Source organism: Pantherophis guttatus, chromosome 4, assembly GCF_059756535.1.
Source record: "Pantherophis guttatus breed Tessera chromosome 4, ASM5975653v1, whole genome shotgun sequence".
In the NCBI taxonomy this organism is placed as follows: Eukaryota; Metazoa; Chordata; class Lepidosauria; order Squamata; family Colubridae; genus Pantherophis; species Pantherophis guttatus.
This window is the reverse complement of record NC_142066.1, coordinates 20,314,269-20,458,447: the sequence shown is the minus strand read 5'-3', so window position 1 is coordinate 20,458,447 and position 144,179 is coordinate 20,314,269. Positions and strand designations below refer to the sequence as shown.

At 38.6% G+C, this 144,179-nt stretch overlaps 12 protein-coding genes across 12 annotated transcripts; all 12 read right to left on the bottom strand.

Moving 5' to 3' along the window:
• Positions 1-15,418: 15,418 nt before the first annotated feature.
• LOC132711596 (vomeronasal type-2 receptor 26-like) lies at positions 15,419-16,318 on the bottom strand. Its single transcript, XM_060690968.2, has one exon. It carries the CDS (start codon positions 16,316-16,318, stop codon positions 15,419-15,421), a length of 900 nt encoding a protein of 299 aa, XP_060546951.2.
• Positions 16,319-29,571: 13,253 nt separating this feature from the next.
• Positions 29,572-30,471, bottom strand: LOC132711597 (vomeronasal type-2 receptor 26-like). The gene has a single exon (XM_060690969.2). It carries the CDS (start codon positions 30,469-30,471, stop codon positions 29,572-29,574), a length of 900 nt encoding a protein of 299 aa, XP_060546952.2.
• A 4,663-nt stretch (positions 30,472-35,134) lies between these two features.
• On the bottom strand, positions 35,135-37,856 carry LOC148113867 (vomeronasal type-2 receptor 26-like). The gene is made up of 3 exons (XM_087893488.1): positions 37,650-37,856; positions 35,748-36,593; positions 35,135-35,149 (listed from the first exon to the last, which is right to left on the bottom strand). Exons 1-3 carry the CDS (start codon positions 37,854-37,856, stop codon positions 35,135-35,137), a joined length of 1,068 nt encoding a protein of 355 aa, XP_087749614.1.
• Positions 37,857-46,298: 8,442 nt separating this feature from the next.
• LOC148113866 (vomeronasal type-2 receptor 26-like) lies at positions 46,299-47,198 on the bottom strand. Its single transcript, XM_087894468.1, has one exon. It carries the CDS (start codon positions 47,196-47,198, stop codon positions 46,299-46,301), a length of 900 nt encoding a protein of 299 aa, XP_087750594.1.
• A 15,815-nt stretch (positions 47,199-63,013) lies between these two features.
• LOC148113865 (vomeronasal type-2 receptor 26-like) lies at positions 63,014-63,915 on the bottom strand. Its single transcript, XM_087894467.1, has one exon. The coding sequence runs from the start codon at positions 63,911-63,913 to the stop codon at positions 63,014-63,016; it is 900 nt and encodes a 299-aa protein (XP_087750593.1). The 5' UTR covers positions 63,914-63,915.
• A 4,181-nt stretch (positions 63,916-68,096) lies between these two features.
• On the bottom strand, positions 68,097-70,835 carry LOC148113864 (vomeronasal type-2 receptor 26-like). Its single transcript, XM_087893487.1, has 3 exons — positions 70,629-70,835; positions 68,709-69,554; positions 68,097-68,111 (listed from the first exon to the last, which is right to left on the bottom strand). Exons 1-3 carry the CDS (start codon positions 70,833-70,835, stop codon positions 68,097-68,099), a joined length of 1,068 nt encoding a protein of 355 aa, XP_087749613.1.
• A 7,952-nt stretch (positions 70,836-78,787) lies between these two features.
• On the bottom strand, positions 78,788-79,689 carry LOC148113863 (vomeronasal type-2 receptor 26-like). Its single transcript, XM_087894466.1, has one exon. It carries the CDS (start codon positions 79,685-79,687, stop codon positions 78,788-78,790), a length of 900 nt encoding a protein of 299 aa, XP_087750592.1. The 5' UTR covers positions 79,688-79,689.
• Positions 79,690-82,001: 2,312 nt separating this feature from the next.
• Positions 82,002-87,631, bottom strand: LOC148113862 (vomeronasal type-2 receptor 26-like). The gene is made up of 4 exons (XM_087893486.1): positions 87,425-87,631; positions 86,167-87,012; positions 84,001-84,225; positions 82,002-82,052 (listed from the first exon to the last, which is right to left on the bottom strand). Exons 1-4 carry the CDS (start codon positions 87,629-87,631, stop codon positions 82,002-82,004), a joined length of 1,329 nt encoding a protein of 442 aa, XP_087749612.1.
• Positions 87,632-99,792: 12,161 nt separating this feature from the next.
• On the bottom strand, positions 99,793-102,543 carry LOC117673004 (vomeronasal type-2 receptor 26-like). Its single transcript, XM_087893485.1, has 2 exons — positions 102,435-102,543; positions 99,793-100,691 (listed from the first exon to the last, which is right to left on the bottom strand). The coding sequence occupies exon 2, from the start codon at positions 100,687-100,689 to the stop codon at positions 99,793-99,795; it is 897 nt and encodes a 298-aa protein (XP_087749611.1). The 5' UTR covers positions 100,690-100,691; positions 102,435-102,543.
• A 4,320-nt stretch (positions 102,544-106,863) lies between these two features.
• LOC132711598 (vomeronasal type-2 receptor 26-like) lies at positions 106,864-116,856 on the bottom strand. Its single transcript, XM_087893484.1, has 3 exons — positions 116,759-116,856; positions 110,459-110,750; positions 106,864-107,736 (listed from the first exon to the last, which is right to left on the bottom strand). The coding sequence occupies exons 1-3, from the start codon at positions 116,854-116,856 to the stop codon at positions 106,864-106,866; spliced, it is 1,263 nt and encodes a 420-aa protein (XP_087749610.1).
• Positions 116,857-120,723: 3,867 nt separating this feature from the next.
• On the bottom strand, positions 120,724-128,701 carry LOC117673005 (vomeronasal type-2 receptor 26-like). The gene is made up of 6 exons (XM_034430139.3): positions 128,625-128,701; positions 127,500-127,788; positions 125,686-126,537; positions 124,193-124,420; positions 123,367-123,493; positions 120,724-121,741 (listed from the first exon to the last, which is right to left on the bottom strand). The coding sequence occupies exons 1-6, from the start codon at positions 128,699-128,701 to the stop codon at positions 120,840-120,842; spliced, it is 2,475 nt and encodes an 824-aa protein (XP_034286030.3). The 3' UTR covers positions 120,724-120,839.
• Positions 128,702-133,082: 4,381 nt separating this feature from the next.
• Positions 133,083-141,595, bottom strand: LOC117658757 (vomeronasal type-2 receptor 26-like). The gene is made up of 6 exons (XM_060682771.2): positions 141,378-141,595; positions 139,740-140,031; positions 137,936-138,808; positions 136,662-136,889; positions 135,668-135,794; positions 133,083-133,984 (listed from the first exon to the last, which is right to left on the bottom strand). The coding sequence occupies exons 1-6, from the start codon at positions 141,593-141,595 to the stop codon at positions 133,083-133,085; spliced, it is 2,640 nt and encodes an 879-aa protein (XP_060538754.2).
• Between the last annotated feature and the right edge of the window lie 2,584 nt (positions 141,596-144,179).

Here is a 144,179-nt window from a genome sequence, read left to right as displayed (position 1 = left end):
CTTAATACAGGATATATTCAATATTGCCGTCATCGCTATTTACACATTGACCTGATACTCAATCTTTGTGAACAATTATACATGGTTAGGAAATTGAGGGTGATAAGTGATCGAGGACATCCAGTATCTTTCATAGTTTCTCTTGCCTGTCTGATTTGTGATCTCTCCCTGGGGACATGGGATGCAATCATAGCAGCAAAATTGTTTTTCTTTTACTGAAGTCTTTCTGTAACCTGAAGAGCAATTCTCATTACACAAGGAAAGAGGTGATGCCTGCCCATGAAGGAAATAAAAATTGTTTAATATATTTGGAAATTATATTCACAGATTGTCATTACAGCATTTTGAGATTGTGGTGCTAAATAGCAACTTTCCAACCTTTCTTACTTAAATAGAATAGAATAGAATAGAATTTTTTATTGGCCGTGTGATTGGACATGCAAGGAATTTGTCTTGGTGCATACGCTCTCAGTGTACATAAGGAAAGATACATTCATCAAGAATCATAAGGTATAACACTTAATGATAGTCATACAGTAGGGCACAAATAAATAAAACAGCATTCAGAAACATAAATAATTCCAGGCCAATAACTCATAAAACTAATCCCATCAGGCTAAAAGAAGATGAACTCCTTAGTCTAGATATCAACTAGATGTTTCATCTGTTGCAGACAGTGCTTCTTGTAGTTCCCCTACACTATGAACTTAATGACACATCTTTTATTATTGAAAAGTTAACCTGTGGTTGTCACCAGAGTTGAAATTACCCTCCAAAAGTGTACAGGTTGGGTCCCACTGTACAAATTGTCACCTAGCCTACCAATTGTACCCAGTGGTGAAATCCAGCAGGTTCTGACAGGTTCTGGAGAAACGGTAGCGGAAATTTTGACTAGTTTGGAGAACTGGCAAATACCACTCTGACTGGCCTCAGAGTGGAATGGGAATGGAGATTTTACAGTATCCTTCCCCCAGGAGTGGGGAGGGAATGGGGATTTTGCAGTATCCTTCCCCTGGAGTGGGGTGGGAATGGAGATTTTGCAGCATCCCTCCCCCAGGAATGGGGAGGGAATGGGGATTTTGCAGTATCCTTCCCCTGCCATGCCCACCAAGCCACATTCACCAAGCCACACGACGCCCACCAAGCCACACTACAGAACCTGTAGTAAAAAAATTTGAATCCCACCACTGATTGTACCTCAAATATCATATGGATATTGAACCTATCTATAGAAGGACTCAGATTCATCAACATGAATGAATATTGACTGAAACAAAACAAGGCAAAATAGAATACAGGTAGTCCTCGACATACCCAAAATTTCTGTTCTTAGGCAAGACAGTTAAGTCAAGACACTTTATAAGTATAATCACTTGAATTCAATTTTCTTTAGTTTTATGTGAACCTCCTTGTAATATTGGGCAAAGTAATACATCAAACTGGACATGACAGGGATTTCTACCTGATTGAACCAGGTGGGCCAGTTGAGGTCATCTTCTCTGATGGTCAGCAGGTGATGTGAGAGTGGGTCTGGATCAATGGTTCCCACCTTAACTCTAAGGAAGGACTGGTTTGGGAACGTGACCCAGTTTATGATATCAAATCCACCTCTGAGTTCACCATTATCATCAAAGGAAATCTTTTTTCCGGCACTGTTATTAAATGAAACTCCTCTCAGGAAATGGTGAAGCTAAACAGGAAAGAGGAAAAAGTTAGGGGGGGAAAAGCATGGTGAATTCAAGCAAACAAATACTCCTATTTGCATCATTGTTTTTGGTGGAAGTAGAATTTTAGGCTTCTTATCATTCTAAAAAATGATCATTAATGTTTTGTGAGCTTAATCTATGAGTACGATTCCCACAATTTCTTAAACATATATTTATTTCTAATGGACAAAACATGACATTCTTGTGCAAATCTAAAATGTCTTAATTAATATATAGGAAGTTATCATTTGCCCATGTATTATTGCGGTTGAAGCTGAAGAAGTCATTGACAGGTAGGACGTTGTCGCAGACAATTTTGTGTACTAAACTTAGGTCAGACCATAGGTGGCGTAGTTCCAAACTCGATTGCAGAAAATATGACTTCAGCAACAGAGTGGCCAATGCCTGGAATGCACTACCTGACTCTGTTGTTACATCTTCAAACCAAGGGTGAAATCCAGCAGATTCTGTCAAGCTCTGGAGAACCAGTAGCGGAAATTTTGAATAGTTTGGAGAACCGGTACCGGAAATTTTGAGTAGTTTGGAGAACTGGCAAATACCACCTCTAGCTGGTCCCAGAGTGGGTGGGAATGGAGATTTTGCAATATCCTTACCTCAGGAGTGGGGAGGGAATGGGGATTTTGCAGTATCCTTCCCCTGCCATACCCACCAAGCCATGCCCACCAAGCCACGCCCACAGAACTGGTAGTAAAAAAAAGTTGAATTTCAAAACTGCTTCAAACCCCCATAGCTTTAACCTTAAACTCTCTACCGTGGATCTCACCCCATTCCTAAGAGGTCTGTAAGGGGGCGTGCATAAGCACACCAGTATGCCTACCATCCAGGGGTGGGTTCTACTTACCTTTACTACCGGTTTCCAACGGGGCCTCGTGTGAGTACTCTTGCATGCGCAGAAGCATTCTGATGACATCGGGGTCGGTGGGTAGAGCCTCCCGCTGGTTTTACTACTGGTTCTATAGAACCGGTGCGAACTGGGGGCAACCTACCGTCCCTGTCCTACTGTTCCCATTTATTTGTAATCATTTCTTATGTTTATACTTATACCTGTTTATATATGTTTATATGTTATGTTTATACTTATACTTATTTTCTCATACATGCTTGACAAATAAATAAATAAATAAATAAGAAGGTATCTACATAATGATCTTAACAATTGCTAGATTTATAGTAGTATCTTTTTTAATAGATACAGATTAACAGAGTTGGAAGGGACCAGAGTTGGACTAGATGACCTATATCTAGTCCAACCCCCCACCCAAGCAGACCCTACACCATTTTTGACAGATGGCAGTCCAGTCTCTTCTTGAAAGCTTCCGGTGATGAAACTCCCACAACAAGATATTTTGGAAAATCTTAATTGTAACAGTTGAGGGTCAAAATGCATCTGGTATCACTTCCATTACCTCCCTCTTCCTTTCCAAAGTATATGATAACAATATGAATCTATTTTTTTAATAAAATAAATAAATGAACAAAAATGATTTATGCAAATTAATGTTGATATTGAAAGAGATATATGATTATGTTTGTAGATATAAGCATTTTTCATATGCAGAACTGAATAAAATTTTACAGGGGTTTAAATATGATATCTGAAAGCAGGAACATTGGCTAGTTCTAAAACAAAAAAAAAGAACTTCAAAACTACAATTCAAATATACAGAAATTAGAATCAGGGATCATCCATGATTTTTGCTGCAAAACATTTTTGAACTAAAAAAAAAGATTCTTTCTGATAGGGAATTACTTATTTTCCCAATATATTTAGCAGACATCATACTCAGGAATTCATAGATCTACCAGTAGTTGATGTTATTTTATAATGAGATACTTTTTTTGAAAATGTTTGGATCAGAGGATCAGTATTAACATGATATGATATGCATTCCTCTACACAATCTCTTCTTGGTGAAATATACTGCAAAACCAAAACCAGATCTGAAATGAATATTACACATTCTGGCCAAGATAATGGAGAGAGCCAAACAAGGAGTAGAGATTGAAATGTAAAAAGAAGAAATAATTCACTTCCAGATTGGAACAAGTTTTATGAGACCAGCATTGTAGTGGATGAGAATTGGGATTTAAAACAATTGTAGAAATGAAAGCAAAAAATGTTAACTTTTTTTTAAACAAAAAAAAAATGGAATAGAATAGAATAGAATAGAATAGAATAGAATAGAATAGAATAGAATAGAATAGAATAGAATAGAATAGAATAGAATAGAATAGAATAGAATAGAATTCTTTATTGGCCAAGTGTGATTGGACACACAAGGAATTTGTTTTGGTGCATACTCTCTCAGTACATAAAAGAAAAGATACATTCGTCAAGAATCATAAGGTACAACACTTAATGATAGTCATAGGGATGTGTAGAAGACAAAGCACTGGACACCTCACCTCAACCTCACATCAACTTTTTGCTTTGCAGATAAGCTTTAGCCTCGGATTTTAATATATGCACTCAACAAGAAGAAGCCATTGGCTCTTGATATAATCCCACTGCTGCCAAGAATCTTAAGCCTGACCAGGTGGCTCAGTGGCTAAGACACTGAGCTTGTCGATAAGAAAGGTCGGCAGTTCAGTGGTTCGAATCCCTAGTACAGGTCTCCTGCTTGAGCAGGGGGTTGGACTAGATGACCTCCAAGCTCCCTTCCAACTCTGTTACTGTTATTATTAATGGAAACATGACACTTTCAGGTCGCAAACATCAGGATTCAGTTAAACAAAATGGGTTTATAATTTTGCTTTGCATCAAAAGATACAGCAATGTATCTTACACAATTCTGATGAAGAGATTTACCTTCCATGACTGTTGTTTAAGGAGTTTCCAGGTCACTCCCAATCTTTGCTGGTCTATGGATGAATACAGGGCATGCAAAGCATGTGCAACAGCGTAGACAGCATTGTAGACACAATAACTGTGGGCTGTCATCCTTGCTTCAAAAACAGTCATTGGAAGAGCCTCCAACCTTTCTAATCCAGTGCAGATATGCTGGTCATCTGACTCAGTGGAAAAGTTTGGAATCACACAATCAAATAACTGCTGCCAGATCTCTTTCAAGAAACCATCTCCTTTATGCAAAATAGGATTCCGCATCTGAACAAATCTCTGGAACCCTGACACTTCCTTAGATTGAACTGCCAAGGATATAGAACCATGAAGGAAATCCACGCTCCAGTTTCTTTGAAACAGGGCTGATGTAAAGTCCACATCTGCTGTCATGATCCAGACCTTTGCTTTCTCCGACAAACGATGAAATGCTGAAACCTCAAGTAGAATCCACAAATATATTATCCCTTTATATTCTCCATGAAAGATAATTGTATTCGCTGTGCTTTGCCATGCAAGACTTATATTTGGAATTGCTGACAATGCAACAGCTTGGGCTTCACTTAAACCCTTGTCTCTTAACTCCTTAATAAAATCAAAGCAGACCCCGTGCTGTGAAAATAAGGGTAATATTTTCCAAAGGAATGTTTCAGTTTGACTGCCAATACCAACATAAAACACTCCGATCCATGTCCATTTGAAATGTAGCAATAGTTGGAGAATTCCATGATGCTGGTAATCCACATTTGGGAACATCCAATGGAAGGGAATTGCTTGATTTGGTCCGCTTGTCTCTGGAGCAGAAGTATATGCAAGCTAAGAAAAGGAAAGTGTGAAAGAAGAAGAAGAAGCTAGAGTAAGATTCATTTGAGAAAGAGCCTTGATAGTACAGTGGTCTAAGCACCCTGTTATTAACACAGCTGCCTGCAATTACTGCTGGTTCGAATCTCTCCAAGGCTCAAGGTTGACTCAGCCTTCCATCCTTTCTAAGGTAGATAAATTGAGGACCCAGTTTGTGGGGGCAATAAGCTGACTTTGTATAAATATACAAAAGTATGAAGGCTATTGCTTAATGCATTGTAAGCCGCCCTGAGTTTCCGGAGAAGGGCGGCATATAAATCAAATTAAAAAAAAAAAAGAATAGTAGCTTAGACTTTTTTTTAAAAATGTATGTTTCTAAGACTGTCCTTTGACTGAAATCACATGACCCTGATATTAATTTAATGTATCTATGTTATAAGCAACTAAGATCATGGCTCCCAGCCCTCTCAATTCCTGACAAATAGATGGGAAAGAAATGGAGGTAGTGACAGATTTTATTTTCCTGGGCTTCAAGATCACCACACATGGGGACTACAGCCAAGAAATTAAAAGACGCTTGCTTCTTGCACCTTTCTTGGGGAAGAAAGCTATGGCAAAGTTAGACAGCATACTAAAAAGCAGAGACATCACCCTGCCAACAAAAGTGCATATAGTCAAGGCTATGGTTTTCCCAGTTGCAATGTATGGCTGTGAAAGTTGGACCATAAGGAAGGCTGAGCGCCAAAGAATTGAGGCCTTTGAACTATGGTGCTGAAGAAGACTTCTGTGAGTCCCTTGGACTGCAAGGTGATCAAACCGGTCAGTCCTAGAGGAGATCAACCCTGACTGCTCTTTAGAAGGCCAGATCCTGAAGATGAAATTCAAATACTTTGGCCACCTAATGAGAAGGAAGGACTCACTGGAGAAGAGCCAAATGCTGGGAATGATTGAGGGCAAAAGAAGAAGGGGATGGCAGGATGAGGTAGCTGGATGGAGTCACTGAAGCAGTCAGCGTGAGCTTAAATGGTCTCCAGGGGATGGTAGAGGACAGGAAGGCCTAGAGGAAAGTTGTCCATGAGGTCGTGATGAGTCGGACACAACTTCGCAACTAACAACAATAGAAGCCTAGCCTTATTTTTGTCAGTATGTTTCTAAGACTATCTTTGACTGAAATCACATGATCTTGATATTAATTTAATATATGTATTTTATAAGCAGCTAAACTGAAGCCTGTTAATACTAATAAATATTAAAATATTTAATTCACATAGTTATTATGGTAAAATATAGATCACTGTATTCCATAGTTTGGCTTATTTCACATAGTCTCCCTAATAGAGTTCATTTTTAGCTTTTTTTTTTCTTTTTTTTTTAATTAGTGTTCAAATAAGAGTTCTGCAACCAAAAAAAAATCTTAATCTTTTGCATCAAGGAATTGTGAAGGACTTCTTCAATTTCTCCTCTGTCATGATGTCATGAACTACCTGTGAAATCTTGTATTTACTCAGAATAGTTGCTATATGAAGAAAATCATTTGAGTTAGGTCCTCCAAGGACTGCTACCAGATTGTTCTGGAAATCACATTTATAATTTGGGATGAATCTTCCCGATGTGGAGAGAATTTCCATTGTAGCTGCATATGTAAGCTTTGGATCAAAATAGTTGTTATAGATGTTGAAACCCAAAGTGATATTGGTTAAGAGGGTAGGGTCTGCATTAATCTCCTTTACAGCAAAAACCAGAGCCAAGATATGTTGGTAGCTCTGGATCAGTAATCTGTAATTCAATTGGAAAATAATAGGTAGACTCGGTCAACGACAGTACATGTTAACTCCACTTGAAATAAATATAAGGTTTTCCTAATAATCTTGATATTAATTACAAGACATCATCCATTAATTACAAGACATCATCTATTTCCATGTCCATAGAATACGTATCAGAAATAGCGTAGCTAAGAGAAGTGTCCACAATCAAAGTGACCACACTCAGAGAATGAACAAAGTGTGCAATGTTAGATAGCATCCAGGGTTCACAGGACCAAAGCAGTATTGTATTGCCAACATGCACACATCACCTCTTTCACACATTTGTGCAGATATTTAATTTGCATTACATTGTTGTTTCTCTCCCCACCACAACTCTTCCCAAAACTACCAGCAGTAATTTGGAAGATAACAGCTAAGGCTTAGCAAACCAATTCTATTACTTTTCCTACATGTTCTAAGTTGGGATCTTATTCTGCAGCAGGTTCACAGTAGAACTGACACTAGCAGTTTTTATATTTTATATATTATGTCACTTATGAGACTGAATGGGATGTGGTCTTTGCTCGGTTGTGGGTGAACCTCTTCTTCTACTACTTCTTTTAAAAATGTAATATACCTGATGATTTGCAAATATTCAGCTCTGCTAAATGTATTCCTCAAAATAAAACAATAATCAGAAAGGAAATACGTTTCCCAGAAATTTGGACCTAGGATTTTCCACTGATTAACACATACCCATTGTATATATTATGTTTAATAATATTTCAACCTTTCACAAGAACAATTATAGAGATAGCTAGATGATACATAGAGAGAAATTTCGAGATAATAGAGATAATAGAGAATAGATAGAGGTAGAGATAAAAGATAGAGATAGATAGATAGATGATAGATAGATGATAGATAGATAGATAGATAGATAGATAGATAGATGATAGATGATAGATGATAGATAAATGATAGATAAATAGATGATAGATAGATAGATTGACTGATTGATAGATGATAGATAGATGATAAATGATAGATGATAGATAGATGATAGATGATAGATAGATGATAGATATAGATGATAGATAAATAGATGATAGATAGATAGATTGACTGATTGATAGATGATAGATAGATAGATAGATAGATGATAAATGATAGACAGACAGACAGACAGATAGAAACAGCAGATAGACAGTCAGATGCATGAGTTGATTGCATACAAGTATATAGTAGTTGAAAATATTAATTTAAAAGGACACTTACTCCATAATAAGTGAATTTGATCAAATAAAGAAAAAGATTCACTTTCAGGAGAGATTCCCACCCCGCTGAAGAAATAAGGAAAGAAAAATATCATTTGGCTTCTAACTATTATTAGACAGAGCTACAATACGGTTCTAAATCACCCAACTCCTTACATGAACTCAACAAATATTTCTGGAAAGGGATGTCTTTTGAATGTGATCTCCTCAGAAGCAACAAAGCTCTGGGAAATGATGCCACCAAGAATGATTTCACTTGGTTCATGGTATTTATGAAGAATGGGACTAGGGTCACTCGTAGTACATTTTGCGAAAGGAATCTTGCAAACACTTGCCGGGAGGGAAACCAAGATCAACACTCCAATGGTTAAAAAACATATACATCTTCCTGTAAAAAAGCTACTCATTTCACACACTTTTGGTCAAATATTTTTTAACACTCTATAGCCAGATTTCAGAAGCAAATCAAGAAAGGTTGGAACAATTTGCTTGCTTCTGCACAGGTGGATCACAACTGTTTTGTACTCAAAATTCCAGTGGTTAGAAGAGATCATTGACTCTTGAATACCAATTCTTTAGAAATTGGTAATGTCAGTGAATGTCCAAAGTCAAGGGAGAAAAGAATTAAGATCACAGAAATAAGGCTGATAGATCACATCTTGACTGTGTTTTATTATTTGCAGTATTATGGAAGAAAACATGTTTTTTTTCCTTTTCAGTTTATTCCCCTGATGCAATCACACAGGCAACATTTGTAATGACCACTCCCAAAGGAAGATGCAATAGAAAAGCCAATTTCTTAAAAAAAAGTTATTTTTCTTGAAATAGTTGTAAAATTTGCAGGAAAAAAAAAGGCCAAGTTGTTTTCAACTCCAGGTCTTGATCTTGGTTGTTGATATATTTTACATTATATATCTCTTTCATTTTTGATGTTGTTGTTGTTGTTGTTTTACACTAATGTTAGTTGTGGTAGGACAATAATGTTCTTTTCTTCATGCAGATATGGCCAGTTAGTCCACAGAAGACGTCTGTGGCCATTTGAAGCCAAAAAATATATACAGGCTAGAACTGAAAGAAATGTGTAAGACAAACACATTGACCTGCTTGCACTGGTCAAAGAAGAGAGTCCTTTCCCTCTCTTTCCCAAGGAGTCTTGCAAAAGATTGCAAAAACTGCTGTATTACCTACAGGACAGGGGTGAAATGCTACTGGTTTAGGCCAGTTTGCCCGAACCGGTAGTAAAAAAAATTCTTAAAAAGTTAAAAAAAAAAGTTCCGATGAACAGCTGTGCAACAATCAGCTGTGCTGCGCGAACTGGTAGTAGATTTCAGAGCATTTCACCCCTGCTACAGGATTACCAATAGTTACTTTCTTTTAATTATGTGTAAATCCTTGTTAACAAGCCAGTTTGGTGGCTTGTTTGGTGAAGACACTAGAGCAATGATGGCTAAACTTTTTGGCACTGAGTGCCGAAACTGGAGCACGTGCCGGAACGTCAGAACCCTGAAGAGAGCAGTTGGTCAGTGCGCATGCGGAGCAGCCAGCTGCTCTCTTCTGGGTTCTGTCACACACATGTCCGCCAGCCAGCTGGTCTTCACACGAAGACCAGCTGGCTGGTACGCATGCGTGTGACAGAATCTGGAAGAGCAGCTGGCAATGACAAGTGTGCCCACAGAGAGGGCTCTGCATGCCATCTCTGGCACATATGCCATAGGTTCACCATCACTGCACTAGAGTAAAAACTAGGAGACCATTAGTTCTAGTCCTGGCTTAGACACAAAGTCTTCTGGGTGATCTTGGGGAAGTCCTCTCTCATCTCTAGGAAGGAGCAGTAGTGGCAAAACACTTCAACACCCCCCCCAAAAAAAAACTTTGCCAAAAAACCCTGCAGAGATTTTCCAGGCAGCAAGAGTCAACAAAGACTTGAAGGAAACAACAAACAAAAGTCCTTGTTTCTCTGAAGTCCTACATCAAGCAGATGACAGTGCATTGAACCCTTAACTTCTATAGTGAGCAAGCTTTATTAACACCAGGGCTTAAAGAAGGATTCAGTGGTGTTATTTCTTTTAAGCATTATGGAGCTTTTAAGCTTTTTAAGCATTGTGGAGCTTTTAAGCTTTTAAGCATTATGGAGATGAAATATGTGACCATAGGCATAACAGAGTCAGAAAAAGGAGAGTAGCTTTTCTTCTTCTTATGTTAAACCTCCCATTCCTAGATTAGGACCTTCAATTAGATCTGAGAAAACTAAGAGTTTCTTCAAGGTTTTTTGGTCCCTATTTTGTGCAATCCAGCTGAATGGTTGAATCCAGCAATTATTTTCCTCCATCTATCACTATTGGGATCTTACAGCTTGCTCTCATCCCTCCCACACCTTCCTCTCTTCCCTGTTTATAGCCATACATATCCCAGTTCAATCACTCAGTCAGGGAAATGTGAGAGGAAGAAGCTCCTAGGGCACTTCTGTGTTAGCTCTCAGTATCAGAAAGAACTCTCCCTCATCTCCAACCCAGTTCACTTTCAATCAACCCATGTCTGGTCTAACATATAGTATCCCTGGTTCTCATCTAGAGAGAGGGATGCCACAGGGATCGGTCCTCTCGCCCCTTCTGTTCAACATTTATGTGAAGCCGCTGGGTGAGATTATCCGTGGCTTTGGGGTGAGAGTCCACCAGTACACTGATGACACCCAGCTGTACATCTCCATCCCAAACCACCCCAATGATGCCCTTGATGTGATGTCCCACTGCCTGGAGGCTGTGGGGGTCTGGATGGGGAGAAATAGGCTCAAGCTCAACCCTTCCAAGACTGAGTGGCTGTGGCTTCCAACGTCCCAGTATAGTCAGCTGGTGCCATCGCTGACTATTGGGGGTGAATCTCTGCCCCCCACAGAGAGGGCTCACAATCTGGGCGTCCTCCTGGACTCACGGCTGTCTTTAGAAGAGCACATGACGGCCATAGCCAGGGGGGCTTTTTATCAGGTTTGCCTGATCCTCCAGTTGCATCCCTTTCTGGACCGGGATGCCTTGGGCACAGTCACTCACACCCTTGTCACCTCCCATCTGGACTACTGTAATGCTCTCTACATGGGGCTCCCCTTGAAGAGCACTCGGAGGCTCCAACTGGTCCAGAATGCAGCCGCGTGGGTGGTTATGGGCGCACCTCGTTACGCCCATGTAACACCTCTCCTGTGCGAGCTGCACTGGCTCCCAGTGGTCTTCCTAATGCAATTCAAGGTTGCATTTAAAGCACTCCATGGCATAGGACCAAGATATCTATGGGACTGCCTTCTGCCACCAACAGCCTCCCACCAACCAGTTTGCTCCCACAGAGAGGGACTCCTCAGGGTGCCATCAGCCAAGTTATGCTGGCTGGCGACACCCAGGAGGAGAGCCTTCTCTGTCGGAGCCCCTGCCTTTTGGAATGAATTGCCCCCGGATATTCGTAACATCTCTGATCTCGGGTCTTTCACTGTGCCCTCAAGACCCTACTGTTCCGACAGGCGGGGCTGTCTAATTGAATGATTTTAAATTGGGTTTTAACTTTGGGTTTTAAAATTCATTAAAACTATTTAATGATTTTAATTAATTTTAACTATGATATTGTATATTTATGTTTTTAATTTTGGCTGTACACTGCCCCGAGTCCTTCGGGAGGAGGGCGGTATATAAATAATAATAATAATAATAATGATAATAATAATAATAATAATAATAATAATAATAATAATAATAATAATAATAGTAGTAGTAGTAGTAGTAGTAGTAGTAGTAGTAGTAGTAGTAGTAGTAATTATTATTAAAGGTGCTTTTTCAAAAGGCAGCTGGACTTTCTGTGTTTTTTTGAAGATGTTTCGCTTCTCAACCAAGAAGCTTCTTCAGCTCTGACTGGATGGTGGGAAAGGGAAGGATTTATACTCTTTGCAGACAGCTGGTCATTTGCATTCTTTTTAGAAAGTTGTTAAGGCCACCTGGAGGTTTATCTGTGTTTTCAGGGTCACCAGAGTGGTGTAAATGGATGTGGAGCCTTCTTGGAACTGTTGAAAGGACTGTGTTGTAGACTGGAGATAGACGATGTCATATCCCTCCCCCTCTGTTGAGAGAGGGCTGTTCAATTTTGACATAGATGGCCTCTTTGACCTCAACCATGATCTGGATGACTGAGAATCTCCCTAGACATGTAGTTGCCATTTTAACTTCAGTCACTGCACCAGCTGAAACCATATTTTGCTCAAACTCCTCATAATATGGAAATACTATAATGATAAATGCTCATCAAATGTCCATTAAAACACTGCTCAAAAGTGCTACTTGAGAGGCACAGAACAAACGACCTAATGATGGTTACACCCCTGACCACCACCCTCAAAAAAATGAAAAGAAAATGTTGATGACAAAACAATTGAATTCGATCTTTTAAATGTTCTTTTTAGTTGAGATCAGGCCTCATTGTAATGATGTAGCATTTGGGGGAAAAGCCAGGAAATCAAAATTGGAGGACCAGATAGCTTCACACCTGCCATGTATGTGTCCTTGCCCTCAAATATGCAGGGGCAAAAAACAAACACACAGTGCAAAAACAAAGGTGTTGAAGATAATAGGTTAGGTTTCCTGGAAAGTGTCAGGTAGCTTCCTAGATAAGAAAGCTACAATAAAAACTAATAAGGACCAGGAAACCCATAAAAGCTAAAACAGAATGAAACATTGCAACTTATTCTTCATTACATTCAACAATTATTTCACTGATTACAGTATGGACTGCATGTCAAAACCTGAAATATTGGAAATTGGAGAAAATAGTATATTACCCAGTTATTGTTTGAGAAAAAGTGCTAAATGGAAATCTGCACAGAGATTTAGCTAAAAGAAGGGCTTATTTGGTATTACCTGGACCGATGGGGTTTTGATTTTTAATGTATTTTAATATGCGTTTAATATGTATTTTAACATGTTTCTTACTTGGATTGAGATTGTATATCTTAATTGTTGTAAGCCGCCCTGAGTCCTATGGAGATAGAGCGGCATACAAATCTAATTAAAATAAATAAAAATACAAAATAAATAAAAATAAATTACCGCATTTTTCGCTCCATAAGATGCAGCGGACCATAAGACGCACATAGGGTTAGAGGAGGAAAACAAGAAAAAAAATATTCTGAACCGAAGCCTGAGAAGACCACAGATAGGTGTCCTCTCATGTGCCAGCTCTGCCTAAAAGAGACAGAAGAAGCGGGCAATGACAAAGACAGAAGAGGTGGGGTTCAGCACTGCAAAAGGACCCCGTTGCCGTGGCCTGGCTGCTATTCACCAAAGGACCAGCATCGTGATGCAATATTCACTCCATAAGACGCAAAGGCATTTCCACCCACTTATTGGGGAAAAAATGTGTCTTATGGAGCGAAAAATACAGTATATGCTAGCTGCAGCATTATGCATGCACACAGATTCATGCGTGTGTGTGTGTGTGTGTGTGTGTGTGTGTGTGTGTGTGTTCATTTTCAAAGGCTATTCTGAGGACAAATATATGGCCATGATCACCACTACGAGACTGACATGGCATACTTCACAAGGTTACATAAGAGAAAACAACTACAACGTCAAACAGCTTAGTGCATATATTGCAGACAAGAAGCCACTTCTAAATCAAGATCAGAAAAAAAGCATACCAAATGATCATGGATCAGCTAGGAAAACAACAAGGTGGTATCATTTTACTTAACGCTTCTGGGGGCACAGGGAAAACATTTTTAACTAATTTAATTATCGCCGAAATCAGGGCTCAGGGTGAAGTTGCTCTTCCTGTCTAATACAGGATTGGGATAAATAAATACCCAGGCAACGCCGGGTTATCAGCTAGGAAGTTATATAGAGAAGGAGAATATTATTTTCCCCCCTTCATGTCCTCTTCCATACTATCATCTAAACCTTTGCCAACCATGTAATGAAGCACTAATTGAACTAGGAGATGGAAAATGACTTTTATTGAAAAGAACAGACACAATGCAAATATGAAAAAAACCATGATGTAATTGATTACGAAATATGCTTTCTATGTTGAAGTGCCAGATGTTTTTTTAATATCAATAAAATATGCCAAATCAATAAGCTATTGTAGTAGTAAAATTTAAAAAATTAATTGTAGCCAGAAATTAATTCCTTGGGAAAGAACCGATTTAGAGTGAACTGAGTTGGCACCATGCTGAATTTTTTTTAAAAAAAATGACAACATAAGTAATATTTGAACTCCTGACACAGTAAGTAGGTCACAGAAAATGAAATGAGATTTATCAGTTTGAATGGGAAAATTTAGCTTGAAAGTAGATCTTGACCAGTGGTGGGTTTCAAATTTTTTTACTACCGGTTCTATGGGTGTAGTTTGGTGGGCATGGCAGGGGAAAGATACTGTAAAATCTCCGTTCCCACCACACTCTAGGGGAAGGATACTGTAAAATCTTCATTCCTTCCCCAATCCAGGGGAAGGATACTGCAAAATCCCCATTTCCTCCCGATCAGTTGGGACTTGGGAGGCAGAGAATAGATGGGGGTGGGGCCAGTCAGAATTTTTACTACTGATTCTCCGAACTACTCAAAATTTCCGCTACAGGTTCTCCAGAACTAGTTAGAACCTGCTGAAACCCACCTCTGATCTTGACAATAAGTAACAAAACTGTGACTGTTTTGTAAAGTTAGAGCAACTTTTTTCAACTAAAATAAAGACTAGAATACTTGAACCATGACCAGTAAAGGACACACAGACAAGACCATTTAAATTGTACCATGATAACAAAACTGAATATGGAGTGTGTTGTAGAGTCTTTGATGTCAAGGTCCACTTCAGATATTACAAAAAGAAGAAAGAAAGAAAAAAAAGAAAAAAGTAACACACACAACTTCCTTCTTATTACTACAATAATAATGTCAATATATAGAATGCCATACTTTGACAAGATAGCTATGTTAGGAGCAATTAAAATGTCACGGACTATTGTATTTCTATAACTAGAGAAAAAAATAGTGACAATTTCGTTTAATTCACTCTTTTTGTTAATTGCTCCCGTTTGTTAAGATCTGGTCTAATTATAATGATGTAACATTTGGGGAAAAAGATAAAAGCCAGGAGCCCAGCACTAGAGGCCAAGATGGCAAAGATCTCCACAGCTATTGTGTATTTTCCTTTGGTGCTTATGTAGGCAGGGACAAAAGACAACCAGACACTGCAAAACACCAGCATGCTGAAAGTAATCGACTTGGTTTCCTGGAAAGTGTCTGGTAACTTCCTGGCTAGGAAAGCTGCAATAAAACTAACGAAGGCCAGGAAGCCCATAAAACCTAAAACAGAATAAAACATTGCAACCGAACCTTCATTACATTCTATAATTATTTCACTATTTATGGACCACGTGTCAAAGTCTGGGAAGGGGGGAGAAATTCCAAGCCACGCCATACAAAAAGTACTTTGAATAAGAGAACAGGAGAGAACAATGGAAAGGGCCAGTCTTTGCCCAACCCATGTCCTCATCCTTGATCCTGGTTTGGTGGCCATGAAAGCAAGAACCACAGTGATGGTCTTGGCCAACATGCAAGAAACAGCCACGGAGAAGATGATCCCAAAAGCAGTCTGTCGAAGGAGACATGTCACCTTCATGGGCCGACCGATGAAAAGCAGAGAACAAAGGAAGGAGAGGAGGAGGGCGATAAGGAGGGTGTAGGAGAGGCTGCGGTTGTTGGCTTTGACGATGGGAGTGTTGTGGTACTTCAAGAAGATTCCTAGCACAAAGATTGTGATAAAAGAAAGCACAAGAGCTGATGTGGCTAAGCCTGTCGCTAACAGGTCTCCATAAGATAGATAACTTACATGCTTTGGCATGCATAAATCCTGTTTATTGTTTGGATATTGATCTTCTGGGCATTGGAAGCAATCATCCATATCTGGAAAAAAACAAATGTATATATTTAAGTCAAAACATATTCAATTCTTTCCCTGTCTGATGGTATCCCATCAGGCAAAAAAAAAAAATGATTTTAAAAAACCTGAAGTGTTCTTATGATTTAGCTTCAGTGGAATCAATTTATTTTAATTGAGTTTCCTTACTAAAGAACACACTGTTATTATATGGACAGAAACTTTATTTTGATCATTGACCAATAAAAATAAATGCAATAAAACAAAGCAAAGTTAACCCCTGATGTCAATGAATCTTTTCAACCATTGTGAGGGAATCTTAAAGGTGTAAAAAAAAAATCGTAGTTTTGAGAGAGGTAGAATTGTCTTGATTATCTACAAACTAATGCAAATAAACATTATCAGAACTTGTAAATTTGGATGAAAAGGCTAGAGATGGCAAACATGTTTGTAAACTGACAATACAAAAGAACCAAGTTGTGTTTCCACTGTGTCACAGGATCAGGGTTTCATAAGGTTTTCCTCTACTTCCCTTCTAAAATCACTGTAGGGTACAGCATTAATTTGGGGAAATGTAAAGTAGAAGCACTTAAGTGAAGAACCTATGAGTTTATATAAAAATAAAATAAAACTAGGGCCAATACATATTCCTATCTAACTCCCTTCCTTAGTGACATATGCTTGTTTACCATACCTGATTTTCAATCTTGTGATTTTATGAATTTTATTTAGCAAAGAAGCAGAGGTTTATCTATTTTGGTGTATTTAAATTTATGCCAGAGTTTCGATCTGGTTACTATGTTGAGAGCTGACCTAAAGTCAATAAATGCGGTAGAAAAATGGATAGATTTAGGGCTATACATTTCTACTAGGTATTGCAGCATCATAGCAAGGTCAAACACTAATCTGCTCTAAACCCAGCCTTTTTGTCCATCAGAAGGTTGGTTCAAGCCAGTCAATTAATAGTAAACAAATAGAACAATTTACTAAATAATATATTGTTGTAAAAGATTGGTATGAAAACATGTTTTTTATACTAGTGTACTGTCTTGTTTCATTTAGATAAACTATAGCTACATATCTTCCTTCCTTCCTTCCTTCCTTCCTTCCTTCCTTCCTTCCTTCCTTCCTTCCTTCCTTCCTTTCTTTTTTGTTTGTTCTTTCTTTCTTTCATTCTCTCTCTCTCTTTTTCTTTCTCCTTCCTTCCTTCCTTCCTTTCTTCCTTTCTTTCTTTTTTGTTTGTTCTTTCTTTCTTTCATTCTCTCTCTCTCTTTTTCTTTCTCTTTCCTTCCTTCCTTCCTTCCTTCTTTCCTTCCCAGATTTCAGTCTGAATATCTTTGTGTTTGTGCTCATGTCTTTGGTCATTAAAACCTCCTGTTCAGATAGTTCTTCAAAAGAACTTTCTTTCTTTCTTTCTTTCTTTCTTTCTTTCTTTCTTTCTTTCTTTCTTTCTTTCTTTCTTCCTTCCTTCCTTCCTTCTTTCCTTCCTTCCTTCCTTCCTTCCTCTTTCTTTCTTTTCTCTCTCTCTCTCTCTTTCTTTTTCTTTTGCTCTCATTCCTTCCTTCCTTCTTCCCCTCCCTCCCTCCCTCCCTCCCTCTGTCCCTCCCTTTTACCTATTTTGTTTGAGATCTTGCCCTTTGGACATGGAGTACAATCATAACAGCAAAACAATTTTCCTTCAATTTTGGTCTTTCTGTATCCCAAAAGGCACTTATTATTACAAAGTGAAAGGGGCCGCTCCTGTCCAGCAATGAAGAAAAAAAAAGTTTGTAATACAGAAAAAGAGTTTTCAAGCAGCACATATCTAGGAATGAATGGCATAGATCTCTATTCTCTCTCATTTTCCTGAAACAAGATATACAATATGTTATAAATGAAGGTATGTATATATATTATTATAAATAAGATATAAAAGATGTGGAGACTCTCGACTTCCGGTTGGCACCGCCGGCATCGTGGATGGTCTTTTTAGACCACCAGCCCCGCGATTCCATTGGAGCTGTCCTGACAGCGCTAATCAGCTTCTTCTTCTTCGGGAGAAGAAGGAGAGGAGAGCCGGTGGGCAAGGGTAGAGCTCCCCGTAAGCCCCTGGAACAACTCCAGGGGCTTGGAGGGTGAGAGCTCCCCGGTCAGCCAACTGAAGCTCCGGATCCAGGGTGACTCTGTTTTAAACAGAGCCAGACGTCGTGTCCAACTCTGCTGTCAAAAAGGAGATTAATTGAATTCAGAAGCAGACAGAATGGAAGCAGGAGGATAAGCTTTTGCAAGTACTATGCTTAACTCCGGGGATACATTGTTTCTATTTGAATTTTCTGAGCTGGAGGTGAAGATGGCATCTTTGTTGTGGGCGTAAAAGTGAAAGTCAGAAAGGAAAGTGCTTGTTAACAGACTTGCGCTCAGAGACTGGATTTGCAGGGATTTGAGAGCTGGGAGGAGAAAAGACTATTCTGCTTGATAAATTACAGATAAATTTGTGAAAGCTGTTCAAGAGACTTTATGGCTGTGAAAAGAAATTTTTCTTAAAATAAGATGGCTTCCAAGCAAGGAGTTTCTGAATGTGGTGGAGGCTCTCTAGTGGTGTCAGAAATGACACAGAAAATACAATTTCCGATTGATTTACAGAGCCAGAAGGATTCTATTAGAGAACTTACAGAATTTATAAAAGAAGCCATGAACAACCAAACTGCAGCTATGAACAACCAAATAGCAATCTTGGAAGGGAAATTTACAGAGCTGGTGGAGGATACAAAAGTAACTACAGAGCACAATGACAATGCAGGAGACATTATGATCAAAGCAGAGAAGGTGGAACTGGCTGGTTCTCAAGAACTTTCAAATTTTCTTCCTGCTCTTTTGGAATTAATTGACAGAACTTTTCAAAAATATAATTTGGAGCAGAAAGAAGTAGAAAATGACCAACATTGTGAGGCTTTGGAGAACAAAGAAGACTTGGCAGAGGCTTTCACACAATTAACTGAAAAGCAGCAACTGGACTCTTCTTTGCAAGCTGATGACAATTTTTGGTTTTACAGATGAAGGAATGAACTGAATGATCATATAAGCAAGAAGAGTCGATAAGGGGGCTCTAAATCAGAGGAAATAGTTTTAAGAAAGAGACAAGTTTTAAAGATACATCAACCTCAAATCAAAATTCAAAACCTCCTTAAAATAGAAGTAGGAGGAAGGAAGAAAGACTGGAAAAAATACAGAAAGAAAGGAAGAATGGAAGATCAACTTTTTCTGGTTTAGCTGTTGATGCATTAATGATTAATTAAAATGATTAAGTAAATGAATTAAGAATATTTAGATGTATTAAGAGATTTTTAGGGTTTGAATGATTTATTAGTGTTTGTTAATGTTTTTAAAACCCTTAGGGCTAATGAATTATATGTTTCAAAATTTTTCAAAATGAAAGTAGGAGGGAGGAAGAAAGACTGAGAGAAAAATACAGAAATTAATGATTAATTAAGGTTTACTTATTGTTGTATTAAGATTTTTAAAACATTTGAATCTTGAGAATAAAAGTAGGAGGAAGAGTAAAATGACTAAGTAAATGAATTAAGAATACTTTATAGATATATTAAGAGTTTTTTAGGGTTTGAATGATTTATTAATGTTTGTTAATGTTTTTAAAACCCATAGGGCTGGATTATATGTTATTTGGAGTTTATAAAAAAGGGAGGTTGATGAATTTGTAGAAGGGGAGTTAAGGGGTTTAGGGAGTTTTAAATCTTGCAGTAAACTAGCATTTCTTAGCGTGTATTTGGTAAAATCTATGCCCTGTTTTTGCTCTGGGAAGTCGGGGGTGGGGGGTGGGGAGGGGGGTTTGAAGGTTGGGTTTAGAGATATGTATTTTGATGATATATTGAATGATTGCCTATATTGTATATTTGTTTGATTATAAAATAAAAAAACTTTTTTTCTTAAAAAAAATGTGGAGACTCTTGAAAGAGTGCAGAGAAGAGCAACAAAGATGATTAGGGGGACTGGAGGCTAAAACATATGAAGAACGGTAGCAGGAACTGGGTATGTCTAGTTTAATGAAAAGAAGGACTAGGGGTGACATGACAGCAATGTTCCAATATCTCAAGGGCTGCCACAAACAAGAGGGAGTCAAACTATTCTTCAAATCACCTGAGGGTAGGACAAGAAGCAATGGGTAGAAACTAATCAAGGAGAGAAACAACCTAGAACTAAGGAGAAATTTGCTGACAGTTAGAACAATTATCCAGTGGAACAACTTGCCTCCAGAAGTTGTGAATGCTCCAAAGCTGGAAGTTTTTAAGAAGATGTTGGATAACCATTTGTCTGAAATGGTTTAGGGGCTCCTGCCTAAGCAGGGGGTTGGACTAGAAGACCTCCAAGGTCCCTTCAAACTCTGTTATTCTATTCTAATATATGAAACACATGAGGAAGTTTGACAGAAGCAAATTCCACCTGTTACTCAGGGGGGAGTCACTTTTGTGACATTGGAAAGTAAAACAGTTGAAAGAAAAACTAGTTGCATGAACAAAATAAAATTGTTTAATTGAAAAGAATTAATAATCAGCTCTCATCAAACATAAAAGCAAACTGTTTCCTGAAACACTCAGATCAATCTAGATGAAATGGGACTCAGGACATCATAATACGAAATGTCTTTTTTGGTCAATTGAAACTACTCTAGAATCAAATTCAATTTCTGATCGGTAGAGGAACCTATCTTGTTTTTTGCTGAGTATAATACTCAACCTTCCTCTTTCCACTATGTATTCAAGATGGACAGTGATTAATATTTATATGTTAGGTTGTAGGTATATACATAGGTATGTTAATAGCTCAGTGGCTAAAACGCTGAGCTTGTCGATCGAAAGGTCGGCAGTTCAGCGGTTCGAATCCCTAGTGCCACGTAACTCACCACGGGGTGAGTTCCCGTTACTTGTCCCAGCTTCTGCCAATTTAGCAGTTCGAAAGCACATAAAAAATGCAAAATAGGGACCTCCTTTGGTGGGAAGGTAACAGGATTCTGTGCGCTTTTGGCATTTAGTCATGCCGGCCACATGACCATGGAGACATCTTTAGACAGTGCTGGCTCTTTGGCTTTGAAACAGAGATGAGCATTGCCCCCTAGAGTCGCGAACGACTAGCACATATGTGCGAGGGGAACCTTTATCTTTACCTATACGTATGTTATGTAGGTGTACACTTTTGAGAGCAGGCAACAGAATTTCATTTTTAATGCGTGCCAGTGTGCCCACAAAAAAAAAAAGATACTAAAGCTTTTCTTATCTATCTCATTATCTATATAGTTTTCCATTGCATTAAATGAAAATTAATATCTAAACTGTCCAGAACTCCTTCACAAATCTAAGTATGCAAATTTAACAATAAATTACTGCCACTGAAAATGTTGAATTATAGACTCTCTAAGTATAGTTTGCTTTAATAAGGTGAAAAATTGCTACTATTGTCTAGAGTGTTAGAGAGACTTTGAGAAGTAATATTAAAACTGCTGTTGCTATACAATAGGATATATTCAAGGCATTTTTTTTAAAAAAAATAGAAGTGCAGTTTACTTCAGAAAGTTTGGAAGATAATATATTTACTTTCTATTGATGTATGAACCTGAATATTCATAACTGGCCATAATAAAATTAAACCAATCCATTTTGAAATGAGCTGGATCTCACCTGATTAAACCGGTTGGGCCAAATGATCTTTTCTTCAGAAATAATCAATGGTTTGTCAGAGAGTGTTACTGGATCTATCCTTCCAACTTTGACTCTAAGAAATGTCTGATTTGGAAATGTGATCCAGTTTATAATATCAAAGCCAGAAATTATTTCCCCGTTTTTATCAAAGGAAATCTCTCCAGTACTGCTATTTAAGGATATGCGCCGGAGAAAATGGTGGAGCTTTAGAAACAGGGGATAAAAAAGGTACAAAGATTTCATTAGGTCAACATCCATACTGTAATTAATTGCCCTTCAAAACGTTCAGCAGGCTACTACAATGGAAACCAACCATTCAGCAGATTAAACATTTTATACATTACAGGTAAAATATTTAGAATTTAAATGCATGGCTTGGGACCAGGTTATCTGAGGGACCGTCTCTTGCCAGTCACATTTACCCGACTCATCAGAGGAATGCTGCGGGTCCCATTCCCTAGTGAGATACACTTGGTGGGACCCAGAAGAAGGGCCTGGTGGCTCCCTCTCTCTGGAACATCATTCCCCCAGAGATTAGAATGGCCCCCACTCTAATAGTCTTCCGGAAGGTGCTGAAGACCTTGTTCTGCCAGCAGGCCTGGTGAACCCAGAGCAGGATGGAACCCATTAAATGGTTTGTGCGATGGGGTTGGGGGTGATGTTATTATATATTATATTATATTGCATTGCATTGTATTGCAGATCCCGGTGCACCTTCCACCGCGCCTTAAAGACCTTTTTATTTTACCAGGCGGGCCTGGCCTAATTTTCTCCTTCTTTTATAAAATATTTTTAATTTTTTAATATTTTTTAGTATTTTATATATTCAAATTTTAAAATTGGTTTTAAATTGATTGGGGTTTTAATTTGTTTGGACAAAACTATTTAATTTGATTTTAATTCCACTTTTAAATTTTGTATGTATGTATTTTATTGTTTGGCTGTGCACCGCCCTGAGTCCTTCGGGAGTAGGGCGGTATAGAAATCAAATCAAATAAATAAATAAAATAAATAAATTGCATTGCACTGCATTGCATTGCATTGTATTTATTTTATTTATTTATTATTCGTATTTCTATGCCGCCCACTCTCCGAGGACTCTGGGCAGCTTACACCAAAAACAGTATACTAAATAGCATATTGCCCCCAACAATCTGGGTCCTCATTTTACCCACCTCGGAAGGATGGAAGGCTGAGTCAACCTTGAGTCGGTGAGATTTGATCCGCTGATCTGCTGAACTAGCTATTGTATTGTATTGTATTGTATTGTATTGTATTGTATTGTATTGTATTGTATTGTATTGTTATGATATGATATGATATGATATGATATGATATGATATGATATGATATGATATAATATTATTAATGGATTTGATTCTTTTTTATTAGTTTTATTGTTTTAAATGAGGTTTTATATTCTGTAAGCCGTCTTGAGTCACCATGTGCAAATAGGCGGCAATATAAATTCAATCAATCAATCAATAAAATTCCATTTAAAGCTTCCATATATTACAACAAAGGCCTGTAAATTGGGGAACTATATAGTTATTAGTAATGAATGATGTACAATACAGAAAAGCCAAAAAGATAAGTTATGTTCTTTATAATATAGAAATTGACATGTTTGTCTTTGCTAAGGTAAAATTATGTTTCACATTTTTTTCAGGGGAAAATCAAATTGTAATTTTAATTTAGAATAACAGAGTTGGAAGGGACCTTGGAGGTCTTCCAGTCCATTTCCCTCCTCAAGCAGGAAATTCTAGACCAGTGGTGGGTTGCCCCCGGTTTGGACTGGTTCGCAAGAACTGGTAGGAAAACTGGCGGAAGGCTCCGCCCACTGACCCGGACATCATCATAAGTGATCTACGCATGCAGGCGTGATGCGAACTGGTAGCAAAGGTAAGTAGAACCCACCCCTGCTCTAGACCATTTCAGACAAATAATTGTCTAATCTCTTCATAAAAACCTCCAGTGTTGGAGCACCTACAACTTCTGGAGGCAAGTTGTTCCACTGATTAATTGTTCTAATTATAAGGATTTCCCCCCCTTAATTCTAATTTACTTCTCTCCTTGATTAGTTTCCATCCATTGCTTCTTGTCTTGCATTTAGGTGCTTTGGAAAATAGATTGACCCTCTCTTTTAGAAGACCTCCAAGATCACTTCCAACTCTGTTATTCTGTTCTGTTCTTTGGGGCAGCCTCTTAGATATTGGAACGCTGCTATTATATTACCTAAATGGATAGTTTGATATTGACCTGACAAATAGAATAAATATGTTTATAACTTAATAGCATTGCAACTCCAGGAGAAAATATCTCCAAAATTTTTGACAATAATGAGACATGTAAGCAATGCAGTCAAATTTTCAAAACAGTACAAACTAGAAGTTAAGATTACTCGAAAACTAGAAAGGAAAATAAAGAATTTTCTTATTATGTAGAAAATACATTGTGACTATCACTTGTGAAATATGCAGCTAAATACAAGTAGTATAATATAATAAGAGCAGAAAATATTTATTTACTTTATTTATTTATTTGTCAAACAAGTATAAGATAACAGATATAAGTATAAACATGATTATGAAAACAGGATAAGGATACAAATAAATGGGGACAGTAGGACAGGGATGGTAGGCACATTGGTGCGCTTATGCACGCCCCTTACAGACCTCTTAGGAATGGGGTGAGGTCAACAGTAGACAGTCTAAGATTAAAGTTATAGGGGTTTGGGGAAGTAACCACATAGTCAGGTAGTGCATTCTAGGCATTGACCACTCTGTTGCTGAAGTCATATTTTCTGCCATCGAGTTTGGAGCGGTTTACCTCTATATCTGATATTATATTATGTATGATATTATATATCTGACAGATGTAAGGATAAGACAAGATTGATAGAAAACTTTGCAATTGAATCGATGTACTGTATCTGCTGAGATGTTCTAAGTCATCTGCTTACCTTCCATGACTCTTGACAAAGAAATTTCTGCCTCCTCATTGTCCTTTGCTGGCCTTGGGAAGAGTACAGAATATGCAAAGCATGTGCGATTGCATAGACAGCTGTGTAGACAGTGTAGCTGTGGGCAGTCATGCTGGTTTCAAACACGGTCATGGGGAGACTCTCAAGTTTCTCTTCTCCATTGCAGATAGTGTCATCCTCTTCCTTTACAGAAGAAGTTGGGAGAAAACAATTGAACATTTGTTGCCAGAATTCTTTTAAGAAATTGTCTTCTTTGTCCAAAGCCGGGTTTCTCATCTGAACAAAATTTTGGAATCCTAATACTTCCACTGATTTTACTGACAAAGACAGAGCCCCATGCATGAAATTAATGTCCCAACTCCTTTGAAAGAGAACCGATGAGAAGTCAACATCTGCCGTCATCACCCAGACTTTTGTACCATAAACTACATTACTAAATTCCAACAAATTGAGTAAAAACCTTAAATTTAATATACTCGTGAATTCTCCATGAAACAACACAATATTAGTGGTGCTGTTGAAAACCGTGTTTAAAATTGCACGGGATCTATGAACAGTTTTTTCATCCTCGCTGAGAAAGCCAGATGGTAATTTTTCTATGAACTCAAAGCAGACGCCTCTTTTGGAAAACATGGGAAGAATATTCCTCCACAAAATCTCGGCTATGTTGCTAATATTAAGGTAAAGCACTCCAACCCAGGTCCAGCCAAAATGCAAAAAAAGCTGGAGAAATCCTTTGTACTGGCGGAGAGCATTTGGGAGCATCCAGTAGAAGAAACGAGATGGAGTTTGGGTCTTGGTCTCTAGAGTAGAGGCATATGCAACCTAAATGAAACAAGCAAAATGGGACAGATAAATAGTTAGGACCACTGACAATTTTTTCCCCTTTGGCATTAATAACAGTGCCACATTTTCAGGTGAGATCATTCAGCCATTGTATTTTTGTCTCCAAAATACATAATAAAAGTAAAGAAATATCACAAAATGTAAAAAGTTTAAAAACTCACTCCGGGTTTTTCTTAAAGAACTTACCTGTGGAAACTTGTAATAAGTCAGGATAGTAGCCATATCCAGAAAAGCCATAGAACCTGGTCCCTCAATAACAGCTATCAGATTATTTTGAAGACCACATTTATAGTTAGGGATGAATCCATTTGGAGCAGAGAGAAGTTCCATTGTAGCTTCATATGTATATATTGGATTAAAAAAGTCATTAAAGATGTTGAAGCCCAGGGTGACGTTGGGTAAGATGAGGGGATTTTCATTAATCTCTTTCGCAGCAAAAACCAAAGCTAAGATATGTTGGTAGGTCTGAGTGAGCAATCTGAAAAGAAAGACAGAAAGGAAGGAAGGAAGGAAGGAAGGAAGGAAGGAAGGAAGGAAGGAAGGAAGGAAGGAAGGAAGGAAGGAAAAAGAAAGAAAATTACTGTATTACCTCTCAAATGTTAGAGGTTTTTAAGAGAGAATCTTCTTTTGTAGGTTAATAAGGTGTAATTCTCTAAGTATGTCAATAGTGAAGGATTGAAATATAGGAAACAGAAAAAAGTTGTAAGTTTAAAAGGCTTACATATGATCCAAAAGTATTTCCTGGAGTGGGGGTTTTCTGAACATCATTGCATAATTTACAATGAAAGACTGTGATAAGATACCACCAATGATCCTGTCTCCTGGCTGATAATATTTATGAATGATAGTAATGGGCTGGGTCCTGGGGCATTTTAACACTGGAACCTTGCAGACAATCTTAGGAAGAAGCATGAATGCCAATAAGTTAAACAGTATAACCATGAATGAAAATCTCCCTGTAAAAGAACATTTATCCATTGGGTCCATAAATGCTGAGGCAGCCTCAAATTGGAGATCCTAAGTCAAAGAAGCATAGGGGAAACCATCTCTTACTAGCCTGGTAATGCAGACTCTCTCTGTTAGCATCTTTCATTCTGAAGTGCTAGAGGATATTCAAGTCTTATTTACTTGGATTTGTAATGTCAGGAACAGCCACTTGAATTCTCCACAGACCCAAAGAAGCTGCAGACCAATTCCACGTTCCTAATTATAGAGTAGGTTATCATGCCTGAGTTAATTCCCAAGCCATGATTTTTCTCTAGGCTAGGGGGAAAAAATGCTATTGAAAGCAACACAAGGAGGCAGCAACATTTAAATAAACATTTAAATTTTAAAAAAGCACTCTGGAAGGTTGTTGTTGTTTTTAATTCAAATTTTGGTAGCTTTTAGGAAGCATAACATGGCACTATAAAATTATACTTGAAATCATTTTCTTTTTGAGAAAAGAAAAGTATCCCTCTTATTTTGATTTATTTTAACATAACCTCCATAATGATATTACCTATAATTACAATGAAGATCTGAGAAAATAGATTTACCTACTTCAAAGTTGGCAATCATTAATCTAAGAAACTAAAAAGTTAGAGAAGGGCAGCAGCCATAGCACTGACAAAAAATACAAATAAATAAATAAAATAAAATAAATATAATTAGTGTGTTTTTATGTCAGCTTTATTTTCATGGTTTCCACTCATTCAGGGTTTGGTAGTAGAACCCTAAGGCTTCGATCCAATTATATAAATCCCTCATAAATCCAATTATATAAATCCCTAGCCAAGACTAAATTTCTCTTCCTTATTTATTTTTATGTACTTATTTCTTTAGCTTCTTATGACTACATCTTCATTGCTTTTTATGATTGATGTTGATTGTTTCTATTTAGTATCCTATTATGAATTATGTTGATTGCTATTTAGTATCTATGTCAATCATTGTTGCATCTTATGATTGATGATGGTTGCATTCATGATTATGATCATGCTATATCTCTTGTTCCTTGTACGTGTCCTTGTGTGTCCCATCTCATCATTGGCATCCTTCAGTCTCAAGAGACTATGGTAACGTGCTCTGGAAAGAGGTCCTAAAACAGCATCTAGTGTGACTAAAAAGGCCAATTCGAGAGAGTCAATCCCTTCCACACTGAGGGCAGATATATTCTGTCCCCTGCCCAGCCCCCAGATTTCGCTGATTCCAGGACTGCCTCTTTGCCTCAGCCTGCCAAACAAGTGACTCTTCGAATTGGAGAAGGCCATGCTGAATCCAATCTCACTTGGCCAATAACTCTATTCTATTCTGTTCTGTTCTGTTCTGTTCTGTTCTGTTCTGTTCTGTTCTGTTCTGTCCTGTCCTGTCCTGTCCTGTCCTGTCCTGTCCTGTCCTGTCCTGTCCTGTCCCATCTCATTGATACAGAGACTCTGGGCTGATTCTGTGCATGCATTGATATAAAGGGACAGTAGCTTCTAAAGGTCTTTTTCTTGAGACTCATCATTAACTCTAAGCCTCATCTTTATTTGTTACCAGAGAATGGCTGTGAAGTGGAAAGCTAGAGATTTAAATAAGAAGAGTTTATTTGGTATTGGATGGTTGTTGGGGCCACATGCATGCACACAGATTCATACATATAAGATTTATATATATATAACAAGAATATTATTTTTCTTTCAGTTCTACTTGATATCTGCCATTCTATCATCTGCATCATTGGCATCTAAGAAAGAAGCGCTAATTAAACTAGCAGATCAGGAAAAAAATTACTAAAAGAAAACTGATTGAACTAATTAACAAAAATACTTTGTATGTTGAAATTTCAGATAATGTCAATAAAATGTGACAAATCAATAAAGTATGTAGTAAAATTTAACAGGGAACACTGTTTAATTACAGACAAAAATGAATTCTTGAAAAAGGATCTACTGTACTTAGAGTGAATTGGGTGAGAAAAAGGCCACCAAAGTATTATTTGAACCTTGGTCACACACTAATTAGATCACAGAAAATGAAATGAGGCATATCAGCTTGATTGAGAAAATCTAGCTTGAAAGTAAATCCTGACAATGGGTAACAAAATTATGCCTGTTTTTGTAAAGGTAAAGGAATTTGAAGCAAACTTTTCCGATGGATGCCCTAATTAAAACATGAGCCTCGAGCCAAGCTTCAAAAGAAATCCAGTTATTTATTAGAACCTTCATGTCGGCACGTTCAAAAGTGTAGCCAGCTCTGACCCCATGTAATTTATGCCCCAATCATGACCTTGTTTCCCCCATCTCCCCAGGGTGCCTCAGCAATCACATTTGCAAATGGAGCAATTTCGCGGGTAGTAGAGCTCATTCCCCTCCGGCTGCTATGCGTAACCATGGGATACAGCCTTGAGAGAGATAAGTCTGGAATGTGCATTTGTCTTTGGCTGCAGTGCTATTTTGTCAGTTTCCCATCCTTCTTGCCTATGGCAAATTGAGAGCAGGCCAGGGATGTTTTGCAATTTGACATACAGTAAAGGATGAACAGACATCATTTAAATTGCACTATGAGAACAAAACTCAATATGGACTGTGTGAGAGCCTTTGGCTTTAAGGTCCATCTCAGAGATAGCAAGAAGAGAAAAAACATACACAACCGCCTGTGATGTTGCTACTGTAAGAAGGTTAATGCATAGAATGGCCTGCTTTGGCAAGGTTATTATGTCAAGTACAATTTAAATACCAGGTAGGAACCACTGTGTTTTCACAACTGGAGAAAAAGGAGCAATGTTGAAACATAGTTTAATTCACTCTTTTTATTAATTGTTCCCTTTTATTAAGATCTGGTCTAATTATAATGATGTAACATTTGGGGAAAAAGATAAAAGCCAGGAGCCCAGCACTAGAGGCCAAGATGGCAAAGATCTCCACAGCTATTGTGTATTTTCCTTTGGTGCTTATGTAGGCAGGGACAAAAGACAACCAGACACTGCAAAACACCAGCATGCTGAAAGTAATTGACTTGGTTTCCTGGAAAGTGTCTGGTAACTTCCTGGCTAGGAAAGCTGCAATAAAACTAACAAAGGCCAAGAAGCCCATAAAACCTAAAACAGAATAAAACATTGCCACCGAACCTTCATTACATTCTATAATTATTTCACTATTTATGGACCACACGTCAAAGTCTGGGAAGTGGGGAGAAATTCCAAGCCACGCCATACAAAAAGTACTTTGAATAAGAGAACAGGAGAGAACAATGGAAAGGGCCAGTCTTTGCCCAACCCATGTCCTCATCTTTGATCCTGGTTTGGTGGCCATGAAAGCAAGAACCACAGTGATGGTCTTGGCCAACATGCAAGAAACAGCCACGGAGAAGATGATCCCAAAAGCAGTCTGTCGAAGGAGACACGTCACCTTCATGGGCCGACCGATGAAAAGCAGAGAACAAAGGAAGGAGAGGAGGAGGAAGATAAGGAGGGTGTAGGAGAGGCTGCGGTTGTTGGCTTTGACGATGGGAGTGTTGTGGTATTTCAAGAAGATTCCTAGCACAAAGATTGTGATAAAAGAAAGCACAAGAGCTGATGTGGCTAAGCCTGTCGCCAACAAGTCTCCGTAAGATAGATAACTTACATGCTTTGGCATGCATAAATCCTGTTTATTGTTTGGATATTGATCTTCTGGGCATTGGAAGCAATCATCCATATCTGGAAAAAAACAAATGTATTTATTTAAGTTAAAACACTACCAGAAAGCCCTTAGTATAGTGCATGATATTATGGTGCCTCATTGATACAAATGATGCTACTATTAGATGAGTTCCAGTGGAATCACTCTTTTCTTGATAAAGAGTTTATACTAAAGAACACATATTATTATTATTAGATAGAAAGAAACTTTATTTCTTCCTTGACCACTAAAAAGACATCCAGTAAAAGAAACAAAGCAAAGTTCAACCCTTAGTATCAGTGAATTCTATCAACCTTTTGTGAGTGAAGGTTATGTTTAATATAGTAACATTTTGCTACTTTTAGACAGATAGATTATCCTTGTTATCTAAGAAATAAAGAAATGCAAATTAGCAGAATGCCCTGTAAATTTAGATAAAATGGATAATCAATGTGTGGTAAATGTCCCTGTAGAACTGGCAGTGAATGGACCATGGTTTCTGAGGCACCTACATAGTCTATCACAGGGGCAGTTTCAATTTTCATAATGAATATTTCTGTATTTCTCATCTAAAACAGCTGAGGAGAACAGCATTCACCCTACACCATTTTGGACAAATGGTTATCCAACATCTTCTTAAAAACCTCCAGTGTTGGAGCATTCACAGCTTCTGGAGGCAAGTTATTCCACGGATTATTTGGTGTAGCTGTCATAAAATTTCTCCTTAGTTCTAAGTTGCTTCTCCCTTTGATTAGTTTCTACCCATTGCTTCTTGTCCTACCCTCAGGTGTTTTGGAGAATAGCTTGACTCCCTCTTTTTTATGGCAGCCCCTGAGATATTGGGACACTACTATCATGTCTCCTCTAGTCCTTCTTTTCATTATACTAGACATACCCAGTTCCTGCAACCGTTCTTCATATGTTTTAGCCTCCAGTCCCCTAATCATCTTTGTTGCTCTTCTCTGCAGTCTTTTGAGAGTCTCCCCATTTTTTTTACATCATGGCGACCAAAACTGAATGCAGCATTCCAGTAAGAGTTGGAAGAGACCTTCTAACTCTATTCTCTAACTAAAGGTGATACACTTATGAGGTTATATTTCCCAATTCCCTTATTTCCCAATTCTTTTTCTTGTTGAATTGAGAAAATGGAGAAAACTCCTAGCCTCAACTAGCTCAAGTATCCCTCTATAAAATGTTCCTCCCTCTCTCTTTTTTTTACCTGTCTGATCTGAGATCTTCCCCTTTGGACACAGAGTGCAACCATAGCAGCAAAACAATTTTCCTTCAATTTTGGTCTTCCTGTAACCTGAATGGCACTTCTCATTACAGAGTGAGAGGGGTCTTTCCTGTTCAAAATAATAATAAAAAGATAGTTTGCAATATAGAAAAGTTTTCAAGTGCTATATCTGTAAAAGTAAAAATATCCTTTCTGTCTGATATGGCCGAAACAAAATAATGAAAAATACTGTGAAATTTGAGGAAAGAAAATCCCTCCTATTACTTAGGCTAGAGTCAATTTTGTGACACTTGGAAGCAAAGAGGCAGAAAGAAAAACTAAGGTGTGTTAATTAAAAAAAAAACCACCCTGAAAATTAGATCACCAGCTCTCATCAAACATAGAAGCAAAATTGTTTCCTGAAACATTCAGATAAGGGGTGAAATCCAGCAGGTTCTGACACGTTCTGGAGAACCGGTAGTGGAAATTTTGAGTAGTTTGGAGAACCGGCAAATGCCACCTCTGGCTGGCCCCAGGGTAGGATGGTAATGGAGATTTTGCAATATCTTTCCCCTAGGAGTGGGGAGGGAATGGAGATTTGCAGTATCCTTCCCCTGCCACACCCACTGCCACGCTACACCCACCAAGCCATGGCCACAGACCCGGTAGTAAAAAAATTGGATTTCACCACTGATTCAGATGCATCTAGATGAAACAAGCCTGAGGATATCACGTTATGACATTTCCCCTTTTAGCCAGCAGAATTGCTGACAAATAAATGGACCAATCTCATTCTTTGTTGACTTTAATAGTCGTGTGGTTTCGAATTGCATTTATCTTTTGTTGTTGTTGTTGTTGTTTATTTCTGCTTTTATTCCACTTCCACTCTAGCCTAAAGCTGGGAATTTCCACCAAGAGTAATTATGTGCCGCCAAGTACATGCACTCGAACAGCATTCTTCAAAATGAAAAAAGGTCTTCTGCAGTCATGACAGAAGCCTAAGACTGAAAATCAAGCTTGTCAGATGTTCCATCTTTTCTATCCTGCTCTATGGAGTAGAGAGTTGGTCCCAGACAGAAAACCACTTGAAGACACTAGAAGCATTTCAAATGTGGATTTATAGATGGCTGTTACATATAAGATAGGTTAACAAAATCACAAATCAGGAGGTGATAAGCCACCTGGGAAAGCAAATGTAAATCATCAAAGCCATTAAAAAGCAAAAGTTTGAATATTTTGGACATGTGATGCGAACACCCTGAAAAAGACGGCAACTTTCACTTAATCCTCCAGGGAAAAATTGAAGGCAAACAAGGTGCAGGCAGAAGAAGAACATCATGGCTTCAAAACACGGGTGAAATGTAAGATTTGTTACTACCGGTTCTGTGGGTGTTGCTTGGGGGGGAGGTGTAATGTGACTGGGTGGGCGTGGCCAACTTTTTTTTTTAACTTTTCAAAGCATTTTTTCTAATGCCTTGAAAAGCATCTGCCGAAGAGGCAACTCAGCTGGGATCATCAGAGAGGCTTTTTAAAAAATACCTCTCTGCTGATCAGGCAACTCAGCTGGGATCATAAGAGACTTTTCAAAGCATTTTTTTACCACCTCTTCGGCCAAGAAGTTGTAGAAAAAATGCTTTTAAAAGTAAAAAAAAAAGCCTCTGATGATTGTGCAGCTCAGCTGGGCATGGAGGTGGGGATGCAGGGACTTTTGCTACCGATTTTTGATAGTCCTTAACATTTCTAGAAAGGATGCTCATCATCCAATTGAGACAAAAGGATTCGTACTTGCTCACTTCAGCCGTATGATTATACAATCATTGATTATTAAATTTAGATGCAGAAAAAAATGCAAATAAGGGATCCTTGGTGCTCTCTGAGCTTGCTTGTTTTCTTGCAGATGTTTCATTACCCAAACTAGGTAACATTCCTCCTTCTATGTATGGGATGTAATCACCAAGGACCTGTCATATCAACCCTGAGCTGCAAGTATTCTCTTTTATTGTCTATGGAGATTCTCAGTCAGCCATGTCATGAGTGTCCCAAAGGTGCTTTTTCAAGAGGCAAGTGGCCTTTCTGGTTTTTCTTTGAAGATGTTTTGCTTCTCATCCAAGAAGCTTCTTGAGCTTCATAGGATATTTCTTGTGGTGATGAAATAAATGAAAATTAACATCTAAACTGCCCAGCCTTCTTAAAGCTAAAGGTGTAAAAATCTGATAATAAATTACTGCTACTGGAAATGTTAAATCCTAGCTAATTAAACTCTCCAAGTATTATTTGCTTTAATAAATTAATATTTTTTTAAATATTTATTTTTTCTGGAGTATTGGAGAGAAAGGAATTAGGCAATATTAAAATTGTTGCTATACAGTAGGTTATCTAAAAGCAAATGTTAAAGAAATAGTCAGAAGTGGACATTTCTTCAGAATGAAGGGAAGACAATATAAGCACTTTGTAATGAGGTATGAACCTGAAAATCATGACTCATCGTAATAAAATTGAACCAAGCCATAATGAAATAAGATGAATCTCACCTGATTAAACCGGTTGGGCCAAATGATCTTCTCTTCAGAAATAGTCAATGGTTCATCAGAGAGTGTTCCTGGATCTATCCTTCCAACTTTGACTCTAAGAAATGTCTGATTTGGAAATGTGATCCAGTTTATAATATCAAATCCTGCAACTATTTCCCCATTGCTATCAAAGGAAATCTCTCCAGTACTGCTATTAAATGATATACTCCGCAGAAAATGGTGAAGCTTTAAAAACACAAGATAAAAAAGGTACAAAGGTAAGAATGCATTTTAATAAATCAGCATCCATACTGTAATTAATTGCCCCTCAAAATGCTACTATAATGTAAACAAAGCAATTCAGCAAATAAAACATTTTATACACTGCTAATAACGTATTTAGAAATAACCATTACTACATGATTCCACTGAAAGCTTCCATATATTACTACAAAGGCCTATAAACCAGGAAACTATATATTTTATTACGAATGAATGCTGTATCACAAAGAAAAGTCAAAAAGATAAACCATGTTTTCTATATCATAGAAATTGCCACGTTTGTATTTGCTAGGATAAAATTGCATTTTATTCATTTTTCAGTGCAAAATAAGAATGTAATTTTAATTGTTTTTGATCATTCACCATAAATGGAGGGAGTGGTACGGTGGCCTAGAGGTGGAACTCTCGCCTCCCAATCAGGAGGCTATGAGTTCGATCCTAGGTAGAGGCAGATATTTCTCTCTCTGGGCACAATGAGAATATATCTGCTGAACAAAACTCTACATTGGTGACAAGGAGGGCATCCTGCCACTAAACACTCTGCTAGCTACATTCACTTGCCCAGACTCCACCCCACAAGGGATTATGGGGTCATTAAAAGAAGATGATTCACCATAAATGGATAATTTGATGATGAGCCCAACAAATAGAAAAAGAATATTTATAGTTATATGTTAATAGTATTTCAGCTTCAACAGAACTGATGCTTAAATTTGGAGAACGATGAGACATTTAAGCAATGCAGCAAATGCTCTAAACAGTACAAATTAGAAGTTAGCTGTAAAACTTGAAAGCAAAAAAATACATCTTATTGTGTAGAAAGCAAAGCACAATGTATAAAACATACGGTATGAAGTTGGTGCTCACCAAACACGTTGTGATCATCACTTGAAAAATATACAACTAGATCAATCATAAATATTGGAATTGACTAAAAGCTGAATTTATATGTGATTGGCTCGAGGATGAAAAATCTGACATGAACTGATAGTGGCGACCTGCAGGTGTGCTATGCCCTGGCGCTACGCTGTCCTATTTAGCCACGTTTTCTAAGCCGCGTGCATATGTGCAAGCTGCGCGCACTAGCAAATGGTGGTAAAATTATGTGAAACCCACCTCTGATGGTGACTATCACTTGCAAAACATGCAGCTGGATCAATCACAAATATCAGAATTTAATAAAAGCTGAAAATAGATCTGATAGGCTTAAAGGATGGGGGGAAAAAAAAGGCCGATAGACAACTTTGCAACTGAATCAATGAACTGTATCTGCTGAGGTGTTCTAAGTAGTCTGCAGTACTCACCTTCCATGACTCTTGATTGAGGACTTTCTGCCTCCTTGTTGTCCTTTGCCAGACTTGGGAAGAATACAGACTATGCAAAGCATGTGCAATTGCGTAGACAGCAATGTAGACACTGTAGCTGTGGGCAGTCATGCTGGTTTCAAACACAGTCATGGGGAGGCTCTCAAGTTTCTCCTCCCCAGTGCAGAGAGTCTCATCCTCTTCCTCTATAGGAGTCGTTGGGAACATACAATTAAACATCTGTTGCCAGAATTCTTTTAAAAAGCTGTCTTCTTTATCCAAAGCTGGGTTTCTCATCTGAACAAAGTTTTGGAACCCTGATACCTCCACTGATTGCACTGAAAGGGACAGAGCTCCATGCATGAAATTAATGTCCCAACTCCTTTGAAAGAGAACCGATGAGAAGTCAACATCTGCCATCATCACCCAGATTTTTGTACCATAACTTAGATTGCTAAACTCCAACAGGTTGAGTAAAAACCTTACGTTTAATATACTCTGAAATTCCCCGTGAAGCAACACGACGTTAGTTGTGCTGTTGAAAACTGTGTTTAAAATGGCATGGGATCTATGAACAATTTTCTCATCTTCGTTGAGAAAACCAGCTGGTATTTTTTCTATAAATTCAAAGCAGACCCCTTTTTGGGAAAACATAGGAAGAATATTCCTCCATAAAATATCTGCTATGTTGCCAATGTTAAGGAAAAATACCCCGATCCAGGTCCAGCCAAAATGCAGAAGAATCTGGAGAAGTCCTTGGTACTGACTAATTGCATTTGGGAGCATCCAGTAGAAGAAACGAGATGGAGTTTGGGTCTTGATCTCTAGAGTAGAGCTATATGCAACCTAAAGGAAACAAGGAAACCAGAAAGGTTTAATGTCCGGGACCTGCGACTTTTTTAAATTAATATTCATTATTTTAATTAATATTATTTGTGAATAGAATAGAATATAGAATAGAACAGAACAGAACAGAACAGAACAGAATAGTAAATAGAAGAGAGCAGAGCAGAGCAGAGCAGAACAGAACAGAACAGAACAGAACGGAGTAGAGTGGAATGGAATGGAATGGAATGGAATGGAATGGAATGGAATAGAATAGAATAGAATAGAATAGAATAGAATAGAATAGAATAGAATAGAATAGAATAGAATAGAATAGAATAGAATTCTTTATTTTCCAAGTGCGATTGGACACATAAGGAATTTGTCTTTAATGCGTAAACCCTCAGTGTATATAAAAGATATAAATGATAAATCATGATCATTTAGATCTTTAAATGACATTCATTCATTTTATGAATGTATTTTCAAGCACCTTGAGATTCAAGGTGCTGGTGTTAACCTATAAAGCCCTTCATGGTTTAGGGCCAGGATATCTGTCGGACCACCTGCAACCAGCATCGACTTCCCATCGCCTGCTGTGTTCCCACAGAGAGGGCCTACTCAGGGTGCCGTCAGCTAGACAATGTCGGCTGGCGACCCCCAGGGATAGAGCCTTCTCTGTGTCTGCGCCCACCCTTTGGAATCAACTTCCCATGGCTCTTCGGCTGGCCCCCAACCTTCGTACCTTCCGCTGTGAACTTAAGACCTGGCTGTTGAAATGCCCTAGCCAGGACTTATGGGGTCTACTGTTTTAAATTGGTTTTTAGTCTGTTTTAGTCTGTTTTAATTTGTCTTTATGGGGATTGTTTCATTTGATGTGAGTCGCCCTGAGTCCTTTGGAGACAGGGCGGCATATAAATCCAAAAAATAATAAATAATAATAATAATAGTATTTTATGTCTGCTAAATATATAAGAATAGTAATAAAATATTAGAGAGATAAGATACCTAATGAAATATTTGAAAAGTCATAGGTTTAAAAACTAAGCATGTGTTTTCACCAAAAGAAAAACTCACTTGTACAAACTTGTAAGGTGTCATGATGGTAGCTATATCAAGAAAAGCAACAGGACTTGGTCCTCCAATGACAGCTATCAGATTATTTTGTAGATGACATTTATAGTTAGGGATGAATGCATCTGAAGCAAAGAGGAGCTCCATTGAAGCTTTGTAAGTATGTTTGGGACTAAAATAGTCATTGTAGATGTTGAAACCTAAGGTCATGTTAGCTAAGATGAGAGGACTCTGATTAATCTCTTTCACAGCAAAAACCAAAGCCAAAATGTGTTGATAGCTCTGAGTCAGCAATCTGCAAAACAAATAAATAGAAAATTACTGTATTGCCATTGGCATTTCAGAACTGTTAAGAAGGAGAGATTCTTCTCTAATAAGTTGCTAAGGTACAATACATATATTAATAGAGAAAGATTGAAACATAGCTTTAAAAAAAGAAAACAGAAAACTTGCTCCCAATTTTAAAACACACAACTGCTTACACATGATCCAAAAGCATGTCCTGGAATGGATGTCTTCTGTACTGTAATATGCTCATATAAATGAAAGACTGTGAGAAAATGCCACCAAGAATCTGGCCTCCTGGCTGATGATATTTAGGAAGGTTAGTAATAGGCTGGGTCTGGGAGAATTTTGACACTGGCACTCTGCAGACACTCTTAGGAAGGGGCACTAATACCAATAATCTGAATATTACGATCATGAACGAAAATCTCCCCATAAAAGAACATTTCTCCATTTGGCCCATTAACACTGAGGTAACTTTTTCTTAGATTCTAAGACATGTCTTATTAACCTAGTAATAGAGTCTTTCTCGCTAGCATCTGTAATTTCTGAACTGGGATATTTAACTTCTTTTTTCTTTGGTCTGTAACATCATCAAAAATTACCAGAATTCTCCACAAAGAAAAGTGGAAAGTTTCCCAAAGAAGCTTCAGTCCAAGTCGCTATTTGTAATTATAGGACAATCTTCTGGGTGATTCGCATGCAATTTCTCTCATTGATTCTCTCAAAGATCTCACTACCAGAGATTTTTTCATTTTTTTTTTCATTTTATTTGATTTATATACCACCCTACTCCCGAAGGACTCAGGGCAGTGAACAGGCACAAGATAAAACACATAGAATACAAAAATTTAAGAGCAGCAGTAAAATCAAATTAAATCAATTTAGCCCAAGACAAATTTAAAACCCCAGGTTAAGAACAAATTAAAATTTACATTAAAATTTACATTAAAAAGAGAATGGGAGAGGTTAGGGCAGACCAGCCTGGTTAAATAAAAAGGTCTTGAGAGCGCGGCGGAAGATGCGTAGATCTGGGATCCTCCGTATCTCCAGGGGGAGCTCGTCCAAATAGTACGTACCCCCACAGAAAAGGCTCTCCCCCTGGGGGCTGCCAGCCAACATTGTTTGTCCGATGGCACCCGGAGGAGTCCCTCTCTGTGAGAGCGTACCGGCCGGTGGGAGGCCATTTGCAGCAGCAGGCGGTCCCGTATATAACCAGGCCCTAAGCCATGGAGCGCTCTAAAGGCGGTAACCAAAACCTTGAAGCGCACCCGGAAGATCACCGGGAGCCAGTGCAGCTCACGCAGGAGATCATTAAGAGGGGAAAAACAGAGAGGACAGAGGAGCTGAGAAGTGGGACAAAAGTTACACAGAAAAGAAATCCAAAATCTAGATGTGTCTCTCTATGGGTTTTCATGCTACATCTCTTACATTGGTCCCCTTTTACTCAGGAATTTGGGAACAGAGGAATTAAAACTTAGTTATATAAATCCTTTAACTATGTGTTTTTTTAGGATCTCTACCCAAGGCCATCTAGAGACAGAAAAAAAAATTGCTGTCTGAATCCCACACCTTTCTCCCAGGTGAAGTGAAAGTGGCTGCAGTTAAACAATTCTTTCTTTTCTTTCCTCTTTTCTTTCCACTTTTCTTTCCACTTTTCTTTTCTTTCTCTCTTTCTCACTCTCTTTCAGGGGTGCTATTCAGCAAGTTCTGACAGATTCTGGAGACCCAGTAGCAGAAATTTTGAGTAATTCGGAGAACCGGCAAATACCACCTCTGGCTGGCCCCAGGGTGGGGTGGGAATGGAGATTTTGCAATATCCTTCCCCCAGGAGTGGGGTGGGTATGGGGCAGGGGTGAAATCTACTTATCTTCCCTATCGGTTCGGAAGCAATATTCTAGGCTTCTTTGGATGTTTTGTTGGCTTTGTATATTTTAATAGAATTAAAGATACTCAACTCCTCATAAATCTAGTTTTTAATATTCTTTGGAAACAAAATGGACCCTGACATAATGGAAGAATAATACTAGGAAGAAGATATTGGAAATGTTATCAGAAACCAGGCACATACTATCACCTGTGGTAGACATGCACAAAAGCAAAAGAATTTTGGGCGAAAATGCATACGTAGTTAGAAAAAAAAAATGTTAAAACAGCATATAGATTTTAAACCAGAACTATTTTTGTTAGGCATAATACCAGAAAAATATGATAAAGGGAATGCATATTTGATATTATATGTTTTAACAGCAGCAAGAATTGTATTTGCACAATATTGGAAAAGTGAGGAAACACCTACGAAAGAAGACATAATTTAAAAAATATTGGACTGTGCAGAAATGGACAGATTAACACTGACGATAAAAGAAAAAAGAAAAAGAAGACACAGAATATTTTTGAACTTGAGACTTGTTTTATTAATGATTGGATATCAGGGGTAGAAATCAGGGGCGACTCATAATGATTTGCAATGTATTGTAGCTATGTATTATCTGTCTAAGTATTACAGGGAGTAAATGTGATGGAATTTTGGCCATTACATTGGAAGAAACCTTGTACTTTATTATTGCATTTATTCTCTTTTGTAGAAATTTGAACATAAATAAGCAAATAATGCTTAGGCCACTACTTATTTTCTTGTTTTAGCAAAGTTTTAATGACCATCCATGATTATTTTCCGGTCTTGAATATCACATCTTGAATATCTATTTTGTTTGTTTAAAATCTGTGATCTCTGGCATTTTGACTGGAATGATGGGATTGAAAGTTATTTTTTAAAAAAATTGTTTCCTTTTATCTACCACAAGAAAATAAATTTAAAAAGTTAGTCTTATTAGCAAGCTTCCACTGAATTACCCTCATACAACATGTTATTCAGAATAACAGAATAACAGAGTTGGAAGCGACCTTGGAGGTCTTCTAGTCCAACTCCCTGCTCAGAAAACCTGCTGCCCCACTGCTCAGGAAAACCTATATTATTTCAGACAAATGGTTGACCAATCTCTTCTTAAAAACTTCCAGTGTTGGAACATTCACAACTTCTGGAGGCAAGTTGTTACACTGATTAATTCTTCTAACTGTCAGGAAATTTCTCCTTAGTTCTAGGTTGCTTCTGTCCTTGATCAGTTTCCATCCATTGCTTCTTGTCCTGCCTTCAGGTGGTTTGAACAGTAGGTTGACCCTCTCTTGGAATCCTAATTTTAGAATCCTAATACCTCAATTGATTTTACTGACAAAGACAGAGCCCCATGCATGAAATTAATGTCCCAACTCCTTTGAAAGAGAAACGATGAGAAGTCAACATCTGCTGTCATCACCCAGAGTTTTGCACCATAATCTACATTACTAAACTCCAACAGGTTCAGTAAAAACCTTAAATTTAATATACTCGTGAATTCTCTATGAAACAACAGAATATTAGTGGTGCTGTTGAAAACCGTGTTTAAAATTGCATGGGATCTATGAACAGTTTTTTCATCCTCGCTGAGAAAGCCAGCTGGTAATTTTTCTATGAACTCAAAGCAGACGTCTCTTTTGGAAAACATGGGAAGAATATTCCTCCACGAAGTCTCGGCTATGTTGCTAATATCAAGGTAAAGCACTCCAACCCAGGTCCAGCCAAAATGCAAAAAAAGCTGGAGAAACCCTTTGTACTGATGGAGAACATTTGGGATCAGCCAGTAGAAGAAACAAGATGGAGTTTGGCTCTTGGTCTCTAGAGTAGAGGCACATGCATCCTAAATGAAACAAGCAAAATGGGAGACATAGTTAGGTCCACTGAGAATTCCCCCCCTCTCCTTGGCATTAATAACATTGCTACATTTTCAGGTGAGATCATTCAGCCATTGTATTTTAGGTCTCAAAATATATAATAAAAGTAAAGAAAGGTCACAAAATGTAAAAGGTTTAAAAACTCACTCTGGGTTTTCCTTAAAGAACTTACCCGTGGAAACGTGTAGTAAGTCAGGATAGTAGCCATATCCAGAAAAGCCATAGAACGTGGTCCCCCAATAACTGCTATCAGATTATTCTGAAGACCACATTTATAGTTAGGGATGAATCCATTTGGAGCAGAGAGAAGTTCCATTTTAGCTTCATATGTATATATTGGGCTAAAAAAGTCATTAAAGATGTTGAAGCCCAGGGTGACATTGGGTAAGATGAGGGGATTTTCATTAATCTCTTTCGCAGCAAAAACCAAAGCTAAGACATGTTGGTAGCTCTGAGTGAGCAATCTGAAAAGAAAGACAAGAAGGAAGGAAGGAAGGAAGAGAGGAAGGAAGGAAGGAAGGAAGGAAGGAAGGAAGGAAGGAAGGAAGGAAGGAAGGAAGGAAGGAAGGAAGGAAATAACTGTATTACCTCTGAAATATTAGAGGTTTTTAAGGGAGGTTTTTCTTTTGTAGGTTAATAAGGTGTAATTCTCTAAGCATGTCAATAGTGAAGGATTGAAATATAGGAAACAGAAAAAAACTGTAAGTTTAAAAGGCTTACATATGATCCAAAAGTATTTCCTGGAGTGGGGGTTTTCTGAACATCATTGTATTAATAAGAATGAAAGACTGTGATAAGACACCACCAATGATCCTGTCTCCTGGCTGATAATATTTATGAATGATAGTAATGGGCTGGGTCCTGGGGCATTTTAACACTGGAACCTTGCAGACAATCTTAGGAAGAAGCATGAATGCCAATAAGTTAAACAGTATAACCATGAATGAAAATCTCCCTGTAAAAGAACATTTATCCATTGGGTCCATAAATGCTGAGGCAGCCTCAAATTGGAGATCCTAAGTCAAAGAAGCATAGGGGAAACCATCTCTTACTAGCCTGGTAATGCAGACTCTCTCTGTTAGCATCTTTCATTCTGAAGTGCTAGAGGATATTCAAGTCTTATTTACTTGGATTTGTAATGTCATGAACAACCACTTGAATTCTCCACAGACCCAAAGAAGCTGCAGACCAATTCCACGTTCATAATTATAGAGTAGGTTATCATGCCTGAGTTAATTCCCAAGCCATGATTTTTCTCTAGGCTAAAGGGGAAAAAATGCTATTGAAAGCAACACAAGGAAGCAGCATCATTTAAATAAACATTTAAATTTTAAAAAAGCACTCTGGAAGGTTGTTGTTGTTTTTAATTCAAATTTTGGTAGCTTTTAGGAAGCATAACAGGGGGTGCTCCTCTGTCCTGGTCCTGTTAGATCTCTCAGCGGCTTTTGATACTATCGACCATGGTATCATGCTGCACCGGTTGGAAGAGTTGGGGGTGGGAGGCACTGTGTTGCGGTGGTTCTCCTCCTTTCTCTCTGACGGGTCACAGTCTGTGTTGACAGGGGGACAGAGGTCGACCCTGAGGCCCCTCATATGTGGGGTGCCGCAAGGGTCGGTCCTCTCGCCTCTCCTGTTCAACATTTATGTGAAGCCTCTGAGCGAGATCATCCGTGGTTTCGGGGTGGAGTACCATCAGTACGCTGACGACACCCAGCTGTACATCTCCACCCTGGATCACCCCAACGATGCCCTTGAAGTGATGTCCCGGTGCCTGGAGGCCATACGGATCTGGATGGGGAGGAACAGGCTCAGGCTCAACCCATCCAAGACTGAGTGGCTGTGGTTTCCAACGTCCCGATATAGTCAGTTGACGCCATCACTGACTATTGGGGGCGAATCATTGGCCCCCACAGAGAGGGCTCACAACTTGGGCATCCTCCTGGATTCACGGCTGTCTTTAGAAGAGCACTTGACAGCCGTGACCGGGAGGATTTTTCATCAGGTTCGCCTGATTCGCCAGTTGCGTCCCTTTCTGGATCAGGACTCGTTACGCACGGTCACTCATGCCCTTGTCACCTCCAGCCTGGACTATTGCAACGCTCTCTACATGGGGCTCCCCTTGAGGAGCACCCGGAGGCTCCAACTGGCGCAGAGTGCGGCCGCGCCGGTGGTAATGGGAGCGACATGGCGTTCCCATGTAACACCCCTCCTGCGCGAGCTGCACTGGCTCCCGGTGGTCTTTTGGGTGCGCTTCAAGGTTCTGGTTACCACCTTTAAAGCGCTCCATGGCTTAGGACCCGGGTACTTGCGGGACCGCCTACTACCACCAATAGCCTCCCACCGGCCGGTACGCTCCCATAGAGAGGGGCTCCTCCGGGTGCCGTCAGCCAAACAATGCCGACTGGCGACCCCCAGGGGGAGAGCCTTCTCTGTGGGGGCACCTACTATCTGGAACAAGCTCCCCCCAGAGATACGGAGGATCCTGGATCTGCGCACCTTCCGCCGCACCTTAAAGACCTTACTATTTCACCAGGCTGGCCTGGCCTAATTTTCCCCCTCTTTTATAAAAGATTTTTAAATTTTTAAATATCTTTTAGTATTTTATATATTCAATTTTAAATTGGTTTTAAAAGTTTGGGGTTTTAAATTTGTCAGGGCCAAAATTATTTAATTTGATTTTATTCTATTTTTTAAATTTTGTACTGTATGTGTTTTTATTGTTTGGCTGTGCACCGCCCTGAGTCCTTCGGGAGTAGGGCGGTATAGAAATCTAATAAAATGAAATGAAAAATGAAATAACATGGCACTATAAAATTATACTTGAAATCATTCTCTTTTTGAGAAAAGAAAAGTATCCCTCTTATTTTGATTTATCTTAACATAACCTCCATAATGATATTACCTATAATTACAATGAAGATCTGAGAAAATAGATTTACCTACTTCAAAGTTGGCAATCATTAATCTAAGAAACCAAAAATTAGAGAAGGGCAGCAGCCATAGCACTGACAAAAAATACAAAAAAAAAAGAAAAAAAATAGTGTGTTTTTATGTCAGCTTTATTTTCATAGTTTCCACTCATTCAGGATTTGGTAGTAGAGCCCTAAGACTTCGATCCAATTATATAAATCCCTCATAAATCCAATTATATAAATCCCTAGCCAAAACTAAATTTCTCTTCCTTATTTATTTTTATGTACTTATTTCTTTAGCTTCTTATGACTACATCTTCATTGCTTTTTATGATTGATGTTGATTGTTTCTATTTAGTATCCTATTATGAATTATGTTGATTGCTATTTAGTATCTATGTCAATCATTGTTGCATCTTATGATTGATGATGGTTGCATTCATGATTATGATCATGCTATATCACTTGTTCCTTGTACGTGTCCTTGTGTGTCCCATCTCATCATTGGCATCCTTCAGTCTCAAGAGACTATGGTAACGTGCTCTGGAAAGAGGTCCTAAAACAGCATCTAGTGTGACTAAAAAGGCCAATTCGAGAGAGTCAATCCCTTCCACACTGAGGGCAGATATATTCTGTCCCCTGCCCAGCCCCCAGATTTCGCTGATTCCAGGACTGCCTCTTTGCCTCAGCCTGCCAAACAAGTGACTCTTCGAATTGGAGAAGGCCATGCTGAATCCAATCTCACTTGGCCAATAACTCTATTCTATTCTGTTCTGTTCTGTTCTGTTCTGTCCTGTCCTGTCCTGTCCTGTCCTGTCCTGTCCTGTCCTGTCCTGTCCCATCTCATTGATACAGAGACTCTGGGCTGATTCTGTGCATGCATTGATATAAAGGGACAGTAGCTTCTAAAGGTCTTTTTCTTGAGACTCATCATTAACTCTAAGCCTCATCTTTATTTGTTACCAGATAATGGCTGTGAAGTGGAAAGCTAGAGTTTTAAATAAGAAGAGTTTATTTGGTATTAGATGGTTGTTGGGGACACATACAGGCACACAGATTCATACATATAAGATTTACATATATATAACAAGAATATTATTTTTCTTTCAGTTCTACTTGGCTTCTGCCAAGTGTAGCCAGCTCTGACCCCATGTAATTTTTTCCCCAATCATGACCCTGTTTCCCCCATCTTCCCAGGGTGTCTCAGCAATCACATTTGCAAATGGAGAAATTTCGTGGGTAGTAGAGCTCATTCCCCTCCGGCTGCTATGCGTAACCATGGGATACAGCCTTGAGAGAGATAAGTCTGGAATGTGCAGTTGTCTTTGGCTGCGGTGCTATTTCGTCGGTTCCCCATCCCTCTTGCCTATGGCAAATTGAGAGCACGCCAGGGATGTTTTGCAATTTGACATACAGTAAAGGATGAACAGACATCATTTAAATTGCACTATGAGAACAAAACTCAATATGGACTGTGTGAGAGCCTTTGGCTTTAAGGTCCATTTCAGAGATAGCAAGAAGAGAAAAAACATACACAACCGCCTGTGATGTTGCTACTGTAAGAAGGTTAATGCATAGAATGGCCTGCTTTGGCAAGGTTATTATGTCAAGTACAATTTAAATACCAGGTAGGAACCACTGTGTTTTCACAACTGGAGAAAAAGGAGCAATGTTGAAACATAGTTTAATTCACTCTTTTTATTAATTGTTCCCTTTTATTAAGATCTGGTCTAATTATAATGATGTAACATTTGGGGAAAAAGATAAAAGCCAGGAGCCCAGCACTAGAGGCCAAGATGGCAAAGATCTCCACAGCTATTGTGTATTTTCCTTTGGTGCTTATGTAGGCAGGGACAAAAGACAACCAGACACTGCAAAACACCAGCATGCTGAAAGTAATCGACTTGGTTTCCTGGAAAGTGTCTGGTAACTTCCTGGCTAGGAAAGCTGCAATAAAACTAACAAAGGCCAGGAAGCCCATAAAACCTAAAACAGAATAAAACATTGCCACCGAACCTTCATTACATTCTATAATTATTTCACTATTTATAGACCACACGTCAAAGTCTGGGAAGGGGGGAGAAATTCCAAGCCACGCCATACAAAAAGTACTTTGAATAAGAGAACAGGAGAGAACAATGGAAAGGGCCAGTCTTTGCCCAACCCATGTCCTCATCCTTGATCCTGGTTTGGTGGCCATGAAAGCAAGAACCACAGTGATGGTCTTGGCCAACATGCAAGAAACAGCCACGGAGAAGATGATCCCAAAAGCAGTCTGTCGAAGGAGACACGTCACCTTCATGGGCCGACCGATGAAAAGCAGAGAACAAAGGAAGGAGAGGAGGAGGGAGATAAGGAGGGTGTAGGAGAGGCTGCGGTTGTTGGCTTTGACGATGGGAGTGTTGTGGTACTTCAAGAAGATTCCTAGCACAAAGATTGTGATAAAAGAAAGCACAAGAGCTGATGTGGCTAAGCCTGTCGCCAACAAGTCTCCGTAAGATAGATAACTTACATGCTTTGGCATGCATAAATCCTGTTTATTGTTTGGATATTGATCTTCTGGGCATTGGAAGCAATCATCCATATCTGGAAAAAAACAAATGTATTTATTTAAGTTAAAACACTACCAGAAAGCCCTTAGTATAGTGCATGATATTATGGTGCCTCATTGATACAAATGATGCTACTATTAGATGAGTTCCAGTGGAATCACTTTTTTCTTGATAAAGAGTTTATACTAAAGAACACATATTATTATTATTAGATAGAAAGAAACTTTATTTCTTCCTTGACCACTAAAAAGACATCCAGTAAAAGAAACAAAGCAAAGTCCAACCCTTAGTATCAGTGAATTCTATCAACCTTTTGTGAGTGAAGGTTATGTTTAATATAGTAACATTTTGCTACTTTTAGACAGATAGATTATCCTTGTTATCTAAGAAATAAAGAAATGCAAATTAGCAGAATGCCCTGTAAATTTAGATAAAATGGATAATCAATGTGTGGTAAATGTCCCTGTAGAACTGGCAGTGAATGTACCATGGTTTCTCAGGCACCTACATAGTCTTATCACAGGGGCAGTTTCAATTTTCATAATGAATATTTCTCTATTTCTCATCTAAAACAGCTGAGGAGAACAGCATTCACCCTACACCATTTTAGACAAATGGTTATCCAACATCTTCTTAAAAACTTCCAGTGTTGGAGCATTCACAGCTTCTGGAGGCAAGTTATTCCACGGATTATTTGGTGTAGCTGTCATAAAATTTCTCCTTAGTTCTAAGTTGCTTCTCCCTTTGATTAGTTTCTACCCATTGCTTTTTGTCCTACTCTCAGGTGCTTTGGAGAATAGCTTGACTCCCTCTTCTTTGTGGCAGCCCCTGAGATATTGGGACACTGCTATCATGTCTCCTCTAGTCCTTCTTTTCATTATACTAGACATACCCAGTTCCTGCAACCATTCTTCATATGTTTTAGCCTCCAGTCCCCTAATCATCTTTGTTGCTCTTCTCTGCAGTCTTTGAGAGTCTCCCCATTTTTTTTACATCATGGCAACCAAAACTGAATGCAGCATTCCAGTAAGAGTTGGAAGGGACCTTTTAACTCTATTCTCTAACTAAAGGTGATACACTTATGAGATTATATTTCCCAATTCCCTTATTTCCCAATTCTTTTTCTTGTTGAATTGAGAAAATGGAGAAAACTCCTAGCCTCAACTAGCTCAAGTATCCCTCTATAAAATGTTTCTCCCTCTCTCTTTTTTTTACCTGTCTGATCTGAGATCTTCCCCTTTGGACACAGAGTGCAACCATAGCAGCAAAACAATTTTCCTTCAATTTTGGTCTTCCTGTAACCTGAATGGCACTTCTCATTACAGAGTGAGAGGGGTCTTTCCTGTTCAAAATAATAATAAAAAGATAGTTTGCAATATAGAAAAGTTTTCAAGTGCTATATCTGAAAAAGTAAAAATATCCTTTCTGTCTGATATGGCCGAAACAAAATAATGAAAAATACTGTGAAATTTGAGGAAAGAAAATCCCTCCTATTACTTAGGCTAGAGTCAATTTTGTGACACTTGGAAGCAAAGAGGCAGAAAGAAAAACTAAGGTGTGTTAATAAAAAAAAAACCACCCTGAAAATTAAATCACCAGATGTCATCAAACATAGAAGCAAAATTGTTTCCTGATACATTCAGATAAGGGGTGAAATCCAGCAGGTTCTGACAGGTTCTGGAGAAACGGTAGTGGAAATTTTGAGTAGTTTGGAGAACCGGCAAATGCCACCTCTGGCTGGCCCCAGTGTAGGCTGGTAATGGAGATTTTGCAATATCCTTCCCCTAGGAGTGGGGAGGGAATGGAGATTTGCAGTATCCTTCCCCTGCCACGCCCACCAAGCCACACTACACACACCAACCCATGCCCACAGAACTGGTAGTAAAAAAAAATGGATTTCACCACTGATTCAGATGCGTCTAGATGAAACAAGGCTGAGGATATCATGTTATGACATTTCCCCTTTTAGCCAGCAGAATTGCTGACAAATAAATGGACCAATCTCATTCTTTGTTGACTTTAATAGTCGTGTGGTTTTGAATTGCATTTATCTTTTGTTGTTGTTGTTGTTGTTTATTTCTGCTTTTATTCCACTTCCACTCTAGCCTAAAGCTGGGAATTTCCACCAAGAGTAATTATGTGCCGCCAAGTACATGCACTCGAACAGCATTCTTCAAAATGAAAAAAGGTCTTCTGCAGTCATGACAGAAGCCTAAGACTGAAAATCAAGCTTGTCAGATGTTCCATCTTTTCTATCCTGCTCTATGGAGTAGAGAGTTGGTCCCAGACAGAAAACCACTTGAAGACACTAGAAGCATTTCAAATGTGGATTTATAGACGGCTGTTACGTATAAGCTACGTTAACAAAATCAAAAATCAGGAGGTGATAAGCCACCTGGGAAAGCCAAGGGAAATCATCAAAGCCATTAAAAAGCAAAAGTTTGAATATTTTGGACATGTGATGCCAACACCCTGAAAAAGACGGCAACTTTCACTTAATCCTCCAGGGAAAAATTGAAGGCAAACAAGGTGCAGGCAGAAGAAGAACATCATGGCTTCAAAACAGGGGTGAAATGTAAGATTTGTTACTACCGGTTCTGTGGGTGTTGCTTGGGGGGGGGGGAATGTGACTGGGTGGGCGTGGCCAACTTTTTTTTTTGACTTTTCAAAGCATTTTTTCTAATGCTTTGAAAAGCATCTGCCGATCAGGCAACTCAGCTGGGATCATCAGAGAGGCTTTTTAAAAAATACCTCTCTGCCGATCAGGCAACTCAGCTGGGATCGTAAGAGACTTTTCAAAGCATTTTTTTTACCACCTCTTCAGCCAAGAGGTTGCAGAAAAAAATGCTTTGAAAAGCCCCTGATGATCCCAGCTGAGCCGCGCGATCATCAGAGGCTTTTTTTTTTACTTTTAAAAGCATTTTTTTCCGTCGGAAGAAGTTGTATAAAAAATGCTTTTAAAAGTAAAAAAAAAAAAAAGCCTCTGATGATTGTGCAACTCAGCTGGGCATGGGGGGGGGTGCAGGGATTTTTGCTACCGGTTCTCCGAAGCACCCACTGCCATCACTACCGGATCGGGTGAGCTGGTCCGAACCGGGAGCATTTCACCCCTGCTTCAAAACCTAAGGGAGTGGTTTGGACAAAACTCAGCAGCACTTTTTCGTGGGGCTGTGTTGACAAAAATAGGATTGCAACATGATTGCCAATGTCCGATGATGGATATGGCACAAGAAGAAGAAGTACATGCACCAGGAATTTAGACTCTCAATTGACAAGATTGACAATTAACATCTTTAACTGCCTAAAAAAGCAATGTTGCAGTCTCAATATGCAATTTGGAAAAAGTCAAAACTAATAGAAACCATTCCGGAAAGCATAGGCATGTACTTTCTACAATCATCCAGATAGAGTTAACTTGGATTAGGGAAAAAGAATTGAATCTCTCCAAGATGCCTTTGTGTTCAATAGAAATGTCTCCATAGCTGACAGTGATTTTAAAATCCATAGCAATCATTAAGAAATGAGTCTGGGATTTTTGATAGTCCTTAACATTTCTAGAAAGGATGCTCATCATCCAGTTGAGACAAAAGGATTGGTATTTGCTCACTTCAGCCGTATGATTATACAATCATTGATTATTAAGTTTAGATGCAGAAAAAAATGCAAATAAGGGATCCTTGGTGCTCTCTGAGCTTGCTTGTTTTCTTGCAGATGTTTCATTACCCAAACTAGGTAACATTCCTCCTTCTATGTATGGATGTAATGACCAAGGACCTGTCATATCAACCCTGAGCTGCAAGTATTCTCTTTTATTGTCTATGGAGATTCTCAGTCAGCCATGTCATGAGTGTCCCAAAGGTGCTTTTTCAAGAGGCAAGTGTCCTTTCTGGTTTTTCTTTGAAGATGTTTTGCTTCTCATCCAAGAAGCTTCTTGAGCTTCATAGGATATTTCTTGTGGTGATGAAATAAATGAAAATTAACATCTAAACTGCCCAGCCTTCTTAAAGCTAAAGGTGTAAAAAATCTGATAATAAATTACTGCTACTGGAAATGTTAAATCCTAGCTAATTAAACTCTCCAAGTATTATTTGCTTTAATAAATTAATATTTTTTTAAATATTTATTTTTTCTGGAGTATTGGAGAGAAAGGAATTAGGCAATATTAAAATTGTTGCTATACAGTAGGTTATCTAAAAGCAAATGTTAAAGAAATAGTCAGAAGTGGACATTTCTTCAGAATGAAGGGAAGACAATATAAGCACTTTGTAATGAGGTATGAACCTGAAAATCATGACTCATCGTAATAAAATTGAACCAAGCTATTATGAAATAAGATGACTCTCACCTGATTAAACCGGTTGGGCCAAATGATCTTCTCTTCAGAAATAGTCAATGGTTCATCAGAGAGTGTTCCTGGATCTATCCTTCCAACTTTGACTCTAAGAAATGTCTGATTTGGAAATGTGATCCAGTTTATAATATCAAATCCTGCAACTATTTCCCCATTGCTATCAAAGGAAATCTCTCCAGTACTGCTATTAAATGATATACTCCGCAGAAAATGGTGAAGCTTTAAAAACACAAGATAAAAAAGGTACAAAGGTAAGAATGCATTTTAATAAATCAGCATCCATACTGTAATTAATTGCCCCTCAAAATGCTACTATAATGTAAACAAAGCAATTCAGCAAATAAAACATTTTATACACTGCTAATAACGTATTTAGAAATAACCATTACTACATGGTTCCACTGAAAGCTTCCATATATTACTACAAAAGCCTATAAACCAGGCAACTATATATTTTATTACGAATGAATGCTGTATCAGAAAGAAAAGTCAAAAAGATAAACCATGTTCTCTATATCATAGAAATTGCCACGTTTGTATTTGCTAGGATAAAATTGCATTTTATTCATTTTTCAGTGCAAAATAAGAATGTAATTTTAATTGTTTTTGATCATTCACCATAAATGGAGGGAGTGGTACGGTGGCCTAGAGGTGGAACTCTCGCCTCCCAATCAGGAGGCTATGAGTTCGATCCTAGGTAGAGGCAGATATTTCTCTCTCTGGGCACAATGAGAATATATCTGCTGAACAAAACTCTACATTGGTGACAAGGAGGGCATCCTGCCACTAAACACTCTGCTAGCTACATTCACTTGCCCAGACTCCACCCCACAAGGGATTATGGGGTCATTCAAAGAAGATGATTCACCATAAATGGATAATTTGATGATGAGCCCAACAAATAGAAAAAGAATATTTATAGTTATACGTTAATAGTATTTCAGCTTCAACAGAACTGATGCTTAAATTTGGAGAACGATGAGACATTTAAGCAATGCAGCAAATGCTCTAAACAGTACAAATTAGAAGTTAGCTGTAAAACTTGAAAGCAAAAAAATACATCTTATTGTGTAGAAAGCAAAGCACAATGTATAAAACATACGGTATGAAGTTGGTGCTCACCAAACACGTTGTGATCATCACTTGAAAAATATACAACTAGATCAATCATAAATATTGGAATTGACTAAAAGCTGAATTTATATGTGATTGGCTCGAGGATGAAAAATCTGACATGAACTGATAGTGGCGACCTGCAGGTGTGCTATGCCCTGGCGCTACGCTGTCCTATTTAGCCACGTTTTCTAAGCCGCGTGCATATGTGCAAGCTGCGCGCACTAGCAAATGGTGGTAAAATTATGTGAAATCCACCTCTGATGGTGACTATCACTTGCAAAACATGCAGCTGGATCAATCACAAATATCAGAATTTAATAAAAGGTGAAAATAGATCTGATAGGCTTAAAGGATGGGGGGAAAAAAAAGGCCGATAGACAACTTTGCAACTGAATCAATGAACTGTATCTGCTGAGGTGTTCTAAGTAGTCTGCAGTACTCACCTTCCATGACTCTTGATTGAGGACTTTCTGCCTCCTTGTTGTCCTTTGCCAGACTTGGGAAGAATACAGACTATGCAAAGCATGTGCAATTGCGTAGACAGCAATGTAGACACTGTAGCTGTGGGCAGTCATGCTGGTTTCAAACACAGTCATGGGGAGGCTCTCAAGTTTCTCCTCCCCAGTGCAGAGAGTCTCATCCTCTTCCTCTATAGGAGTCGTTGGGAACATACAATTAAACATCTGTTGCCAGAATTCTTTTAAAAAGCTGTCTTCTTTATCCAAAGCTGGGTTTCTCATCTGAACAAAGTTTTGGAACCCTGATACCTCCACTGATTGCACTGAAAGGGACAGAGCTCCATGCATGAAATTAATGTCCCAACTCCTTTGAAAGAGAACCGATGAGAAGTCAACATCTGCCATCATCACCCAGATTTTTGTACCATAACTTAGATTGCTAAACTCCAACAGGTTGAGTAAAAACCTTACGTTTAATATACTCTGAAATTCCCCGTGAAGCAACACGACGTTAGTTGTGCTGTTGAAAACTGTGTTTAAAATGGCATGGGATCTGTGAACAATTTTCTCATCTTCGTTGAGAAAACCAGCTGGTATTTTTTCTATAAATTCAAAGCAGACCCCTTTTTGGGAAAACATAGGAAGAATATTCCTCCATAAAATATCTGCTATGTTGCCAATGTTAAGGAAAAATACCCCGATCCAGGTCCAGCCAAAATGCAGAAGAATCTGGAGAAGTCCTTGGTACTGACTAATTGCATTTGGGAGCATCCAGTAGAAGAAACGAGATAGAGTTTGGGTCTTGATCTCTAGAGTAGAGCTATATGCAACCTAAAGGAAACAAGGAAACCGGAAAGGTTTAATGTCCGGGACCTGCAACATTTTAAAATTAATATTCATTATTTTAATTAATATTATTTGTGAATAGAATAGAATATAGAATAGAACAGAACAGAATAGAATAGTAAATAGAAGAGAGCAGAGCAGAGCAGAGCAGAGCGGAGCGGAGCGGAGCGGAGCGGAGCAGAGCAGAGCAGAACAGAACAGAACAGAACAGAACAGAACAGAACAGAACAGAACCGAGTAGAGTGGAATGGAATGGAATGGAATGGAATGGAATAGAATAGAATAGAATAGAATAGAATAGAATAGAATAGAATAGAATAGAATAGAATAGAATAGAATTCTTTATTTTCCAAGTGCGATTGGACACATAAGGAATTTGTCTTCAGTGCGTAAACTCTCAGTGTATATAAAAGTTATAAGTGATAAATTATGATCATTTAGATCTTTAAATGACATTCATTCATTTTATGAATGTATTTTCAAGCACCTTGAGATTCAAGGTGCTGGTGTTAACCTATAAAGCCCTTCATGGCTTAGGCCCAGGATATCTGTCGGACCACCTGCAACCAGCATCGACTTCCCATCGCCTGCTGCGTTCCCACAGAGAGGGCCTACTCAGGGTGCCGTCAGCTAGACAATGTCGGCTGGCAACCACCAGGGGTAGAGCCTTCTCTGTGTCCGCGCCCACCCTTTGGAATCAACTTCCCATGGCTCTTCAGCTGGCCCCCAACCTTCGTACCTTCCGCTGTGAACTTAAGACGTGGCTGTTTAAACGCCCAGGCCAGGACTGATGGGGTCTACTGTTTTAAATTGGTTTTTAGTCTGTTTTAGTCTGTTTTAATTTGTCTTTATGGGGATTGTTTCATTTGATGTGAGCTGCCCTGAGTCCTTTGGAGACAGGGCGGCATATAAATCCAAAAAATAATAAATAATAATAATAATAGTATTTTATGTCTGCTAAATATATAAGAATAGTAATAAAATATTAGAGAGATAAGATATCTAATGAAATATTTGAAAAGTCATAGGTTTAAAAACTAGGTATGTGTTTTCACCAAAACAAAACTTACTTGTACAAACTTGTAACGTGTCACGATGGTAGCTATATCAAGAAAAGCAACAGGACTTGGTCCTCCAATGACAGCTATCAGATTATTTTGTAGATGACATTTATAATTAGGGATGAATGCATCTGAAGCAAAGAGGAGCTCCATTGAAGCTTTGTAAGTATGTTTGGGACTAAAATAGTCATTGTAGATGTTGAAGCCTAAGGTCATGTTAGCTAAGATGAGAGGACTCTGATTAATCTCTTTCACAGCAAAAACCAAAGCCAAAATGTGTTGATAGCTCTGAGTCAGCAATCTGCAAAACAAATAAATAGAAAATTACTGTATTGCCATTGGCATTTCAGAACTGTTAAGAAGGAGAGATTCTTCTCTAATAAGTTGCTAAGGTACAATACATATATTAATAGAGAAAGATTGAAACATAGCTTTAAAAAAAGAAAACAGAAAACTTGCTCCCAATTTTAAAACACACAACTGCTTACACATGATCCAAAAGCATGTCCTGGAATGGATGTCTTCTGTACTGTAATATGCTCATATAAATGAAAGACTGTGAGAAAATGCCACCAAGAATCTGGTCTCCTGGCTGATGATATTTAGGAAGGTTAGTAATAGGCTGGGTCTTGGAGCATTTTGACACTGGCACTCTGCAGACACTCTTAGGAAGGGGCCCTAATACCAATAATCTGAATATTACGATCATGAACGAAAATCTCCCCATAAAAGAACATTTCTCCATTTGGCCCATTAACGCTGAGGTAACTTTTTCTTAGATTCTAAGACATGTCTTATTAACCTAATAATAGAGTCTTTCTCGGTAGCATCTGTAATTTCTGAACTGGGATATTTAACTTCTTTTTTCTTTGGTCTGTAACATCATCAAAAATTACCAGAATTCTCCACAAAGAAAAGTGGAAAGTTTCCCAAAGAAGCTTCAGTCCAAGTCGCTATTTGTAATTATAGGACAATCTTCTGGGTGATTCCCATGCAATTTCTCTCATTGATTCTCTCAAAGATCTCACTACCAGAGATTTTTTCATTTTTTTTCCATTTTATTTGATTTATATACCACCCTACTCCCGAAGGACTCAGGGCAGTGAACAGGCACAAGATAAAACACATAGAATACAAAAATTTAAGAGCAGCAGTAAAATTAAATCAATTTAGCCCAAGACAAATTTAAAACCCCAGGTTAAGAACAAATTAAAATTTACATTAAAAAGAGAATGGGAGAGGTTAGGGCAGACCAGCCTGGTTAAATAAAAAGGTCTTGAGAGCGTGGCGGAAGATGCGTAGATCTGGGATCCTCCGTATCTCCAGGGGGAGCTCGTTCCATATAGTAGGTACCCCCACAGAGAAGGCTCTCCCCCTGGGGGCCGCCAGCCGACATTGTTTGTCCGATGGCACCCGGAGGAGTCCCTCTTTGTGAGAGCGTACTGGCCGGTGGGAGGCCGTTTGCGGCAGCAGGCGGTCCTGTATATAACCAGGCCCTAAGCCATGGAGCGCTCTAAAGGCGGTAACCAAAACCTTGAAGCACACCCGGAAGATCACCGGGAGCCAGTGCAGCTCACGCCGGAGATCATTAAGAGGGGAAAAACAGAGAGGACAGAGGAGCTGAGAAGTGGGACAAAAGTTATACAGAAAAGAAATCCAAAATCTAGATGTGTCTCTCTATGGGTTTTCATGCTACATCTCTTACATTGGTCCCCCTTTACTCAGGAATTTGGAAGCAGAGGAATTAAAACTTAGTTATATAAATCCTTTAACTATGTGTTTTTTTAGGATCTCTACCCAAGGCCATCTAGAGACAGAAAAAGAATTGCTGTCTGAATCCCACACCTTTCTCCCAGGTGAAGTGAAAGTGGCTGCAGTTAAACAATTCTTTCTTTTCTTTCCTCTTTTCTTTCCACTTTTCTTTCCACTTTTCTTTTCTTTCTCTCTTTCTCACTCTCTTTCAGGGGTGCTATTCAGCAGGTTCTGACAGATTCTGGAGACCCAGTAGCAGAAATTTTGAGTAATTCAGAGAACCGGCAAATACCACCTCTGGCTGGCCCCAGGGTGGGGTGGGAATGGAGATTTTGCAATATCCTTCCCCCAGGAGTGGGGTGGGTATGGGGCAGGGGTGAAATCTACCTATCTTCCCTACCGGTTCGGAAGCAATATTCTAGGCTTCTTTGGTTGTTTTGTTGGCTTTGTATATTTTAATAGAATTAAAGATACTCAACTCCTCATAAATCTAGTTTTTAATATTCTTTGGAAACAAAATGGACCCTGACATAATGGAAGAATAATACTAGGAAGAAGATATTGGAAATGTTATCAGAAACCAGGCACATACTATCACCTGTGGTAGACATGCACAAAAGCAAAAGAATTTTGGGCAAAAATGCATACGTAGTTAGAAAAAAAAATGTTAAAACAGCATATAGATTTTAAACCAGAACTATTTTTGTTAGGCATAATTCCAGAAAAATATGATAAAGGGAATGCATATTTGATATTACATGTTTTAACAGCAGCAAGAATTGTATTTGCACAATATTGGAAAAGTGAGGAAACACCTACGAAAGAAGACATAATTTAAAAAATATTGGACTGTGCAGAAATGGACAGATTAACACTGACGATAAAAGAAAAAAGAAAAAGAAGACACAGAATATTTTTGAACTTGAGACTTGTTTTATTAATGATTGGATATCAGGGGTAGAAATTAGGAATTTAAGAAGTATTACTCTGTAAACGAATGGACTCAGACAGTACACTGTTCACCCAGCATATATTGTATGTAAAGAGAAAAACAATTAAAAAAAAAAACACTAGGAGGAAGAAGAAGACATTCTTTGGAAGCAAAGAGTGTACAATATTTCCTACTTGACAAACTAGATTTAATCATTGAAGTTATCCGGGGCGACTCATAATGATTTGCAATGTATTGTAGCTATGTATTATCTGTCTAAGTATTACAGGGAGTAAATGTGATGGAATTTTGGCCATTACATTGGAAGAAACCTTGTACTTTATTATTGCATTTATTCTCTTTTGTAGAAATTTGAACATAAATAAGTAAATAATGCTTAGGCCACTACTTATTTTCTTGTTTTAGCAAAGTTTTAATGACCATCCATGATTATTTTCCGGTCTTGAATACCACATCTTGAATATCTATTTTGTTTGTTTAAAATCTGTGATCTCTGGCATTTTGACTGGAATGATGGGACTGAAAGTTATTTTTTAAAAAAATTGTTTCCTTTTATCTACCACAAGAAAATAAATTTAAAAAGTTAGTCTTATTAGCAAGCTTCCACTGAATTACCCTCATACAACATGTTATTCAGAATAACAGAATAACAGAGTTGGAAGCGACCTTGGAGGTCTTCTAGTCCAACTCCCTGCTCAGAAAACCTGCTGCCCCACTGCTCAGGAAACCCTATATTATTTCAGACAAATGGTTGACCAATCTCTTCTTAAAAACTTCCAGTGTTGGAACATTCACAACTTCTGGAGGCAAGTTGTTACATTGATTAATTCTTCTAACTGTCAGGAAATTTCTCCTTAGTTCTAGGTTGCTTCTCTCCTTGATTAGTTTCCATCCATTGCTTCTTGTCCTGCCTTCAGGTGGTTTGAAAAGTAGGTTGACCCTCTCTTGGAATCCTAATTTTAGAATCCTAATACCTCAATTGATTTTACTGACAAAGACAGAGCCCCATGCATGAAATTAATGTCCCAACTCCTTTGAAAGAGAAACGATGAGAAGTCAACATCTGCTGTCATCACCCAGAGTTTTGCACCATAATCTACATTACTAAACTCCAACAGGTTCAGTAAAAACCTTAAATTTAATATACTCGTGAATACTCCATGGAACAACACAATATTAGTGGTGCTGTTGAAAACCGTGTTTAAAATTGCATGGGATCTATGAACAGTTTTTTCATCCTCGCTGAGAAAGCCAGCTGGTAATTTTTCTATGAACTCAAAGCAGACGTCTCTTTTGGAAAACATGGGAAGAATATTCCTCCACGAAGTCTCGGCTATGTTGCTAATATCAAGGTAAAGCACTCCAACCCAGGTCCAGCCAAAATGCAAAAAAAGCTGGAGAAACCCTTTGAACTGATGGAGAACATTTGGGATCAGCCAGTAGAAGAAACAAGATGGAGTTTGGCTCTTGGTCTCTAGAGTAGAGGCACATGCATCCTAAATGAAACAAGCAAAATGGGAGAGATAGTTAGGTCCACTGAGAATTCCCCCCCTCTCCTTGGCATTAATAACATTGCTACATTTTCAGGTGAGATCATATAGCCATTGTATTTTAGGTCTCGAAATATATAATAAAAGTAAAGAAAGGTCACAAAATGTAAAAGGTTTAAAAACTCACTCTGGGTTTTTCTTAAAGAACTTACCTGTGGAAACTTGTAATAAGTCAGGATAGTAGCCATATCCAGAAAAGCCATAGAACCTGGTCCCTCAATAACTGCTATCAGATTATTCTGAAGACCACATTTATAGTTAGGGATGAATCCATTTGGAGCAGAGAGAAGTTCCATTGTAGTTTCATATGTATATATTGGGCTAAAAAAGTCATTAAAGATGTTGAAGCCCAGGGTGACGTTGGGTAAAATGAGGGGATTTTCATTAATCTCTTTCGCAGCAAAAACCAAAGCTAAGACATGTTGGTAGCTCTGAGTGAGCAATCTGAAAAGAAAGACAGGAAGGAAGGAAGGAAGGAAGGAAGGAAGGAAGGAAGGAAGGAAGGAAGGAAGGAAGGAAGGAAGGAAGGAAATAACTGTATTACCTCTGAAATATTAGAGGTTTTTAAGGGAGGTTTTTCTTTTGTAGGTTAATAAGGTGTAATTCTCTAAGCATGTCAATAGTGAAGGATTGAAATATAGGAAACAGAAAAAAACTGTAAGTTTAAAAGGCTTACATATGATCCAAAAGTATTTCCTGGAGTGGGGGTTTTCTGAACATCATTGTATTAATAAGAATGAAAGACTGTGATAAGACACCACCAATAATCCTGTCTCCTGGCTCATAATATTTATGAATGATAGTAATGTCCTCGGTCCTGGGGCATTTTAACACTGGAACCTTGCAGACAATCTTAGGAAGAAGCATGAATGCCAATAAGTTAAACAGTATAACCATGAATGAAAATCTCCCTGTAAAAGAACATTTATCCATTGGATCCATAAATGCTGAGGCAGCCTCAAATTGGAGATCCTAAGTCAAAGAAGCATAGGGGAAACCATCTCTTACTAGCCTGGTAATGCAGACTCTCTCTGTTAGCATCTTTCATTCTGAAGTGCTAGAGGATATTCAAGTCTTATTTACTTGGATTTGTAATGTCATGAACAGCCACTTGAATTCTCCACAGACCCAAAGAAGCTGCAGACCAATTCCACATTCATAATTATAGAGTAGGTTATCATGCATGAGTTAATTCCCAAGCCATGATTTTTCTCTAGGCTAAAGGGGAAAAAATGCTATTGAAAGCAACACAAGGAAGCAGCATCATTTAAATAAACATTTAAATTTTAAAAAAGCACTCTGGAAGGTTGTTGTTGTTTTTAATTCAAATTTTGGTAGCTTTTAGGAAGCATAACATGGCACTATAAAATTATACTTGAAATCATTTTCTTTTTGAGAAAAGAAAAGTATCCCTCTTATTTTGATTTATTTTAACATAACCTCCATAATGATATTACCTATAATTACAATGAAGATCTGAGAAAATAGATTTACCTACTTCAAAGTTGGCAATCATTAATCTAAGAAACTAAAAAGTTAGAGAAGGGCAGCAGCCATAGCACTGACAAAAAATACAAATAAATAAACAAAATAAAATAAATATAATTAGTGTGTTTTTATGTCAGCTTTATTTTCATGGTTTCCACTCATTCAGGGTTTGGTAGTAGAACCCTAAGGCTTCGATCCAATTATATAAATCCCTCATAAATCCAATTATATAAATCCCTAGCCAAGACTAAATTTCTCTTCCTTATTTATTTTTATGTACTTATTTCTTTAGCTTCTTATGACTACATCTTCATTGCTTTTTATGATTGATGTTGATTGTTTCTATTTAGTATCCTATTATGAATTATGTTGATTGCTATTTAGTATCTATGTCAATCATTGTTGCATTTTATGATTGATGATGGTTGCATTCATGATTATGATCATGCTATATCACTTGTTCCTTGTACGTGTCCTTGTGTGTCCCATCTCATCATTGGCATCCTTCAGTCTCAAGAGACTATGGTAACGTGCTCTGGAAAGAGGTCCTAAAACAGCATCTAGTGTGACTAAAAAGGCCAATTCGAGAGAGTCAATCCCTTCCACACTGAGGGCAGATATATTCTGTCCCCTGCCCAGCCCCCAGATTTCGCTGATTCCAGGACTACCTCTTTGCCTCAGCCTGCCAAACAAGTGACTCTTCAAATTGGAGAAGGCCATGCTGAATCCAATCTCACTTGGCCAATAACTCTATTCTGTTCTGTTCTGTTCTGTTCTGTTCTGTTCTGTTCTGTTCTGTTCTGTTCTGTTCTGTCCTGTCCTGTCCTGTCCTGTCCTGTCCTGTCCTGTCCCATCTCATTGATACAGAGACTCTGGGCTGATTCTGTGCATGCATTGATATAAAGGGACAGTAGCTTCTAAAGGTCTTTTTCTTGAGACTCATCATTAACTCTAAGCCTCATCTTTATTTGTTACCAGAGAATGGCTGCGAAGTGGAAAGCTAGAGATTTAAATAAGAAGAGTTTATTTGATATTAGATGGTTGTTGGGGCCACATGCATGCACACAGATTCATACATATAAGATTTATATATATATAACAAGAATATTATTTTTCTTTCAGTTCTACTTGATATCTGCCATTCTATCATCTGCATCATTGGCATCTAAGTAAAGAAGCTCTAATTAAACTAGCAGATCAGGAAAAAAATTACTAAAAGAAAACTGATTGAACTAATTAACAAAAATACTTTGTATGTTGAAATTTCAGATAATGTCAATAAAATGTGACAAATCAATAAAGTATGTAGTAAAATTTAACAGGGAACACTGTTTAATTACAGACAAAAATGAATTCTTGAAAAAGGATCTACTGTACTTAGAGTGAATTGGGTGAGAAAAAGGCCACCAAAGTATTATTTGAACCTTGGTCACACACTAATTAGATCACAGAAAATGAAATGAGGCATATCAGCTTGGTTGAGAAAATCTAGCTTGAAAGTAAATCCTGACAATGGGTAACAAAATTATGCCTGTTTTTGTAAAGGTAAAGGAATTTGAAGCAAACTTTTCCTCAACCAAATAGAGTGTCATCTAGAGATGATTCCTAATCTTACTGAACCATGTCCAGTGTTAGGGTTCCGACGGATGCCCTAATTAAAACATGAGCCTCGAGCCAAGCTTCAAAAGAAATCCAGTTATTTATTAGAACCTTCATGTCGGCACGTTCAAAAGTGTAGCCAGCTCTGACCCCATGTAATTTATGCCCCAATCATGACCTTGTTTCCCCCATCTCCCCAGGGTGCCTCAGCAATCACATTTGCAAACGGAGCAATTTCGCGGGTAGTAGAGCTCATTCCCCTCCGGCTGCTATGCGTAACCATGGGATACAGCCTTGAGAGAGATAAGTCTGGAATGTGCATTTGTCTTTGGCTGCGGTGCTATTTCATCGGTTTCTCATCCCTCTTGCCTATGGCAACTTGAGAGCAGGCCAGGGATGTTTTGCAATTTGACATACAGTAAAGGATGAACAGATATCATTTAAATTGCACTATGAGAACAAAACTCAATATGGACTGTGTGAGAGTCTTTGGCTTTAAGGTCCATCTCAGAGATAGCAAGAACAGAAAGAACATATACAACTGCCTGTGATGTTACTACTGTAAGAAGATTAATGCATAGAATGGCCTGCTTTGGCAAGTACAATTTAAATACCAGGTAGGAACCACTGTGTTTTCACAACTGGAGAAAAAGGAAACAATGTTGAAACATAGTTTAATTCACTCTTTTTATTAATTGTTCCCTTTTATTAAGATCTGGTCTAATTATAATGATGTAACATTTGGGGAAAAAGATAAAAGCCAGGAGCCCAGCACTAGAGGCCAAGATGGCAAAGATCTCCACAGCTATTGTGTATTTTCCTTTGGTGCTTATGTAGGCAGGGACAAAAGACGACCAGACACTGCAAAACACCAGCATGCTGAAAGTAATCGACTTGGTTTCCTGGAAAGTGTCTGGTAACTTCCTGGCTAGGAAAGCTGCAATAAAACTAACAAAGGCCAGGAAGCCCATAAAACCTAAAACAGAATAAAACATTGCCACCGAACCTTCATTACATTCTATAATTATTTCACTATTTATAGACCACACGTCAAAGTCTGGGAAGGGGGGAGAAATTCCAAGCCACGCCATACAAAAAGTACTTTGAATAAGAGAACAGGAGAGAACAATGGAAAGGGCCAGTCTTTGCCCAACCCATGTCCTCATCCTTGATCCTGGTTTGGTGGCCATGAAAGCAAGAACCACAGTGATGGTCTTGGCCAACATGCAAGAAACAGCCACGGAGAAGATGATCCCAAAAGCAGTCTGTTGAAGGAGACACGTCACCTTCATGGGCCGACCGATGAAAAGCAGAGAACAAAGGAAGGAGAGGAGGAGTGAGATAAGGAGGGTGTAGGAGAGGCTGCGGTTGTTGGCTTTGACGATGGGAGTGTTGTGGTACTTCAAGAAGATTCCTAGCACAAAGATTGTGATAAAAGAAAGCACAAGAGCTGATGTGGCTAAGCCTGTCGCCAACAAGTCTCCGTAAGATAGATAACTTACATGCTTTGGCATGCATAAATCCTGTTTATTGTTTGGATATTGATCTTCTGGGCATTGGAAGCAATCATCCATATCTGGAAAAAAACAAATGTATTTATTTAAGTTAAAACACTACCAGAAAGCCCTTAGTATAGTGCATGATATTATGGTGCCTCATTGATACAAATGATGCTACTATTAGATGAGTTCCAGTGGAATCACTTTTTTCTTGATAAAGAGTTTATACTAAAGAACACATATTATTATTATTAGATAGAAAGAAACTTTATTTCTTCCTTGACCACTAAAAAGACATCCAGTAAAAGAAACAAAGCAAAGTCCAACCCTTAGTATCAGTGAATTCTATCAACCTTTTGTGAGTGAAGGTTATGTTTAATATAGTAACATTTTGCTACTTTTAGACAGATAGATTATCCTTGTTATCTAAGAAATAAAGAAATGCAAATTAGCAGAATGCCCTGTAAATTTAGATAAAATGGATAATCAATGTGTGGTAAATGTCCCTGTAGAACTGGCAGTGAATGTACCATGGTTTCTCAGGCACCTACATAGTCTTATCACAGGGGCAGTTTCAATTTTCATAATGAATATTTCTCTATTTCTCATCTAAAACAGCTGAGGAGAACAGCATTCACCCTACACCATTTTAGACAAATGGTTATCCAACATCTTCTTAAAAACTTCCAGTGTTGGAGCATTCACAGCTTCTGGAGGCAAGTTATTCCACGGATTATTTGGTGTAGCTGTCATAAAATTTCTCCTTAGTTCTAAGTTGCTTCTCCCTTTGATTAGTTTCTACCCATTGCTTTTTGTCCTACTCTCAGGTGCTTTGGAGAATAGCTTGACTCCCTCTTCTTTGTGGCAGCCCCTGAGATATTGGGACACTGCTATCATGTCTCCTCTAGTCCTTCTTTTCATTATACTAGACATACCCAGTTCCTGCAACCATTCTTCATATGTTTTAGCCTCCAGTCCCCTAATCATCTTTGTTGCTCTTCTCTGCAGTCTTTGAGAGTCTCCCCATTTTTTTTACATCATGGCAACCAAAACTGAATGCAGCATTCCAGTAAGAGTTGGAAGGGACCTTTTAACTCTATTCTCTAACTAAAGGTGATACACTTATGAGATTATATTTCCCAATTCCCTTATTTCCCAATTCTTTTTCTTGTTGAATTGAGAAAATGGAGAAAACTCCTAGCCTCAACTAGCTCAAGTATCCCTCTATAAAATGTTTCTCCCTCTCTCTTTTTTTTACCTGTCTGATCTGAGATCTTCCCCTTTGGACACAGAGTGCAACCATAGCAGCAAAACAATTTTCCTTCAATTTTGGTCTTCCTGTAACCTGAATGGCACTTCTCATTACAGAGTGAGAGGGGTCTTTCCTGTTCAAAATAATAATAAAAAGATAGTTTGCAATATAGAAAAGTTTTCAAGTGCTATATCTGAAAAAGTAAAAATATCCTTTCTGTCTGATATGGCCGAAACAAAATAATGAAAAATACTGTGAAATTTGAGGAAAGAAAATCCCTCCTATTACTTAGGCTAGAGTCAATTTTGTGACACTTGGAAGCAAAGAGGCAGAAAGAAAAACTAAGGTGTGTTAATAAAAAAAAAACCACCCTGAAAATTAAATCACCAGATGTCATCAAACATAGAAGCAAAATTGTTTCCTGATACATTCAGATAAGGGGTGAAATCCAGCAGGTTCTGACAGGTTCTGGAGAAACGGTAGTGGAAATTTTGAGTAGTTTGGAGAACCGGCAAATGCCACCTCTGGCTGGCCCCAGTGTAGGCTGGTAATGGAGATTTTGCAATATCCTTCCCCTAGGAGTGGGGAGGGAATGGAGATTTGCAGTATCCTTCCCCTGCCACGCCCACCAAGCCACACTACACACACCAACCCATGCCCACAGAACTGGTAGTAAAAAAAATTGGATTTCACCACTGATTCAGATGCGTCTAGATGAAACAAGGCTGAGGATATCATGTTATGACATTTCCCCTTTTAGCCAGCAGAATTGCTGACAAATAAATGGACCAATCTCATTCTTTGTTGACTTTAATAGTCGTGTGGTTTTGAATTGCATTTATCTTTTTTTGTTGTTGTTGTTTATTTCTGCTTTTATTCCACTTCCACTCTAGCCTAAAGCTGGGAATTTCCACCAAGAGTAATTATGTGCCGCCAAGTACATGGCACAAGAAGAAGAAGAAGTACATGCACCAGGAATTTAGACTCTCAATTGACAAGATTGACAATTAACATCTTTAACTGCCTAAAAAAGCAATGTTGCAGTCTCAATATGCAATTTGGAAAAAGTCAAAACTAATAGAAACCATTCCGGAAAGCATAGGCATGTACTTTCTACAATCATCCAGATAGAGTTAACTTGGATTAGAGAAAAAGAATTGAATCTCTCCAAGATGCCTTTGTGTTCAATAGAAATGTCAGTGACAGTGATTTTAAAATCCACAGCAATCATTAAGAAATGAGTCTGGGATTTTTGATAGTCCTTAACATTTCTAGAAAGGATGCTCATCATCCAGTTGAGACAAAAGGATTGGTATTTGCTCACTTCAGCCGTATGATTATACAATCATTGATTATTAAGTTTAGATGCAGAAAAAAATGCAAATAAGGGATCCTTGGTGCTCTCTGAGCTTGCTTGTTTTCTTGCAGATGTTTCATTACCCAAACTAGGTAACATTCCTCCCTCTATCTATGGGATGTAATCAGCAAGGACCTCTCATATCAACCCTGAGCTACAAGTATTCTCTTTTATTGTCTATGGAGATTCTCAGTCAGCCATGTCATGAGTGTCCCAAAGGTGCTTTTTCAAGAGGCAAGTGTCCTTTCTGGTTTTTCTTTGAAGATGTTTTGCTTCTCATCCAAGAAGCTTCTTGAGCTTCATAGGATATTTCTTGTGGTGATGAAATAAATGAAAATTAACATCTAAACTGCCCAGCCTTCTTAAAGCTAAAGGTGTAAAAATCTGATAATAAATTACTGCTACTGGAAATGTTAAATCCTAGCTAATTAAACTCTCCAAGTATTATTTGCTTTAATAAATTAATATTTTTTTAAATATTTATTTTTTCTGGAGTATTGGAGAGAAAGGAATTAGGCAATATTAAAATTGTTGCTATACAGTAGGTTATCTAAAAGCAAATGTTAAAGAAATAGTCAGAAGTGGACATTTCTTCAGAATGAAGGGAAGACAATATAAGCACTTTGTAATGAGGTATGAACCTGAAAATCATGACTCATCGTAATAAAATTGAACCAAGCTATTATGAAATAAGATGACTCTCACCTGATTAAACCGGTTGGGCCAAATGATCTTCTCTTCAGAAATAGTCAATGGTTCATCAGAGAGTGTTCCTGGATCTATCCTTCCAACTTTGACTCTAAGAAATGTCTGATTTGGAAATGTGATCCAGTTTATAATATCAAATCCTGCAACTATTTCCCCATTGCTATCAAAGGAAATCTCTCCAGTACTGCTATTAAATGATATACTCCGCAGAAAATGGTGAAGCTTTAAAAACACAAGATAAAAAAGATACAAAGGTAAGAATGCATTTTAATAAATCAGCATCCATACTGTAATTAATTGCCCCTCAAAATGCTACTATAATGTAAACAAAGCAATTCAGCAAATAAAACATTTTATACACTGCTAGTAAAGTATTTAGAAATAACCATTACTACATGATTCCACTGAAAGCTTCCATATATTACTACAAAGGCCTATAAACTATATATTTTATTACGAATGAATGCCATATCACAAAGAAAAGTCAAAAAGATAAACCATGTTTTCTATATCATAGAAATTGCCAAGTTTGTATTTGCTAGGATAAAATTGCATTTTATTCATTTTTCAGTGCAAAATAAGAATGTAATTTTAATTGTTTCTGATCATTCACCATAAATGGAGGGAGTGGTACGGTGGCCTAGAGGTGGAACTCTCGCCTCCCAATCAGGAGGCTATGAATTCGATCCTAGGTAGAGGCAGATATTTCTCTCTCTGGGCACAATGAGAATATATCTGCTGAGCAAAACTCTACATTGGTGACAAGAAGGGCATCCTGCCACTAAACACTCTGCTAGCTCCATTCACTTGCCCAGACTCCACCCCACAAGGGATTATGGGGTCATTCAAAGAAGATGATTCACCATAAATGGATAATTTGATGATGAGCCCAACAAATAGAAAAAGAATATTTATAGTTATACGTTAATAGTATTTCAGCTTCAACAGAACTGATGCTTAAATTTGGAGAACGTTGAGACATTTAAGCAATGCAGCAAATGCTCTAAACAGTACAAATTAGAAGTTAGATGTAAAAGTTGAAAGGAAAAAAATACATCTTATTGTGTAGAAAGCAAAGCACAATGTATAAAACATACGGCATGATGTTGGTGCTCACCAAACACATTGTGATCATCACATTGTGATATACAACTAGATCAATCATAAATATTGGAATTGACTAAAAGCTGAATTTATATGTGATTGGCTCGAGGATGAAAAATCTGACATGAACTGATAGTGGCGACCTGCAGGTGTGCTATGCCCTGGCGCTACGCTGTCCTATTTAGCCACGTTTTCTAAGCCGCGTGCATATGTGCAAGCTGCGCGCACTAGCAAATGGTGGTAAAATTATGTGAAATCCACCTCTGATGGTGACTATCACTTGCAAAACATGCAGCTGGATCAATCACAAATATCAGAATTTAATAAAAGGTGAAAATAGATCTGATAGGCTTAAAGGATGGGGGGGGAAAAAAGGCCGATAGACAACTTTGCAACTGAATCAATGAACTGTATCTGCTGAGGTGTTCTAAGTAGTCTGCAGTACTCACCTTCCATGACTCTTGATTGAGGACTTTCTGCCTCCTTGTTGTCCTTTGCCAGACTTGGGAAGAATACAGACTATGCAAAGCATGTGCAATTGCGTAGACAGCAATGTAGACACTGTAGCTGTGGGCAGTCATGCTGGTTTCAAACACAGTCATGGGGAGGCTCTCAAGTTTCTCCTCCCCAGTGCAGAGAGTCTCATCCTCTTCCTCTATAGGAGTCGTTGGGAACATACAATTAAACATCTGTTGCCAGAATTCTTTTAAAAAGCTGTCTTCTTTATCCAAAGCTGGGTTTCTCATCTGAACAAAGTTTTGGAACCCTGATGCCTCCACTGATTGCACTGAAAGGGACAGAGCTCCATGCATGAAATTAATGTCCCAACTCCTTTGAAAGAGAACCGATGAGAAGTCAACATCTGCCATCATCACCCAGATTTTTGTACCATAACTTAGATTGCTAAACTCCAACAGGTTGAGTAAAAACCTTACATTTAATATACTCTGAAATTCCCCGTGAAGCAACACGACGTTAGTTGTGCTGTTGAAAACTGTGTTTAAAATGGCATGGGATCTATGAACAATTTTCTCATCTTCGTTGAGAAAACCAGCTGGTATTTTTTCTATAAATTCAAAGCAGACCCCTTTTTGGGAAAACATAGGAAGAATATTCCTCCATAAAATATCTGCTATGTTGCCAATGTTAAGGAAAAATACCCCGATCCAGGTCCAGCCAAAATGCAGAAGAATCTGGAGAAGTCCTTGGTACTGACTAATTGCATTTGGGAGCATCCAGTAGAAGAAACGAGATGGAGTTTGGGTCTTGATCTCTAGAGTAGAGCTATATGCAACCTAAAGGAAACAAGGAAACCAGAAAGATTTAATGTCCGGGACCTGCGACTTTTTTAAATTAATATTCATTATTTTAATTAATATTATTTGTGAATAGAATAGAATATAGAATAGAATAGAATAGAACAGAACAGAACAGAATAGAATAGTAAATAGAAGAGAGCAGAGCAGAGCAGAGCAGAACAGAACAGAACAGAACAGAACAGAACAGAACAGAACGGAGTAGAGTGGAATGGAATGGAATGGAATGGAATGGAATGGAATAGAATAGAATAGAATAGAATAGAATAGAATAGAATAGAATAGAATAGAATAGAATAGAATAGAATAGAATAGAATTCTTTATTTTCCAAGTGCGATTGGACACATAAGGAATTTGTCTTTAATGCGTAAACCCTCAGTGTATATAAAAGATATAAGTGATAAATCATGATCATTTAGATCTTTAAATGACATTCATTCATTTTATGAATGTATTTTCAAGCACCTTGAGATTCAAGGTGCTGGTGTTAACCTATAAAGCCTTTCATGGTTTAGGCCCAGGATATCTGTCGGACCACCTGCAACCAGCATCGACTTCCCATCGCCTGCTGTGTTCCCACAGAGAGGGCCTACTCAGGGTGCCGTCAGCTAGACAATGTCGGCTGGCGACCCCCAGGGGTAGAGCCTTCTCTGTGTATGCACCCACCCTTTGGAATCAACTTCCCATGGCTCTTCGGCTGGCCCCCAACCTTCGTACCTTCCGCTGTGAACTTAAGACCTGGCTGTTGAAATGCCCTAGCCAGGACTTATGGGGTCTACTGTTTTAAATTGGTTTTTAGTCTGTTTTAGTCTGTTTTAATTTGTCTTTATGGGGATTGTTTCATTTGATGTGAGTCGCCCTGAGTCCTTTGGAGACAGGGCGGCATATAAATCCAAAAAATAATAAATAATAATAATAATAATAGTATTTTATGTCTGCTAAATATATAAGAATAGTAATAAAATATTAGAGAGATAAGATACCTAATGAAATATTTGAAAAGTCATAGGTTTAAAAACTAAGCATGTGTTTTCACCAAAAGAAAAACTCACTTGTACAAACTTGTAAGGTGTCATGATGGTAGCTATATCAAGAAAAGCAACAGGACTTGGTCCTCCAATGACAGCTATCAGATTATTTTGTAGATGACATTTATAATTAGGGATGAATGCATCTGAAGCAAAGAGGAGCTCCATTGAAGCTTTGTAAGTATGTTTGGGACTAAAATAGTCATTGTAGATGTTGAAACCTAAGGTCATGTTAGCTAAGATGAGAGGACTCTGATTAATCTCTTTCACAGCAAAAACCAAAGCCAAAATGTGTTGATAGCTCTGAGTCAGCAATCTGCAAAACAAATAAATAGAAAATTACTGTATTGCCATTGGCATTTCAGAACTGTTAAGAAGGAGAGATTCTTCTCTAACAAGTTGCTAAGGTACAATACATATATTAATAGAGAAAGATTGAAACATAGCTTTAAAAAAAGAAAACAGAAAACTTGCTCCCAATTTTAAAACACACAACTGCTTACACATGATTCAAAAGCATGTCCTGGAATGGATGTCTTCTGTTATATGCTCATATAAATGAAAGACTGTGAGAAAATGCCACCAAGAATCTGGTCTCTTGGCTGATGATATTTAGGAAGGTTAGTAATAGGCTGGGTCTTGGAGCATTTTGACACTGGCACTCTGCAGACACTCTTAGGAAGGGGCACTAATACCAATAATCTGAATATTACGATCATGAACGAAAATCTCCCCATAAAAGAACATTTCTCCATTTGGCCCATTAACACTGAGGTAACTTTTTCTTAGATTCTAAGACATGTCTTATTAACCTAGTAATAGAGTCTTTCTCGCTAGCATCTGTAATTTCTGAACTGGGATATTTAACTTCTTTTTTCTTTGGTCTGTAACATCATCAAAAATTACCAGAATTCTCCACAAAGAAAAGTGGAAAGTTTCCCAAAGAAGCTTCAGTCCAAGTCGCTATTTGTAATTATAGGACAATCTTCTGGGTGATTCGCATGCAATTTCTCTCATTGATTCTCTCAAAGATCTCACTACCAGAGATTTTTTCATTTTTTTTTCATTTTATTTGATTTATATACCACCCTACTCCCGAAGGACTCAGGGCAGTGAACAGGCACAAGATAAAACACATAGAATACAAAAATTTAAGAGCAGCAGTAAAATCAAATTAAATCAATTTAGCCCAAGACAAATTTAAAACCCCAGGTTAAGAACAAATTAAAATTTACATTAAAATTTACATTAAAAAGAGAATGGGAGAGGTTAGGGCAGACCAGCCTGGTTAAATAAAAAGGTCTTGAGAACGCGGCGGAAGATGCGTAGATCTGGGATCCTCCGTATCTCCAGGGGGAGCTCGTTCCAAATAGTAGGTACCCCCACAGAGAAGGCTCTCCCCCTGGGGGCTGCCAGCCAACATTGTTTGTCCGATGGCACCCGGAGGAGTCCCTCTCTGTGAGAGCGTACCGGCCGGTGGGAGGCCGTTTGCAGCAGCAGGCGGTCCCGTATATAACCAGGCCCTAAGCCATGGAGCGCTCTAAAGGCGGTAACCAAAACCTTGAAGCGCACCCGGAAGATCACCGGGAGCCAGTGCAGCTCACGCAGGAGATCATTAAGACGGGAAAAAAAGAGAGGACAGAGGAGCTGAGAAGTGGGACAAAAGTTACACAGAAAAGAAATCCAAAATCTAGATGTGTCTCTCTATGGGTTTTCATGCTACATCTCTTACATTGGTCCCCTTTTACTCAGGAATTTGGGAACAGAGGAATTAAAACTTAGTTATATAAATCCTTTAACTATGTGTTTTTTTAGGATCTCTACCCAAGGCCATCTAGAGACAGAAAGAAAAATTGCTGTCTGAATCCCACACCTTTCTCCCAGGTGAAGGAAAAGTGGCTGCAGTTAAACAATTCTTTCTTTTCTTTCCTCTTTTCTTTCCACTTTTCTTTCCACTTTTCTTTTCTTTCTCTCTTTCTCACTCTCTTTCAGGGGTGCTCTTCAGCAGGTTCTGACAGATTCTGGAGAACCAGTAGCAAAAATTTTGAGTAATTCAGAGAACCGGCAAATACCACCTCTGGCTGGCCCCAGAGTGGGGTGGGAATGGAGATTTTGCAATATCCTCCCCCAGGAGTGGGGTGGGTATGGGGCAGGGGTGAAATCTACTTATCTTCCCTACTGGTTCGGAAGCAATATTCTAGGCTTCTTTGGTTGTTTTGTTGGCTTTGTATATTTTAATAGAATTAAAGATACTCAACTCCTCATAAATCTAGTTTTTAATATTCTTTGGAAACAAAATGGACCCTGACATAATGGAAGAATAATACTAGGAAGATGTTAGAAAAAAAAATGTTAAAACAGCATATAGATTTTAAACCAGAACTATTTTTGTTAGGCATAATACCAGAAAAATATGATAAAGGGAATGCATATTTGATATTACATGTTTTAACAGCAGCAAGAATTGTATTTGCACAAAGAAGACATAATTTAAAAAATATTGGACTGTGCAGAAATGGACAGATTAACACTGACGATAAAAGAAAAAAGAAAAAGAAGACACAGAATATTTTTGAACTTGAGACTTGTTTTATTAATGATTGGATATCAGGGGTAGAAATTAGGAATTTAAGAAGTATTACTCTGTAAACGAATGGACTCAGACAGTACACTGTTCACCAAGCGTATATTGTATGTAAAGAGAAAAACAATTAAAAAAAAAACACTAGGAGGAAGAAGAAGACATTCTTTGGAAGCAAAGAGTGTACAATATTTCCTACTTGACAAACTAGATTTAATCATTGAAGTTATCCGGGGCGACTCATAATTTTTTATTTTTTTTTTTTAATTAGATTTATATGCCGCCCTTCTCCGGAGACTCAGGGCGGCTTACAGTGCGTTAAGCAATAGCCTTCATCCTTTGGTATATTTATACAAAGTCAGCTTATTGCCCCCACAAACTGGGTCCTCATTTAACCTACCTTAGAAAGGATGGAAGGCTGAGTCAACCTTGAGCCTTGGAGAGATTCGAACCAGCAGTAAATTGCAGGCAGCTGTGTTAATAACAGGGTGCTTTAAACCACTGTAGTACCAAGGCTCTTGGTACTACAATGATTTGCAATGTATTGTAGCTATGTATTATCTGTCTAAGTATTACAGGGAGTAAATGTGATGGAATTTTGGCCATTACATTGGAAGAAACCTTGTACTTTATTATTGCATTTATTCTCTTTTGTAGAAATTTGAACATAAATAAGTAAATAATGCTTAGGCCACTACTTATTTTCTTGTTTTAGCAAAGTTTTAATGACCATCCATGATTATTTTCCGGTCTTGAATACCACATCTTGAATATCTATTTTGTTTGTTTAAAATCTGTGATCTCTGGCATTTTGACTGGAATGATGGGATTGAAAGTTATTTTTTTAAAAATTTGTTTCCTTTTATCTACCACAAGAAAATAAATTTAAAAAGTTAGTCTTATTAGCAAGCTTCCACTGAATTACCCTCATACAACATGTTATTCAGAATAACAGAATAACAGAGTTGGAAGCGACCTTGGAGGTCTTCTAGTCCAACTCCCTGCTCAGAAAACCTGCTGCCCCACTGCTCAGGAAACCCTATATTATTTCAGACAAATGGTTGACCAATCTCTTCTTAAAAACTTCCAGTGTTGGAACATTCACAACTTCTGGAGGTAAGTTGTTACACTGATTAATTCTTCTAACTGTCAGGAAATTTCTCCTTAGTTCTAGGTTGCTTCTGTCCTTGATCAGTTTCCATCCATTGCTTCTTGTCCTGCCTTCAGGTGGTTTGAACAGTAGGTTGACCCTCTCTTGGAATCCTAATTTTAGAATCCTAATACCTCAATTGATTTTACTGACAAAGACAGAGCCCCATGCATGAAATTAATGTCCCAACTCCTTTGAAAGAGAAACGATGAGAAGTCAACATCGGCTGTCATCACTCAGAGTTTTGCACCATAATCTACATTACTAAACTCCAACAGGTTGAGTAAAAATCTTAAATTTAATATACTCATGAATTCTCTATGAAACAACAGAATATTAGTGGTGCTGTTGAAAACCGTGTTTAAAATTGCACGGGATCTATGAACAGTTTTTTCATCCTCGCTGAGAAAGCCAGCTGGTAATTTTTCTATGAACTCAAAGCAGACGTCTCTTTTGGAAAACATGGGAAGAATATTCCTCCACGAAGTCTCGGCTATGTTGCTAATATCAAGGTAAAGCACTCCAACCCAGGTCCAGCCAAAATGCAAAAAAAGCTGGAGAAACCCTTTGTACTGATGGAAAACATTTGGGATCAGCCAATAGAAGAAACAAGATGGAGTTTGGATCTTGGTCTCTAGAGTAGAGGCACATGTATCCTAAATGAAACAAGCAAAATGGGAGAGATAGTTAGGTCCACTGAGAATTCCCCCCCTCTCCTTGGCATTAATAACATTGCTACATTTGCAGGTAAGATCATTCAGCCATTGTATTTTATGCCTCCAAAATATATAATAAAAGTAAAGAAATATCACTAAATGTAAAAGGTTTAAAAACTCACTCTGGGTTTTCCTTAAAGAACTTACCTGTGGAAACGTGTAGTAAGTCAGGATAGTAGCCATATCCAGAAAAGCCATAGAACGTGGACCCCCAATAACTGCTATCAGATTATTCTGAAGACCACATTTATAGTTAGGGATGAATCCATTTGGAGCAGAGAGAAGTTCCATTGTAGCTTCATATGTATATATTGGGCTAAAAAAGTCATTAAAGATGTTGAAGCCCAGGGTGATATTGGGTAAAATGAGGGGACTTTCATTAATCTCTTTCGCAGCAAAAACCAAAGCTAAGACATGTTGGTAGCTCTGAGTGAGCAATCTGAAAAGAAAGACAGGAAGGAAGGAAGGAAGGAAGGAAGGAAGGAAGGAAGGAAGGAAGGAAGGAAGGAAGGAAGGAAGGAAATAACTGTATTACCTCTGAAATGTTAGAGGTTTTTAAGGGAGGTTTTTCTTTTGTAGGTTAATAAGGTGTAATTCTCTAAGCATGTCAATAGTGAAGGATTGAAATATAGGAAACAGAAAAAAACTGTAAGTTTAAAAGGCTTACATATGATCCAAAAGTATTTCCTGGAGTGGGGGTCTTCTGAACATCATTGTATTAATAAGAATGAAAGACTGTGATAAGATACCACCAATGATCCTGTCTCCTGGCTGATAATATTTATGAATGATAGTAACGTCCTCGGTCCTGGGGCATTTTAACACTGGAACCTTGCAGACAATCTTAGGAAGAAGCATGAATGCCAATAAGTTAAACAGTATAACCATGAATGAAAATCTCCCTGTAAAAGAACATTTATCCATTGGGTCCATAAATGCTGAGGCAGCCTCAAGTTGGAGATCCTAAGTCAAAGAAGCATAGGGGAAATCATCTCTTACTAGCCTGTTAATGCAGACTCTCTCTGTTAGCATCTTTCATTCTGAAGTGCTAGAGGATATTCAAGTCTTATTTACTTGGATTTGTAATGTCAAGAACAGCCACTTGAATTCTCCACAGACCCAAAGAAGCTGCAGACCAATTCCACGTTCCTAACTATAGAGTAGGTTATCATGCCTGAGTTAATTCCCAAGCCATGATTTTTCTCTAGGCTAGGGGGAAAAATGCTATTGAAAGTAACACAAGGAGGCAGCAACATTTAAATAAACATTTAAATTTTAAAAAAGCACTCTGGAAGGTTGTTGTTGTTTTTAATTCAAATTTTGGTAGCTTTTAGGAAGCATAACATGGCACTATAAAATTATACTTGAAATCATTTTCTTTTTGAGAAAAGTATCCCTCTTATTTTGATTTATCTTAACATAACCTCCATGATGATATTACCTATAATTACAATGAAGATCTGAAAAAATAGATTTACCTACTTCAAAGTTGGCAATCATTAATCTAAGAAACCAAAAAGTTAGAGAAGAGCGGCAGCCATAGCACTGACAAAAAATACAAAATAATAATAATAATAAAATAGTGTGTTTTTATGTCAGCTTTATTTTCATGGTTTCCACTCATTCAGGGTTTGGTAGTAGAGCCCTAAGGCTTCAATCCAATTAGATAAATCCCTCATAAATCCAATTATATAAATCCCTAGCCAAAACTAAATTTCTCTTCCTTATTTATTTTTATGTACTTATTTCTTTAGCTTCTTATGACTACATCTTCATTGCTTTTTATGATTGATGTTGATTGTTTCTATTTAGTATCCTATTATGAATTATGTTGATTGCTATTTAGTATCTATGTCAATCATTGTTGCATCTTATGATTGATGATGGTTGCATTCATGATTATGATCATGCTATATCTCTTGTTCCTTGTACGGGTCCTTGTGTGTCCCATCTCATCATTGGCATCCTTCAGTCTCAAGAGACTATGGTAACGTGCTCTGGAAAGAGGTCCTAAAACAGCATCTAGTGTGACTAAAAAGGCCAATTCGAGAGAGTCAATCCCTTCCACACTGAGGGCAGATATATTCTGTCCCCTGCCCAGCCCCCAGATTTCGCTGATTCCAGGACTGCCTCTTTGCCTCAGCCTGCCAAACAAGTGACTCTTCGAATTGGATGCTGAATCCAATCTCACTTGGCCAATAACTCTATTCTGTTCTGTTCTGTTCTGTTCTGTTCTGTCCTGTCCTGTCCTGTCCTGTCCTGTCCTGTCCTGTCCTGTCCTGTCCTGTCCTGTCCTGTCCTGTCCCATCTCATTGATACAGAGACTCTGGGCTGATTCTGTGCATGCATTGATATAAAGGGACAGTAGCTTCTAAAGGTCTTTTTCTTGAGACTCATCATTAACTCTAAGCCTCATCTTTATTTGTTACCAGAGAATGGCTGCGAAGTGGAAAGCTAGAGATTTAAATAAGAAGAGTTTATTTGGTATTGGATGGTTGTTGGGGCCACATGCATGCACACAGATTCATACATATCAGATTTATATATATAACAAGAATATTATTTTTCTTTCAGTTCTACTTGACTTCTGCCATTCTATCATCTGCATCATCGGCATCTAAGTAAGGAAGCGCTAATTAAACTAGCAGATTGGGGGGAGGGAATTACTGAAAGAAACCTGATCGAACTAATCACCAAAAATACTTTGTATGTTGAAATTTCAGATAATGTCAATAAAATGTAACAAATTAAAAAAGTATGTAGTAAAATTTAGCAGGGAATCCTGTTTAATTACAGATAAAAATGAATTCTTGGGAAAGGATCTACTGTACTTAGAATGAATTGGATGAGAAAAAGGCCATCAAAGTATTATTTGAACCTTGGTCACAGTAATTAGATGACAGAAAATGAAATGAGGCATATCAGCTTGATTGGGAAAATCTAGCTTGAAAGTAAATCCTGACAAAATAACAAAATTATACCTGTTTTGTAAAGGTAAAGGAAGTCGGAGCAAACTTTTCCTCAACCAAATAGAGTGTAATCTAGAGATGATTCCTAATCTTACTGAACCATGTCCAGTGTTAGGGTTCCGATGGATGCCCTAATTAAAACATGAGCTTCAAGCCTAGCTTCAAAAGAAATCCAGTTATTTATTAGAACCTTCATGTCGGCACATTCAAAAGCGTAGCCAGCTCTGACCCCATGTAATTTATGTCCCAATCATGACCTTGTTTCCCCCATCTCCCCAGGGTGTCTCAGCAATCACATTTGCAAATGGAGCAATTTCGCAGGTAGTAGAGCTCATTCCCCTCCGGCTGCTATGCGTAACCATGGGATACAGCCTTGAGAGAGATAAGTCTGGAATGTGCATTTGTCTTTGGCTGCGGTGCTATTTCGTCGGTTCCCCATCCCTCTTGCCTATGGCAAATTGAGAGCACGCCAGGGATGTTTTGCAATTTGACATACAGTAAAGGATGAACAGACATCATTTAAATTGCACTATGAGAACAAAACTCAATATGGACTGTGTGAGAGTCTTTGGCTTTAAGGTCCATCTCAGAGATAGCAAGAAGAGAAAAAACATACACAACCACCTGTGATGTTGCTACTGTAAGAAGGTTAATGCATAGAATGGCCTGCTTTGGCAAGGTTAATATGTCAAGTACAATTTAAATACCAGGTAGGAACCACTGTGTTTTCACAACTGGAGAAAAAGGAAACAATGTTGAAACATAGTTTAATTCACTCTTTTAATTAATTGTTCCCTTTTATTAAGATCTGGTCTAATTATAATGATGTAACATTTGGGGAAAAAGATAAAAGCCAGGAGCCCAGCACTAGAGGCCAAGATGGCAAAGATCTCCACAGCTATTGTATATTTTCCTTTGGTGCTTATGTAGGCAGGGACAAAAGACAACCAGACACTGCAAAACACCAGCATGCTGAAAGTAATCGACTTGGTTTCCTGGAAAGTGTCTGGTAACTTCCTGGCTAGGAAAGCTGCAATAAAACTAACAAAGGCCAGGAAGCCCATAAAACCTAAAACACAATAAAACATTGCCACCGAACCTTCATTACATTCTATAATTATTTCACTATTTATGGACCACACGTCAAAGTCTGGGAAGGGGGGAGAAATTCCAAGCCACGCCATACAAAAAGTACTTTGAATAAGAGAACAGGAGAGAACAATGGAAAGGGCCAGTCTTTGCCCAACCCATGTCCTCATCCTTGATCCTGGTTTGGTGGCCATGAAAGCAAGAACCACAGTGATGGTCTTGGCCAACATGCAAGAAACAGCCACGGAGAAGATGATCCCAAAAGCAGTCTGTCGAAGGAGACACGTCACCTTCATGGGCCGACCGATGAAAAGCAGAGAACAAAGGAAGGAGAGGAGGAGTGAGATAAGGAGGGTGTAGGAGAGGCTGCGGTTGTTGGCTTTGACGATGGGAGTGTTGTGGTACTTCAAGAAGATTCCTAGCACAAAGATTGTGATAAAAGAAAGCACAAGAGCTGATGTGGCTAAGCCTGTCGCCAACAAGTCTCCGTAAGATAGATAACTTACATGCTTTGGCATGCATAAATCCTGTTTATTGTTTGGATATTGATCTTCTGGGCATTGGAAGCAATCATCCATATCTGGAAAAAAACAAATGTATTTATTTAAGTTAAAACACTACCAGAAAGCCCTTAGTATAGTGCATGATATTATCAATGCATCATTGATACAAATGATGCTACTATTAGATGAGTTCCAGTGGAATCACTCTTTTCTTGATAAAGAGTTTATACTAAAGAACACATATTATTATTATTAGATAGAAAGAAACTTTATTTCTTCCTTGACCACTAAAAAGACATCCAGTAAAAGAAACAAAGCAAAGTCCAACCCTTAGTATCAGTGAATTCTATCAACCTTTTGTGAGTGAAGGTTATGTTTAATATAGTAACATTTTGCTACTTTTAGACAGATAGATTATCCTTGTTATCTAAGAAATAAAGAAATGCAAATTAGCAGAATGCCCTGTAAATTTAGATAAAATGGATAATCAATGTGTGGTAAATGTCCCTGTAGAACTGGCAGTGAATGGACCATGGTTTCTGAGGCACCTACATAGTCTATCACAGGGGCAGTTTCAATTTTCATAATGAATATTTCTGTATTTCTCATCTAAAACAGCTGAGGAGAACAGCATTCACCCTACACCATTTTAGACAAATGGTTATCCAACATCTTCTTAAAAACTTCCAGTGTTGGAGCATTCACAGCTTCTGGAGGCAAGTTATTCCACGGATTATTTGGTGTAGCTGTCATAACATTTCTCCTTAGTTCTAAGTTGCTTCTCCCTTTGATTAGTTTCTACCCATTGCTTCTTGTCCTACCCTCAGGTGCTTTGGAGAATAGCTTGACTCCCTCTTCTTTGTGGCAGCCCCTGAGATATTGGGACACTGCTATCATGTCTCCTCTAGTCCTTCTTTTCATTATACTAGACATACCCAGTTCCTGCAACTGTTCTTCATATGTTTTAGCCTCCAGTCCCCTAATCATCTTTGTTGCTCTTCTCTGCAGTCTTTCGAGAGTCTCCCCATTTTTTTTACATCATGGCGACCAAAAGTGAATGCAGCATTCCAGTAAGAGTTGGAAGGGACCTTCTAACTCTATTCTCTAACTAAAGGTGATACACTTATGAGGTTATATTTCCCAATTCCCTTATTTCCCAATTCTTTTTCTTGTTGAATTGAGAAAATGGAGAAAACTCCTAGCCTCAACTAGCTCAAGTGTCCCTCTATTAAATGTTCCTTCCTCTCTCCCTGTCTTTTTTTTACCTGTCTGATCTGAGATCTTCCCCTTTGGACACGGAGTGCAACCATAGCAGCAAAACAATTTCCCTTCAATTTTGGTCTTCCTGTAACCTGAATGGCACTTCTCATTACAGAGTGAGAGGGGTCTTTCCTGTTCAAAATAATAATAAAAAGATAGTTTGCAATATAGAAAAGTTTTCAAGTGCTATATCTGAAAAAGTAAAAATATCCTTTCTGTCTGATATGGCTGAAACAAAATAATGAAAAATACTGTGAAATTTGAGGAAAGAAAATCCCTCCTATTACTTAGGCTAGAGTCAATTTTTTGACACTTGGAAGCAAAGAGGCAGAAAGAAAAACTAAGGTGTGTTAATAAAAAAAAACACCCTGAAAATTAGATCACCAGATGTCATCAAACATAGAAGCAAAATTGTTTCCTGAAACATTCAGATAAGGGGTGAAATCCAGCAGGTTCTGACAGGTTCTGGAGAACCGGTAGTGGAAATTTTGAGTAGTTAGGAAACCGGCAAATACCACCTCTGGCTGGCCCCAGGGTAGGTGGTAATGGAGATTTTGCAATATCTTTCCCCTAGGAGTGGGGAGGGAATGGAGATTTGCAGTATCCTTCCCCTGCCACGCCCACCAAGCCACACTACACCCACCAACCCATGCCCACAGAAGTGGTAGTAAAAAAATTGGATTTCACCACTGATTCAGATGCGTCTAGATGAAACAAGGCTGAGGATATCATGTTATGACATTTCCCCTTTTAGCCAGCAGAATTGCTGACAAATAAATGGACCAATCTCATTCTTTGTTGACTTTAATAGTCGTGTGGTTTTGAATTGCATTTATCTTTTGTTGTTGTTGTTGTTGTTTATTTCTGGTTTTATTCCACTTCCACTCTAGCCTAAAGCTGGGAATTTCCACCAAGAGTAATTATGTGCCGCCAAGTACATGCACTCGAACAGCATTCTTCAAAATGAAAAAAGGTCTTCTGCAGTCATGACAGAAGCCTAAGACTGAAAATCAAGCTTGTCAGATGTTCCATCTTTTCTATCCTGCTCTATGGAGTAGAGAGTTGGTCCCAGACAGAAAACCACTTGAAGACACTAGAAGCATTTCAAATGTGGATTTATAGACGGCTGTTACGTATAAGCTACGTTAACAAAATCAAAAATCAGGAGGTGATAAGCCACCTGGGAAAGCCAAGGGAAATCATCAAAGCCATTAAAAAGCAAAAGTTTGAATATTTTGGACATGTGATGCCAACACCCTGAAAAAGACGGCAACTTTCACTTAATCCTCCAGGGAAAAATTGAAGGCAAACAAGGTGCAGGCAGAAGAAGAACATCATGGCTTCAAAACAGGGGTGAAATGTAAGATTTGTTACTACCGGTTCTGTGGGTGTTGCTTGGGGGGGGGAATGTGACTGGGTGGGCGTGGCCAACTTTTTTTTTTTGACTTTTCAAAGCATTTTTTCTAATGCTTTGAAAAGCATCTGCCGATCAGGCAACTCAGCTGGGATCATCAGAGAGGCTTTTTAAAAAATACCTCTCTGCCGATCAGGCAACTCAGCTGGGATCGTAAGAGACTTTTCAAAGCATTTTTTTTACCACCTCTTCGGCCAAGAGGTTGCAGAAAAAAATGCTTTGAAAAGCCCCTGATGATCCCAGCTGAGTCGCGCAATCATCAGAGGCTTTTTTTTTACTTTTAAAAGCATTTTTTTCCGTCGGAAGAAGTTGTATAAAAAATGCTTTTAAAAGTAAAAAAAAAAAAAAGCCTCTGATGATTGTGCAACTCAGCTGGGCATGGGGGGGGGTGCAGGTATTTTTGCTACCGGTTCTCCGAAGCACCCACTGCCATCACTACCGGATCGGGTGAGCTGGTCTGAACCGGGAGCATTTCACCCCTGCTTCAAAACCTAAGGGAGTGCTTTGGACAAAACTCAGCAGCACTTTTTCGTGGGGCTGTGTTGACAAAAATAGGATTGCAACATGATTGCCAATGTCCGATGATGGATATGGCACAAGAAGAAGAAGTACATGCACCAGGAATTTAGACTCTCAATTGACAAGATTGACAATTAACATCTTTAACTGCCTAAAAAAGCAATGTTGCAGTCTCAATATGCAATTTGGAAAAAGTCAAAACTAATAGAAACCATTCCGGAAAGCATAGGTATGTACTTGCTACAATCATCCAGATAGAGTTAACTTGGACTAGGGAAAAAGAATTGAATCTCTCCAAGATGCCTTTGTGTTCAATAGAAATGTCTCCATAGCTGACAGTGATTTTAAAATCCATAGCAATCATTAAGAAATGAGTCTGGGATTTTTGATAGTCCTTAACATTTCTAGAAAGGATGCTCATCATCCAGTTGAGACAAAAGGATTGGTATTTGCTCACTTCAGCCGTATGATTATACAATCATTGATTATTAAGTTTAGATGCAGAAAAAAATGCAAATAAGGGATCCTTGGTGCTCTCTGAGCTTGCTTGTTTTCTTGCAGATGTTTCATTACCCAAACTAGGTAACATTCCTCCCTCTATGTATGGGATGTAATCAGCAAGGACCTGTCATATCAACCCTGAGCTGCAAGTATTCTCTTTTATTGTCTATGGAGATTCTCAGTCAGCCATGTCATGAGTGTCCCAAAGGTGCTTTTTCAAGAGGCAAGTGTCCTTTCTGGTTTTTCTTTGAAGATGTTTTGCTTCTCATCCAAGAAGCTTCTTGAGCTTCATAGGATATTTCTTGTGGTGATGAAATAAATGAAAATTAACATCTAAACTGCCCAGCCTTCTTAAAGCTAAAGGTGTAAAAATCTGATAATAAATTACTGCTACTGGAAATGTTAAATCCTAGCTAATTAAACTCTCCAAGTATTATTTGCTTTAATAAATTAATATTTTTTTAAATATTTATTTTTTCTGGAGTATTGGAGAGAAAGGAATTAGGCAATATTAAAATTGTTGCTATACAGTAGGTTATCTAAAAGCAAATGTTAAAGAAATAGTCAGAAGTGGACATTTCTTCAGAATGAAGGGAAGACAATATAAGCACTCTGTAATGAGGTATGAACCTGAAAATCATGACTCATCGTAATAAAATTGAACCAAGCTATTATGAAATAAGATGACTCTCACCTGATTAAACCGGTTGGGCCAAATGATCTTCTCTTCAGAAATAGTCAATGGTTCATCAGAGAGTGTTCCTGGATCTATCCTTCCAACTTTGACTCTAAGAAATGTCTGATTTGGAAATGTGATCCAGTTTATAATATCAAATCCTGCAATTATTTCCCCATTGCTATCAAAGGAAATCTCTCCAGTACTGCTATTAAATGATATACTCCGCAGAAAATGGTGAAGCTTTAAAAACACAAGATAAAAAAGATACAAAGGTAAGAATGCATTTTAATAAATCAGCATCCATACTGTAATTAATTGCCCCTCAAAATGCTACTATAATGTAAACAAAGCAGTTCAGCAAATAAAACATTTTATACACTGCTAATAACGTATTTAGAAATAACCATTACTATATGATTCCACTGAAAGCTTCCATATATTACTACAAAGGCCTATAAACTAGGCAACTATATATTTTATTATGAATGAATGCCGTATCACAAAGAAAAGTCAAAAAGTCATGTTCTCTATATCATAGAAATTGCCACGTTTGTATTTGCTAGGATAAAATTGCATTTTATTTATTTTTCAGTGCAAAATAAGGATGTAATTTTAATTAATCCATGAGCCTGGATAGCTCAACAGACTAAGCACTGTAATTTAACACCAGCTGTCTGCAATTAAAGTAAGATCGAATCTCGCCAGGCTCAAGGTTGACTCAGCCTTCCATCCTTTTTAAGGTAGGTAAATTGAGGACCCAGTTTGTGGGGGCAATAAGGTGACTTTGTATGAAAATATACAAAAGTATGAAGGCTTAAAGCACTGTAAGCCGCCCTGAGTCTCCAGAGAAGGGCAGCATATAAATCAAATTAAAAGAAAAAATTATTTCTGATCATTCACCATAAATGGAGGGAGTGGTACAGTGGCCTAGAGGTGGAGCTCTCGCCTCAAAATCAAGAGGCTGTGAGTTCAATCCTAGGTAGAGGAAGATATTTCTCTCTCTGGGCACAATGAGAATATATCTGCTGAACAAAACTCTGCATTGGTGACAAGAAGGGCATCCGGCCAGTAAATACTCTGCTCACTCCATTCAGTTGCCCAGACTCCACCCCACAAGGGGCCATTAAAAGAAGATAATTCACCATAAATGGATAATTTGATGATGAGCCCAACAAATAGAATAACAATATTTATAGTTATAAGTTAGAGCAGTCAAATGCTCTAACTTAAAAGCAAAAAAACTTTTAGCTAAAGCAAAAAAATATAAATCTTATTGTGTAGAAAGCAAAGCACAATGTATAAAACATATGGTATGAAACTGATGCTCACCAAACACATTGTGATCATCACTTGAAAAATATACACGTAGACAGTCATAAGTATTGGAATTGACTAAAAGCTGAATTTATATGTGATTGGCTCGAGGATGAAAAATCTGACATTGAAGCAATGCAGTCAAATTTTCTAAACAGTACATACTACAAGTTAAGATAACTGAAGATAAAGCAAAATAAAAATTACATTATCACATAGAAAGCAAAGTGCACACACAGCTGGTGATCATCCAATACATTGTGACCAGTGCTGGTATTCAGCCAGTTCAGACTGGTTCAGGCTAAACCGGTACTGGCGACCTGAGGGTTTGCTATGCCCTGGCGCTATGCCACCCTATTTAACCCGTTTTCTAAGCCACGTGCATGTGTGCAAGCGAGCAAACCAGTGGTGGGTTCCTCCTGGTTCTGCCCGGTTCCACCGAACCAGTAGCGGTGACGATATGACATCACCAAACCTGTTCTGCCCCCACGCCCCTCCGCCCCCCCACTCTGCAAGCAGTTAAAAGCCTGATAGACCAGTACCTCTGCTAAATCCTAAATAATTCTCACATGACCATCAAGCCACACCCAGAAAATAAGCCAAGCCCACAGAACCGGTAGTAAAAACTTTTAGAACCCACCCCTGGGGCAAACCAGTGGTAAAATCATGTGAAACCCATCCCTGATGGTGACTATCACTTGCAAAACATGCAGCTGGATCAATCACAAATATCAGAATTTAATAAAAGCTGAAAATAGAACTGATAGGCTTAAAGGATGAAAAAAAAAAAAAGGCCGATAGACGACTTTGCAACTGAATCAATGAACTGTATCTGCTGAGGTGTCCTAAGTAGTCTGCAGTACTCACCTTCCATGACTCTTGATTGAGGACTTTCTGCCTCCTCATTGTCCTTTGCCAGACTTGGGAAGAATACAGACTATGCAAAGCATGTGCAATTGCGTAGACAGCAATGTAGACACTGTAGCTGTGGGCAGTCATGCTGGTTTCAAACACAGTCATGGGGAGGCTCTCAAGTTTCTCCTCCCCAGTGCAGAGAGTCTCATCCTCTTCCTCTATAGGAGTCGTTGGGAACATACAATTAAACATCTGTTGCCAGAATTCTTTTAAAAAGCTGTCTTCTTTATCCAAAACTGGGTTTCTCATCTGAACAAAGTTTTGGAACCCTGATACCTCCACTGATTGCACTGAAAGGGACAGAGCTCCATGCATAAAATGAATGTCCCAACTCCTTTGAAAGAGAACCGATGAGAAGTCAACATCTGCCATCATCACCCAGAATTTTGTACCATAACTTAGATTGCTAAACTCCAACAGGTTGAGTAAAATCCTTACATTTAATATACTCTGAAATTCCCCGTGAAGCAACACAACATTAGTTGTGCTGTTGAAAACTGTGTTTAAAATGGCATGGGATCTGTGAACAGTTGTTTCATCTTCGCTGAGAAAGCCAGCTGGTATTTTTTCTATAAATTCAAAGCAGACCCCTTTTTGGGAAAACATAGGAAGAATATTCCTCCATAAAATATCTGCTATGTTGCCTATGTTAAGGAAAAATACCCCGATCCAGGTCCAGCCGAAATGCAGAAGGATCTGGAGAAGTCCTTGGTACTGATTAATTGCATTTGGGAGCATCCAGTAGAAGAAACGAGATGGAGTTTGGGTATTGATCTCTAGAGTAGAGCTATATGCAACCTAAAGGAAACAAGGAAACCGGAAAGGTTTAATGTCTGGGACCTGCGACTTTTTAAAATTAATATTCATTATTTTAATTAATATTGTTTGTGAATAGAATAGAATAGAATAGAATAGAATAGAATAGAATAGAATAGAATAGAATAGAATAGAATAGAATAGAATTCTTTATTTGCCAAGTGCGATTGGACACACAAGGAATTTGTCTTCAGTGTACATAAAAGATATAAGTGATAAATCATGATCATTTAGATCTTTAAATGACATTCATTCATTTTATGAATGTATTTTATGTCTGCTAAATATATAAGAATAGTAATAAAATATTAGAGAGACAAGATATCTAATGAAATATTTGAAAAGTCATAGGTTTAAAAACTAAGCATGTGTTTTCACCAAAAGAAAAACTCACTTGTACAAACTTGTAATGTGTCACAATGGTAGCTATATCAAGAAAAGCAACAGGACTTGGTCCTCCAATGACAGCTATCAGATTATTTTGGAGATGACATTTATAGTTAGGGATGAATGCATCTGAAGCAAAGAGGAGCTCCATTGAAGCTTTGTAAGTATGTTTGGGACTAAAATAGTCATTGTAGATGTTGAAGCCTAAGGTCATGTTAGCTAAGATGAGAGGACTCTGATTAATCTCTTTCACAGCAAAAACCAAAGCCAAAATGTGTTGATAGCTCTGAGTCAGCAATCTGCAAAACAAATAAATAGAAAATTACTGTATTGCCATTGGCATTTCAGAACTGTTAAGAAGGAGAGATTCTTCTCTAATAAGTTGCTAAGATACAATACATATATTAATAAAGATTGAAACATAGCTTTAAAAAAAGAAAATGGAAAACTTGCTCCCAATTTTAAAACACACAACTGCTTACACATGATCCAAAAGCATGTCCTGGAATGGATGTCTTCTGTACTGTAATATGCTCATATAAATGAAAGACTGTGAGAAAATGCCACCAAGAATCTGGTCTCCTGGCTGATGATATTTAGGAAGGTTAGTAATAGGCTGGGTCTTGGAGCATTTTGACACTGGTACTCTGCAGACACTCTTAGGAAGGGGCACTAATACCAATAATCTGAATATTATGATCATGAAGGAAAATCTCCCAATAAAAGAACATTTCTCCATCTGGCCCATTAACGCTGAGGTAACTTTTTCTTAGATTCTAAACCATGTCTTATTAGTCTGGTAATACAGTCTTTCTCGGTAGCATCTGTAATTTCTGAACTGGGATATTTAACTTCTTTTTCCTTTGGTCTGTAACATCATCAACAATTATCTGAATTCTCCACATAGGAAAGTAGAAAGCTTCCCAAAAAAGCTGCAGTCCAAGTCGCTATTCATAATTATAGGGTAAGCTTCTGGGTGATTCCCATGCAATTTCTCAAATTGATTCTCTCAACGATCTCACTACCAGAGATCATTAAGAGAAAATAAAAGTGTATATAATTAGAGGACAGAGGAGCTGAGAAGTGGAACAAAAGTTACACAGAAAAGAAATCCAAAATCTACGTGTGTCTCTATGGTTTTTCATGCAAAATTCCTCACATTTCTTTCACTCAGGAATTTTGAAGCAGAGGAATTAAAACTTAGGCCTAATTATATAAATCTTTTAGGTTGTTTTTTTTTTTTTTTTAGGATCTCTATCCAAGGATATCTAGAGTCAGGAAAAAAAATTGCTGTCTGAATCCCACACCTTTCTCCCAGGTGAAGGGAAAGTAACTGTAGTTAAAGAATTCTTTCCTTTCCTTTCCTTTCCTTTCCTTTCCTTTCCTTTCCTTTCCTTTCCTTTCCTTTCCTTTCCTTTCCTTTCTCTCTCTCTCTCTCTCTCTCTCTCTCTCTCTCTCTCTCTCTCTCTCTCTCTCTTTCTTTCTTTCTTCTCCTCCTCCTCTTCCCTTTAAAATGGGAGCACAAGTATTTCTTTTTCAGTCGCTGGCGTTCAGGATCAAACCAATGGGGTCTATCCCAGTGATGGCTAACCATTTTCACTTTGGATGCCAAAAGTGTGTGTGCACGTGCGTAATATCGCGCAGATGTGCTGGCACCCATAATGCAATGCAGGGGGGGCTGTGCATGCATACAGGACCCCCCCATGCCCCCATGCCTCTGCCCCGCACATGCACATGCAACCCCTCCCGCACAAGCGTTTGTGACCCCCACCCCCATTTTGGGCAGCCTCCTGGGCCAAAAATGGGCCAAGGGGGGATGCGCCACTCCCCCCACCTCCCATTTTGGGCCTAGGAGGCCTCCCTGCAGCCTCCTGGGCCCAAAAATGGCCCATGGGGGGGCATGCCTCATCCCCACCCACTCTTTTGGACCTAGGAGGCTTCTGTGTGTGACCCCCCCACCCCCCGCATGCATGTGCAAAACCCCCCCACGCATCCCAAAAATCAGCTGGCCAGTGGGAGGCGCATATGCATGCACGGTGGAGCTGAGCTAGTCTTTCTTTTAATTAAACTAAAAGTTAAAGGTAAAGGTTCCCCTCGCACATATGTGCTAGTCGTTCCCGACTCTAGGGGGCGGTGCTCATCTCCGTTTCTAAGCTGAAGAGCCAATACTGATGACAATTCCATGGTCATATGGCCAGCATGACTAAATGCTGAAGGCACACAGAACTTTGTTACCTTCCCATCAAGGTATCCCCTATTTTTCTACTTCCACTTTTACATGCTTTCGAACTGCTAGGTTGACAAAAGCTGGGGCAAGTAATGGGAGCTCACTACGTTATGTGACACTAGGGATTTGAAATGCCAAACTGCCAACCTTTCTGATTGACAAGCTCAGCATCTTAGCCACTGTGCCACCACATTCCCTTAATTAAACTAGAGATACCCAATTCCAGCAACAGTTCTTTATATTTTAGCCCCCAGTCCCCTAATCATCTTTGTTGCTCTTCTACGCACTTTCTCTAGAATCTCAACATCTTTTTTTACATCATTGCAACCAAAACTGGATGCAGTATTCCAAGTATGGTCTTACCAAGGCATCATAAAGTGGTATTAACACTTTACATAATCTTGATTCTATCTAATGCAGCCTAAAACTGTGTTGGCTTTTTTTGGCAGCTGCAGCACACTGCTGGCTCATATTTAAGTGATTATCCACTAGGACTCCAAGATCCCTCTCACAGTTACTACTATTGAGCAAGGTACCACATATACTGTACCTGTGCATTTTGTTTTTCTTGCCTAAATGTAGAACCTTACTTTTTTCACCATTGAATTTCATTTTTGTTAGATAGTGCCCAATGTTCACGGCTGTCAAGATCCTTCTCTATCTTAAGCCTATCTTCTGTGTCTGTGCTATATGTAATGTTCAAACAACTCTTGCACAAATATGGTGAAATGGACTTTTTTGCATAGTAGTCATTTTGGCATGAAATAGTAGGACATATACAGGTATTAGCAATGCATTATAGAGTTCCATTCCATTTAGGTTTACAGCACCCAGCTGTCTGTGGTTGCTCCAATGTATGGGGAGGTCATACTAAATATTTGCCACTTTAGCCTATGGAAGGGTTTCCTGTTTTTGAATACTGCGTGTTGAGGGTAAAACTGCCCTCTGCAAAGTGGTGCAATGGACCAGACAGCGAATAGATACGTTGCTTATCAAAACATACAGATACTCACAGACTCTGAACATTGTAAGAAAATAAACAGTCTTTACTTGTAGTAAAACAAACAAACTTGGCTTCTTAAAACAAAGATAACACTTCTTCAAATAATCACAGTTCAATACAAAAACATTGTTTGCTTACAATTCCAGTTCTCTTCAGTAACACAGACACAATTCCTTTCAGCAGTTCAACCTTCTAATAGCAGGAGGAGAAGTGAATGAACTTCCTGCCTTCTTTTATGTCTGCTTAGCCAATTAATCAATTAGTCATCTTGTAGCAGTTAAAGTTACAGAACATAGTTTTCTATATATTACCTACCCAACCGTAGGATAAGGATCCAACATTCTCCCCTTTGGGTAGACTAATATATTTACTATCTTAAACCATGCTGTTCACATGTATCTATATGTTTCCTACTTCCCTGTGCTTTTGTGAAATGATCAGCCACATTGTTTTCTGATGCACAATATACAAGTTCTATCATCTTGTTCATTATACATTCTCTTACATTGAGATACTGAAGATCTGTATGTTTTGTTCTAGTCTTTACAGTTATATTTGTCGCCATTTTTATCGCTGCCTGATTATCTTCGTATACTATTATAGGATCTTGTATATCTATTCCTAAATCTAGCATCAGCTGCTTAATACTGATCAAATCCGTACATAACAAAGACAAACAAGAAAACTCTGTCTCCATTGTAGACATACTTAAATGCTTCTGTCTTATTGAACGCCACCATATCAAAGATTTTCCCAGAAATACATCGATTCCTGAGGTTGATTTTCTTGTATTCACATCTGTTGCGAAACTAGAATCTGCATAAGCGGTTACATGCAAGTTTTCTGATGGTTGTAGATATAATGCATGATGCATGATATATTTCAGATATCTAAGAATACATTTTGCTCCTTGCCAGTGTCTTTCTGTAGGTTCCGTGATGAATCTAGCTAATTGGTTCACGCTATAAGAAATATCGGGTCTAGACCAATTGCTAATGTATGATAAATTGCCACTGGACTTTGCACATCAGTGTTGCAATAATCTTGAGCCATAGGTGTTTTTGATGGTTTACACAATTCCATTCTGAATTGTTTTAATAGATTATTAATTTTATCAGTTTGGGATAATTTAAATCCTCCCCTAATTTTTTCGATCCTTACACCTAGGTATTGTTGTATCTCCCCTAGATTTTTAATCCTGACATGAGCTTTTAATTCATCAACAATCCTGTTGGCCTCTTGCTCATTCTTTGTAATCAGAGCTGTATCGTCCGTAAAAAGAAGTAATAATGATACTATACCATCCCTTTCCATTTTAAATAAACATTGATCTGCTAATCCTGCTTTAAATCCGATATTCTTCAATGTTTTTACAATGAACTGGTTCCATTCATAACCTGAATTAAATAAACAACAAATTCCATTCAGATGGGACGCTCCAGTTGGCATAATATTGAGGTATCAAGGAGAGAGATATCGATTAAATACTGTTGAAAAAGCGGAAGAATTTTACTTCAATGTTTTTAAAACTGGCCCAACATCTCCACGTACATCCTCAGTGTCAGGCATAGAGGAGGGTGATAAAGAGAAGCAATTTGAACAAGAGTCTGAAGAGCAGCGGAAACAGATGGAGGTGGAGGCAATGGAAACTCAAGGAGCTACAGGTTTTTTTTTTGGATGAACCGTTGTTGGATCTTCCTTTAGAGGCTATAGGTGGACCACCCAAAAATACAAGAGAAGTGGCAGTGGATCTTGACTTGATGTCGTATAAAGCTAAAGATCAGCGTATAACTCGATCAGCTTACAAACAAATTCTAGAGAAACAACAACAGCAGAGGTCTAAGCCACCACAAGATAAGAAGGGAGCCAAGGGTAAAATACAAAAACTTGAAGCTATGGGAGGAGCCAAGTCAAAGACTACCAGTTTGGAACAGAAACTTCAGCAAATGCTCTTAACGCTTCAGGAGACTACAAATGACAATTAAGTTTCTATCCTGGAATGTGAATGGATTGAATTCACCACAGAAAAGGAGGAAAATATTTCATTATCTGAGACAATTTAATAATGATGTTATTTGTTTGCAAGAAACTCATATTAGAACACAAGATCAAAAATATCTGATAAACTCTAGATTAGGAGCACAATTTATAGCCTCAAATCCAGAGAAAAAGAATGGTGTGGTGATTTATATAAATAAAAGACTGTCAGCTAAAATTATAGAAGCAGATGATTGTGGAAGATATATAGCAATTGAACTTTATACATATAATGGTCCAATTTTGGTGATTGGAATTTACGCTCCTAACCAACAAGAGAATTTTTACAAAATATTGTATTCTAAAATATTACAATGGGACTATAGATCCATTTTACTTATGGGAGATTGGAATGGAGTAATAGATCTTTAAAAAGATAAAAAGAGTTTGGCAAAGTCATGTGTTAAATTACCACAGATCTTTTTCGATATGAAAGAAGATTTGGAATTGAAAGACATATGGAGAGTGCACAACCTAAAAGAACTGGACTTTACTTTTTTCTCAGACAGGCATAGATCCTTCTCTAGGATTGATTTTATCCTACTTACGGCTGATTTACTTCTAAAAACAAAGAAAACAAAGATATTTCCGAGGACTTTAACTGACCATAGCCCGGTATGGATAGAAATAGAAATGGGAAAGAATGAGAGAAGATCATGGAGAGTAAATGAAAATTTGTTTAGATATGAAAAGAATGTAAATGAACTCAAAAAACAAATGAAGGAATTTTTTGAAATGAATTTGAATAAAGGTACCCCTATTGAAATTGTTTGGGATGCGAGCAAGGCGTATATGCGGGGGGTACTGATCTACATGAATTCTAAACATAAGTTTAATCGACAAAGAAAAAGATTAGAACTGGAAGGAGAGATAAAGAAAAAAGAACAGTTACTTATAAAAAACCCAACAGATGAAAAACTACAAGGAGTTATAAAACTTTTGAAAGATCAATTTCAAATGCTCATAGCAGAACAAACAGCAACTAATTTACAATTTGCGAAACATAATACATTTTGTAACACTAATAAACCGGGCAGGTGGCTGGCTTACACATTGAGGAAGCAGCAGAGTACTCGGACTATTGGTAGTATTGAGTATGGAGGGAAGGAAGTTTTTCAACAAAGATTAATCAAAGAAGCCTTCTTAGATTACTACGCCAAATTATATGCTAAAGATGATATACAGAATGAACTTATAAATAAATATCTAGAAGAAAGGAGAGTTATGAAAATTTCTAGCGATCAAAAGGAAAGAACGAGTCAACCAATAACAGCTGAGGAGATTATCGTTGCTATTAAACAACTGAAAACAGCTAAAGCTCCAGGGAAGGATGGTTTAAGTAGAAATGATTGAACATCTTAAAGACTTATTTTGTAGCATACAACAAGGGGGTAAAATACCCCCTTCATGGAAAGCAGCTTTTGTCTCATTGATACCAAAAGAGGAAGCAGGTTCTACAAAACCGGAAAATTTTAGACCAATATCTCTCTTGAATACGGATTACAAAATTTTTGCAAAAGTATTAGCCAACAGACTAATGCCAGTTATCCAAGAGGTGATTCATCATGATCAAGCAGGATTTATAGAAGGCAGATATATGAAGGATAATGTGAGGCAAATTATAGACTTATTGGAATATCTTGAGAAGAATAAACAGATCCCTGCAGTGCTGGTGTTTTTGGATGTGGAGAAGGCCTTTGATCGAATGAATTGGAACTTTCTATTAAAGACTTTAAGAAAGATGGATTTTGGGGATCAGTTTGTGCAGGCGGTTTCAGCAATTTATCAAGAGCAAACAGCACAAATTATCATTAATGGAAGCTTGACGACAAACTTCAGTATAGAAAAAGGCACAAGACAAGGGTGTCCGTTATCCCCATTGTTGTTTATCTTAACTCTAGAAGTCTTGTTGAACACAATACGGGACTCGAGTACCTTGAATGGAATAGTTATAATGCAAGAGGATTACAGAACAAGGGCATTTGCAGACAATCTGGTTGTTACCCTAACACGGCTGATGGAATCAATAATCCAGATGAAAGACATTATAGAAGAATATGGTATGGTATCAGGATTTAGACTGAATCAGAAAAAAACCAAGATGATAGTTAAAAATATGACAGAAGATCAAAAGAAGGAACTTGAAAGGAAGGCAGGTTTTGAAATAGTACCAAAGGTGAGATATCTAGGAGTTCAAGTTGCAGATTCAAATATAAAATTGTTTCAAAATAATTATGAGGTGTTGTAGCGAAAGGTACAAAAGGATATGGAAACCTGGAAAAAACTACAGCTGTCTTTACTTGGAAGAATAGCAGCAGTTAAGATGAACGTTCTACCTAGATTTTTATTTTTGTTTCAAATGATTCCGGTGCTTAAAAGTGATAAACAGTTGATGGGATGGCAAAAAGGAGTGAATAAGTTTGTTTGGAATGAGAAAAAGCCGAGAGTTAAACTGAAAATTATGCAAGATGTTCGTGAAAGGGGTGGCCTTAAACTTCCAAACCTATGACTGTACTATGAAGCAGCAGCATTGACACAAGCAAGTGATTAGTTTGGAAGGATAAAGACTAGAATATTGAATATAGAAAGTTATGATCTTGAATTTGGTTGGCATGCATATTTATTTTACGAAAATAAAGTGGATAAAGTATTCAACAGCCATATACTCAGAAACTTCTTGATGAGAGTATGGAAGAAGCACCGTCTTAAATGGGATTATAAAATACCGTTGGGGTTGAATCTTGGACATATCATACGGAATATAAAGTCACTTGGGGGGGCGTTATACAAAGAAATACTTTTTAAGGATGGGGGCAGATGGCAACTAAAGACATTAAATACACTGTTGGAAGAAGGGATTAATTTAACTTGGTTACAGTATAGTCAACTTCAATTGAGATGGAAAGAAGATAAAAAAACTGGTTTAATGTTGCATGAAGAAGAATTGGTAAGACAGATAAAAGAGAAAGGCCCAATGCATATTAAGAGGGTCTATAACGTTTTGCTAGAAAGAGATTCAGAAAATGAATTGGTTAAAGATTGCATGATAAAATGGGCGCAAAACTTTGCAGAACCAGTTATGATGGAAACGTGGGAAAAAATATGGGTCCAGAATGTTAAATTTACGCAGTCACAGAATTTGAGGGAAAATTTTTACAAAATGTTTTATAGGTGGCATCTAGATCCTAAGAAATTGTCGTGCATGTATCCTAATGTTCAACCAAAATGTTGGAGATGTGATTGTTTAGATGCTACATATTATCATTGCAAGAAAGTGAAGGCTTTTTGGATAAAAATTTGGTGGGTTATGCAAAATGTTCTGAAGAAAAAACTCCAATTTTCTCCTCAATTGTTTTTATTGGGTATAGTTAAGGACTTTTCACTGGGTGAAACAAAATTGATACTGTATATGGTGACAGCAGCTAGGTTACTGATTGGTCAATATTGGAAAAAGGATGTTATGCCTACTATTGAAGAATGGACTTTGAAGGTGGCCAGTTTTGCAGAAATGGCGAAGATATCAGCATACTTAAAAGACCGGACTCAAGAGACCTATGTATGGGAGTGGAAGAAATGGATAGATTATGTGCAGAATAAATATCAAACTAGGAAGTACCAGATAGCTTTTAGCTGAATGTTGTGTAGAAATGTATAGTATACAGGGGGAAGAATAGTTGAATGTCATGTAGAAATGTATAGTACACAGAGGGTAGAATAGATGGGTGGTAAAGTATTATACAATATGATTTGGATTTGGATTTCATCTTGGGGAAGTCATGGGGGGACAGGAGGGTTAGGGAGGGTTAGGGAGGGAAAGGGGGGGGGAAATGGGAAAATTTGTATTTGTAAAACTTTTTCAATAAAAAAAAACAAAGTTGTTAGGTGTGTTTTGCCCCATTTACGTCCTTTCAGTTGTTAAGTGTATCACTGAAGTTGTTAAGTTAGTAACACTGTTGTTAAGTGAATCTGTCTTCCCCATTGTCTTTGCTTTTCAGAAGGTTGCAAAAGACGATCACCTGACCTCTAAACACTGTAAACCAGGGGTGTCAAACAGACTCAGATGCATCACGTGCTGGCCATGCCCACCCCCGTTTTAGCGAAGGGGGGAAAGTTGTGATACATCACGTGACGACATGTCATAGTGAGTTTGACACCATTGCTGTAAACCATCATAAATATGCCAAACATCTGAATTTTGATCACATGTCCATAGGGATGCAATGGTTGTAAGTGTGAAATATGGTCATAAGTCTCTTTTTTCAGTGCTGTTATGACAACAGTAAATAAACTGTTGTTAAGTGAAGTACTACCTGTACAAATTTCCTTCGTTTTTTGGTTGCATTTTAATAAAGAGACTGAGACATTTATTTATTTTATTTATTTATTTATTTTTGAATTTGTATACCGCCCTTCTCCCTGAGGACTCAGGGCGGTGAACAGCCAAATAAAAACATCAAATACAAATATTAAAATACAGTTAAAAATATATATATAAATTTGGCATAATTATATATGGTTATTATCAGTGGTAGGATCCTGCCGGTTTAACAACTGGTTTGGTGATCGGGCTTTGTGCATGCACAGTTTTACAAAAACGTACCTTGTGCGTTACTGCTGGGGAGTAACACAGCTGAGGCGCGGTTCGCTCCCAGCTACCAGTTCACTCGAACTGGTCTGAACCAGTAGAATCCCAGCCCTGGTTATTATACCATTGCTACAACAATAAATCTAAGCCTTTTGCACAGCGCTGTATGTGCCCTTCCTCAAGAAGTCATTGTTCACTCTAGTTGTTTTTGATAATTATAAAACAGTCCCCAACTTTCTCTTTCTGGGGGAAGTTGTGGATCCGCAGTTATGAAAGGCCCTGGAACACATAGATTATCAGAATTAGTTTGATAAGGTACATTGGTAAGGTAAAGGTAAAGGTTCCCCTTGCACATATGTGCTAGTCATTCCCAACTCTAGGGGGTGGTGCTCATCTCCATTTCAAGGCCAAAGAGCCAGCGCTGTCCGAAGATCTCTTCATGGTTATGTGACCGGCATGACTAAATGCCAAAGGTGCATGGAACGTTGTTACCTTTCCACCAAAGGTGGTCCCTATTTTTCTACTTGCCTTTTTTATGTGCTTTTGAACTGCTAGGTTGGCAGAAGCTGGGACAAGTAACGGGAGCTCACCCCATTATGTGGTACTAGGGATTCGAACTGCTAAACTGCCGACCTTTCGATCGACAAGCTGAGCATTTTAGCCACTGAGCCATTGCGTCCCTTTGTCTCTTTGTCCATCTGGCTGTACTAAAACCAGATTAAGGTCATGCAGACCTTCTTAGTGATCTCTCAGCTGTCTTTTGGACCACTTGCAGGAGTTAAGTATGGGTGAACTGTTTGCCTGCAGTTGTCATCATTCTTCGGGGGCAAGTTTCAGAAAAGCTTTCTCTTTGGGAACAGGTTTCCATTATACCCATTGTTCCATCATATTCAGAGTGAACTCTGCTGGCACTTAGGAAAGCCAGTAACCTCTGGCTATTTCAGGAAGCCTTTGGGGGCTGATAAAATAATGGAAAATGTGTTGTTATTGAGCATGTCTTTCCTCAGAATGTTGCTGAAGATGATGCCACCACAACTGTCTGTTTTATGGTTTAATTTTTTTTATTGTATTGGAGTAGCTGTCACTTAAAGGATTCAGTGGCTCAGTGACTAAGATGCTGAGCTTGTCAATCGAAAGGTCGGCAGTTCAGTGGTTCAAATCCCTAGTGCTGTGTAATGGGGTGAGCTCCCGTTACTTGTCCCAGCTTCTGCCAACCTAGCAGTTCAAAAGCATGTAAAAAAAAAGCAAGTAGAAAAATAGGGACCACATTTGGTGGGAAGGTAACAGCATTCTGTGCGCCTTTGGCATTTAGTCATGCCAGCCACATAACCACGGAGACGTCTTCGGACAGTGCTGGCTCTTTGGCTTTGAAACAGAGATGAGCACCGCCCCCAAGAGTCAGGAATGACTAGCACATATGTGCGAGTGACCTAGCTGTCACTTAGAACCAACTGGTATTGAAACACTATTAGTCTAAATCAGGGGTCTGCAAACTTACACACTCAAAGAGCCGTTTGGACTCGTTTCCCACAGAAAAGAAAACACCAGGAGCCACAAAACCCTTCCCGTGCCTGACTATTTCTTGAGCGGCCACAAAACTAGCATATGTAGTTGAATTAAATGTTCCGTTTTCTTCTGAAACTTTTCTTTTCTTGGATTTATCCATGTTTGGCCTACCCGGGGTTGAAAAGCTCAATAAATTGCGTGCCAGCAGGTATCACACATTGGCGGTTGTGACGCACATTTTTAGTGACAGGGAGCCACAGCAGAGGGGTGAAAGAGCCACATGCGGCTCCAGAGCCGCAGTTTGCTGACTCCTGGTCAAAATAAATAAACTTAGGATTGTTAATTGAGTATCACATTTTAATCAGGCAAAATAAATCATTTACTGAGTGGGATGGATGGATGGATGGATGGATGGATGGATGGATGGATGGATGGATGAAGTCAGCCAATCATCAACCACAATAGGAAAAAAAATGGACACTGGAAACGGATATTGAAGCTGCAATCTTATCAAAAGTTTCCTGGAGTACAGCCCATTGGCTTCCTAAAATTTGATCTGTGTGACTATTTAAATCCTCATAGATAATAGGACCAAGCACATACATCTTTTCTTCCTGTTCTCCGTGTATTTAGCTGGTAAATCTACAAAATCAAGATAAGCACCATCACTTGACTCAACATAAAACTGTTCATATGATCTGGGAATTTAAATCCAGACTTGCATAGGAAATTTACCTATGTACAATTACATCCTCCCACCATTGCATGCCTGATCTCTAAATACTCTAAGGCTGGGAACTGAAAAGAGGTGAATCTAGTTCAGAAATCTCATTTTGTATTAATTTAAAATGTTCTTTTATAGAGCTAACTGCTGGAAATGGCATTTAGGCTAGATAAATTAACACCAATAGCTTCTTGAAGCTAAAGGAAAAGCTGAAAATGGTTCATTCCATTCATTGTTTAGAATTTATATGGTTTTTAAATTTGTTAGCTGAATGCCATAAATATCAAAAATCTTTAGTGCTTTATTCTGAGCAGTTCCCTATTATTTAATTCAGGTTTCACTAGAATGATATAAATTTTTGGAAAAAAAATACAACTCAGTAAGCCAGCACTGGCAGCCAGGATGGAGAAGATCTCTACAGCCACCATATATTTTCCCTTAGTACTTAAATAAGCTGGGAAAAAAGACAACCAAACAACACAGAATATTAGCATGCTGAAGGTGATAAACTTGGCTTCATTAAAAGTATCAGGCAGTGTCCTGGCTAGAAAAGCTGCTATGAAGCTCACGATAGCCAAGAAACCCATAAAGCTGAGGACACAGTAAAACATGACATTTGAGCCTTCGTTACATTCTAATAAAATTTCTGCAGGCAAAGAATGCACGTCAAGATCTGGGAACGGAGGAGCGACAGCCAACCATGTTATACAAATAATTATTTGAAGAAAAGAGCAGGAAAAAACAATGGAGTTGGCCAGGGGTTTTCCAACCCACTTCCTCATTTTGGAATTTGGCTTGGTGGCTTTAAAAGCGAGAATCACAATTACAGTTTTAGCCAAGACACATGACACAGCTATCGTAAAGATGATGCCAAAAGCACTTTGTCGAATAAGACACAACACCTTCTCAGGCTGGCCAATGAACAGTAAAGCACAAAGGAATGAGAGCAGGAGAGAAACAAGGAGAGTATAAGTAAGATTCCTGTTGTTGGCTTTGACAATGGGAGTATCTTGGTACTTTATGAAAATTCCAAGCACCAATGCTGTGATAAAAAAAAATGAAAGTGCAAGAACGGTTAAACTAATCCCTAAAGATTCTCTGTGTGACAAATATATAATTTCTTTCAGAAGACATCCATCCTGTCCATGATTTGGAAATTGTCCTTCTGGGCACTGAATGCAATCATCCATGTCTGAAAGAGAATTCATGTCTAGTATCAATATGTAATATTGCCAAAGCCCTAAAAAAAATCAATTAAGATACATCTAAAAGAGACAACTTTAGTCTTTTCCATCACTGAATTATGTGGCGGGGAAGTATTGCTTTACAAATTGGAATGTTTAGTAACCCCATTGTATAAGTCACTACCATATATCTGAAAGGCCTAGAGAAGGGAGAAATTATGATTTTTTAAAAGCACATTCTTGGTATTTTGCTCTGTCTATTTTATATGTAATGCATTTGACTCATGTTATATGTGTAATCTGGTTTCTTATAGTTTTAACAATATACACAAAACAATGCATATCAGAGATTATCTAAGGGACCGTCTCTTGCTGATCACATCTACCTGACCAGTGGTGAAATTCATTTTTTTTCACTATCGGTTTTGTGGGCATGACTTGGTGGGTGTGGCTTGGTGGGCATGGCAGGATTTTGCAAGGATACTGCAAAATCCCCATTCCGTCCCCACTCCTGGGGGAAGGATATTGCAAAATCTCCATTCCCACCCCTCTCTGAGGCCAGCTAGAGGTGGTATTTGTCAATTCTCCAAACTACTCAAAATTACTGCTACTGGTTCTCTGAAGTACTCAAAATTTCCTCTACTGGTTTTCCAGAACCTGTCAGAACCTGCTGAATTTCACCCCTGTACTTGACCCATTAGAGGCAGGGAATGCTGTGGTTCCCATCCCCAAAGGAGATACACCAGGTGGGACACAGAAGAAGGGCCTTCTCCATGGTGGCTCCCTCTCTCTGGAACATCATTCCCCCAGAGATTAGAATGCCCCCCACTCTAATACTCTTCCAGAAGGTACTGAAGACCTGGTTCTGCCAGCGGGCCTGGAGAACCCAGAGTGGGATGGAGCCCATTAAATGGGTCATGTGACCTGCTGCCACTAGGGCAGGAAGTGGGGGGTGATTTTATTATATTAATTTATTTGATTCTTTTTTATTAGTTTTATTGTTTTAAATGAGGTTTTATATTCTGTAAGCTGCCTCGAGTCGCCATGGTGAATAACCACCAATAATAAATAAATAAATAAACAAACAAACAAACAACAAACAAACAAACAAACAAACAAACAAATAAATAAATAAATAATACAGGACTATATCTTCATCTGCAGATGCTACCATCATGATTTAACTGAACAACTCTTAAAATATAAGGTCAGCTTTGCACCTTATATATATCTATCAATATGTGTGTGTGTGTGTGTGTGTGTTTGTGTGTGTGTGTGTGTGTGTGTGTTTGTGTGTGTGTGTGTGAGAGAGAGAGAGAGAGAGAGAGAGAGAGAGAGACAGAGACAGAGACAGAGACAGAGACAGAGACAAAGACAAAGACAAAGAGACAGAGAGAGGGGGGAGAGAGAGGGGGGGAGAGGGGGGGAAGGGACAGAGACAGAGACACACACAGAGAGAGAATATTTGTGGTCAATAACCAGAAAACAAAACTTAGTTTTCAAGACAGTGTTGACTTTTGGTGGAGTAGTAAAGACTGGTTTGTCATTGCCTTCTTCCCAAGACCAGAGAGTCAATGTCACATAGCTGATTTCATATCATAGGGTGGGACTAAAACTCATGGTCTCCTAGATTTTAGCCTGGTGCCTTATCCACTATAACAAATTGGTTCTCATATTTGTATTTGTATCTGTATCTATCTCAGTCCTACACAACAAATATTTTTGACCCATCAATGCATTAGGTATCTTACCCTCCTGATTTGAAATCTTCCCTTTTGGACAAGGAAAGCAATCATAGCAGCAAAATGGCAGCCCTTCTTTTTTTCTCTTACTAAATCCTTTAAAGCAGTTATCATTGCATATTGAAACAGGGCACGTCTAAAGATCAAATAAAACAAAAACAATGATAGACATATCTCAATTCATGTTGCAGGGGAAAAGTGACTAGTTAAATATAAGGTGTGACAAGATGCAAAAGAAAGATGAAGGATGGACTGACCTGATTTGAATGTGTATGTGCTGTTTGGTCTGGATGAAAGGAAGGCTATTACAGAGAAATTTGTAGTTAGAAGGGCATAATTTAAGATTTGGGTGGCACAGGGTTAATGTGAATATTATGGGACATGGTGGCTCAGTGGCTAAGATGCTGAGTGTGTCAATCAAAAGGTCAGCAGTTCAAATCCCTAGTGCCGCATAACGGGGTGAGCTCCCATTACTTGTCCCAGCTTCTGCCAACCTAGTAGTTTGAAAGCATGTAAAAATGCAAGTAGAAAAATATGGACCACCTTTGGTGGGAAGGTAACAGCATTCCGTGTGCCTTTGGCATTTAGTCATGCTGGCCACATGACCCCGGAGACATCTTTGGACAGTGCTAGCTCTTTAGCTTTGAAATGGAGATGAGCACAGCCCCCTAGTGTCAGGAACAACTAGCACATATGTGTGAGGGGAACCTTTACCTTAATGTGAATATTAAAAATAAGTTTGTTAGATTTACTGAAAATACAGAAGGAATATAAACTCTAGGCTGTGGTTTAAAATACCTTTGTAGCTCTCAGCACAGGAAGCATTTGATAGAAGAGAAATGCATACTAAGTGGTTGACTTACTTTGATATATGAGAATTTTGTCAAAGAAAATGTAGAGTAACAGCAGAAGAAAAACTGATGGTAGAATGATGTTCATGTCAATGGGTTTTATACATACAGTTAGTATAAATATTTAAAGTAGAGAAAAGAACTTTTTGGTCTGAACAATATAAGACTTAATTTGAGATGAAATTTCTGTCACAACATCATCCACACCATAACTCACTCTCCTTCATTTTAGGATTGGCTGTGAGCAAACCAGTTTTTTTTTTCTTTGATGAAAAGACCTGGAAACCCAAAACAAATTCATTGACCCATACCTGATTGAACCTGCTAGGCCACACAATATTATTCTCATCAATGATGAATGAAGTATTTGATGAAATATGCGGGTCTATCTTTCCAACTTTGACTCTAAGAAAAGATTGGTTTGGGAATGTCTTCCAGTTGATAATATCAAATGCAGCTATTTTTTCACCATTTTGGTCAAAAGAAATCTTTTCTCCAGCACTGTTGTTAAATGAAACTTTTCTTAGAAAGTGATGTAGCTAAGATACAAAGGGAGAAAATTCATAAGGATAACTATTTAATAAGTGAGAGGCAAATGCTATTTTTAAGAAGGAAGGAAGGAAGGAAAGAAGGAAGGAAGGAAGGAAGGAAGGGAAGGAGGGAGGGAGGGAGGGAGGGGATTGGATTGGAGGGAGGTGTGCAGGAGGTACAAACAGAGATATACAAGGTACAAACAGGGATGATAAACTATTCTATTAACAATGTATGAGGTATCAATAGTATAACAGCTTTACTGAATCTTTCATTACTGAATTTGCTATTCCTTTTGTTAGGTAAAGGTAAAGGTTCCCTTCACACATACATGCTAGTCATTCCTGACTCTAGGGGGTGATGCTCATCTCTGTTTCAAAGCCGAAGAGCCAGTGCTGTCCAAAGACGTCTCCGTGGTCATGTGGCCAGCATGACTAAACACCAAAGGCGCACGGAACTCTGTTACCTTCCCACCAAAAGTGGTCCCTATTTTTCTACATGCATTTTTTATGTGCTTTTGAACTGCTAGGTTGGCAGAAGCTGGGACAAGTAATGGGAGCTCACCCCGTTACGTGGCACTAGGGATTCAAATAGTTGATCTGCCGACCTTTCGATCGACAAGCTCAGCATCTTAGTCACTGAGCCACCGCATCCCTTATTCCTTTTGTTAAGGCTGTGCAAAATATTGAAGAGGTCCTTTCTTTTGTTTATGCTTTGGGTAAAAAGCCTTTTTTGAAACCACAGGGCCTCTCATTTCTAAAGAGTATACCAAACCTTCCCTATTGATCTGTTTTGTGTCATTCTGACAGATTTTCCAGTTGAGGAGCTTTCAGAATGTGGTTTTCAAGAGTTAATCTAGGTTTTAATTGATCTTGTCACGGTATAGTCTACTACAGCTATCATGATATTGTTGAACTCCATGACTGTAAAGATATCTAAGTTGGTACAGATACCGAATCCATGCAATGAGATACAACTTGTAACTTTTCTGAATCCTAAAAAAAATCTCAAGTATCCTCATTCCCATCCTAGGAAGATCTGGGAGACAAGCCTTGCTGAGGAGTTGAATCTATTGGGATCTTGTAGCAAATCCTTCTCAGTGGCATCACCTGTCCCATGGAACAACTTGCTTTCATATATAAAAGACTACTTCTTCCTAAAGAGCATCCATAAAGAAGTAAAATTTTAGCTTGGATAAATTATGTAGTTATTTTGGGTCCACATATCCTTAGATACATAAGAATTTGAAAGGTATACAAGAAAGATTTGAAACCTTGTTTATTCAACAAACCACACCATTTGGCGGAAGGGTGATAAACATATGCCAAGAATGGTGATAGGGCTGTTTCAGTATAAATTGTTTAGTAAAGCTATATGGTAGATAGGTTGAAGTTTGTATACTTGTAAAAGATTATTTTAGCTGTTGTGAATATATTGTGGTACAAATTAATTTTAGAACAGAACAGAACAGAACAGAACAGAACAGAACAGAATAGAATAGAATATCAGAGTTGGAAGGGATCTTGGAGTCTTCTAGTCCAAACCCCTGCTTAGGCAGGAAACCGTACACCACTTCAGACAAATGTTTATTCAACATCTTCTTAAAAACTTCCAGTGTTGGAGCATTCACAACTTCTGGAGGCAAGTTGTTCCACTTATTAATTGTTTTAACTGTCAGGAAATTTCTTCTTAGTTCTAGGTTACTTCTCTCCTTGATTAGTTTCCACCCATTGCTTCTTGTCCTGCCCTCAGGTGCTTTGGAGAATAGCTTGACTCCCTCTTCTTTGTAGCAGCCCCTCAGATATTGGAACATTGCAATGTTCCAATCATGTCTCCCCTAGTCCTTATTTTCATTAAACTAGACATACCCAGTTCCTGCAACCGTTCTTCATATGTTTTAGCCTCCAGTCCCCTAATCATCTTTGTTGCTCTTCTCTGCACTCTTTCTAGAGTCTCAACATCTTTTTTACATCGGGGTGACCAAAACTGAATGCAGTATTCCGAGTCTGGCCTTACCAAGGCATTATAATATAATATATTTTATTTGGGTTGTTTTCATTTCATGTCCCATTTCTTGTAATATTCATTGCTGTTCATATCTTATTTGTTAATTATTTAATTGTAGTTGGATGCCTGAGGCAAAATATCAAAAATTAAAAATTCCTTCCTTATTGCTTTAGGATCTACTCTGCTGGTTAGAATCTATCCCTGTGACGATAATGTATATTTCTTTTTACTATTTTCTTGTTTTTAATCTGTTTATTTGCTGTGAACAGCTCCTATTATTTTTATTAATAATAACAGGAAAAGGCTAATACTTCTTTGTACAGGCAAAAAATAGAAGACTCTTCTCTTTGATTTGTTTAAGATTGCAATTCAGCTCTAGCCTTCCTTCAATAACATCAAGTCCAAAGAAACAGGTCATCTGTCTTGATCCTAACAGTTCATGAAGGAAACCAAGCCACCATGGCATCCCTTAGGGCTGCAATTGTTTAATGTTTGCTAAATGGTTAAAGTAGACATCATAATAAGCATTCTAATAATCAGTTAATGTAAGAAGAATCTGAGAGCTGGAATGAATGGTTCTTTGTACTGAGTTGTTTCCAGTGGTGGGATTCATTTATTTTTTACTACTGGTTCTGTGGATATGGCTTGGTGGGTGTGGCTTGGTGGGCATGGCAGAGGAGGGATACTATAAAATCTCCATTCCCACCCCACTCCAGGGGAAGGATACTATAAAATCTCCATTCCCTCCCCACTCCAAGAGAAGGTTACTGCAAAATTCCCATTTCCTCCTGATCAGCTGGGGCACAGGAGGCAGAGAATAGATGGGGGCAGGGCCAGTCAGAGGTGGTATTTACCGATTCTCCAAACTACTCAAAATTTCCGCTACTGGTTCTCCAGAACTGATCAGAACCTGATGAATACCACCTCTGATTGTATCTCATCCATTTGACATAAGAAATGAAAGGCTGTGGGGCAAATAGAAAGGAAAAAAGACCTTCATCCAATCTAATACCTTATTTCCTAAATAATTTCAAACTTGTTACATGTACCTATTTTCCCTTGGGTTTTACCTGCCGTGAATGTTGATTGAGAAGCTTCTGCTCTTTTGACAATGTGTGTTGTTTGGAATTCATCCCATGTATTAAGTGCAGGGCGTGTGCCACAGTATGGACGGCATTGTAGATACTATAGCTGTGAGCAGTCATCCTCGTTTCAAAAATAGACTCAGAGAGAGTGTTCAGTTTCTCCTCTCCAGTGCAGGTCCTCTCAGGTCTGTCCCTTGAGTTTCGGTTAGACAAGGAGCATCCAAACACGCTTTCCCAAAATAGCTGGAAAAAGCCATCCTCTTTTTCTGAGCTAGGTTTCCTGGTCTGAAGAAATGTTTGGAATCCTGATATCTCCTCAGAGTGAACTGCCAAAGCGAGAGCACCGTGAAGGAAGTCTATGCCCGTATTCCTCTGAAAAGGGAGGGAGGCGAAGTCCATCTGGGCTGTCATGATCCAAACTTTACTCTCAGCCTTAGTTGATCGGTCATATTCTGAAAGTGCGATGAGCACTCTGAAAACGAGCATCGTCTGCAGTTCTCCATGTGTGAATAAGACGTTGTAACTGCTCCGCTCAGTGATCTTATAGGTTTCCACCCCCTTTTCTACAAGATTAAAGGTGTTACTAGAAAAGCTGTGCTTGGGTAACTTTTGAATGAAATCAAAGCAAATGCCGCTCTGAGAAAAAAAAGGAAGGACTTTCTGCACAAGCCTTTCTCCGTTCTCGTCTTCGATATAAAGCACCCCTATCCACGTCCACCTGAAATATAGAAGTAAGTGAAGAATTCCATTGTATTGATGGGTCCAGTTTGGAAACATCTGTTGAACAAAAGCTTCCTCGCGTTTGTTATCCATCACTGGAGAAGAACCATACATGAGCTAAAGGAGATTTGAAAAGGAGATCAGGTTTGCAAAATACATTAATATGCATGTGTGTGTATGTGTGTTTGTGCATGTGTGTATCAGTGGTAGGTTTCAAAATTTTTACTACTGGTTCTGTGGGCGTGGCTTGGTGGGTGTGGCTTGGTGGGCACATCAGGGGAAGGATACTGTAAAATCTCCATTCCCTCCCCACTCCAGGGGAAGGCTACTGCAAAATCCCCATTTCCTCCCAATCAGCTGGGACTCAGGAGGCAGAGAATAGATGGGGGTGAGGCCAGTCAGAATTTTTACTACCAGTTCTCCAAACTACTCAAAATTTCTGCTACCGGTTCTCCAGAACTGGTCAGAACTTGCTGAAACCCACCTCTGGTGTGTATATAGATACACACACAAACACATGCACACAAATTAACACAAATCCAAGATGCATAGAGAAATAAAACAGAAAATATACTTATATGCAAATAAAAAGCAAATTTACCACATATGCACTATAAACTATTATAATATTATTGCTTATTGAAACGGAGGAAACCCATAAAATCCATCCAAATTTGATTTTTTTTAAAAAAATGTGGTGCCTGCCTCTGATGTCTCGTTACTTTAATTTTATCTGCAAATTTTTTTTTCCTAATGTGGCAATTAGTTACAATTTCCTAATGTGGTCGTGTTAATCCACATTTCAACTGTTCTTGAGTTTTTCCGGTGTTCGGTAACTATTATAGTCACCATTACCTGTTCAGGCTTCAAAGGTAATGTATAAATGCACACCTCTCAAAACATGACTGAAATTTTATGTATACCTTTGTTGCGATCACATTTATATATGAAGCAATAACTTAGATACACTAAACATATTTGCTTTTGGTTTTTCAGCAAATGCAAGAAATACTTAATTAAAACTACCTCAAAAAAAAAACCTGCCATTCCCAGGAGGCAACCAATATAGTGTGATTAGCGCTCACTGGAATATACCTATTTGCTTATCTGGCAACACTTGTTCTATGGAACAAAGTAATAAACTAATATAGCTACAGAACCCTAGAATACCTTACATAAAAGCAATATGCGCAGAGAGACAGCAGACTGCAAAATAGAATGAAATATTTTAAATATTACTTTGCTGCTGTTATGTGAACAGTAGGGAGAAAATTAATGTTCAGTCTCTGGATTGTTTATCAAATGGGGAAAAAAAAGGCCAAACTACTATCTGAATTAAGAGATTTCAGGAACTTGAAAATATTTTTGTCTAGGAGTTAAACGCAAGGATCAGTGAAAGCACAGCATTTGATTTAGGATTAAGAAATCCAATTGCCGTCATTTATTCTCTCTCAAAAAAGTTTCTCTCCACACCACCATAAAATAAAACTATGATTTTAGCTACTGAAATTAAATAGGTAATATATTCATTATTTTTAAGCTTGAAATTTGCTCTTATAAATCAACGCAGTAAGACTAATTTTGGGAACACTCCATTTTTATTTATTGATGGTACATATTTCACCAAAAATCTTATACAGAGAAGGGGATGGCTTTATTGCAGGAACACCATAAAAAACCCCACCAACCAACATTTGGATGGATAAATTGGATTTATATGTGCTAATCTGACAGGAGTCAATGGTCAATGATGTATAAACTTCTAGTAAAGTTCTAGTATAGAAAACCAAGAATTTAAGAGCCTGATTACAATACTGGAAAGAGTACTGAACTACAGTTTATAAAATGTGATTATCAGAAATTTACACTCTGAGAGAGCAGAAATTAGTAATTATTTGGAAAACTATTTGGAAAAAATCAAGTGCAATTCCATCTCTCTCTCTCTCTCTCTCTCTCTCTCTCTCTCTCTCTCTCTCCCTCCCTCCCTCCCTCCCTCCCTCCCTCCCTCCCTCCTTCCCTCTTCCTCTCCCTCTTCCTCTCCCTCTCTCACACACACACATCTATCTCTCATATGTCAATTCTATCATCTATCTATCTATCTATCTATCTATCTATCTATCTATCTTCTATCTATCATCTACCTACCTACCCACACATCCACCTATCCACCCAACCCACCATCCATCTACCTACCTACCTACCAACCCACTCACCCTCCTGTCCACCCACCCACCCACCCACCCACCCATCCATCCATCCATCCATCCATCCATCTATCTATCACCTACCCACCCACCCACCCACTCATCCATCCATCCATCCATCAATCCATCCATCCATTCATCTTCCTACTTGCAAAACACTGCTTTACTAGATGAAGGTAGAACTGTACTCTGCCTTCACGACTATCCTGTTCTTTGAGATCAGTCCTTGCATTCAAAACATCAAATCAAGTTAAATGTCCACTTCATATTTAAATTTCAGATGGCAAGATTGTGTCAAAACAAAGTGTATTTAATCATGTTTTTAATGAATTCCAGAAATGTATATCCTACTTCTTCAACTAATGTACTCAAATAAATTTACTTAGAAAATGAACATAGTAACTTTTTTTTAAAAAAAAAATAGCAATAAAAAATTACAGCAAAACAAAAAACCACAATGGAACTGCCAAAATGTCATCATTAACATGTATACATAACAGTGCATAATCAACAAGACACAAAAAAGAAAGATAATCATGAACATAGAACAATTGAAATTTAGTAGTGAAATACTATTAGTGAGGAAAGAAAGTTGGACACCGAGAAAGCCCAGGAGAATCTAGAAAGTACTTTACCTGTGGAACCTTGTAGATACCTAGAATGGTGGACATATGGCGGCAGACATTGGAATCAGGTCCTCCAATGACTGCAGCTGCATTGCTTCTACTATCACACTTGTAGTTTGGAATGAACTTCTTCCAGGTAGAGAGAAGTTCCATTGAGGCAAGATAAGTTGAGCTTGCACTCAAGTGACTGTTATAGATCAGGAACCCCAGAGTGATGTTTGGCAAGATGTGAGGGTTTTCATTGATTTCTTTTACCGCAAACGCCAGAGCCAGAATATGTTGGTAATTCTGAGCCAAAATCCTATAAAAGCGGATGTATTATTGGGAAAAAACACTGTGATAAAAACAAAGGCATCATCTAGAATGATAGTTTTTTTTGTTTGTTTGTTTCGAACAGTATCTATTTTGATAGCCAACACATCATTTTAAGTAAAGGCAAAAAAAGATATATTTAGGTTCATATGGCAAGGACAAGAATCAAGGACAGATTTTAACCCCCCCCCCAAGATGCAAAGAAATGAGGAGACTTGGCATTGCCTGTTTTGAAAATGCATTTTTCAACTTGCTCTTTGATTTGGATGGAAGAATTCATGTTGCTGGAAAGTAAAATAAGTTTAGCACTAGAAGAGCACAATACATACAGTAGTGGCCAAAATTGTGGAAACTTTTTGGGAAAAGTGTATTTTCTAAAACTAGCTAATAACACCACTTTTTTTTTTTATTAGTACCATAAAATTATATATCAATGGAAAGATAATTTAATCAAGGATGTAATGCAATAACTTTTATGAAGGATTAAGAAGAAAAGTGAAACACGTAGAAAAAACAAGATGTACAAAAATTATCACCATGTCAGTTAATACTTAGCTGGGTAACTTTTTGCATGAATTACGGCCTTACAACATCTTCTCATGGAGTGAACTAAGTCTTTTAGTTCTGCAGCTGTTATAATGTGAGACCAAGATTGAATGATTGCTTCTATTAACTGGGTTTTATTGCTGGGTCACTTCTGACTAACAAGTTTCTTTAGTTGGCTCCATATATTTTCAATTGGGTTAAGGTCTAGGCTATTCCCAGGCCATTCCAGCAGTGGAATATGATTATCTTTAAACTCCAAAAAAAAAAAAAAGTGGTGTTATTAGCCATCAAACCTCAAAAATACACTTTCCTCAAAAGATTTCCATGATTTTGGCCACTACTGTAGTTAGATCAACTAGTTAGATTTTCCATCCATGTTCAACCCCCCCTTACCTATTGTGAGACTAGCCAAAGTTGATTAAGTGTGTTCCCTGAAACTACATGTATTCAAATAAAGGAAATAATACAGATGGTGTGCCAAGAGGACAAGGCAATATCCATGACTGTTGGGTGCCTTCATACATGAGAAGGCTTGTTCTGTACATGACATGGCTGAAATGTTTGAACTTGTTCCAGAAGATAATATTTAAAAAAAACAAACAAACCATAATGTTTAAATTATGAGAAAGCAGATTTTGGTTGCACACCAGAAATAATTTCCTAATGATAAGAACTATTCAATTATAGAAGAGACTGCATCAGGAAATATTTTCATAGGGGGAAAAAAATCTTTCCAGATTGACCATAAGGCAAACAAAACAAAAAAATGTTTAGCAGGTGGCAAGATAAAATAGCTTTATCTTTCTGGCATAATACTTATTTAAACTTGTTTTAGCTTTGTTTTTACCTGGTTTCTTTTACCGATATATTGCACTATATAGGTTTTATATGCTTTTATGCTTTCAACTGTATATCATCCAGAGTCACTCTCAGAGTAAGATGGGTAGTACCTAACTTTGACAAAAATAAATACATAAAAGTGATACGGATCAGATTAAACATTATTAACCTAATCTAGGGGGGAAAAGATGCCATATTATAAACTATGCATGATTACATCCTCAGAACAAAATTCTATTAATGAAATACCTCTTAAGTTCCTTTTTTTTTGAGAACTTGCTTACATGATATCATCTAAGAGATCCAGCGAAGGGGCTGTTTTAAAGGTGATTGGCTGTAAAAAGACATAACTCTGAGACATAATACCAGCAATGTTGAGTTCCCCTGGATGATAATATTTATGAAGAATAGGAAGAAGAATCTGGATTCCTAGAAACATCAGTCCTGATATAAACACCACTATCATGCTCTGTTACACTCTACTTTCTGGGAAGTCTTTCAGCCAGCTTTGTTGAGGTAGTCAAAGAGATGTCAGTTATCATAAAAAGCTGGATAATTACTCTCTTACTAAAAAGGTTGATGCAAATGTTGGGTGTGCCAAATGTCAAGAACGTGTTTATCTTGCTTGCTGTTCCATCTCTAAGTGGCAGAGGCTGGATTATTAGAACAATTTAGTCTTAATAGTTTTGCTGCAGCCCAAGGACACTCTTGAATGAAAGGATGAAAAGATCATGATAATCTTGATAATTGCAGGATAGATGGAATTGACAATTATTTAGAACTGCCAGTGTTTTGTTGACTTTAGATGAAATTAGTTGAACTTGCTTCCTGTTTGAATTGAGGGGAAGAAGAAATGGCCTAATGCATTCAATATGAGGGCAGCTAATTGCAATGAATCCAGTACATTATAACATATTGGGATCCATACTTGTTCAATACATGTTCAATATCAGAATCAGAATAGAGCTGGAAGGGACCTTGGAGGAGATCCTATACACGGGTGGGTTGTACTTACCTTTACTACTGGTTCGCAACGGGGTCATGCACCACTCCCTCATGACGTCGGGGTCGGCGGGCGGAGCCTCCTGCCAGTTTTACTACCGGTTCTTGCAAACCTGTCCGAACCAGGGGCAACCCACCACTTATCTTATATAATTTCAGACAAGTGACTGTCCAATCTCATCTTAAAAACCTCCAGTGATGAAGCATCCACAACATCTGAAGTCAAGCTGTTCCTCTGGTTAATTGTTCTCACTGTTAAGAAGTTTCTCCTTAAACTCCAGGTTACTTCTCTCCTAGATTAGTTTCACATTCAGTGTTTGTTGTCTTGCTTTCTGGTGCTTTGGAAAATAAATTTACCCCTCCTCTTTGTGGCAGCCTCTTAAATACTGGAATACTGGTATCATGATCTCAATAGGGGCCTGGTGGCTCAGCAGACTGAAAGCATTGTGATTAACACCAGCTGTCTGCAATTACTGTAAGTTCGAATCTCACCAGGCTCAAGGTTGACTCAGCCTTCCATCCTTTCTAAGGTAGGTAAATTGAGGACCCAGTTTGTGGGAGCAATAAGCTGACTTTGTATAAATATACAAAAAGTATGAAGGCTATTGCTTAACTCATTGTAAGCCGCCCTGAGTCTCCGGAGAAGGGCGGCATATAAATCAATTTTTTTAAAAAAAATAGTCCTTTTTTTCTCTAGACTAGCCAAACCCAATCCTCCAACCATACTTCATATGTTTTAGCCTCCAGGCCTTTATATTATATATTGATTAGATTAAAATTTTATTAGATTAGATTATTACATTAGATACCATATTTTCAGAATATAAAATGCACCTTTTTCCCCCAAAAAAGAGGGTGAAAATCTGGGTGCGTCTTATATTCTGAATGTAGCCCTGCCTAGCCTCGCAAACAGAGATTTCACAGGCTGAAAGAAGCCTCCGAAAGAAGCTTCAGAAAAAAAGCCTCAGAAACGAAGCTTCAGAAAAAAGCCTCTGAAAGGCTTTTATCTAAAATAATATGGCAAGCAACAAAAGAAGAATCAGTAAAGGTTCTAACCAAACTATGTTAACAAATCTGGAAAATGACACAGCAGATTGGAAGAGGTTAATCTACATGCCAATACCAAAGAAAGGAGATTGAACAGAGTACAGATAATCTTTCAGAAAAAAAGCCTCTGAAAGAAGGTTCAGGAAAAAAGCCTTTTTTTCTGAAGCTCTCTTTCAGAGGCTTTCAGAGGCAGAAAAAAAAAAGCAAGGCAAAGAACTCACAACCAACAAACCTGTTGCTAAAATTTACCTCTGGGAACAGCTGATTGAGAGTATTCCGAGAGGCCAATCCACCCACCAATCAGCTTTTTTCTTATTTTCCTCCCCAAAAACTAAGCTGCTTCTTATACTCTGAAAAATACGGTATGATGTTACGTTACGTTATGTTATGTTACGTTACGTTATGTTACATTACGTTATGTTGTTATGTTATGTTATGTTATGTCATGTCATGTCATGTCATGTCATGTCATGTCATGTCTTGCCTTGTCTTGTCTTGCCTTGTCTTGTCTTCTATTATTATTATATTTTATATCTTTATAATATCTTTTATTGCTTTTCATTCATTTTGAAAGGATATGCCCAAACAACTTATTGAAAGTGGTTTTGGGTTGCTGAGCAAAAAGATGGTATCTATGAAATAATTATTTTGCAGAATCCCAGAAGTAAGCAATCACATTATGAGAATAATTATTTCCTTGATTACTTAAGTGAAAAAAGAATCAAGTCTGTGAGCATGTAAGGCAACAAATACAACTTATTATCTATGGACAGAGTGTCCAGGATAAATCAGAAGACTAATTAGGAAAGAATAAGCAAGATGGGTGGCATAAAGTTTAATAAATAAGTAATTAACAATAACATAATAATACAACTTAATGATGAATCATAGCTGTAATATGAAGAACCTCATTGTCATCTCCATATTTCTACAAAGATAATATAATTTTGCTCTACTCTAATTCTTTTACTGACATATTGTCATAATATATAAAAATTATTTTGAGATTGCTTTGTTCTACTCTAATTCTTATTCTGATTCTAATTTAATTAGAATAGAATTAATGCTGATTAAAGAAAGAATGGATGGAAACTCATTCAAGAGGAGAAGCACACTGGAATTAAGAAGAAATTTTCTAACAATGCGGACAATTAACCAGTGGAATTGCTTGTTTTCAGAAATTGTGGGTGCTTCATCACTGGAGGTCTTTAAGACAGCCACTGTCTGAAATAGTGTAAGTGTCAGCGTTCCAAGTAACGCACCCACAGAGAGCAGAACTCCGAGGCAGATAGATTCCTCAAAGAACAATTTGGTTGGATACATCATATTGGCACAACTGATGAAAACCAACTCTGAAAATTCCCACGGTTTTCACATGGTTAAAAGTGAAAGTTCCCCCTTTCCCACAAGTCCCATCAAGTGCTGGCTGGTTGCTTGGTTACTTTCTCCTCCTCCTCCTCCTTCCAGCCACCCGTTGAAATGACCTTGATTCCCACAGGATACTTTTTTTGTTTTGGCTACAAACTCCCAGCTATCTTTTTTCCTCCCCCCTCCCATCCAGTGGCAACCTTGAAGCCTTAAAGATAGCCACAGCCAGGTTTGCTTCAGGGTTGACAATAAGGTCGCCTGCTTGAGCAAGGGGTTGTAGTAGAAAACTTCAAAGATCCCTTCCACCTGTATTCTGTTTTATTGATTGATTGATTGAATGATTGATTGATTATTCTGCCATATTGGCATGATAAATGTAGATTGTTGTAGTATGTATGTATGTATGTATATATATATATATATATAATTATACATAATGATAAATTAAAAATATGTTTGGGAAATAGCTTATCCAGGATCCCAGACAGCCTGTAACAGTCTTGGAATTTCCATACCACCCGTATTTCTATAGTTAAAATTTGCAACTGCTTTGTGAGTTTTTCCTCAGATTCCTCAGCTTCCAAGGACAGTAACTTTTCCATGCCAGAACAATCTGAAGCAGTTCCACAGCAAAACAGTAATTGGGAATACTTTGTGCCACACTAAGCTGGTGAAATTTTAGGACTGAATGATGGAGTTCGGTACCAGACTTACATAGAAAAATATTTCACAAGGAAGTAGATGGGGTTCCGGATATGAATAATAAGTCCTCTTCTTTTTGTACCATTCATTATGCCCTCCCCTCCATTAATTCTATCACCATTGGCGAATATTCAAGAATTTACTGCTGCCTTTCTACCTATTTTATCTACTTGCATTTGCATGCTTTTGAACTGCTAGGTTGGCAGGAGCTGGAGCAAGTAACAGGAACTCTACTGTGCCATGCAGGACGTGGGCCTTGAATCCAGCTGTCAGCTTTTCAGCTGACAAGCTCAATGTCTTTAACTACTGAACCATTGTGTACTACTTTGGTGGGAAGAGAGCAACATTCTGTGCACATCGGCTTATAGTCATGCTGGCCTCATGACCACAGAAGTGTTTTTGGACAACATTGGTTCTCTTAGCAAAGAAATGAAGTTGAGCACCATGCACTAGAATTGGACATGACTCGGCAGGGAAAATCTTTACCTTTACCTTTCTGTATCCCAACGGGGAGGATAGAACACTGTTCCTGCTAACTTCTTGTAACGGGACCGGCCGTCGTGAGAGGATGGCTGGCTATTAGCCTCCATTGGCGAAAAAGAACATTGGACCTTCTCCCTGTCGTGAGAGGACAGTGGAGTCCTGCTCTATAAATGGACATTGTGTGACCTTTATGCTCAGTTATCCCTTTGGACTATGATAGACTCCCAGACCGGCCTTTCTTTCTCATCTTTGGTTCGGTTGATGCTCCAAAAAGCCGACCTTCTTGCGCTGCGAGACTCCCCCCTCTCGCAGGCCTGGCCCTCCACATTATCAAGGGCCTATCTTGATGACGGGCTTTGGAACCCCGAGAGATGGCATGTAGCGAAGAGGGGGTTGAGGGGTTTTTTAGCTAAATTTTTAAAGAAAATTTTAAGGGGACCCGGGAGGGAGGGAGGGGGTTGTAAAAGCGGACCTGGGGGGGTCCAGATAGCGACTGAGCGAGATGATGGGTTGATTACTTGTGGCAGGAAGGTCGTGAAAGGAAATTTAACCGGGGAGCAGGGGGATGACAGGAACGGCTGTGAAATTGAAATAATGAGTGGGAGGGGCAGGTATGGTGGACACAGGGGGTCATATCAAGTCTCGGGGGTGCGCATATGCTGTTTACGAGCGATTGCGCACTCCGGCCCCCAATGCGTGACTCGTGTCCTGGGTTGTGTAGAGTCTCAGGCCCAGGGTCTGCGACTGATGTTGTGTAATGCCAGGTCGGTGGTTAATAAAGCCCCTCTCATTTGTGATCTTATTTTGGAGGGGGGTGCGGACCTGGCAGGTATTACGGAGACCTGGTTGGGCCAGGAGGGGGGCCCCCCTTGTTGAGATGTGCCCACCAGGTTTCCGTGCATTTCATCAGCCAAGAGCCCAGGGGAGGGGTGGGGGAGTGGCGGTGATTATTAGGGAAAGTCTTTGTCTGAGGGAGACCACTGTTCCTCAGATAGCCGGATGTGAGTCCCTTTGTGTGAAGTGGGGCCGTGGGGTGCAGATGGGTTTGCTGACTATGTACCTGGCTCCCTGCCATGTGGCAGCGACCCTGCCCGAGCTACTCGACGTCATTGCCGGGGTGGCGGTTGATACCCCCAGACTTATCGTCATGGGGGATTTCAACCTTCCATCCGCGGATGAGACGTCAGAGGCGGCTCGGGAGTTCATGGCTTCCATGACGGCCATGGACCTGACCCAGTTAGTTCAAGGCCCAACTCACATAGGGGGACACACTCTGGACTTGATTTTTGTCTCTGGTCAGTGGTTGAATGATCTTGGTAGAGGGGACCTAGATATTAAACCCTTGTCATGGACAGATCATTCGCTCCTCCAACTAGACTTTCCTACCGCCTTCCCCCGCCGCAGGGAGACGGAACCAACTAGATGGTTCCGTCCCAGGCGCCTGATGGACCCCGAAAGGTTCCTGACGGAGCTTGGGCCGTTCCCTGAGACCCTAACACACTACTCGACTGAGGAGTTGGTGGCCGCCTGGGAAAGGGCGGCCGCTGGAGCTTTGGACCGCATCGTGCCTTTGCGGCCTCTGACCCGATGCCATTCTCAATTGGCTCCTTGGTTCTCTGAGGAGCTGAGAGAGATGAAGCGTCGGAAAAGACGCCTAGAGAGCATTTGGAGGACTAGTCAATCCAATTCCGACCGGACACAGGTGAGGTCTTATATCAAGACCTACCTAGTGGCAATAAAAGTGGCAAAATCTAACCATTTTTCCGCTCTTATCGCATCTGCAGAGAACCGCCCAGCCGCCTTGTTTAGGGTGACCCACTCCCTTCTTCGGGGGGGGGAGTGCGGGAAGATCCCTTGCAGGGTCGTGCTGAGGATTTTGTGCAATTCCTGCACGATAAAGTCGCTCGGATTCGGGATGGCTTGGACTCCGACTGGATGAGTCCATGGGAGGAGACGAGGGCAGGTCTTGAGAATGTTATCTGGGAGGAGTTTGATCCTGTGACTCCTGAGGATGTGGACAGGGTTCTGGGTAAGATTAGTGCCGCCACGTGTTTATTGGACCCGTGTCCCTCCTGGTTGGTGCTGGCCTCCCGGGAGGTTACACGAGGCTGGCTCCAGGGGATTATAAGTGCTTCTCTGAGTGAGGGTGCCTTTCCTGCCGCCTTGAAAGAGGCGGTAGTGAGGCCCCTCCTCAAGAAGCCTTCCCTGGACCCGGCTGAATTAGCCAACTATCGTCCAGTCTCCAACCTCCGTTTTGTGGCGAAGGTTGTTGAGAGCATGACAACTTCCCCCGCACCTGGATGAAGCTATCTATCTGGACCCGTACCAGTCGGGCTTCAGGCAGGGGTACAGCACAGAAACGGCATTGGTCGCATTGGTGGATGATCTCTGGAGGGCTCGGGACAGGGGTTGCTCCTCTGTCCTAGTCCTATTAGAACTCTCAGCGGCTTTTGATACCATCGACCATGGTATCATGCTGCAGCAGTTGAGGGGGTTAGGAATAGGGGGCACCGTTCTGTGGTGGTTCTCCTCCTTCCTCTCTGACCGCTCGCAGTTTGTGTTGTCAGGGGGACAGAGGTCGACCTCGAGGCATCTCGCATGGGGAGTGCCGCAAGGGTCGGTCCTCTCGCCCCTCCTGTTCAACATTTATGTGAAGCCGCTGGGTGAGATCATCCGTGGTTTTGGGGTGAAGTGTCATCTGTACGCTGATGATACTCAGCTGTACATCTCCACCCCAGACCACCCCAATGATGCCCTTGATGTGATGTCCCGCTGCCTGGAGGCCATGCGGGCCTGGATGGGGAGGAACAGGCTCAGACTCAACCCCTCCAAGACCGAGTGGCTGTGGCTTCCGGCACCCCGATATAGTCAGCAGGTGCCATCGCTGACTATTGGGGGTGAATCTTTCCCCCCCACAGAGAGGGCTCGCAATCTGGGTGTCCTCCTGGATGCACGGCTGTCTTTAGAAGAGCATATGACGGCCGTGGCCAGGGGGGCTTTTTATCAGGTTCGCCTGATTCGCCAGTTGCAGCCCTTTCTGGATCGGGACGCCTTGTGCACGGTCACTCACGCCCTTGTCACCTCCCGGCTGGACTATTGTAATGCTCTCTACATGGGGCTCCCCTTGAAGAGCACTCAGAGGCTCCAACTGGTCCAGAATGCAGCCACACGGGTGGTTATGGGTGCAACTCGTTGCGCCCACGTGACACCCCTCCTGCGCGAGCTGCACTGGCTCCCAGTGGTCTTCTGGGTGCGATTCAAGGTGTTGGTCACCACCTTTAAAGCACTCCATGGCATAGGACCCGGGTACCTTCGAGACCGACTTCTGCCACCAATAGCCTTCCACCGACCAGTCCGCTCCCACAGAGAGGGTCTCCTCAGGGTGCCATCGGCCAAGTTATGTTGGCTGGCGACACGCAGGGGGAGGGCCTTCTCTGTGGGAGCCCCAGCCCTGTGGAATGAACTGCCCCCGGAAATACGTAAGATCTCCAACCTCCGGGTGTTTCGCTGCACACTAAAGACCCTGTTGTTCTGCCAGGCCGGGCTATTAACATAACGATCTTAAATTGGGGTATTTTAAATTTCTGGGATTTTAATTGGAGCCTAATTATTTAATGATTTTAAAATTTAATTGTTGTTTTGCTTTGTGTTTTTAATAGGCTGTACACCGCCCTGAGTCCTTCGGGAGAAGGGCGGTATAGAAATAAAATTATTATTTATTATTTATTTTATTTATCTTTCTAGCTAATGCCTTCAATTGATGGCAGTACATATTCCTCTTGAATGAACAACTTTTCAAAATCTGAAAGCAATGTAGTGTTGTGGACAAGGCCCCTGAACAGTCTCATTCCCTGTTGCCAACCTCCCCCATCCCACTCCAATTTTAGAATATCATCCTTATAATGGTTGGGCAAGGTTAAACCCAGATGTCTACCGCCTTCTGTCAATAACAAAAACAAAGCATGTCGCTGAATTTTAGCCTTTATCCAACAATTTCAACAGTAGAGAGAACTTTTCCATGCTTTTTCCATGCTCCAGGTCTTGTATAATTTTATCCTTTAAATTCAAGTTCCTCGTATACTTTTCTTTTTTACTTCTTTCCTCTTCTTAGAATACTTTTGTTATTTATTTCAGGCCTAATCAAAATAATATAACATTTGGGAAAAAAGATACAGCTCAGTAACCCAAAACTGGATGCTACAATGGAAAAGATCTCCACAGCCACCATATATTTTCCCTTTGTACTCAGATAAGTGGGAATAAAGGACAACCAAACACTGCAAAATATTAACATGCTAAAAGTGATAAATTTGGCTTCATTAAAACTGTCAGGCAGCTTTCTTGCTAGGAAAGCCACTGTAAAGCTCATAATGGCCAAGAAGCCCATAAAACCCAAGACACAGTAGAACATAAAGACAGATCCTTCATTGCATTCCAGAACAATTTCTGTAGTCATTGCTTGCATGTCCAAATTTGGGAAAGGGGGAGATATAGATAGCCATATAATACAAATGGTAACTTGAATGAATGAGCAACAAAGAATAATGGAGGTGACCATCCACTTCCCCATCCATTTCCTCATCCCCGATCCTGGCTTTGTCACCATAAAGGCCAGAACCACAAGGATGGTTTTAGCTAACACTGAAGAAACTGCCACAGAGAAAATGATGCCGAAGGCAGTTTGTCGTAGAAGGCAGGTTATCTTTTTTGGGTGGCCAATGAATAGGAAAACACAAAGGAATGAAAGCAAGAGGGCAATAAGGAGAACGTAGCTGAGGTACTGGTTGTTGGCCTTAACAATGGGGGTGTCCTGGTACTTGAGGAAAGTCCAGAGCACTAGTACCGTTATGAGAGAAAAGGAAGAAGCAAGAATGACCAAACCACTCCCTAAAGGTTCTTCATAAGATAAAAAGCTCATTGTTTTTGGAATGCATGAACTGTGTTCTGGATCCGGATACTGGTCTTGTGGACACTGGAAACAGATATCCATATCTGAAAAAGCAAGCAGAAATATAATTGTTTTCACTAACATTTCTGCAAACAATGCTCAAATTTGTATGAATGTTCTAAGAAAACATCCATAAGAGCCGTGGTGGTGCAGTGATTAGAATGCAGTACTGCAGGCTACTTGTACTGCCTGCCGACAATTGCTGCCTGCAATTTGGCAGATCAAATCTCACCAGGCTCAAGGTTGACTCAGCCTTCCATCCTTCTGAGGTGGGTAAAATGAGGACCCAGATTGTTGGAGGAAATATGCCGACTCTGTAAACCACTTAGAGAGGGCTGTAAAAGTACTGTGAAGCGATATATAAATCTAAAGTGCTATTGCTATAACCTTTGTCATATTATTAGATTTATAAAATTTCAAACCAATGCATGATTTACAACATTTGATTATATAGGTAGCCTTTAACTTATGAACATAATTGAACCGGGCAATTATGGTTGTAAGTTGTGATAGTTGTAAAGCAGATTCACCATGTGACTGGACCTGATTTTACTATGTTTTTGCAGTTGCCATTAAATTAACACTGCATTTATAATCTGCACCCATCCTTTTGGTCTTTGGAAAAGGCTTGAAGACCTGGCTTTGCCAATTATAATTCTGGAGGTAATTAGTCCTCCCCGTCTTTGTTTTATTGGTGCATTGGAGTATCTCAAGAGTTCTCCAATGCATAAATAAAACAGTCCAACCTCCTAAACGATTATGGAGAATCAATATGTAAAGAGACTTCATAAAACAGAGAGGAAGGACAAATGTTTTAAGCAGCTAAAAGAAGAAACATCAAAGTACAAAGTATATGAAAGTGGGAAATTCTATAGATATTCTATATGTTATTCAGCCGCCTCTACAGAGCTTTTGACACAAATCTTATATTGAATTACAGTGGTGGCCAAAATTGTGGAAACCTTTTGGGAAAAGTTTATTTTTAAGGTTTGATGGCTAATAACACCACTTTTTTGGGGGGAGTTTCAAGATAATCATATTCCACTGCTGGAATGGCCTGGGAATAGCCCAGATCTTACCCCAAATGAAAATCTATAGAGCCGACGAAAGAAACTTGTTAGTCAGAAGCGACCCAGCAATAAAACCCAGTTAATAGAAGCAATCATTCAATCTTGGTTTCACATTATAACAGCTGCAGAATTAAAAGACTTGGTTCAGTCAATGGGAAGACATTGTAAGGCTGTAATTCATGCTAAAGGTTACCCAACTAAGTATTAACTGACGTGGTGATAATTTTTGTATATCTCATTTTTTCTATGGTGATAATTTTTATGTATCTCATTTTTTCTACGTGTTTCACTTTTCTTCTTTATACTGTAACTGCTATTCTAACTTTCATAAAATTTATTGCATTACATTCTTGATTAAATTATCTTTCCATTGATGTATAATTTTATGGTACTAATAAAAAAAAGTGGTGCTATTAGCTAGTTTTAGAAAATACACTTTTCCCAAAAGGTTTCCACAGTTTTGGCCACTACAGTATTTAGCCATGGTCTTTACATTAACTACTCCATTAAATCCACCCATACTGAAAGTTAATGTTAAATTTATGATAAGAAACTCAGGGTTATAAAGATCAAATTGTTATATTCTCTTACATTCTTACCTTTTTGAGTTGAAATCTGGCCTTCAGGACATGGGAAGCAATCATAGCAGCAAAATGGTTTGCCTTCCTTCTTTCTCTTGACTGAACCTGGATAGCAATTCTCATTACACACCGAACGGGGAAGTACCTATTCATAAATGAGCAAAATAGTAGAATAGAATAGAATAGAATAGAATAGAATAGAATAGAACAGAACAGAACAGAACAGAACAGAACAGAACAGAACAGAATAGAATAGAATAGAATAGAATAGAATAGAATAGAATAGAATAGAATAACAGAGTTCCTTTTATCAACCAGAAGAAAATAAACATAAAAAGTTAGTCTTATTAGCAAGCTTCCACTGAATTACACTCATACAACATGTTCTTCAGAATAACAGAATAACAGAGTTGGAAGGGATCTTGGAGGTCTTCTAGTCCAACTCCCTGCTCAGGAAACCCTATACCATTTCAGACAAATGCACTAGAATTGGACATGACTCTGGAGCCTGGGGAGGCCATTTTTGCCCTCCTGGAGGCTCGAGGAAAGCCTCCAGAGCCCAGAGAGGGCAAAAGCCCCCCCCCCATCATGGTGCAGGCAGCCGACTAGGCCATGCCCACCATGGCCATGGCCACCCAGCAACTGGGTGAGAACTCATTGCTAAAATTTTTGAAGCCCACCCCTGCCATTTTCCGATCCATTTCTCATCCCAGATCCTGGCTTGGTCATCATGATGGCCAGAACCACAAGGTTTTAGCTAACACTGAAGAAACTTCCACAGAGAAAATAATGCTGAAGGCAGTTTGTCGTAGGAAGCAGGTTACCTTTTTGGGGTGGATTTTACCTGGTTAAACTCATTGGGCCATATAAGAGCATCATCATAAATAGAGAAAAATTTCTCTGATTGAGCCTTAGGATCTATTTTTCCAACTTTGATTCTTTGGAAGGACAGATTTGGTAATGTGATCCAATTGATAATATCAAATCCAGCCAGGATTTCACCATTTTGGTCAAAAGAAACTTCTTCTCCAGCACTGTTGTTAAATGAGACTCCTCTCAGAAAGTGGTGGAGCTAAATCAGTGAAGAAAATAAAATTAAATTAAAAGATTAAAAGATGTTTAGATTTTTTAAAAGAAAAAAAACTGTTTAATTAAGCAGAATTATTGAAACACATAAGACTTAAATGCTGTTTTAAGGTTATTAGATTCAAGAAGTGTGCCTTATTTATTATCACAATCTACTAAAAATGTGAACTTTTTTGAAGAACTACCTTTCTTCACATTGCTTGTATCAGTCAGTTGCTTCAAAAATGGGGCCACCATACACAGGGGATTCATGGTTGTTGGTAGTCACAACAATCAAATAGCTAAGGTACAATTCTAACAAAATGATAAGTAACATGTGATTCCCCAAAATTAAATCACACACACACACACAAATCAGAAAACACCAATATAAAAAGTAATTAAAAATAGCAAGGTATGTAGCCCAAATGACAAACATCTAGTTCTGCAGAATTAATTTGAAATTTTAAATGCCCATTCCAATCATTCGAAACACCAAAGACTAAATAGATACCTGCCAAATATGCTGATGGAAAAACTATCTCACTTTTTTCATTGTTGATAGAAAGCATACGCCATAATATATCAAAATTATATAGGTATACTATATGGGTATATAACAGTATAAGTATACTTTGTAGTGTACTTATAAAGATATATCAACTGTGCTGCTTCTCCTCATGGATGACAATGACTTTGGTATCTTTGAAAGACAATGAAATGAATTTAGATACCAAAACACTCATTTTTTAAGATTGTTTGATTGATTGATCGATTGATCGATCGATTCATTTATTCATTCATTCATTTTCATTAATTTATTCAACTTGAATGGGCACCCAACTCATCTTGACTGTCGGCAGCATAAAATGTAATTATTAAAAATGCATGTTTAAACAACAAAATAAGTTGGCAGTCAAAGACTCTAGTCAATACACTATTGTACATTCCTCAGTGTAGATTTAATAATTATTCTGGCCCAATACTTGATGGAAAAGCCTGTGGAGAGCCTTTTATTAGTTTAGTCGCTTTGCATCTATGCTGCAAAGATATTGTAAGCAAATTTTTCCCCTCCCTCCCTCTCCCTCTCCCTCTCCCTCTCCCTCCCTCTCCCTCTCCTTCCCTCCCTCCCTCCCTCTCCCTCTCTCCCTCCCTCCCTCTCTCCCTCCCTCCCTCCCTCTCTCCCTCTCCCTCTCCCTTTCCCTCTCTATTTAGAAACTACCCATATCCTGCCCAAACTTTGATTTTACATTATTATAACAAAGTAATTACTTGATATGGATATTGACTGAAATTCCTCCTCCCTTCAATCGTCATTGTTCTCTCTTGCAATGTGGATGAAAGCATGCCATGCAAAGCATGTGCCACGGTATAGACAGCATTGTAGATGCTGTAGCTGTGGCCAGTCATGCTCATTTCATAAACAGATTCAGGAAGAGATCCCAGCTTTTCTTTTCCAGTGCATCTCTTCTCATTCTGTGGGTCTTTTTCAGAGAATGAACAAAGAAATGCCTGTTCCCAAAAAGCCCTAATAAATCCATCTTCAATTTCTGAAACGGGGTTTCTGATCTGAACAAATTGCTGGAAACCTAGAACTTCCTTTGATTGAACTGCAAATGACATAGCGCCATGGAGAAAAGATATCCCTGAATTTCTTTGAAGGGGTAAAGAGGTGAAGTCCATCTGGGCTGTCATAATCAAGACTTTATTCTTAATCACTATTGGCCTATCTCCAAACGTTGAGAGATGGAGCAGCAGTCTCAAAATCATCATGGTATGAATTTCTCCATGGATGAACCAAATCTTAGCAGTTTTCTCCATGAGAATGTTTAAAGTTGCAAAGCCTTCTTCAAACATCTGCTCAAAGCCAGTAAGATAAGTTAATTGAGGCAACTTTTCTATAAAGTCAAAGCATATGCCTTTTTGGGAATAGGAGGGAAGCACAATTTGCACAAAAGTTTCTGCATTATCATCATCCAGAGTAATCACACCAATCCAGATCCAATGAAAATGAAGCAGCAATTGTAGAATCCCTTTGTATTGATAATCCCCCTTTGGGAACATCTGGTAAAAGACACCATCTTGCATTTTCTTATTCACCAGTGCAGCAGATCCGTATGCCATCTCAAAAGAAACAAAAGAAAAGAGTAGTTAAATCTCAAAAATTGTATCTCTTTTTTTTTGGTGACCTATGTGCTTTCAATAGCAATAGCAATAGCATTTAGAGTTATATACTGCTTCATAGTGCATTACAGCCCTCTCTAAGTGGTTTACAGAGTCAGCATACTGCCCAGGGGTGGGATTCTACCAGTTTGGACTGGTTTGGGTGAACCAGTAGCTCCAACGATCAGCTGGGAGTGAACCAGTTTGCCCCAATGATCAAATGGGCCCACCCACCCATGTGTGCTATTTTCCTACCTTTATCTTCTCAGCTGATTCACACGGCAGAGCAGATTGCTGTGCCTCAGCTGTGTTTCTCCTCCGAAGAAATGTGGATGTGAAGAAACTACACACACGCACGAAGCACACAATCACCGAACTGGTTGTTAAACCGGGAGGTTCCCACCACTGATACTGCCCCCCCCCAACAATTTGGATCCTCATTTTACTCACCTCAGAAAGATGGACAGCTGAGTCGACCTTGAACCAGTCAGGATCGAACTCCTGGCAGTGGGCACAGTTAGCCTGCAATACTGCAGTCTAACCACTGCATCACCACAGCTCTTCAAGTGTACAATCTGTAGGTTAAACTATCTGCATCTATTGAGCCATGGTGGCACACTGATTAGAGTGCAGTACTGCAAGCTACTTCTGCTGATCACCGGCTGCCAGGAGTTTGGCAGATTGAATCTCACCAGGCTCAAGATTGACTCAGCCTTCTGTCCTTCCGAGGTCAGTCAAATGAGGACCCAGATTGTTGGGGGCAATATGCTGATTCTGTAAACTGCTTAGAGAGGGCTGTAAAAGCACTATGAAGTGTTATATAAGTCTAAGTTATTGCTATTGCTATCTCTTTCGGGCTAATTTCTATGTCTAAGCAGAGCAAGAGATCTAAATTCATTCTCACCTTCTTAACATCATCTTACCTGTGGAATCTTGTACAAGCAGAGAATGAGTGCCATGTGTAAAAAAATGTTAGCACTTGGGCCCCCAATGACTGCTACCAAATTCTTCTGGCTGTCACAGTTATAATTAGGTATGAATCCTTGTAAGGAAAGAGCTTCCAGTGAGGCATGGATGGTCCAGCTTGCACTGAAATGGCTGTTATAAATATGGAATCCAAGGGTATTGTTCAATAAAATGGAAGGGTGTTCATTGATCTCCTTTATTGCAAAAGCCAATGCCAGGATGTGCTGGTAATTATGTGTTAGTAACCTATGAGGAGAATTCTGAATTATCTAGAAATATATCTGCTAGTATGAAAATAATACTTTTATATTTACTTTGCACTGAAAACGGGATAAGGATAGGGATAAGAATAAGGATAAGGGATAAGGATAAGGATAAGGATAAGGATAAGGGATAGGGGAAGGGGAAGGGGAAGGGGAAAGAAAAGGAGAAGGAGAAGGAGAAGGAGAAGGAGAAGGAGAAGGAAGAAGACTCATTCACTTTACAATACCAAATTTTAAAACCAAGTACACATCATTAGAATGTTGAGATAAAAGTTTTATGCAGAGCATTGACTGAAATAAATATGTAGTTAATTGTGGAGATAAAATGCCCACAGTACACTATATTAAAATGTATGACATATCATTAATAGGTTTTAATCAAAGGTAAAACTCCATTTGACAGATCACACAGTTATCTGATAAAACAAAAATAAGTATGTTCCATATTAGCTTGCTGCAATTCAGACTGCTGATATTCAGGATTCCAGCTGCTCTATTTTCTTCTTCTCCTTCTCCTTCTCCTTCTCCTTCTCCTTCTCCTTCTCCTTCTCCTTCTCCTTCTCCCTCTCCCTCTCCCTCTCCCTCTCCTTCTCCTTCTCCTTCTCCTCCTTCTTCTGCAATCCCCCCCCCACAATGATTTAGTTCCATTCCACTTTCCATTCCCATTTAAAAGCTTCTTGCCTTTAAAGGACACTAACTTGGGACATGGTGAGAAGGAAAGAGATCTCATTGAGAATTTCTGCCCCTAGACCTCTTTGATACCCAGGTCTCAAAAAGTTCCTGAACATTTGGTGTCATTAAGTAACAGCAATTCCTTACATAGCTTCAGCATTCAGATCTTCAGAAGGATGCCTGGTAAACGTGATTTGCTCAGAAGGGATGTAAATCTGAGACATAATGCCACTAAAGATGAAATTTCCTGGTTTAATATACTTGTGAAGGATAGGAAGTGGTTCACCAATGTAACATTTCCCATTAGAGAGCGAGCATACTGTTTGTGGCAGTAGCAGAAAAAGTATAAATATCATCATTTTGGTGATAATATGAAAGTATTACATCAATCCACACATTCTTAGAATATCCAAGTGTCCTTCAGCATCATGGGTTTACTTGGTTGAGCTATGCACAAAGATGAAATTTTATCATGTAAAAGATTTGATCTCGGATGGAGAACTGGCTTGGAGGTTATTAATGAACATTTTAATAGTTGCATCAGAATCTCTAGGCACTTGAAAATAGGAATGAACAGGATTAATTTGATAAGTGGATGGCAGATGTTCCTGACTCCACAATTATAGATTCTTTACAGTATCACAAAGAAAACAGTATTTATGCACTCTCGATGGGATATATTTCTCATTTCAGAGAAGTTATAGTTCAAATATAGTTCAGGTAATAGATCAAGTTATAATTCAAAGTTATAGATTTTTGGATGGGCAAAAAAACTGCTCTTGAAAGGAGATAAAAAGAAAATAAGAAGTGAATTTCTGGGACATTACTTGAGGAGATAAAAGATCAACTTTTAAAAATAAAAATAAAGTGAAAGTAGCAAAGTGAATTTCTTGGGATTAAAATATATATGCTGGGGCTTCTGGTAGTTATTGATGGGATTCTTTTAAACCAAGACTGAATGACAAGGCTTTAAGGATATAAGAGGGAAGATGTTCTTTTTTGCTTTAAAGAGTAGAGTAGAGGGGAGGGGAGGGGAGGGGAGGGGAGGGGGGAGGGGAGGGGAGGGGAGGAGTGGAGTGGAGTGGAGTGGAGTGGAATGGAATGGAATGGAATGGAATGGAATAGAATAGAATAGAATAGAATAGAATAGAATAGAATAGAATAGAATAGAATAGAATAATAGCATACTTTATTTTATTTATTTATTTTTTAAAATTTTGATTTATATGCCGCCCTTCTCTGGAGACTCAGGGTGGTTTACAATGCGTTAAGCAATAGCCTTCATACTTTTGTATATTTATGCAAAGTCAGCATTGCCCCCACAAACTGGATCCTCAATTTACCTACCTTAGAAAGGATGGAAAGCTGAGTCAACTTTGAGCCTGGGGAGATTCGAACTTGCAGTAATTGCAGGCAGCTGAATGTTAATAACAGGCTATTAGTCTGCTGCACCACCAGGCTCATTTTTGGCCAAGTGTGGTTAGACACCCAAAGAATTTGTCTCCAGTATGGAATATAGTTACAAAACAACAGAGAAAATAATAAAATAATAATAATACTAAAAGTGTGCAAACACTAGAAGAGGAATATAAGAGCAATAAGCGGATAAATAATACTACAGCCACACTCTAGTCACCATGTTTTGTCAACTGTGAGAATTAAATATTCAGCACAAAGAAAAAAAAATGTCCTTGTGTCTAGTTCTCTTGGCATACACTACCCTATAATGCTGTCCCATGGGGAGGAGTTGAAACAGTTTGTATCCAGGATGTTAGGGGTATGGAGATATCTTCGCAGCCCTCCCTGTGACCACTAGATCATCAATTTTTTTTCTGTGATTCCATTATAAACTTGGATTTGCTTAATATTTTGATGGCAGACCTTCAGTCAATCTCAATGTATATTAAATTAAGCAAAACAAAAGTTGAAAGAAAGCAATGGTGAAATAGTTCTGAATTCCTGATGAAACAGCTATTGGAAGTCAAGCTGGATGGAACATTCTTCAAATACAATACCTTTATTTTTATGGCAGAATACAAGGTGATGTCCCTATTTTTTGCCTTCTGTGGCAGAATTGAGAAAGGCAGCTCATTTTAACTGGGTCTGACTAATCAATTAAATTAAGAATTGCTGGTCCCAGGGTCCAGACTGTGGGCTCCACACTGGCGTTGGCCCAGGGCATCGCCCAAAGACCTGGGTGTAGTTGGCCTCTCCTCAACACACCCGGCCCTGCCTCTCCCCTCCCCACCCCTCCTTGTCATGCCTGGCTGGTGAAGAGTGGCTGGGAGGGGAGGGGAGGTGCCGGGCATGCCAAGGCTATTTAGCCATTTTGCCGAACTGCCCAAAAAGTTAGCTACCAGTTCTACCGAACTGGTACAATCCGGCTGAATCCCACCATTGCTCCTTTCTAAAGTCACAATTATATCCTTGAATTTTGCCTTCTTTGCCAGCTCATTTTAACCAGGTCTGACTAATCAATTAAATTATGAGCTGTTGTTTTATATTTTACTGAGATAATGTGAGCAACAACTATAGATAGGAATTTGTGTAATTATTCCATCTGGACTAGTTACAGGAAAATGTTTCCAAACATTTCAAATGAGAAGAAATCAGAGACTTCAATCTTATCTGTTTTATTTATTTATTCATTAAAGTTCTTTGCCACCTATCTCTCTTCTCAAGCAGCTCTGGGTGGTTTATAGATTATAAAATGACAAATAGAAAAGCACTTAAAAATTAAAACAATCCAAATTACAATTTTAGAAGTAGACAAAAAATCAAGACTAAGAGACATGCAACACAAGGATGAAGCCTTCTTATCCCATCAACCACCTCCAGGCCAGTAGTGGGTGTCAATTTTCTTCACTACCGTTTCGTTATTGGGAGCGCATTGGTGCAGAGTGTTTTTGATGACATCCAGGTGGGTGGGCAGAGCCTCCCACCACCACTACTGGTTCAAACCAGTAGCAACCCACCACTGCTCCAGGCCAACCATCAAATCCAAGGTTTTTTTTTAAAATAATATTAAATAATTATTAAACAAAATTTAATAATTATTATTTAATAATAACTTTTATTAAACAGTTTTTTTTTAATTGACAGTTTTCTTCTTTACAAATTTTCACCGATGTGTTTTAATACCCTTCCAGAAGGTCAAAATGATGGGAGAAGTCCTCGACTCCCATGGTGGAGTGATCACAGGGATAGGTCCACAGCAGAAAAGATTCTTTCTTTGACCCTGCCCACCAGAATTTCTTAGCAGATGGGATCTATAGGAGGCCTCTACTACTGATGTGATTAGACCAGGATTTGAGATAGTCCCACTGGGGTGAGGAAGCTACTGAGATACAAATTTAATAAGACAAATCTCCATCTCAGAATACTATATACAGTATATCGCCAATATAGTAACCTATAAAGGACTTTATAGTAACCTATAAAGGACACCATAGGCAACAAATACATTATACAAAATAAAATAAAGAACTGTTTGCTTATGTGATGGGCATAGGTACCTATGGATAATTTACTGCTGAGAATTTAGCAGACAAGACTCAGATGATCAGTGCTCAATACATATAGTGGTGTGCAGAGGTAGGCAAATATAGTAATATGTGTCCTGCCTTAGAACTAGATTAGTTAGAACATAGAATAAGAGAGTTGGAATGACCTTGGAGGTCTTCAACTCAAATCCCCTACTTGAGCAAGAGAACTTATACCATTAGAGATAAATGATTGTCCAATCTCCTTTTGAAAGCTCCAGTGATGGAGCACCCACAACTTCTGAATGGAAGTTGTTCCATTGGTTCATTGCTCTCATCATTAGGAAATTTGTCCTTAGTTCTAGGTTGCTTCTCTCCTTGGTTAGTTTCCATTCATTGTTTCTGGTCTTGCCTTTTGGTGCATTGGAAAATAGTTTGACACTCTCATCTTTATAGGAACCCTTCAAATATTAGAACACTGCTATCATATCTCCCTTAGTCCTTCTTTTCATATCCAATTCCTGTAACTGTTCTTTCTATATTTTAGTCTCTGCCCCACTAATCTTGTTACTCTTCTCTGCACTCTTTAAAGAGTCTCAATATCATATATATATATATATATATATATATATATATATATATATATATATATATATATATATATATATATATAACAGTGCTTCACAGCTGTTTCTTCATATATATATATGTTTTCTGAGGTTTTCGCGGGTGTTTGTATGTAGGTCTTTGGTTATTCAGGTTTTCTCCCGCGTAAAATTGGAGGTGTCTTGGCAACGTTTGGCAACGCCAAACCCCCAACCAATCAGAACACACCTCCCACCCAATCAGTTCACACTCCCACTGGCAGTTAAAAGGAAGAAACAGCTGCGATCACACACATTGCTCCTAGAAGCACGAAGCCGAGAACACCAGCCTGAAGATGACGAATGAGACTTCGTTGAAACGTTGCCAAGACACCTCCAATTTTACACAGGAGAAAACCCGAATAACCAAAGACCTACATATATATATATTGGTAATCACTAGAACAATTAGTTCTAGTTTTAGTACCACTTTACAAAGAAGGAAACTTGTAATGTTGTTAATACATATGGTATATTCTTTAGTTCTTTATTCTTATCAGCTGATCTCTATTATTCAGTTCTGGTTTTATCAATATAATATAGCTTTTGGGAAGAAACATACAAATTAGTAACCCGGCACTGGAAGCCAAAATGGAGAAGATTTCCACAGCCAATATGTATTTTCCCTTTGCACTCAAGTATGTGGGGACAAAGGTTAGCCAAACAGAGCAAAACATCAGCATACTGAAGGTGATAAACTTGGCTTCGTTAAATGTATCTGGCAAATTTCTGGCAAAGAAAGCTACAGTGAAGCTCAGGAGTGCCAAGAAACTCATAAAGCTGAGGACACAGTAAAACATGACCATTGAGCCTTCATTACATTCTAGTAGAATTTCTTCAGCTAAAGAATGCATATCAAAATCTGGGAATGGGGGAGTGATTATCAACCATATGGTACAAAGAATGAGTTGGACAAAGGAGCATAAAAAAACAATGGAAGTAGCCAGGGGTTTTTTCATATACTTCCTCATTTGGGAATCAGGCTTAGTGGCCTTAAAAGCTAGAACTACTATGATGGTTTTGGCCAAGACACAAGATACAGCAAAAGTAAAGATGATGCCAAAGGCACTTTGTCGGAAAAGACATGTCAACTTTCTGGGCTGGCCAATGAACAGTAAAGCACAAAGGAACGAGAGCATGAGAGAAATAAGGAGAGCATAAGTGAGATTCCTGTTATTGGCTTTGACAATAGGAGTGCCTTGATGTTTAATGAATATCACAAGCATCAATGTTGTAATTAAAAAAAGACAGAGTGCAAGAATGGTCAAACCAAACCCTAAAGGTTCTCTGTAAGAGAGATAAGTGATTTTTTTCAGAAGACATCCATCTTTAGCATGGTTTGGAAATTGTCCTTCTGGGCACTGAACACAGTCATCCATGTCTGGAAGATAAAATATAAATCAATAATGTAATTCATTTCACACATTCTGTCAACTCTGAAGCTGGGATGACTGAGGCCATCTTGTTGCCACAATGGTGCTGAGGGATAGGGAGAGGAGACTAGAGATAGCTGGGGTTTGTAGCCAAAACAGAATAGTTTCCCCTGAGAACCAAGGACATTCCCACAGGTGGCTGAAAAGAAAAGGAGTGAAATTTCCTAGCAACTGGACAGCACCTTGATTGGACTATATAACTGATTGTATCGGAAAGGTGGAAAAACTTTACTTTTAATTAGGTGACAACCATAGACGCCTTTAGAGTCTATTTTCATCAGTCTGTGCCAATATCAAAAATTCAATAAACCTGTTCTTTGAGGAACATGCTTGCCTGGGAGTTCTGTTTGCTATGGGTGTATTACTTGGAGCCCTGACCCATCATTCTGTAATGACACAACTATGAAGAGGGTTAATTGATTAAAATTTTAAAGGAACACTTCCACTTCACAACGTGTTCTTTAGTCCATTTTAGTACAAACATTATCTAATAATCCAGATCTTACACTATCCATGAAAAATGGTGAATAAATTTATATTGAATGTTATACCTTCTTCAACAGTACAGGCTGGGATTATCTAGACTCTGTATGTGTTTCCATCTTGTGAAGGACCAACTACTGTCTCCATTAATTGAAAGGAGACAATATTTGCAAGCTCTTTGCAAGTCAGGTTCTGAGCAGAAATTTTGAGTAGTTTGGAGAACTGGCAAGTACCACCTCTGGCTGGCCCCAGAGTGGGGTGGGAATGGAGATTTTGAAATATCCTTCCCCCAGGAGTGGAGAGGTAATGGAGATTTTGCAGTATCCTTCCCCTGCCATGCCCAACAAGCCACCCCCAACAAGACACACCACATCCAACAAGCTCCGCCCACAGGACCGGTAGTAAAAAAAAATTGGATTTCATCACTGTTTTAAATCCATTGATAGCAACAGTTACTTCCACCCAGTATAGTCCAGTAAGCTTTCTTTGGCTCCGGTTCAATTCTTTATTTCTCTGGCAATAAAAATATTGTTCTGTACATTGCTGAAAGGGGACCTCAGTCCCTTTCATCCCACAGAATAAAGGGAGTAGTGGAATGTACATACTGGGTGGGCCAAATGGTTTGGTTCTGGGTGGAAAAAATGGTTTTGCACAATCAGGCCTTCAGAAAAGATATAAATATTCCAAACATAATGTTTAAGGATTCAATACTTAGTGTTTTGTTCTCCTCTTTCTGTTCTTGCTCTTTCACAAACCTGAAATAATCTCAAAAGTCATACTACAAAACACAAAACTGAGCTGTTAATATGATGCTAATGGATTACATACATCATTGTAAATGCAAAGGAAGAGTGGTGCGGTGGCCTAGAGGTTTAGCTCTTGCCTCACAATCAGGAGGCTGTGAGTTCGATCCTAGGTAGAGGCAGATATTTCTCTCTCTCTGGGCACAATGAGACTATATCTGTTGAAAAAACACTGCATTGGCAACAGGAAGGACATCCGGCCAGTAAACACTCAGCTCCATTCAGTCCAGACTCCACCCCGTAAGGGATTATGGGGTCATTAAAAGAAGATGATTGTAAATGCAAAGGAACTGTCTAGGTCAAATATCAAAACATCTGAAAAATCTAGGTTTGTTTTTTCCTCACCCTTCTGAGTTGAAATCTTTCCTTCTGGACATGGAAGGCAATCATAACAGCAAAAGGGCTTCCCCTCCTTCTTCCTCTTATAGAATCCTTGATGGCAGTTATCGTTACAAACTGAAATAGGTTGAGTCTTAATGTAAAAGAAAGAATATCAAGTTATCATATCAATAAATATGTCTAGGGAGTTTGAAACAAAATTGGTTAAGAATGACTTGATCTTCTTAGGAAAAATGTTAAGTTATGCTCTTTATACATTTTTTTTAGAGTTGCTACAATAATATTTAATTGAGATAACTGTAAAAAATTGTCTATCTATTTCAGAGATTTTCTTGATGTTTCTATGATTACCCTAAAGTCCAAAAGCACTTCTGTACTTTCTTAATGTCGCCTGTATAGATAGTTTATGGGTAATAGACATATCTCCTCTTTAATTGTCTTGAAGTCTTTACATTTAGCTTTTGTTATTGATCTTGGATGTCAGTTATTTTTTTTAATTAGTTGGCATACATTTTATTGGGCTGAACTAATTAACCAAAGAAAGAAATAGACATGCATAGAACAGAATCAATGAATTAATATAATTTAAAATGTAGAAATCATAATGCACCTAATATCTATATCTATATCTATATCTATATCTATATCTATATCTATATCTATATCTATATCTATATCTATATCTATCTATCTATCTATCTATCTATCTATCTATCTATCTATCTATCTAGGACTGGGGAATTGTTTCAAACACAACAATTCCATTATTTTCCAATATTGTTCAAAAGCCATCAACCTTTTCTCTTTATAAGAGTCAAAACTAAATTAAATGTTAACAGATAAATAGCAATACTCCTTTACTGCAAAACTGGTGTATATTTTTCTTTCAGCGGTTGTATGATTATTGTTTTAGTCAGAAGGGATAATTCTAGTGAATTAGGCAATTGCTTAACTTCTCTATAAATTGATATAATGCTTCAGGAAATGGAAACATCCTTACATGATTGAACGTGTTTGGCCATACAATGCTATTGTCATTAATGGATAATATACTCTTTGAAGAAGCATATGGGTCAATCTTTCCAACTTTTGCTTTCAAGAAAGATTGATTTGGGAATGTTATCCAGTTGATAATATCAAATCCCACTATTCTTTCTCCATTTTGGTCAAAGGAAATTTGCTCTCCAGCACTGTTGTTGAATGATACTTTTCGTAGAAGGTGATGAAGCTAAGATCAAATTGGGGAAAACATTTTTAAACAACACAGTCCATGGAAAAACCTCTCTCTACAGACCTGATCCCTGGCACCCAAAAGTTTGGGGGCCACTGTTCTAAGTTATTTGTAACTCTGATAATTTATATTTTTGCATATAAAACTATGATAAGACATTTTCCATTTGTGATGTAGAATAGAAAAAACAGAATAACAGAGTTGAAAGGGTCTTTGCAGATCTTATAGTTCAACCCCCTGGTCAAGCAGGAGAGACCCTCTACCATTTCAGACAAACAATTGTCCAGTCTCTTCTTAAAAGCCTCACGTGATGGAGCATCCACAACTTCTGAAGGCAAGCCTGCTCACAAGTTGTTTCTTTGATCGTTCCACTGGTTAATGGTTTTCACTGTTAGGATTTTTCTACTTAGATTTAGGCAGTGATGAAATCCTATAAGGTCTACTACCGGTTCACTACACACGCGCAGGCGCACTTCAGGCGCTATCACGCACCGCTGAAAAAGAAGGCTTAAGAAGCCTTTTCTAAGGTAAGTAGAACAATGGGGAGGGAAACAGCTGTGCCACATGATTTAGATTCGCTAGAAAGCCAGATTTCCTGCTTTCTAGTGAATATAAATGGCATGACACATCTGATCGTCATAAATACTGGTTCGTCTGAACTGGTAGTATTTTTTTACTATTGGTTCGCCTGAACCCGTAGCTTTTATTACTACCAGTTTGCCTCAACTGGTCCGAACCGGTAGCATTTCACCTCTGGATTTAGGTGCTTCTCTCTCCTTGATTACTTTCCATACATTGCTTCTTGTCTTGCCTTCTGGGGCTTTGAAATATAGCCAGATTTCCTGCTTTCTAGCAAATATAAATTGCGTGGCACAGCTGATTGTCAGAGATAATGGTTTGTCTGAACCAGTAGCATTTTGTCTTGCCTTCTGGGGCTTTGAAAAATAGTTTGACTCCCTCTTCTTCATGGCAGCCCCTCAAATATAGAAACATTACTATCATCCTGTTCTGTATATACAGTACATATAAGGTATATACTGTACCTGCCAAGAGTATTGATTGAGAAGTTTCTTTCTCTGCCCCTTTACCATTATTTTTTGCTTGAATTTCAAGAAATGTTTTTGCTTGAATTTCAAGGAATGTATGTGATGCAGAGCATGTGCTATAGCGTAGACTGCATTGTACATGCTATAGCTGTGAGCAGTCATCTTCACTTCGAAGAGGGAACCAGGAAGAGCCTCCAGTTTTTCAAACCCAGTGCAGGTTTTCTCTGACAGGTTTTCTGAGAAAAAACATTCAAACACACTTTCCCAGAAGCTCTGGATAAAACCATCTTCTTTTTCTGAGATAGGGTTTCTGGTCTGAAGAAACTCTCGGAATCCTGACACTTTCTTTGAGTGGACTGCCAAGGATATAGCACCTTGAAGGAAGTCTATGCTCCAGCTACTTTGGAAAGCAAAGGAAGTGAAATCCATTTGGGCCATCATAATCCAGACTTTATCACCTGGCTTTAAAGACATATCCAAATATACTGAACCTGCTATCAGAAATCTTAAAATCGGCATTGTCTGTATTTCTCCATGTATGAGCAAAACTTTGGAAGTATTTCTCATAATGATCTTGTAAGTTGCAAGACCTTCTTCTATAAGTTTCTGCATTTCCCCAGTAAATCCTTGTTTGGGGAGTCTTTGTATGAAATCAAAACAAATGCTCCTCTCTGAGAAAAAGGGAAGGACATTCTGCACAAATCTTTCCCCATTGTCATCATCAAGATAAAGCACCCCAATCCATGTCCACCTGAAATGCAGAAGTAAGTGAAGAATCCCATTATATTGATGAGTGCTTTTTGGGAACATCTGTTGGACAAAGCCAGCTTGGCTTCTGTAATGCAGTACTGGAGCAGATCCATATGTAACCTTTTTTTTAAAAAAATAAATAAAGAATATTTTTTTTAGCAAAATATGTCATAATATTTATGGGTGAATATATTTGATCACCACAATATAAAAAAAGATATAGGGATTCTAGAAAGTGTGCGAGAAGAGCAACAAGGATGATAAGGGGCTGTAAATTAAAATATTTGAAGAATGGTTGCAGGAATTGGGTATGTCTAGTTTAACGAAAAAAAGGATTAGGGGTCATATGATAGCAGTGTCCCAATATTTAAAGGGTTGCCAGAAAGAATTGGGGTCAACCTATTCTCCAAAGCATCTGAAGGCAGGACAAGAAGAAATGGGTGGAAACTGGTCAAGGATAGAAGCAATCTAGAACTAAGGAGAAATTAATCAGCTTATCTTCAGAAGTTGTGTGTGCTCTATCACTGGAAGTGTTTAAGAAGAGATTAGACAACCATTTGTCTGAAATGGTATAGGGTTTCCTACTTGAGTAGGAGGTTGATTAGAAGATCTCCAAGGTCCCTTCCAACTTTGTTATTCTCTTCTGTTTGTTAGAAACCCAACCAAACTTGTCTTCAGTTATGAAGGATAATCCTTACGATGATGTATGACAACATAAAATCTAAAGACACTATTATCCCATATTAGCTTCTAGTAACTAAGAGTCTTCTAAATCAAATTATGAAAAGTCAAGGATAAAAATCTATTATTCTCAATTTTGGAATATTTTGGACCTACCTTCTGCAAAAAAATAAAAATAAAAATGGTGGACACGATGCAAATTTTGATCATAGGAAAAAATATTTTAGTCTCTATAATCAGAAATTCTGATGTTCAAATATGAAGGATGAAAGTCAACATGTAGTCTCAACTCTACAGAATAGGCACACAGTTTTCCCCTTATTTTAATCATGCCAATAAGGGGAGCATCAGAGGCACAGATGTTCCTTACCTGTGGGATCTTGTAGAGACCAAGGATGGTGGCCATATGGAGGCAGACATTTGAATTAGGTCCCCCAATGACTGCAACTGCATTGTTTCTACTATCACACTTGTAGTTTGGAAGGAACCTCTTCGAAGACGAGAGAAGTTCCATTGAGGCAAGATAAGTCCAGCTTGCACTGAAATGGCTGTTATATATCTGGAATCCCAGAGTGATGTTTGGCAAAATATATGGGATTTCATTGATTTCTTTTACAGCAAATACCAGTGCCAGGATATGCTGGTAATGCTGAGTCAATACCCTACAAAAAGTACATATGACATAACCATATGCTTCAAAATGTTATATTTGCTCAATATAGCAATACATGTATTAAATATATATCAAACAAATGATTCTGCATCTGAGATAGATTATGTAGCTCTTACATAAGGGCGGTATAGAAATTTATTTATTTATGTATTTATTTATTTACTTACTTATTTACTTATTTATTTATTTATTTATTTATTTATTTATTTATTTATTTATTTATTTATTTATTTTACGATGGGAAGGGAAAATACACCCCTGTAAAGTATGAGATTTGGAACTTCTAGTCAACATGCACACAATAATTTCATTATATGTTTTGGGAAATCAGCATCTGCCTGCTTTCGGTAAAGGCAACCCATTCATACATTTGTGTTAAGATTAGAAATGATACTCCTTCGTTCATTCACAGGGTTGATTAGAGAGTTGTGCATGATTTATGATGCTAAAACCCAGCCTTCTAGTTCATTCACTTGTAGAATATCTTAACCTGAGCTCCAGAGCACTGTTATAGTTAGATTCATACGATCTATTCCATTTAAAAAGACTAACATAGCATCTTCATGGCCATCAGGTTTATGAGGGCACATATTCCCAGGAGCTCAGAATGTTGGATTCAGTATGTGTTATCGCATGGATATAATACCCATCCACTTACCCACCCACACATAGACATGCAGACACACAGACACATGAATGTGCTAAGAAGATATTTTGAGAAGAAGGAGAAGCAGGAAGAAGAAAAAGATGCTTTTTAAAAAAATCAAGGATTGGGAATAATTAACTTCTGTTTATGACCCAAGACACAAACAAGTTCCCAGAATTGTTCACCTCCAGTTCAGAATTCTGTTCCCATCAATTTGCCCACTACTAAAAAATATAGTTCGCCAGTTCCGAAAAGTTTGTCATTTCCCCTAATGTGGGGAAAAATCTAGTACATCAGCTGTACATTCAATTCAGCAGATGTGATTTTGGGAGCTAAAGCAAATGATTGCAAAATAATCTTGCTGTTGAAAAGAGTGTAACGTAAAAAATAAATCAGTTAACATATATCTTCAAAAGGGCTGCAGTTCTTGTTTGCAAATACACCCTGAATAAATATAACCAGAAAATATTTGCAGCTTTTGTTGGAGAACACAAATATTAGGAAGAACAGAATTTATGGCTTCTATTAATAAAGGAATATGTTACTATTATGCTTTTCTGCTAAAAGTAGAATGAAGTCATATTTTAAATGATATGAATCAGAATAAAAGTTCATCTATAAAGCAACTTGCTCCGATAAAGAGTCAGGAGAGATACAAATTGTGATTCGATTATATCTCAGGTCCTTACGGAATATCATCAAAGTACTCTGGAGATGGTATTTTTTCATAGGATAAGGCACGTGAAAACACATTACTCTGAGAAGTTATGCTTGCAATGTTAAGTTCTCCAAAATGGTAATATTTGTGAAGAATTGGAAGAAGCACCCGACTGGCACGTTTATCAACAGGGCATTTGCTAGCCATATGAGGTAACAAAGCTAATGCCAACATTGTTATCACCACCATCTTGTTCGTTGAATTAAAAAAATAATAATGGAGAAGATCTTAGTGTCACATCTTGATTTAACTGACTACTATTGCAGAAAGCTGTCCTGAAAAACCGAGCCCTGGCCGTATAGATCAATTGTTGGAATGGAAAAGTCATTAAATGTGATATATAGTTTTGCTACTGCTGATAGACAGAAAGCTGTCAATTTAATTATGGTTATTTTGATAATAATTATTTACTCAAAGCTGCTGTTGCTTTGCAGTCTTTGGTCCACAGCAAGTTCAGTTAACCATTTTGTGGGTGCTTAAGTCCATGGATAAGTTGTCATCAGTGTCTCCACAAATGTTATCTGGGGACACATAACAGTGAGCTTCTAAATGATAGAAAATTATCACTCATTTGGTGTTCTTACTTAATGAAAATCAAAACAGATTGATAAGATCTTAATTCTTGTTTGATGGTATTTGCCATGGGAGGAAAACAACAATTAAAATCAATTTAGGAATCATCCTATGAAGAGTTGACAAAGGGACACATGAAAATAACTTGATTAAAAATTGTACTATTGATGCTGAATTGAATCCTAACCTAAACTAACTCATTGGTATCTTTCCAGACTGATAAATGAATACAGAAAAGTAGGAAAGTCATCCATGTCTCTTTTATGTGCTCTTTCCATTGGAAATTTTTAGATTGTTTCAAACGGACAGTGTAAAAATTGCCCCAGCTCTACAATACTGGTGATCTTTTTAATAATCTTTTACTTTTTATCTAGAGAAGTGCTGACAGCTATTGCTATTTAAAAAGCAAATTCAACCATGCCCTTTTTTCCATTTAATCAATTTTGCCAAACATCTCCTCAACTCACAATAAAATACCACTCACAACGCATAATAAAATAGCACTGTTCCAATATTCGGGGGGCTCCTACAAGAATGAGGGGGTCAATCTATTTTCCAAAGCCCCAAAAGGCACGATAAGAAACAATGGATGGAAACTAACCAAAGAGAGAAGCAACCTAGGACTAAGGAGAAATTTCCTAAGGGTGAGAGCAATCAACCAATGGAATAGTTGCCTTCAGACGTTGTGGATGCTGCATCACTAGAAGCTTTCAAAAAGAGATGGGGCAACTTTTTGTCTGTAATGCTCGAGCAGGGTGTTGGACTAGAAGACCTCTGAGGTCCCTTCCAACTCTATTATTCTATGTTCTCTATGTTCTAAATTGGGTGCTTCACAGCAGAATCAATACAGCTGGCTGGACCACACATGCATTAAATTCAGGGCTTGTATGATGAAGCTGAATCATTGTCCCATCCTATATCTTTTTCCCCCCCAGGAAGAAACAAGAAGTAGCCAAAACTGCAGCAGCTATAAAAGGTCTTGGGGAACTTCTGAGCTTATCAGCTGATCACAGTTACTTAATACCCTTTATAATTTAAAAAAAGCAGGTAATAATCTTGGTTAACCAGCTGGATGCATTGTCACTGAAATTCATTTCTTTCTATTTTGGAAAAGGGCATCCTTTTTCTTAAAGAAATGGATATTTATCTGCATGATGGTTATGGTATGGTGACCTTGGTTAGAAGAACTCCCTAGATGTGCTTTGCCTTTCTTCCCTGGACAGAATTCAAGGTAGTGAATTCTCACCAGTCCTATTATAAGCCTCAAAGCAGGATCCTTGGGAACAGTATCTACCTGCTCTCTCCTTCATCCTCGTAAGTGTTCAGGATTAGTCCAGCCCCGGCTGAATCTTCCTCTGAAAAGTGAACCGCAACTTGTGGAGGCTGTCTGTTCTCAGGTTCACCAACAGTTCGAGCACCAGGTACTGCTTCAGAGGAGCTGCCCACACCGACCAGTGGGATGCTGTGGGTGGAGTTGGTGGGCACCTCTTTCAGTGGGCCCCACACTTAAGTGCCCTGATAAGTCAGCTCAGTTCTATGCAGGAGCACCATGACAGTAGATTCGTGGCACCGCATCATGAAGTTCACCTATCGTGAATGGTGCAGGGCTCAGGGAGGCCAGTCGCTAGGTGAGGCAAAAGCAGGAGGGTGCTGGTCCCAAGCAGCAGGCGCTGCTGGTTCCAGGATCCACGCCAATGACACTGCGCTGACATTGGCCCAGGGCGTCATCTGAAGACCTGGGTGCAGCTGACCTCTCCTCAAAAAACCCGGCCCTGCCTCGCCCCTCCCCACCCCTCCTTGTCATGCCTGGCTGGTGAAGAGTGGCTGGGATGGGAGGGGAGGTGCCAAGGCTATTCAGCCATTTTGCCAAACTGCCCAAAAAGTTAGCTACCAGTTCTACCAAACTGGTGCAATCCGGCTGAATCCCACCACTGCTCCTTTCTAAAGTCACAATTATATCCTTGAATTTTGCCTTCTTTGCCAGCTCATTTTAACCAGGTCTGACTAATCAATTAAATTATGAGCTGTTGTTTTATATTTTACTGAGATAATGTGAGCAACAACTATAGATAGGAATTTGTGTAATTATTCCATCTGGACTAGTTACAGGAGAATTTTTTGATACTCTACTTTTCCAAACATTTCAGATGAGAAGAGAAGAAATCAGAGACTTCAATCTTATCTATTCTATTTATTTATT

Bases quoted from the DNA above. Each gene is read 5' to 3' on its own strand.
- LOC132711596 (XM_060690968.2), bottom strand. From the start codon at position 16,318: ATGGATGATTGCTTCCAATGCCCAGAAGATCAATATCCAAACAATAAA.
- LOC132711597 (XM_060690969.2), bottom strand. From the start codon at position 30,471: ATGGATGATTGCTTCCAATGCCCAGAAGATCAATATCCAAACAATAAA.
- LOC148113867 (XM_087893488.1), bottom strand. From the start codon at position 37,856: ATGACCTTAGGTTTCAACATCTACAATGACTATTTTAGTCCCAAACAT. The intron at 36,594-37,649 runs GTGAGTTTTTCT...TGTTTCCTTTAG, and splicing joins CACCTTACAAGTTTGTACAA to GTTGCATATAGCTCTACTCT.
- LOC148113866 (XM_087894468.1), bottom strand. From the start codon at position 47,198: ATGGATGATTGCTTCCAATGCCCAGAAGATCAATATCCAAACAATAAA.
- LOC148113865 (XM_087894467.1), bottom strand. From the start codon at position 63,913: ATGGATGATTGCTTCCAATGCCCAGAAGATCAATATCCAAACAATAAA.
- LOC148113864 (XM_087893487.1), bottom strand. From the start codon at position 70,835: ATGACCTTAGGTTTCAACATCTACAATGACTATTTTAGTCCCAAACAT. The intron at 69,555-70,628 runs GTGAGTTTTTCT...TGTTTCCTTTAG, and splicing joins CACCTTACAAGTTTGTACAA to GTTGCATATAGCTCTACTCT.
- LOC148113863 (XM_087894466.1), bottom strand. From the start codon at position 79,687: ATGGATGATTGCTTCCAATGCCCAGAAGATCAATATCCAAACAATAAA.
- LOC148113862 (XM_087893486.1), bottom strand. From the start codon at position 87,631: ATGACCTTAGGCTTCAACATCTACAATGACTATTTTAGTCCCAAACAT. The intron at 84,226-86,166 runs GTGAGTACTGCA...GTGTTTTTAAAG, and splicing joins TCAATCAAGAGTCATGGAAG to CTTCACCATTTTCTGCGGAG. The intron at 82,053-84,000 runs GTGAGAGTCATC...TGGCTTTCCCAG, and splicing joins GGCCCAACCGGTTTAATCAG to GTGGCTTATCACCTCCTGAT.
- LOC117673004 (XM_087893485.1), bottom strand. From the start codon at position 100,689: ATGGATGATTGCATTCAGTGCCCAGAAGGACAATTTCCAAATCATGGA.
- LOC132711598 (XM_087893484.1), bottom strand. From the start codon at position 116,856: ATGGAGGCTAATAGCCAGCCATCCTCTCACGACGGCCGGTCCCGTTAC. The intron at 110,751-116,758 runs GTAAAGGTAAAG...CCGCTTTTATAG, and splicing joins CCCCGTTGGGATACAGAAAG to GATTTTGGCTCAGAATTACC. The intron at 107,737-110,458 runs GTAAAGTACTTT...AATCTCCTTTAG, and splicing joins GTATCTACAAGGTTCCACAG to CTCATGTATGGTTCTTCTCC.
- LOC117673005 (XM_034430139.3), bottom strand. From the start codon at position 128,701: ATGTCTCAGATTTACATCCCTTCTGAGCAAATCACGTTTACCAGGCAT. The intron at 126,538-127,499 runs GTAAGATGATGT...GTTTCTTTTGAG, and splicing joins GCTTGTACAAGATTCCACAG to ATGGCATACGGATCTGCTGC. The intron at 123,494-124,192 runs GTAAAATCCACC...ATTTATGAATAG, and splicing joins GGCCCAATGAGTTTAACCAG to GTACTTCCCCGTTCGGTGTG.
- LOC117658757 (XM_060682771.2), bottom strand. From the start codon at position 141,595: ATGGTGGTGATAACAATGTTGGCATTAGCTTTGTTACCTCATATGGCT. The intron at 135,795-136,661 runs GTAAGGATGTTT...TTTTACATTAAG, and splicing joins GGCCAAACACGTTCAATCAT to ACTCAACCTATTTCAGTTTG. The intron at 133,985-135,667 runs GTGAGGAAAAAA...TTTATCTTCCAG, and splicing joins AAAGATTTCAACTCAGAAGG to ACATGGATGACTGTGTTCAG.